The sequence below is a fragment of the Staurois parvus genome, unplaced genomic scaffold (assembly GCF_062004578.1).
Source record: "Staurois parvus isolate SC_StPar_1 unplaced genomic scaffold, SC_StPar_1.0 ptg000415l, whole genome shotgun sequence".
In the NCBI taxonomy this organism is placed as follows: domain Eukaryota; kingdom Metazoa; phylum Chordata; class Amphibia; order Anura; family Ranidae; genus Staurois; species Staurois parvus.
In genome coordinates this window covers 3,407,915-3,533,665 of record NW_028318211.1, presented here as the reverse complement: position 1 = coordinate 3,533,665, position 125,751 = coordinate 3,407,915, and the positions used below count along the sequence as shown (strand labels likewise).

At 41.6% G+C, this 125,751-nt stretch overlaps 2 protein-coding genes, 1 long non-coding RNA gene and 1 pseudogene across 3 annotated transcripts; 2 read left to right on the top strand and 2 right to left on the bottom strand.

Annotated features, from left to right (window-relative positions):
- Positions 1-25,304: 25,304 nt before the first annotated feature.
- LOC149454876 (U2 spliceosomal RNA) lies at positions 25,305-25,422 on the bottom strand (annotated as a pseudogene).
- Positions 25,423-26,273: 851 nt separating this feature from the next.
- On the top strand, positions 26,274-85,828 carry LOC149454875 (immunoglobulin superfamily member 1-like). The gene is made up of 14 exons (XM_089686995.1): positions 26,274-26,304; positions 28,019-28,057; positions 33,135-33,137; positions 34,754-35,038; positions 39,932-40,219; positions 54,336-54,617; positions 58,115-58,396; positions 61,894-62,175; positions 63,956-64,237; positions 66,916-67,197; positions 78,707-78,997; positions 80,984-81,271; positions 84,731-84,839; positions 85,795-85,828. The coding sequence occupies exons 1-14, from the start codon at positions 26,274-26,276 to the stop codon at positions 85,826-85,828; spliced, it is 2,778 nt and encodes a 925-aa protein (XP_089543121.1).
- A 54-nt stretch (positions 85,829-85,882) lies between these two features.
- LOC149454874 (uncharacterized) lies at positions 85,883-92,406 on the top strand. Its single transcript, XR_016314165.1, has 3 exons — positions 85,883-85,906; positions 88,456-88,494; positions 92,376-92,406. It is a non-coding gene; the product is annotated as an uncharacterized LOC149454874 (long non-coding RNA).
- A 10,895-nt stretch (positions 92,407-103,301) lies between these two features.
- On the bottom strand, positions 103,302-106,773 carry LOC149454873 (G protein-coupled receptor 68-like). Its single transcript, XM_089686994.1, has one exon. The coding sequence runs from the start codon at positions 106,771-106,773 to the stop codon at positions 105,844-105,846; it is 930 nt and encodes a 309-aa protein (XP_089543120.1). The 3' UTR covers positions 103,302-105,843.
- Between the last annotated feature and the right edge of the window lie 18,978 nt (positions 106,774-125,751).

Genomic DNA, 125,751 nt, shown 5'->3' with positions numbered 1-125,751 from the left:
AACAGGAAGTATAAGGCAATGCAATATTACCATATGCAAGTAGGGTCACAGTATTTGCAGAATAACTCTATAACATCTCCCTTTTTTACATTCAATTCAAACCTTATAAACAATTAAACTAAAACAGATCCTGAACAGTCTTGAACATGGCATACTGTGTTACTGGTAGATACACTACAGATTGAGTCTATCTGGTGGTCTTGAAACTCGACCACTACGCAAGACCACAGGGATTTTGCCTGGGGAAATCCGTTCAGCTCCAGAAGGTGTTGATAAGGAGCTACCCTCTTTCCTGGCTGGTGTGTTTGGCAAAGAAGAACTTGACGGGATATGTGGCTGCATTTTGTCATCCTCATTGTATCCCGATATGACAGCAGAGTTCTCTCTGCTTTGAGTATATGGTCCAGTAGGACTCGGGGCATTGAGCACCTCAGGAGGATCACGTGCAGGATGCTCATAGGCTTGTGTGGTGAATCGTTCTGCCTTTCGCAGGTCCACTCGATTGCGGCGGTAAAGACTGCCTTCTACATCCACAAGATATGATCGAGGAGCAACTCTCTGCACACAGGAACCTAGTCTCCAGCGACCGGTCCTGTCACCTGGAAGCGGCTTCATACGGATTGGCTCTCCAATGCTTAGTTCAGGTAAGTCTTTAGCAGACACATCGTATGACAGCTTGGCAATCTGTTTCCTCCGCTGCAGTTTCGCCGGGACACCTGTAACCACACAAGGATCAAGTAATATGTTTGCCACAGGCAATGAAGTCTTCAGTCTCCTAGACATCAAGCGCTGTGCAGGACTACTGTCCATGCCTTCAGATGGGGTGTTCCTCCAATGTAGAATGGCCTTCCACGGATCAGTACCATCAAACTTGGCCTTCTTACAAAGATTCTTCACTATCTTGACAGCCGATTCCGCTTTGCCATTTGCTTGCGGGTGCCTCGGGGATGAGGTAACATGCTCGAATCCCCAATCTTTAGCGAATCGTCTGAATTGCTCGCATGCAAATTGAGGTCCATTATCCGAGATTACTCTATCCGGCTGGCCATAACATGCAAACTGTGCTTTACAACGCTTGATGGTAGTATCAGCAGACAGGTCAGGAAGTAGCTCAATCTCCCAAAAGTCAGAATAGTGATCAACAATTAGTAGAAAATCCTGGCCAGCATAATTCAGCAAGTCCATGCTTACAATTTGCCAAGGCCGGGTGGGCAGCACATGCGACATCATAGGTTCTTTCTGTTGTGCCTGCACATATTCATTGCATGCCGAGCAACAGCTAACAAAGTCTCTTGTTAGGAATGGACTGGCCAGCAATGGTGGGACTCACCTGCCTTTTGATCTGCAGTACCAGGGCTGGCCAGCGGGTGTTCCCAGCAATCAGAGACTCAACTCTGCAGCCAGCTAACACCTGTAACTGATGATGCTGGGGTATTTAAGGGATGGCCAGACCCACAGACTCTGCCTTGGTGTTGTGTTTGTCCTGGGCCCTGTATCTGTCCTGCATCCTGTTTCTGTTCCTTTGCTGACTTCTCCTGCTCTGATCCTGGCTTGTGACCCTGACCATCCCTCTGTCTGACCCTCTGTACTACGCTGCTTGCTACCTGTTCTGATCCCTGGCTTGTGACCCGGACCATCCCTCTGCCTGACCCTCTGTACTATGCTGCTTGCTACCTGCTGAACCTGGACTGTGACCCCGACCATTCTCCGCTTGCTCCCCCTGTACCTACCTGCCCAATTGATATTGACCCGGCCTGCCTGACGACGCTTGCTTGTATGTACTGTTATCTGTGGGTGGTTTGGTTTGGTTTGTTTGCACTGTATTATGTTTTAGTATTGCACTGCGTTTATGTTTGTACTGTTAGTGTTAATAAATTATATTGTTTATAACATATCTGAGGTCTGCGTTTCCCTGCTTCAGTCACACACCTCTGGTCATACCTGGGAGCCCTGACATTACACCAAGGCCAATCCTGACCAGAAGTGGCTGCACAGGGAAGCCATCTTGGCTTGTTGATGGGAAGGATGGATCTTGATGAGGTTGAGTATTTATATCTGCTAGTGTTTGATGACAGGGAGTATGCTTATCAAACTCTGAAGGAGTATACCCGGGATGAATTGCTAGAATGTATACGGCTCGCTCATGTTCTAGTAGATCAGGGCACAGTGTTCTCTGAGGTGCAGCCATTGATTGAGGTTTGTGCAGAGTTGGTTTCATCTGGTTCCCCCGAATGCAGGGATGAATTTTTGCCACCATTTAGTGCAGACCAGGTAGAGTCCCTGGTGTGGTTATTAGAGGATGATGTGGGTTACTTTCTGAAGCGTTATTCCACATGTTCACCACAGACACTAAGAGATTGTATAAACGCAGTGCAGTCATTGACCAGACAGACTTTGTGTAAGCTCAGCTTTGTTCAACCCATACTGCAGACATGGACAGATTTGTTGCACCCAGCCTCAGTCAGCTTACAAAGACCCAGTCCTGCTTCTAACTCTACTCCTGTATTCCCACCAGCTCCTCCAGTTACAGCCCAGTATACTTGGCTATCTACCGCATGTCAGTACCCTGTTCCCACTCGCTGCACCTATCCTGCCTTTAACCCTGTAAAAAAGCCCTCTGTAGCAACTGCTCCCTCTCCTGTTCCATCCTCCAGTTCTTCTCTGTCTCCAGCTGCTCCATTCGTTTGCAGACCTGCGTTTACTTGCAGTGCTCCAGTAGTTAAAACCAGAAAAAAGCGAAAATTCTTTCCAACCAATACCATCCTGCCAGTATCCAAACCGGTGAACCTGCCTTCCGTGGTTCAGACTGATGCCTGTACGCAGCCTGATGCCTCTACTCGGCCTGAAGCCTCTACTCGGCCTGAAGCCTCTACGCGGCCTGAAGCCTCTACGCGGCCTGAAGCCTCTACGCGGCCTGAAGCCTGTACTCGGCCTGATGCCTGTACTCGGCCTGATGCCTGTACTCGGCCTGATGCCTGTACGCGGCCTGATGCCTCTACGCGGCCTGATGCCTGTACGCGGCCTGATGCCTGTACGCGGCCTGATGCCTGTACTCGGCCTGAAGCCTCTACTCGGCCTGAAGCCTCTACTCGGCCTGAAGCCTCTACTCGGCCTGAAGCCTCTACTCGGCCTGAAGCCTCTACTCGGCCTGATGCCTCTACTCGGCCTGATGCCTCTACTCGGCCTGATGCCTCTACTCGGCCTGAAGCCTCTACTCGGCCTAATGCCTCTACCCAGCATGATGAACTGATCCAGCCTGACGATCCTATTAGGCCAGTTGACTCGATGCCCGCTGTTGATCCAGATGATCCGGTACCTGATCCGGTGCCCGCTGTCGTGCCAATTGACTCAGAGCCCGCTGTCGTACCTGGTGACTTGGTGCCCACTGCCTTGCCAGATGACGCGGTGCCCGCTGGCAAGCCAAATGACCTGATGCCTGGTGACCTAGTGTCCGCTGTCATACCTGATGACCCGATGCCCGCTGTCGAGCCAGACAATCCGGTACCTGATGACCCGGTGCCCACTGTCGGGCCTGTTGACTCGGAGACCACTGCCTTGCCAGATGACGCGGTGCCCGCTGTCGAGCCAAATGACCTGATGCCTGGTGACCCGATGCCCGCTGTCCAGCCAGACGATTCAATGTCTGCCCCAGTGCCCGCAGTCATGCCAGTTGACTCGGAGCCCACTGCCTTGCCAGATGACGCGGTGCTCGCTGTCGAGCCAAATGACTTGATGCCTGGTGACCCGATGCCCGCTGTCCAGTCAGACGATCCAATGTCTGACCCAGTGCCCGCGGTCATACCAGTTGACTCGGAGCCCACTGCCTTGCCAGATGACGCGGTGCCCGCGGTCGAGCCAAATGACCTGATGCCTGGTGACCCGATGCCCGCTGTCCGGTCAGACGATCCAATGTCTGACCCAGTGCCCGCGGTCATACCAGTTGACTCAGAGCCCACTGCCTTGCCAGATGACGCGGTGCCCGCTGTCGAGCCAAATGACCTGATGCCTGGTGACCCGATGCCCGCTGTCCAGCCAGACCATACAATGTCTGACCCAGTGCCTGCGGTCATACCAGTTGACTCGGAGCCCACTGTCGTGCCTGGTGACTCGGTGCCCGCCGCTCCGCCTGGGGGCCCGAGACCTGTTGCTCCGCTTGGGGGTCCAGCGCCCGCCGCTCCGCCTGGGGATCCGGCGCCCGCCGCCCCGCCTGGGGCCTGAGACCTGTCGCTCCGCCTGAGGGCCCGAGACCTGTCGCTCCGCCTGGGGGTCCGGCACCTGCCACTCCGCTTGAGGGCCCGAGACCTGTCGCTCCGCCTGGGGGTCCGGCGCCTGCCACTCCGCTTGAGGGCCCGAGACCTGTCGCTCCGCCTGGGGGTCCGGCGCCCGCCGCTCTGCCTGAGGGCCCGAGACCTGTCGCTCCGCCTGGGGGTCCGGCGCCCGCCGCTCTGCCTGAGGGCCCGAGACCTGTCGCTCCGCCTGGGGGTCCGGCGCCTGCCGCTCCGCCTGAGGGCCCGAGACCTGTCGCTCCACCTGGGGGTCCGGCGCCCGCCGCTCCGCCTGAGGGCCCGAGACCTGTCGCTCCGCCTGGGGGTCCGGCGCCCGCCGCTCCGCCTGAGGGCCCGAGACCTGTCGCTCCGCCTGGGGGTCCGGCGCCCGCCGCTCCGCCTGGGGGCACGATGCCTGTCGCCCCGCCTGGGGGCACGATGCCTGTCGCCCCGCCTGGGGGCACGATGCCTGTCGCCCCTCCTGGGGGCCCGATGCCTGTCGCCCCTCCTGGGGGCCCGGTGCCTGTCGCCCCGCCCGGGGGCCCGGTGCCTGTCGCCCCGCCCGGGGGCCCGGTGCCTGTCGCCCCGCCCGGGGGCCCGGTGCCTGTCGCCCCGCCCGGGGGCCCGGTGCCTGTCGCCCCGCCCGGGGGCCCGGTGCCTGCCGCCCCGCCCGGGGGCCCGGTGCCTGCCGCTCCGCCCGGGGGCCCGGTGCCTGCCGATCCGCCCGGGGGCCCGGTGCCTGTCGCCCCGCCCGGGGGCCCGGTGCCTGTCGCCCCGCCCGGGGGCCCGGTGCCTGTCGCCCCGCCCGGGGGCCCGGTGCCTGCCGCTCCGCCCGGGGGCCCGGTGCCTGCCGCTCCGCCCGGGGGCCCGGTGCCTGTCGCCCCGCCCGGGGGCCCGGTGCCTGTCGCCCCGCCCGGGGGCCCGGTGCCTGTCGCCCCGCCCGGGGGCCCGGTGCCTGCCGATCCGCCCGGGGGCCCGGTGCCTGTCGCCCCGCCCGGGGGCCCGGTGCCTGTCGCCCCGCCCGGGGGCCCGGTGCCTGTCGCCCCGCCCGGGGGCCCGGTGCCTGCCGCTCCGCCCGGGGGCCCGGTGCCTGCCGCTCCGCCCGGGGGCCCGGTGCCTGTCGCCCCGCCCGGGGGCCCGGTGCCTGTCGCCCCGCCCGGGGGCCCGGTGCCTGTCGCCCCGCCCGGGGGCCCGGTGCCTGCCGCCCCGCCCGGGGGCCCGGTGCCTGCCGCTCCGCCCGGGGGCCCGGTGCCTGTAGCCCCGCCCGGGGGCCCGGTGCCTGCTGATCCGCCCGGGGGCCCGCTGCCTGCTGCTTCGCCTGGTAATCCGATGTGCCTCTGCCCGGAGTCCTGCCCGATGTGCCTCTGCCCGGAGTCCTGCCCGATGTGCCTCTGCCCGGAGTCCTGCCCGATGTGCCTCTGCCCGGAGTCCTGCCCGATGTGCCTCTGCCCGGTGTGCCTCTGCCCGGAGTCCTGCCCGATGTGCCTCTGCCCGGAGTCCTGCCCGATGTGCCTCTGCCCGATGTGCCTCTGCCCGGAGTCCTGCCCGATGTGCCTCTGCCCGGTGTGCCTCTGCCCGGTGTGCCTCTGCTCGATGTGCCTCTGCCCGGAGTCCAGCCCGGTGTGCCGCTGCCCGGAGTCCTGCCCGGTGTGCCAGTCTTTGATATCCCGCCAGTTGCCAGACCCGGGCGGTGGAACATTTTGCCCAGCTAGGACTGTTTGGAGCGTCCTGAGGCCGCTCCTTGAGGGGGGGGTACTGTTAGGAATGGACTGGCCAGCAATGGTGGGACTCACCTGCCTTTTGATCTGCAGTACCAGGGCTGGCCAGCGGGTGTTCCCAGCAATCAGAGACTCAACTCTGCAGCCAGCTAACACCTGTAACTGATGATGCTGGGGTATTTAAGGGATGGCCAGACCCACAGACTCTGCCTTGGTGTTGTGTTTGTCCTGGGCCCTGTATCTGTCCTGCATCCTGTTTCTGTTCCTTTGCTGACTTCTCCTGCTCTGATCCTGGCTTGTGACCCTGACCATCCCTCTGTCTGACCCTCTGTACTACGCTGCTTGCTACCTGTTCTGATCCCTGGCTTGTGACCCGGACCATCCCTCTGCCTGACCCTCTGTACTATGCTGCTTGCTACCTGCTGAACCTGGACTGTGACCCCGACCATTCTCCGCTTGCTCCCCCTGTACCTACCTGCCCAATTGATATTGACCCGGCCTGCCTGACGACGCTTGCTTGTATGTACTGTTATCTGTGGGTGGTTTGGTTTGGTTTGTTTGCACTGTATTATGTTTTAGTATTGCACTGCGTTTATGTTTGTACTGTTAGTGTTAATAAATTATATTGTTTATAACATATCTGAGGTCTGCGTTTCCCTGCTTCAGTCACACACCTCTGGTCATACCTGGGAGCCCTGACATCTCTAATCTCATTCTGCATGTTGGGCCAGTATAGGGTATCACGTGCTTGCCTATAGCATGCTTCTCCGCCAATGTGACTGGCATGAATACAAGTCAGCATCTCTGATCTTAAAGATTTAGGAATGATGACCCTTGGCCCCTTGTACAGTATACCATCCTGAATGGCGATTTCATCTCTGAAAGTCCAATATTCTCTCACAAGTAATGGCACTTCCAACTTGGAATCAGGCCAACCATTCAGAACAACATATGTAAGAGCCTGCAAACTCTCATCAATTTTAGTGTGCTGTTTTATCTGAAGCAATCGTTGGTCCGTGACGTTTAAATAGTCTGAATGATTAATCTGTGACAGGACATCCAGGTCCCGTTGAACATTGCAAACTGTGTGTTGTGCATACTCAGGTGTACCACCTGCTGCTGTAGCTCTGCTAAGAGTGTCACTAATGTACATTTCAGGACCAGGTTTATAGACAACATTTAGGCAATAGTTTTGTAATGTGAGCAACATGCTCTGTAGACGTTTGGGTGCACACAAAAGGGGTTTCTTGAAAATAGAAATCAGAGGTTTATGGTCAGTTTCTGCCGTGATCTCGTCGCGCCCATAGAGGTAGTGATGAAAGCACTGGCAGGCAAACACTATACTCAGACACTCCTTTTCTATTTGTGCGTAGTTTTGTTCCGTAAGAGTCAGTGCCCTTGAAGCAAAAGCGATAGGCTGGCCAGCTTGCAATAGGCAACACCCAAGTCCAGTTTTGCTTGCATCACTTTGAATAGTTACAGGTTTTGTAACGTCATAGTACTTCAGGACAGGTGTGTCCGTGACCAAGCGTTTGATGTCCTGCACTGCATTATCATGCTTAGGAAGCCAATGCCAAACAGCGTCCTTGTCCAGAAGCCTTCTCAATGGCTCGCAGACCTCAGAGAGGTGTGGTAGGAATTTTGCTAGGTAGGTAACAAATCCAATGAAGCGTTGCAGGGATTTCACATTTGCTGGCTGCGGCATATCCAGTATGGCTCTGATTTTTTCTGGGTCAGCCTTCAAACCCTCCCAGGTTAGAATGTGTCCATGAAAGCGGACCTCTTTGACCTTGAATTGCAGTTTTTTCATGCCAAGTCTCAATTTTACCTGCCTACAACGATTCATCAGTTCCAGCAGTTTGCCATCATGATCTTGCTCTGCTTCCTCATCTGTGTCCCCACAGCCAACCACAAGGATGTCATCAGCTATTGGTTCAATACCACTGAGTCCAGCCAATAGTTCATGTTGTTTACGTTGATACACCTCTGGTGCAACTGATACTCCAAAAGGTAGTTTGAGCCATCTTTTCCTGCCCCACGGAGCCCAGAAGGTTGTCATGTAACTACTTGCATCATCCAACTTACACTGTAAAAATGCATCCCGGGCATCAACAAGTGTGAACAGACATGCCTTTGGCAGCTTGTACAAAACATCCTCGAGAGTTGGCATGATGTAGTGAGATCGTCTCAGTGCCATATTTAAGAATTTGGGATCTATGCATATTCGTAGCTTATTTGGCTTCCTTACAATCACCATGTTACTTATCCAGTCAGTTGGGTCACTCACTGGTGCCAAGTGTCCATTGGCCTCATACTGGTCAAGCTGTGCCTTAACTGCTTGTTTTAATGCCACCGGCACATTGCGTGGTGCACATTGGACTGGAGGGACACTCACATCAAGGTCGAAATGAACTTCCCCTGGTACAGATTCCACTGGCCCAGTAAACACATCACTAAATTCCCTTAGCAACAGTTGTTTTGTCAAGGGCCCCTTGGATAGATTGTCCATCACATTAAGCTCTGCAGGGACGGAGAAACGTATCAGCCCTAGACGCTCACAGGTTGAGCCAGACAACAGTGGCTTTTGGCAGGCTTCCACAATTTCAAACTCCAGCTTGTGTGTTAGTCCACGTATGGCACATTCTGTCTTGAAGAGCCCTAGAGATTTCATAATCGCACCTGAATATAACTTTAACTTGGTGTCACTTGGCAGTAGACGTGCTTCTGGTGCTAACACCATTTTGTCTCTTAAGCACATTACATCACAAGTTGCTCCTGAATCGAGCTGGCAGGATTGGGGCTTATTATTTAAATGTAAAGTGACAAACCATTTCTTTCCTCTGGATTGCACAGTGCCGATCAATTCACTGCTGTATATAACTTCAGTGGTGTGTGTCTCTTCCTCATATGTGGATGTGTTCTCCACATTGTGTAATTTGCCTATTGATGGCCGTCGTTTACTTGACAAACAAACGTTAGCAAAATGGTTTGTTCTTCCACAAGACTTACAAGACTTCCCATAAGCTGGACACTGCTCATTAATTCTTTGATGCACAGTCCCACAGTATTTGCAAGCTGTAGGGTTGGCAGTATTAGTGCGCATCAGGCGGCGTTGCTGAAGTTTGTTTATGTTGCGATGCTGCATTGCAATGTTTATGCTGTCAGTCTGCTGTCTGTCCTGTTCCATAACTTTCAGACGTCTGTCAGTGAGCTCTGCTGTACGGCACGTCTCAATGGCTGTGTGTAGAGTTAACTCATGTTCTCTTAGGAGGCGCCTGCGTGTGCTCTCGCTAGCAATACCAAGAACAATTTTGTCCCTTAACAATTCGTCTCTGAGTGTACCATATTCACAAGTTGCTGCCTTTTCTCTCAAGCGTGTAACAAAGTTATCAAAAGATTCTCCCTCTTCTTGTTTGCAGCATCCAAACACATACCTTCCATAAATGACATTTTTAGCAGGTTTGAAATAAGCTTCCAGTGCATTTAGAATGGCTGTAACATTGTGTTGCTGATCTGTTGTGAGGGTCAGATTGTGTTTATACACATGCCTGCATTCACTGCCCATGACTCTTCTCAGAGTTGCTGCCTGCACTACTGCAGATTTCTCATTCAAGCCTGTAGCCAGAGAATAATCTTCAAACTCAGCTCTGAAACATTCCCAATTGCTGCTCCAATCCCCACTCATTGTCATCCCCTCTGGGGGAGGTATGCAATTCATAGCAGTCATATTGTCAGTAAGCCTCTGAGCTATCAAATCTCAGAAAGTCCACAGTCTCAGGCTGTAGTTCACAAACCTGTGTTTCCCAAAGCTGCTGTGCTCCAAACAAGAGGCTCAGTCCTGATTCAAGTCACTTCTGACACCATGTTTCATGTACAGGAATGCAGACAACACAAGATGCTGGTGTGAGGAATCATGTTGTACACAGAACTACATCCAGGTCAGCATAGAACAGGAAACAGGAAGTATAAGGCAATGCAATATTACCATATGCAAGTAGAGTCACAGTATTTGCATAATAACTCTATAACAGTGTACATATGCCATGGTGCAGCAAAATTTGTGTTCAGTGGGCAGTAGTGCCCCCTGAATGCAAACAATTCAACTGAATAGGGACACACCACAACTGCATGCAGTGCATTTGGTTGCTGTGTGGTGATTTAACCTCTTACGGGTAAAGAGTAGATGACATAGAGCCTCCTCACCGCTGACCAAATGCTTTCTGAAGAGTGACCCACAGCGGATCACTCTTCAGAGGGTGAATGCTAATGTTAATGAGCCCTAAAGATCATATATACATACTGACGTTTTTTAAATTGATATTTGCATTTAGTTTAGCACAGCCCTCTTTCCCTACATGACAGTGCTTGGGCCTAGTAATTAACCACTTAGCCTCCAAACATAGCCAAGGGGAAATTCCCTTCAAAAGTGAACAGACTATTTGCATTTAGTAAATCAACCCTAAGGGGTATGTGCGTTGTGCATTCTTTTTTTTTTTTAGTATAAACCCATAAAACATTTGACATGGAAATAACTCTGAGCTGAGATGGATTAATTGGGGAAGTGCTGCCCCAGACATCGACTGAGTTCCATAAGTATTTCATAAGAATCTCTCCATCTTAGCATGTCAGACTTCATATGTGGAATAGGAATTGAACTCACAGCCATGGAGGAGGGTAGTTGCTGGGTACTGGAACATGAAAATGGCAAAGATCTCCATGTAGCTTGAAGCAGGGGGGAGTCTGGGAGTTTCACGTACAGAAATGGCACATCGGAGGTTCAGACTGTAGTTGCAGTGGAGACCTCAATGTTGCAGTAGAAACCCATGTTATGGTTGCAGCAAAAACTGCAATTAAAGTGATTGTAAATCTTCACCTTGCAAAACAACCCATTCATTTAAAATAGAAATGAAAGGAAAACATTTGGGTATAGATATAAAAGATATGATAAATACTCTTTTTTCCTTTTTTATAAGTGATTACATTCTCTCTGTTCTCAGCTGTAAGGTCTCATGTACACTGCAGCTGGTAAACTCATGTTTAGGAGCTGTTCAGCGTTTTTTTCAGCAGCCCCTGAACTCTCCCTAATTTTTTCCTATGTGTTTATGTACACATCTTCGTTTACAGTCCTTTACAGGCAGTTGAGTTTACAGGGTTTTTTTTAATGCAGCTAACCACATTTATAAGCGTTTGCGTTTAGAGCCATTTACAGGCATTTGAGTTTACAGTAGTTTTTTTAACGCACCAAACTTGCGTTCAGCAGTCGGCAAATCGCGTTTACAGGCGTTTGCGTTTGACATTTTTTTTTAACTCTTTCAGTTCCCAATGCTGTCCAGAGCCTTTTTTCATCATGAAAAATGCATGCAAAGCATTTTCAAGGTGCTCAGATGGACAAAACACTGAAAACAGGATGTTCCTACCAAGCTTTCACACATTGTAATGGCCAATTCACACCTCAGACCTCTCCCACCCTTGGAAACAAAAGATATGTTAATGACCCTTCACACCTCAAATTCCTCATGAAGACCCCCTGCCAGGTGGCCTCAATGACTCCCTCCACCAGACACCTTTCCCACCATTGGAAACAAAAGAAATGTTAATGAACATTCACACCTCAAATTCCTCCTGAAGACCCCCTGCCAGGTGACCTTAATGACTCCCTCCACCAGACACCTTTCCCACCATTGGAAACAAAAGAAATGTTAATGACCATTCACACCTCAAATTCCTCATGAAGACCCCCTGCCAGGTGACCTTAATGACTCCCTCCACCAGACACCTTTCCCACCATTGGAAACAAAAGAAATGTTAATGAACATTCACACCTCAAATTCCTCCTGAAGACCCCCTGCCAGGTGACCTTAATGACTCCCTCCACCAGACACCTTTCCCACCATTGGAAACAAAAGAAATGTTAATGACCATTCACACCTCATATTCCTCATGAACACCCCCTACCAGGTGACCTTAATGACTCACTCCACCAGACACTTTTCCCACCCTTGGAAACAAAAGAAATGTTAATGAGCAACTCACGCCTATTATCTCAACACATACTGCTATCTCTGCTTCTACTCTCTGAAACAGTCTGAAATAATTATTATTATTAATATTAATAATTTACCACTTTCCAGTGCTTTCTGGGCATTTGGGAGGTTCTCCTGTGCTTATCTTTAAAAAATGTTTCTAAGCACAAACGCACATAAACGCGCATAAACGCATTATGCAAACGCGGCTATACAGACGTTTTTAAACTTACGTTTTCCAGCAGTCAGTTTCCATCATTCAGAAGTGTCCCGTGTACATGGGGCCTAAAAGAGCTTTGGGAGGAGAAATAGCTATACACCAAACTTCCCAGTGAAAGGCTGTGCAGGGAGGTGTGTCAGGACAAGTCTGATCATTGAAGAAGAGCAGGTTGAGATCCCAGCACAGCTAGAGAACTGATTATGCTGTGCTTTCCTGCTTAGTATGGTCAGTTTTTAAAAAAGCAGAAGCACTAGCAGGAACACCAGATATATCATACACAGGAAGCAATACAAAGAGAACAGGTTACTTTTTTTACATGGTACAGCAGGCACACATCAGGAATATGAAATGTTATGTTATATTCTTTAAAAGTTAAAGTGTTACTAAACCCAGGACCCTGCATTCACTATATCTGGTCTCCCACAGTACACACTACTTGGAAATGCAATTATTTTAGTAAATATAAACTGCTAAATACCTTTTCTCATCAGCAGTTAGAGTAGTCTTTTGACTTCTATCAGTGTCCAGCCGAGCACAAGTTGTAGGAGGAGATTTCATTCCGCTGTAGGAGCATGCAGGACCCTTGACCTCTGTTTGGACAGGGCTGATTGGCCCTGTGGTGATCACATGTACTCTTCCAAGAAAGAAAAACCTCTATACCAATGCACACCAAACTGAGCAAGTTGGCTTCTTCCCATGCAATAAGTGGGTGATATGCACATGCAATAGTAAGAGGAAGAGGAAGGTTGAACAGTTTACTTCCACTACCACTAATAAGACATACGACATTAATAGTTTTATATCATGCAATAGCAGATATGTCATTTATTTACTCCAATGTCCTTGTTCTAAGCAGTACGTGGGACGTACGACAAGGAGTCTGCTGGATCGTTTACGTGAACACATTTATAACATCAAACGTGGATTCAAGGACCATTCCCTTTCAAAACATTATAGCGTTTACCACAATAGGGACCCATCTTCCTTGACATTCGTGGGCATTGATACTGTACATCAACACTGGAGGGGTACAAACAAAAAGAAGGCTGTATCCCAGATGGAAACAAAGTGGATTTTCAAAATGGGATCCATGCACCCAAGAGGATTAAATGTAGATATAGACATTAATTGCTTTATTGACAATAGCTAATCCTGCCCCATTTTTATTTAGTCCTTTTTTATTACTCTTATACATTTATTAGAAGATCCTATTTATTGAGATTTTATAAATTATTACTTGAGTGCTATACCTTTGTCGTTAATTTTGATCATTTGCTTTTAACCACTTGAGCTCCTGAGGATTTACCCCCCTTAATGACCAGGCCTCTTTTTGCTACTCGACGCTGCACTAATTCAACTGATAATTGCACGATCATGCAATGCTGCACCCAAATGAAATTTACGTCCTTTTTTTCACACGAATAGAGCTTTCTTTCGGTGTAATTTGATCACCTGTGCGCTTTTTATTTTTCGAGCCATAAACAAAAAAAGGCCAAACATTTTGAAGAAAAACAATATTTTTTACTTTCAGCTATAAAAAATATATAGTAAATTCAAAGTTGGTTATAAATTTAGGCCAAAATGTATTCTGCTCCATGTTTTTGGTAAAAAAAAATCCCAATAAGTGTATATTGATTGCTTTGTGTGGAAGTTATAGCGTCTACAAACTATGGTATAGATACTGCAATTTACGCCATTTTTCTGCTATACAGCGCTGCACTAGTTTAACGGACAATTGCGTGGTCATGCAATACGGTACATAAATGAAATTTACATCCTTTTTTTCCCCACAAATTGAGCTTTCTTTCGGTGGTATTTGATCGCCTGTGCGGTTTTTATTTTTTGCGCTATAAAAAAAAGGCTGACAATTTTGAGGAAAAAAAACAATATTTTGGACTTTTTGCTATATAACATGTCCAGTAAAAAAAATGCAAAAATCTAATTTAGTCATAAATTTCTGCTAAAATGCATTCTGCAACATGTCTTTGCTAAAAAAAAAAACCAATACGTGTAAATTAATTGGTTTACGTGAAAGTTATAGAGTTTACAAAAGGCAGGAAAGATACTGGGATTTTTAATTTTTTTTATACTAATAATGGTGGCGATCAGCGACATATGGCGGCGATCAGCGACTTATGGTGGGACTGCGGGACTGCGGCGGACATTTTGACACTGGGTGGAACTGACTTGGGGTCACTGACATCCCCAGTGACACCAATACAGTGATCAGTGAAAAAAAACCCCACTGACACTGTACTAATGTCACTGGGCTGGAAGGGGTTAACATACTTAGTGTTTACTGTGTGAGGGGAGTGTTTTACTAGGGGGCAGGGGTGTGTACTGGACGGGGGGGGGGAGGGAGGGGGGAGCTGATCGAGAGAGAGAAACTCTTCTCTCCCTCTTCAGCTTGTCGGAGAACTGTCACAGAGCAGGGCTGTGTGTAAACAATGCAGCCCTGCTCTGTGTCAGCGATCACCGCTCATCAAGGGAAAACGGCCGGTAATAACTGGCCGTGACCTGGTGGCGGAGACCCGCTGCTGACACCCGCGGGACAGGCAGGGCAGGCGCGCGCCTCACGTGCGACCCCTACCTGTTTTGCAGAACCACGTTTTAAAACGTGGTTTTGCCTACGAGTGCGGCCCTGCAACCGTTTATATGCGGTGGCTGGGCGGCAAGTGGTTAACCTACTGGATTTTGGGTCATTGCAAATTAATTTTTATAAATTTTAATGTATGGTTTTAATTTTCTATTTTGATTTTAATTTTTATATTTTAGATGATAATATTGTGGTTCATTTTATTTGGATACATTATTAAAGTTATTATATGATATTTTTTATATACATTTTACAAGCACTTTATTGCAAAATATGTAATTTTTACCTTTTGTATTACCTTTTGTTGCATTGACTAAAATCTGGATAGTATGCTATTTTTTGCATGTAATGTCACGCTATAATGCTGAACTATGATTGAGTGCATATGCGCTGTGGTTGGGGCGTGATGGGTCCCTATATTAATTTTCAACATGAATAACTTTCATTAAGATATTGGTTATCATCCTCATTGCCTGTAATATATAGGTTGTGTTTTTATGGGATTTAATGAGATTAACAATCTATCTTTTCTTTCCTGGTGATCTTGTGACATAGACCAAAATTTTTAGTCCACAATATGGTGCTCGCGCATGTGCGGTCGGGTTGGACATTAACAAAATGGCGCTCGCACATGCTCAAAAATTTTGGTCTACAATATGGCGCTCGCACATGCGCTATTGCGCTGAACTTTGATAAAATGGCGCCGAATATGGAGACATATCCGGCTTACGAAATGGCGCGTAAGCTAACACGCATGTGCCAATTTTAGTATAAATAGACGCTGGTAACAGTCACACACTGAAGCACACCCCCTATGATTATGTGCAGTTAGCACGAAACACGTCAAGAAGGAGCTACAGCGTTGTGACATTACGCCACTGGCACCACGTGGGTCCCGGCGGCCATCTTGGTCATCATCACACAGTCAGTGCACATGTTTCTTTTTCCCTGTACTACTGCCTTTGAATGGAATAAAAGTGCATATGCTTAAACGGTATCACACTATTGGCCTCCTCTTTTTTTGGGCTCTTTGTGAGTCATCAACAACCCACAGAGCCATATTGGGGAGGAAGTGAGGAAATATTGCCAGCGGAGGAGAGCAGTGAGGGGGACACCTGACCAGACCAGATTTATACGGGAGCCTGGAGCATGCCTACAAAAGCATTGTCTCTACATGCGCAGATTAACTGTGCATCTGGTGAGTGCACAGCCTTATCATATATACCGGTCACCTCACCATCTGGTTTGAACGGAGCACCTATTGCTGGAGATATTCCGATCTCCCATACTCACATTTGGACTATCTATTCCATCATCGTTGTTCACCACGAGTCACTTCTACAGTGACAGAATACATGATATCACTGAAGTCACTTTATATGTTGGCACCTTGTCACAAGGCCCTTTTTTGGATTTTATATAATTCATGTTTTATTTATATCTTTGATGTATTGATTATTGCTTGAGCGCAGCACCCTATACTGTATATATTCATGTTTTGAAAGGTTGTTTGGTATCCTTTGGTGCATTGGCTGCTCAATTACAGCGCTCGCTTTTACTTTCTTTTTGATCAAACTGAGCATGTTCAGAGTGTCTCCACACGATATGTTTTATCAGGAGATAAAGAAAAAGTTAAGTACTTAAAGTGTTACTAAACCCAGGACCCTACATTCACTACATCTGGTCTTCCACAGTACACAGAACATGGAGATGCAATTATTTTAGTAAATATAAACTGCTAAATACCTTTTCTCATCAGCAGTCTTGTGACTTCTATCAGTGTCCAGCAGAGCACATGTTAAAGCTTGTGAAAGAAGTTTTAATTTTGCTCTAGGAGGATGCAGAACCCCTGACCTCTATCTGGACAGTGCTGATTGGCCCTGTGCTGATCACATGCACTCTCCCAAGAAAAATAAAAAAACCTTTCTAGCAATACACACCATACTGAGCATGTGCAGAGTGACTCCACACAATATGTCTTATCAGGAGATAAGAGGGGGACACTGGAAGAAGGGGAAGATCAGAGAAGTCAGGATTAAACAGCATTTTTACACAATACAGAGGATTAACCCCTTATGTTAAACAGTAAGTATACCAAGCATGCTTTACTGCATATACAGACTGATTTTACTGTTGTGGGTTTAGTAACACTAAAAAATAATAAATGCACATATTTTTACACGAAAAAAATGATTATCATTTATTATTTTTTCCCTAAGGAGCCTAGAAAGCATTGCACCTGTGATCAGTGAATCAGGGGTTCAATGTAGATAAGCCCTGCAGCTTTCAGCCTATACAATACTTTCACACAGGCTAACTGTTTACTAGCTGCATGGCTTGTGAATGAACTACGAGAGCACTCATCAGCAGCAATAACTGATGGCAGTTGTAGTTCTTGCATCTACAGGAATCTGTGAATGAATGACACGGCCGTGTGGGCAGAGCCCCACATGGCCATGTTATTTTTAAATTGTGGCAGTGGGTACAGGGACAAGATCCCCCACCCGCTGTCACAGGGAGGGGGGAGAGAGGAGGCTACATCTGCTGGAATACGTTACATGCTCCACCTTGAAAACGTATGGAATATGTAACATGTTCCAAAAGGTGAACTTATCCTTTAAGTCTCAGGCAGTGCAGGATTTTGAGTGCAGTGGAAATTCACACTGCAGGTGATGCTGAGGTGTAGAAGGACTGCAAGTGCAGTAGAGTCGGTGAAAGCTGCAAGGCAGCAAAGTTGCAAAGGTATTTGAAGTGTAGTTTTTTAGCTCAGGAAAAGTTCTGTGTAGCTTCAATAGCCCAGGGTAGTTTCAGCAACTTACCATAATGTTTTACTTAAGTGTAGGCATGAGCCAAACATACCTAAGTTACAAAAGGTAACGTTTGGATGACAAATATCATCTTGATATATTAATTTCCAGTTCAACTTCAACTTTCGGACAGATGTCCTCACATTCTCATCTAAAATATGACAAAAATACTATTTTTGAATCAATGGCTACAAGCTGCTCTGGCTCTGAAACAGTGAAGCTGGGAAGGCAATCCTGGAGAGGTGGATATCTACCTAAACAACATGGAATAGATCAAAGATCACCAGAGTGCACGGATGGATCGCAAGTGAGAGATCTGAACAAATGTAAACGTTCTGTAGGAGGCATTTCAAGGGTTTCCTCACAATCCCCTATGGGTAAAAAAGTGTCAAATTATGTAAAGCTCCTTATCAGGCCACCACTGGAACCCCTTAATATCCTGTCCTGGAGGAAAGAGTGGATTATTAAAAATATATGCTAAGGGGAAAAACAAGCAGAGTAGAGCCGGATTATGCCTCAGCCTATCCCACAGTGCAAAGGGATGTGAAACTGTGGGTATCAATAGGGAAGATCATTGATAGGTCTTGATTACAGAGAACTTCTCCACAGAGACAAAGTTTCATGCTGGATTACTGAATAAGAAATACACATAGCACTCCAAATTCAACATATGCCCTTTGTATTTAATTTGCTTATCCCAGAGCTCAGCTTTAATTAGGACTAAATTATTAACTGTTTCTCATACAAGGCATCTGTTCTACAGATTAATGGACCGACTCGTTTAAAAAACAGAGAGAAAAATTATTTAATCTTTCCTTGTCTCAGTACAGTCATTCAATTCTTTACTATTTATATTTCAAAGTCTATGTACAGATAAATAAGTAAAATATATTTCAGTCGTTTTAGGAATATCGTATCGATTTATAACCAGAAATCATAACAAAAATAAGCTGATTAATTTTCCCATTATATTTGGAGTTTGCCTTGGATATCCACCAAGCCTCCTAGTGTAGTAAAACTTTATCTTGACTGCAACCTCCTTCATTTAAAGGGGAAAAAGATTCCATATCTGAAAAACTGAAGGAGCAACTCCTTGGTTGGGGATTCCCCCATTCCCGCCCCTCTCCAACACCACTAAACTTAAAAAAAAGCATTATAAGTAATTGAAATATTGTGGCATCCAAATGACTAAATAACCAAACAATACGTATTGCCGCATTAAGCCCGGCAAAAAAGGTTAGCAGCTGCCCCTAAAAAGTGAAATACACTTGAACAATTGAAAACGTGAATAGGTAGGCGCTACAATCATTGTGTATCAAAAACAATTGAATAATACAGTGGACTCTCAACATCATCTAACAAATGATGTTCCTATACAAAAAACAATATATGGTGAACATTAAGGTGACAGCCCCATGAAGATGTAGACCCGTGGAGCAAAAATTTAGCTTTTTCACCACGTGCAGGCAATAAGTGAATTGCTCACTCACCAGAAGAAATTGACCTCGGTTAAGGTGGTCAAATGCTCTTTGTTATCATATTGACGACCAGCAACAGGCTCTCCTGGATCAGACCTCCCGGTCTCCTAGTAAGGGATATGGATCCAAGGAATCAAAGATAACGGCCCAAATCAGATGGTCATAAAACTCTGGATATACCAATAGTAGATGGATTCATAATCCCAGGCTCTCCTCAAAATAAAGGTGATGCTCCAAGCAGCTCAAATAAACCACATAAATTAGATATGCTCTAAGTGTAGGATTTATTGAAAAATGGCATAACAAATAAATGTGTGTCAATACACTCACATGTAGTGGTGCCCAAATGACTGGCACCAGTTAATTCAGCTTGTGTATGTGTAAATACCAATAGTATGGCCATACTATTGGTACGCTCCAAGCCTCGCTTTCAATAGGCCAGATGTGACGTCATGGGAACCCAGAAGGTTCCCAGGCAAAACGTATGTAGAAGTGTGATCCCGTCACTTGCAGGTTCCCGTGATGTCACATCCAGCCTATCGAAAGCAAGGCTTGGAGCGTACGCTAGCCATCCTATTGGTATTTACACATACACAACCTTTATTTTGATTTTATTTTGATCAACATTGTCATCCTACGGTAGGAAGTGTTTAAGGACTACAGAACAAATCTCTCACAAGATTTCTGGTAGGATCAACAGCTATGTTTTCATACTTTGCAAAGTGATATAACAAGATGCTTTATTTTGTATATTTACCCAAAAGGAACCATATACAAGAAGTTCAATTGTAGGGTTTACATACACTTTAAAATATTTTTCTTCCAATTTTGCATTTATTTTTAATATCTCAATTCATTTATTCACAATAAGAGTTCCCATTTTCGTGCACACTACACTACTACTTTCCAAACAGATATGCTTGGGTACATATGATAAGCATTTCGCAATTTTTTTATCTGGTCAGTGTCAGATAACTAAGAACAATTCCTACTGCTTCAATCTGTGCAGCATGGAGTTTTCTGAGTATAAGTTCTCATCTTAAGTCATCATTATTCTAAGAACAACCAAAGTATTTGATATAAATGATGGTCATTGGCCCCTTCCCGCCTAAGGGTAAAACAAATGTTAATACCTAAGCACAATTTTGTAACTTTGAAAAGCGTTAGTAAAACAATACATATCATAAGTGCTTTGTGCATGTTAGTAGAACCTTGCACAAAATCTAGTTTGTTTTTTTCAGGACAAATTGGACTTTCATTTGGTGGTAAATGGTAATGGATGTCTCATTCATTTGTTTTCATTATTATCAAAGAAAATCTGGCCCAAAATAGTAAAAAAATATATATATTTTTTTAAAATTTAGCTGTATATTTCTTGCTACTAACATAAAATATCATAAAACAACCCAATATAAATTGTCCTTCTCCCGGCGATTGCAGAAATACCACATATGTGTATGTTAGTTGTTGTATGTACCCGTAGTACAGCCCAGAAAACAACAGTGCGCATTTTGCTTCTTTTTTTTTATCCTACCTAAAACACACTGACACTAACTGACACTGATACTAATTTAAAAAAAGTTGTTATTTTTTAAATTCTGCCCAACATATACTAACCATGACATTTGACTCTGTCTTTGACCTTTGACGCTTACTTGACCCAAACACTAACCCTGACCTAGATCAAACCTTAAACTAGGTATTTTTTCTTTTTTTTACACACACAGTTATGTTTTCTTTTTTGCTCTCTGCAAGGAGAGAGAGAAATGCAATGGGGGAGATTTACTAAACCTGGCTCACCCAGAATCTCGTGCACCTGTGCATGGTAGCCAATCAGCTTCTAACCTCAGCTTGTTCAGTTAAGCTTTAGCAATAAAACATGGAAGCTGACTGGTGTCCATGCAGAAATGCACAAGGTTCTGAGTGAACCAGCTTTAGTAAATAAACCCCAATGTATCTCTCTCCTCCATTCAGAGAGAGAGAGAAAACACAGGGGGTGAGCTTCAAAGTGACTGATTACTGTGATAGCCAATCAGAGGTTATCACAGAGATCAGGTGACCCGGAGCCTGTAGTTTTGAGTCCCGATTAGCATAGGACACATGGCTCCCAGTGAGACCTTGGTCTCTGTGCTGGAAACACATATATATACGCATATAAGCCATTCCACAGAAAAAAGCCCAGTCCAGTGGGGCCACAAACATGCATACTGCCAGTGGCAAGGGCCAAGCTGGGCTGTGTGTGTCTATGGAACGTGCCCAAATATGTGCTTCCACAGGAAGTGGCCTGCCATGGGGGCACATGAAGAAAAGGAGGTGTCAAGAGTGCCAAACCCCAGAAACACTGAAAGCAAAGGTCCAGTCCTACACAGCCATATACACACTGTGCATAACATGCACACACACACACGTGTACTGTTGGGATCGAAGAGCTATGTCAAGGGGCCTATGTGACAGCAACAGTCTCAAATCCCACTGCTACCATCAAAATCTGACAATTACATTCTCAGAATCACGCTGTACAGAGACTTTCCAACTCCTGTGAAAACAATCTAAGTGCCAGCAGGCTGAGGGTGACATACACGCTGTAGCCGCCACCACCACATGGAAAATGCACACCAATGACAGCATTTGCTGTAACGGCTTTGGACATGTCTGTAACACCCACTGCAACACCCACACAGGAATATACAGAGTTTAAAATATGGTAGCCCTCACAACGTTTAAATAGAATTTTTTATGATTAAAAAAAAACGGCACAAGAAGATAATTATAATAAAATTGGTGAGGCACTTACTATATGCTGACTGTAAATAAATAAATTTGTGTATGCTACCTGTAAATTATTAAATTAATACATTAAAAACTTGTGTGTGTTAGGGTTCTGTTTTGTTTTTTTACCAAAAATCTATAGTGCCATGTATGCATGTACCATCTGTTCCATCATAATATACACTGTATACATATGTGAAAGCAATAAAAAAAATCTCTTATATTGAAGTCTCTGTATAAGGTGCAACTAAAGACCAATTTTCCTAAAGTGTTTAATAAAGTGACTGGTGCTCAAACTTCTCAATCTTCAGTGCATGCAAATCACTCTATGCTCCCCTCCTCATCCACTTCACTCATGAGAGTTCCATGGCCCCCTATGCAGCATAAGTGGGTCTCAAGCTCCTTAAAGATGTTTACTGTCTCCACTAATGTCCTCGCTGAATGGAAAAACTTTTTCACAGGTTCCGCTCCAATGTGCTTGCATGTGAGGGGAGAAAAGAACCAGGCAGCCTCTAGTAGTGTAACTTCGTTTTATTTAAACAATTAAAAACATTAAACTTCACTCATACTATATTAATGCTTGCACTACATACAAGCATACTGTATGTTACATCCTGTGACCACCTGCTTTGCACCTACCGGAAATACAAAAGTAGAAGTTAATGAAACAAACCCCGCCCAACATGTTTCGTCACATTGACATCATCGGCCACTCTTGATGATGTCAAAGTGATGAAACACGTTAAAACACGTTAGCACAAAGTATTGTGTATAAAAATTTGCAAAAGTAAAATAAATGGGATTAAAAGTGAAAAGTACCTCCATGTTTAATGCAAAGTAAGTCCCTTCAGAGTCACCGTCTCTCATGAATGACCATTGTGTTCAAAGTTTAGATGGAGATGACAACTGCTAGCTGCTAATTGCTGCAGCTTTCTGTTGAACCTTCAGAGGTTGCCAGTGAGTCAATCTCCACTCAATCGAAAGAGCTGAGGGTTGTGATGTAGTACTGGAGTGTTTGATTATGCCTTAGCTGGCACTACATAATGTCACTTTTTAAACTGTATCATTATTTCCTGATTATGTGGTTTTACAATGTGACAATCCAAACATTATTGAATGGAAAGAACTCGTCATCCCTTGCTGGCTGCAGCACAAATATAAGATTTTAAGTGGAACTAAAATCCCATTTTAAAAAACTGCGAGCAGCCAGACTCTTTATTTCAATGTTTTTTCTGCAAGAAAATAAACCTACCTGCCTGCTTGAGGTCTTCTTTGAAATTTACACCGAACTGCACAAGCACAACTCAGTGTACATTACAGGACAGATCCTCTGTGCCGTAATGAATGGCCTCCTGCGCCAGCCAATGAAGATGGCCATAGCCAAGGACCTGAAAGAAGCAAGGTAGAATATGCAGGCGAGGGATGTTGGACAGTTAAAGGAAAGGTAAGTATCACAGACTAGTTCCACTTTAAATCTTAATGTTTTGATGCAGAATTGCTAATTTTGAAAAAAAAAAAGGAAATGGCATGGTGTGCAACATGAGGTCCGATTTTCCCCACTCAGATTGGGGTCATCAGACCTCATTATTATCACAACCTATATTCCTAATCCAGCTTTGAAAGTATCCAACAAAACATCTCGGCCTCTGGAACCAATGGCAGTGGCTTAGACCATGACAAGGTTTGGGATACTTAATAGGTAAAAGAGATCAACACACACTGATCATTATTTTAAAAAGTCACAATTCAAGGGGTACTGAACAATTCTCAATTTTCCTTTTACATATCCAAATATTAAGGATAGAGGTGAATGAATCATTCTAAGTATTAGGTTAACTTTGGGGTTTGGACAAAGAAAGAAAGAGAATGAGGAAGACAGAGGGAAAGGGAGGGATAAAAGGAAAGAGAGAATGAGAAAAGGAAAGAGAGAGAAAGAATGAGAGAGAAAGAGAGAAGAGAGAGTTTAATGATTTCATTGGGGAGATGCAAATAACCAAAGGTTGTTATATATTCATGCAAAGGTTTTTTACATTTTACACTGGGATGCTTTGAGATTTTGCATAAAGAGTGCAATGACTGAAAGACGGTTGAAAAACACTGAGCTTTAGACCTAACTGAAACTTAACATTTAATAATAATATTTTAGACAACAAAATTAAAAATTCAAAAAACGCGCAATTGTGTGAATAAAAAGAACTAAAGCAGCAAACACAAAAATAGGATATCCTCTCTAATCAGCAAATCAATAAACACCCAGTGTTGCGTTAAATAAATTAAATACTAAACTATGTGAACCAGCATACAAAATAATTAAAGTAAGGAAACCAATATATCACTAAAAAACAAGTAATGTAAAGTGAATTACATAAAAGTGCAAAATATGTGAACCAAACACTAAATAAAGGTGCACAAATAATTTATAAAATATATAACAGTCCCCATCAAATCCTGTTCAGGTGGATGATGCAAATTCTTCATCTCAGTATTCGTGGACACCAAGGTCATTAAACATCACATGAAAACAAGATGGGTTCTTACCAAATGTGCCGACCCCTTAATTACAGGAGGTCAGCAGTTTTTTTTTTTTGTTGTTTTTTTTTTTTTTTTTAAGTCCGCAAACGTGCAACTATAACGAAAAACCCATAAGTGTTCACAAAAAAAGTGCAAGTGCAAAACACCACACGAAAAAGTGCACTTAGGGGTGTGCTTTGTCCTTCCCCCGAAGGGGATGGAACACTACCCTGATCCCCCGGGGCACGAAGCTCCTGACAGGGACAAGGTTCCCATTTGGCCCTCCTGGCCAAAAGGCCTGGTGGACCACCGTTCCTTGTGTCCAGCCGAAGCCAGACACCCAGTACTTGGTCAGGGGGCTCTCCTGAAGAGAAAACCACCTAGGGACAGGGGAGGAAGGAACCAAAAGGCCACACATCCTCACCCTAGACTTCAGGGCAGGCCCGAGGACCCACACCCTCCATCCTGTAAGAAAAACACACACATAAGTAAAGAAAAAGTGAAAAAACATTGGAGGTGTAATAAATTAAATAAATAGAAAATAAAAAAGTGGTTGTGCCAAATAGTGCACAGACCAGGCCCTGAGACCTGTAGCAAAAATTGCCCTGGTCCTAGCCAAAAGGCCTGGTCCTAAGGGCGCTGTGCAGAAAAAGTGGTAAAACAGTGACCATGTGCCATATTCACACTGTGGGGCCCCACACCCAGGTGTTACTAGTGGCACCCCTGAGGCGACTACTCAGGGGGCACTGGTTTGCGGACTTCCCGACCCCTGGCCAGACAAGGTAGATCGGTCCAAATCAGGAGGAACTGGGTCCTTCCGGTCTCCTCGGGAGAATTACTCACGGGCCCCAGCTACTTGTGGGCACCACGCTTTCTGTCCCCCCCGGTACTAGCCGTCCAGACCCCCATCATTCCAGCAGGGGTACTATACAACCAGTCATCCCCGCAAAGCTAGAATGACCGTGGAGCACCCCTACTGGACACTGATAAGAACAGATACTACACTTGATCTTAGCCAAAAGGCCGAGAAGCGAGGTCAGGAGGTCAGCAGTTGCTTTAGTGTCAAACCAAGCTCCAGACTCTTGTGCATCGATTCAGACCACACATATCTTAATCGCTCCACAGACCATCAAGATCACTTAGGGTATGTGCACATTCATGTGGAAATTAAAAAAAAGTGCCTCTCATAGTGCAAATTGTATAAAAGCAGTTTATTAAAAAGAGAAGTCGCACTTACAAACAAAGAGAAGCATCACAGCATTAGACAAATCTTCCAACCGCTAAGGATAGTAATGCTGGCTGATATTTATGTGATGAAATCACAAGGGACGGCTCCACCATGAGAGAGACAGAGGGAAAGAGAGAGATAGAAGGAAAGAGAATGAGAAAGGGAAAGAGAGAGAAAGAATGAGAGAGAAAGAGAGGAGATGAGAGAGAGTTTAGTGATTTCATTGGGGAGATGTGATTAACCAAAGGTTGTAATATATTCATGCAAAGGTTTTTTACATTTTACACTGAGATGCCTTGAGATTTTGCATAAAGAGTGCCATGACTGAAAAGAGGTTGAAAACCATTGAGCTAGAGGTTGGCACCACTGCTTTAGACCTAACCGAACCTTAACATTTAATAATAATATTTTAGAGTCATAATGAAAGAGACACTGAGTTAACAAGAGAAGGCATACATTTCCTGGAAACCTCTGGGTTTCCTGTGCTAGTCTATCACACTTTTTTTTTTACCCACATAACTACAGCTAACAATGCACAAACTTTGGTCACTGTCTACCTTTGCTTCTTCTAAATTGTTTCCCTGCTCTTTGTTTTCTCATGGTGCATTATTTTGGATTTATCATTATTTTGGATTTATCATTATCTAGGTAAAAGAGGATGATGACAGGCATAATTGTAATACAATTTGGTAAGTAAATATACTTTTCTAGTTAAGCTATTTTCTCCATTATGTTTAAAAGGGGTTTTTTTCGTGTGTTAAGAATTATTTGAAGAGTTAATTGTTAAATAGAAAGTTTGGTTTTCTGTGAATATTAGAAAGGCTAACCTCCATCAATGCCTTATTGTTTGACTCTATCAGCAAGGTCCCCTGCTCTGGCCACCCACTGCTGCCATTATGATGTTGTCTCTATACCCTGACACTTGGCAGCATCATAGACAAGGCAGGGGACAGAGGAAGGAATTCATGCAGTGAGATATCACCAAGAGCCACAAAAAGTCAGTGGGTGAGGCAACCCATTGGTGGTCACCAAACAAAATATCATTCCTGTGTGGGAATGCCTTTATGGGCTTATGCACACAAAGCTTAAAAAATGCTGCTTTTACATTTTTTTTATTTTTTTAGCCTATTAGGCCTGGTCCACACCTATGTATTATGTAGTGCTTTAACATAATAATTTAACATGGTTTCCAATGGGACATGTTCACATCTATGCGTTTTCAGCTACTGCATTTTTGGAAAGGGTTAGGGACTATATTTCCTGCAGCAGACTACAACACGCACAGGTGTGAACCAGGCCTAAAACAGCTCTATGTAAGCCTATGTGTTGATGCACACATTCTAGTACGCATTTACAGGCGTATTAGAAGAGGAGTGTTTACAGGCTGAAACAAAAAACACCAAAGGTGCATTCTTGAGAAGAGCTTAAGAGCAGAAAAAACACATAACGTGCCTAAATGTATCCATAAACACTGTGGAGTGGTCAGATTAAATTAATATTCTGGAAAATAGAATGCATTAACAATCAAAAGCTAGCCGCACCTAAATGCTTGTGCAATACACAACTTTTTGGCATGCTTTTAAAACAGCATTTTCCTGTAAGGAGTTCTGCCATTCAAATGGGCTTTTACAGATGCCCTGTGTGCATGAGGCCTATAATGGTATATCAATGTATCAAATCAGTATGTTTCATACAGGGGCTGACTGGCAAGTTTAGGCCCAAAGGGCAAGTACAACCCAGAGGTCCATGGTGCAGCGACTTGGCCCCCCTCCCATTATCCCTCTTCCCTTCCTCCTCCTGACCCTATCTCATGCTCAAGCTCCGCTCCAGGTACTCTCTACTCACTGGGTAGGTCGGGCTGCACCGACTCTGGTTTCCTAAACTGGCCAGCAAGGGCTGCCGGGGGCTGCAGGGGGGAGCTGGGTGGCTTGGTCGGGGCTGGCCAGGGGAGGATAGCCTCTGGTGGGGCACAGAGCTGACCTCGCGGCATACGGCATTAATGCTGGGGAGTGGGGGCAGCCTGCTTTCTGTCCTCATCTTCATCCTGCACTCAGCAGGACAACGGTGGGGATTTTTTACTCCTCTTCACCAGGGAGCCTTTAGGTATATCTGTGGCAGAATCAGTGCAGCCTTTTTAGGGGGCATTAGAGCAGCCCAGGGGGCAATTGCCCCCTTGCCCAGTTGGCCCCTGGTTTCATAACAGTAGATTCTTCAGGCCTTTGTTTAATTAAAGGAGCATCTGTTTATTTATTCATTTGACCTTACTCAGTAATAAAGAAACAGATAATTCTGTAGACAATAGCTTTAGGTGTATGCTTCATGTCTGTTCTATACTGATTTTAAATGTTCTCCTCCTTCAACTCTTGCTGGTTCTACTCCATAATGTGTATCTTCTTATTTCAGGGCTGTTTTTCTTCTCTGTCTCGTGCTCCTTGACAACAGGTAAATATTTTATTATGTCTAGAAAATTTTAAGTTATCTTTTCTATAAATGTAGTTATTTACGTACTATGTGTATTCTGAAAACTATAATATGTGTGTATGTGTGTGTGTATATATATATATTTTTTTTTTTAATTTAATTTTTTTTTAAAGGATTTATAAATTCTTATATTGCAAGTATGTTTAAATTGAGGGTACTTTGCTGCACTGCTTCTCTGGAATGAAGGCCTAAACAGCATAGGCTCTACTTGCAGAGGTTCAGAGGAGGAGGGGTGAGTCATTCAGCAGTAAATAGAAATCCTACTATTCAGATGTGCATTCACATCCCAACAGTAAATCAGCTACCTTAAGTCCTGGAGTACCATACTCACACCTTCTACCTGCTAAATGCAAAATGGTAAACATAAAATATTCATTTGCAATAGTTCATACAAAAAAAGAATTACAAAAATTAAAAAAATATATATTTTTTATTCTGATACACTATATTGCCAAAAGTATTGGGACGCCTGCCTTTACACGCACATGAACTTTAATGGCATCCCAGTCTTTGTCCGTAGGGTTCTATATTGAGTTGGCCCACCCTTTGCAACTATAACAGCTTCAACTCTTCTGGGAAGGCTACCCACAAGGTTTAGGAGTGTGTCTATGGGAATGTTTGACCATTCTTCCAGAAGTGCATTTGTGAGGTCAGGCACTGATGTCGGACTGGAGAGGCTTGCAATCTCCGCTCTAATTCATCCCAAAGGTGTTCTTTTGGGTTAAGGTCAGGACTCTGTGTAGGCCAGTCAAGTTGTCAAGTTTCTCCACCCCAAACTCACTCATCTATGTCTTTATGGACCTTGCTTTGTGCACTGGTGCGCAGTCATGTTGGAACAGGAAGGGTCCATCCCCAAACTGTTCCCACAAAGTTGGGAGCATGAAATTGTCCAAAATGTCTTGGTATGTTGACGTCTTAAGGGTTCCCTTCACTGAAACTAAGGGGCCAAGCCCAACCCCTGTAAAACACCCCCACACCATAAACCCCCTCCACCAAACTTAACACTTAGCACAATGCAGTTAGGCAAGTACCGTTCTCCTGGCAACCGCCAAACCCAAACACATCCATCAGATTGCCAGACAGAGAAGCGTGATTCATCACTCCAGAGAACATGTCTCCGCTGCTCTAGTGTCCAGTGGCAGTATGCTTTATGCCACTGCATCCGACACTTTGCATTGCACTTGGTGATGTAAGGCTTGGATGCAGCTGCTCGGCCATGTAAACCCATTCCATAAAGCTATGTCTATGCACTGTTGTTGGGCTAATCTGAAGGCCACATGAAGTTTGGGGGTCTTTAGCTATTGACTCTGCAGACAGTTGGTGACTTCTGTGCACTATGTGGTTCAGCATGCACTGACCCCACTCTGCCATTTTACATGGCCTACCACTTCATGGCTGAGTTGCTGTTGTTCCCAGTTGTTTCCACTTTCTTATAATACCACTAACAGTTGACAGTGGAATATTTAGCAGCAAGGAAATTTCACGGATCAACTTATTGCACAGGTGGCAACCTATCACGGTACCGCACTTGAATTCACTGAGCTCCTGAGAGCGACCCATTCTTTCACAATGTTTGTAGAAGCAGTCTGCATGCCTAGGTGCTTGATTTTATACACCTGTGGTCATGGATGTGATTGGAACACCTGAATTCAATGATTTGGGGGGGGTGCCCCAATACTTTTAGTGTATATTGTACATAAATAATCATGGGTCACAACTTACAGGCATTACCCTTATAAAATAACACTAAGTTAACTGACCGTCTTATGTATTTGTCATGCATGTCAGAGTTAAAACTTTAAAGTGACACTAAACAATATCCTTATTCTCCAAAATACAATATATACACATCCAGTGCTTAAAGCAGAACGATGCTTACCTTGAATTCAGCAATGTACCGTCCCGGATCTCTCTGCCCAGCCGCTGACATCTTTAGCTTCTGGGTTTCAATTGCTGGGCTGCTATCATTGGCCGGGTAGGGATGACATCACTCCTGCGCTTTTGCTGAAGTTCAGTCAGATTTGGCACTGCCGAATTTGTACAGCGACTTGTGCATGCACAGCTCACTGTACAAGGGAGGACAGGCAGGTAAGTAATTTTAACATTAAAGTGGAACTTGAGGTCCAAAAAAAAAAGGTGAATGTCTCTTCTGCATTAAAAATCCTGCTTGTTTGCCCTTTTTTGGACCTAAAGTTCCACTTTAATGGCCCTGTAATCTATTTTTCATTAAATCATTTTTTTCTGCCTCCTTGTAACATCCTCTGTGAGTTTTCCAACCTCACCTTTTCTTTCTCACTTCCATTTGTTTGGAACAAGCACTGCACATTAGTTGCAATTATGTGCACAAAGGAAAAACAAAATTAGTTTGGAGATTGGGAACAATAGAAGGTACCTTCTTGAGTTAAAAGTACGTACCTGAACCAAAGTTTAGTGTCTCCTTAATGTAAATATTCTTATCACTGTGAGTTAATTTTATTATTTCCTCATTATATTGGCAAGATCTTCTTCCTGAGTGTGGCTTGCTGATCTTCCTAACCAACTTTAATGCTACCAGACAGTATCTGTCTGAATAAAAACAATAGACTATCACAATTTTATGATACTAAATAGCCATAATAGCCATAAACTATGTGACATATAACCTAGGATGCCACATGCGAGAACATGGGAACCATATTTTTTGTTGCAGGCAAACAATTTTGAGCAATGAACACTATCTGAAAGTAATAAAAACACATAACATCAATCTCAGAAATCTTCCAACATTTTGCTGTTCCAACATGCAACCCATTAAAAAAAAAACATTTGTAAGGAGAGTATTTTAGACTTTTCAGCTGTTAAATGGAAGGCAGAAACTAGGCAGGTCAGAAATTGTTTGCCACAAGAGGCAGGTCATCTGCGGCCCTATGACTAGATACAGCAAACTTTCCTTAAACGCACCATGCAAAAAATGTTAAAAAATAATTATTTAAAAAATAATAAGCTTGCTATACTTACCTGCGCTGTGCAGTGGTATTGCACAGAGCAGCCCATAACCTCATCTTCTAGGGTCCCCTGCTGGTGCTCTAGGTGGCTCTTCCTCTTCTCTGTGCACCACTCCTATAGGGGTTGTACCTGTGGGCTGTATCCCGAGCTGGGCTATGTGTGTCTATAGACACACAGATCGTGACTTAGCCCCACCACTCCCTCCTCACAGGATTTGATTGACAGCAACAGCAGCCAATGGCTACCACTGCTCTCACTGAGTTTCGTGAGGAGAGGAACAGAGAGCAGTGCTACTGTTCTCAGACACAGCACTGGATTGACTGAGGAATCAGTGCAGGGAATACATTAACATTAAAATGTCCTGCCTTTAGAACCACTTTGAGAAGTTCAGGAACATGTACTCTTAAAAAAATTACAAAATCCATTATAATTTCCCATTAAAGTAACTTTGTCAGGTTTTAAAACAACGCAGAGGAAAATTTCGGGCATTAGAATTTTTATACTTACCACTCGGTAGCCCATGTCTTCTATCCTTCCTCCATTCCAGTTCTGCAGCCTTCATCAGTCTTAGGCTGTTTTAATATCTGCGCCCTCTGTCTCATACTGTGGTTCCATGTTTAAAGGCGAAGTTCACCTTCTGAACATGTTACAAGTTACACCCATATTTAGGATGTGATATGTTCAGTAACCCCCACCTCACCCCCCCTTCCCTGTGATAGCAGACAGACACTCTTCTCCCCGCAGCCACTGTCACATTTCTGCCCGACCAGAAATCTGAGAATAAGGCTCGGGTTCACACAAATGCGTTTTTTTAGGGCTTTTTGCAGAAGTACACTATAGTCCATTTAACATGCTTTCCTGTGGAACATGTTCACATCTATGCTTTTTTTGAGCTGCTGCGTTTTTGGAAAGGGTCAGGGACTTCTTTAAAAATAAAAAGCAGCGTTTTTGCTCAAATAGAGTTCAATGGAGAAGCTGCTGAAATGCATGGTAGTGCGTTGTTGCCACTTTTGCGTTTTGCATTTTGCATTTTTATTCTGACCAGCTGCAAAAAAATTTCACTTTAACAAAAAAAAAGAAAAAAAGCTGACCAAAACGCAAAATGCGGTAAAAAAGCATCAAAAACGTGTGTACAAAAATGCAAAACAAACTGCAAAGCACTGGAGAAGGCATCAAACCAAAATGCATGTATGTGAACCAAGCCTAAATAAACTACAAGCCAGGTCTGCAACCACAGCAGATGGTTTGTAGTCCTCAATGAATTACTCCTCGGTCAAACACCTGTCATTATAGCTGGGAGAGAGGACGGGAGTGAGCAGGGGCAGACTGACCATTTGGAAACTCGGGCACTGCCCGAGGGCCCAGGGTCAGTAGGGGGCCCCATGAGATGCCCCTGGTACCTTTTTCATAGGCTTTTTTGAGTTTGAGCTAGGACACAGGGGCCCCATGATCTCCTATTGCCCGGGGGCCCCATGAGTTGTCAGTCCGCCCCTGGGAGTGAGTGCACTGGAAAAGAAGACACTCCTTCCGCAGTGTAAACACGGACAAACGTATGTCCTGTCTTTGACAGATACATGAATTAGGCACAAGCACGTGGTGCTGCACCCCAACAGAATTCTAAAGGTTGTCTACAGCATCCTTTCTGAATTCCCCTGACAGTGCTTTTCTGAATTGTTTCAGTGGTTTTTGTCTGACATCTACCAAATATGTTATTAAACCATTTTACCCTTTTCAAAACAAAATGTTGAATTGTTCCAATGTTTACAAATAATGCTATAACACACATACATTGGGCATCATTTCTCTACTTCTCAATATTATAACCAATAACTCATCATCAACTTGGGTGTGCCTCTGGGTGAAAAAGAATGGATCTGGAATAAGACTGTTCACAATATGTGTATGTCCTGAAAACAAATTATACAATTTCCTTTTTATTTAGATACACATGTTGTTAAAGTGGAGGTGCACCCAAAAGGGAAAGTTCCGCTTTAAAGACTCCTGTCCTCTGCTCCCCATTAAGAATTTTCACCTTTGGTTAGTGGGGGAGGAGCAGGTACCCGATTTTGACAAGTACCCGCTCCCTCTTCTGCTCCGACTGCCTAGGCATCGGAAGCGAAAGTTCTCCTCCCCACAGTCTTCTGGGATACATGACAGGTCTCAGAAGACTGTGGGACCATTCACATTGCTCAGCACTGCTCACGCATGCGTAGTCACAGCCACATGCCCACAGTTAAGATGCCAGTGCCAGGGACAGAGGACAGTCAGTGAACCTGGCTGCGGTGAGCACACCCCTGGATCAAGGGATAGGTGAGTGGCTGTTTTTTTAAAAATTGCATTACGGGCTGAGATACATAAGGGTGCCTTTCAGAATGAATGGCAGCTCCACATGTCTCGCAAGAGCAGCGCAATTCGGCTGCAAGAGGTTGTGGGTAAGGGAACAGGTGCAACTCCTACACCCGCAACCAGGTCACAGCCTGTGGGCTAGTGTGAATCGAGGGTAAGAAAAGCCAATCGTCAGACCTACTTCTCTCTAGCAGGAACAGCTATAGATAGAAATTCATCCTGTCCCTGGTGAACCAGCCAAATTTCAATCCGTCAATGGCCATCTTAAGTTATGGGAAACAACTACTCTACAGTTAAGGACACACATATCAACAAAAAAACAAATTGACTAAAAATGTAAAAGATAAAATGCCTAAATTTAAAAAGATTTGGGAACCTTGATTCAAATACATCTTAATTTAAATGCTTGCCTTACTAAGTGGTGGTATGAATGTGGCTGATGATTTGTTGAGAACAGGAAATCCCCAGTAGTAGATATCTCCATTCTCCCCTTCCATTCATTTCCCCCTACTTTCCTCTTTATTTATGTTATCATATTTTGTGACTTTATGTCAGAAATCCACATTGAAATATTTCTTTATGATTTGTTATCTATGCTTGATTACCTCTGATGAAATGTAAGTGAATTGAACTTTATATAAAAAAAAACTTCTACATTGATTTTATTACACTATGGTTGGAAATATGTGGATCTGAGTACTTAGGTCATTTGCTGGTAAACGAGGCAAAGATTGATGAGAAAGGAAAAGTGTGCCTAGCAGCTGCATCTGAGGTCCTTGTTTCTCTGGGGAAAGCATTATAAGACCTATTGGGGGTCTAATCTGAAGGTGAGAGTCAACCTTGAGCACAAGTTTGTGTATTCACGTTAAAGGAGAGTGACTTTTGCAGCACTGGTGTTTTGGAAGAATTGATGGTAGCACCTATATGAATGGCTTTGTTTGTTTTTCTACCAAGTATCACTAAGGTATAATAAACAGACAATACTAGAGGTAGTCATATTACAATGCTATGTCTTGCTAATTGACTTTAACGTGAAGACGTTACCAGGGGCGGACTGACAACTCAGCCCCCGGGCAATAGGGGATCATGGGGCCCTTTTTTGCCCAAACTCAAAAAAGTCTATGAAAAACATAACAGGGGCATCTCATGGGGCCCTCTACTGACCCCGGACCCTAGGGCAGTGCCCAAGTTTCCAAATGGTCAGTCCGCCCCTGGACGTTACTTGTATACATTTAATACAGATATGCTGGCACTGATATCTGTACACAAACTGTGTGTTGAAAAGTAGTATTAATCTATTCCTTCATTTTTATCTTCTTAAAACAGATATTGTTCAACTGGATGTATCTCCAAACCATCCAATTTATGAGCTGGGAGAAGATGTAAGATTTATTTGTTGCAGTGCCGATTCAGTGAGCAGCAAAGTATTTGAGTTCTACAAGGAAGGATCAAAAATAGATTCTAGAGAAGAGAGTACAGCTTGCATCAATTTTGAGATTAAAATCAAGACAAAGCAAGATGCCGGCTCATTCCAGTGTCTATACCAGGAGCTTGAAAATGGAACTAATATAGAGTCTAATATGAGCAGGTCCATCACTATTCATGTAGCAGGTAACTGACCATATTAAATTATTGTATTTAAAAAAAACAAAAACAAAGACGGATAAACTATAATCGAAAAATGACTACAAGGTAAAAAGCAGGGACTTTTTGGATGGGACACAGGGATATAAATTGAAAACATAGTTTTAAAAAATATTTCTAGTTTTATTAGTCACATCATACAAAAGTTTGAAAACTTTTAACGTGATTAAATAGGGATGTTGGCAACCACACCCACAATCACAAAAACCTTTCCTTTTCAATAATACAAAATACATATGGAAATATTTTTATACCTACATATTATTTGAATTTATATCCTTGGGTGCCATCCTAAAAGTCCCTGGTTTTTACCCTGTTGTAGTAATTTTTAGGTTTGGGGCTATAGGTCTTTTGCCCAGTGTCACTCTGCCGACCTCCTCTTTCTATCTTTTGTTTAATCTACTATTATAAATCTTCTTTGATTTAGGAGTGAAACAGTATAGGAAGTAACTGGTTCTGTAAAAACAGTAGGAAGTGAGAGGATACCTTTCCAATGTTAGGGCTAACTCCTCTTAGACAGTTGTTACAGGAACAACTTTCCCCATTGGAAGATTTCCCATCTATTACTGTTTTTGTGGCAGCTCAACGTTTTAGATTTACCATCATTTCTCATTTCTGGGGACAATTAAAGAGAACGTTAATCTCCCTAAATGGGACTAATATAACGCAAAACTGACACTGGTCCTAACCCCCCCCCCCCCCCCCCATCACTCCAAAGGTAAAAATAAAGTTTTGTTTTTCTTAATATTTAGGGATGATTTAATATCCATAAGTCTCCTAATAAAATCTCTGGCCAAGTTCCATTAATTGCAGTTGTCAGACAAATAACAAACTTCTCTGATAGCTAGTGTTAGCTAGACGTGCATAAAGTGTCTCCCCATAGAGATCTAAACAGAAATGATTACATGAATTATCTGTTCATATTAGGTTTCTATGAACTGGTTTAGGTATAATTTGTTTTGTGGTTGGCTGAGAGCAGTTAGTCTGCTGCAAACCTTACAGCTCATTCACACATGTGGCTAGAGGGTTGTAAAAACAATCAGTTAAGACCATATTTTATCACCCAAAACCGCCTGCCTGAATCAGGGCATACAGCCGCTCAAGCCCTAATCAGGGCATACAACCGCTTACATGCAAGCCCTAAGTGTTTCATCTTTTGTTCCTAAGCTTTGTTCTAAGTGTTCCAAGGCTTACAGCAGTCTGTGCTTGAAGAGCTAACTTTCATTTATGAATATATTTCAGCCCAGCCAATCATGGGGGAACTTGTCCCAGTGATGTGAAGTACTGGAACAGCCCTTGCAGAGTGTTCTTAGTTCCCTGGGCTCCTGGGGATGGTTTGCTGAGTTCTGTATCCACTAAGCTTAGACCTACCAAGCTGTAAGCTGAAAGACTGTCCCCAACCGGGAGGCAACTGAAGGATGCTGGCCTAGCAAAAGAAAAGAATCACCTGTTGCTGTCAAGATAATAGAACCTTAATCCTTAAGCAGCCAAAGAGTATTTGAAGAGCAATAAGACTTACTGTTAAGTTTGGGAACTTTGGCATTTGGGTTATTCTGATTGTTCCTCACACTTTTTTCTGTTTCTGCAGTCTGCAAAATACAGCAAATTGATTATCGCAGTTTATTCTATAAAGTGAATTTTACTCATATTTTATCTGACAACTCAGAGAAAACATTAGATGGATGTTTCTAGAACATTGCAGTCATTTAAAAAATTGGAACATCCACAATGTCACCTGTTTTACTCTCTGCTGGTCAATAGTAGTAGTAGTAGTTCTCTCTGAGATCAGCAGTCATTTTCAATGTGACAAATTTAGCAGTCAGTAAATAATGTTGCAGTCTGAATTTTTTTATCTGCAATAGTTTTTTTCTTTTAATCACAAGTTTCTTTAAAGAACATCATAGAAAGAATAAAATATAATCCACAATATATCCATAAAGAAGTATTATTTATAATCTCATAAATTGTAATTAACGTCACACTGCAACACAATATTGGATACTAATTACACATTTTATATGAAATTTAACAATTGTTCTTCTATAGTTTCCACAGACAAGGTGTCATTTCCTAGGGAAAAAATATTGTCATCATTATAATGCATTTATCAGACATTAAACTCACTATGCAGTGCTAGGTGCTGGCAAGGTCTATTGGCATGTCCAAGTGCTGTTATGGGGATAGTAGACAGTCTAACCTAGAGCCAACCATGATTATACATACTAATTGTGGGAAGGCTTCCAGCAGGGGAACTTTGCAAGGAACATAAGGGACAGCGAAGGGGGTGAGCTATCCAGCAAACCTGTTATTTTAGTACAGGTTCAAATGAAAATAATCTGTGGTATGACTTTAGAAAATGAAAACTTGATACCATAGCGCTAAGAACTCCCAGAGAAGGAGAACATGGTATTTTGGTATACTGACCACTGCAAAACCGGACTGGATGATTTAAGCAATGCAACCCTCTTAAGGTCAGGGAATCTCGTAATTGTTCAAACAACAAAAAACAGAGGGTGCAATTGCCATGTGCATTGTCTACAGCACTTTATTAAAGGATAAAAATACAAGTTATACTCACAAACCCAGTGTGAATAAAAGTGTGTCACAAAAGCCACAAACCAGAAGCCAGCCCTGTGTCAAGCCCCATGGGTTCAAATGGATGATGTTACCAGTTAATGCGTTTTGGGATAAAAAGCCCCCTTCCTCAGAGCAAAACCTAGTCTGCGGTTTGAATGCAAAAACTGTCTTATACAATTACAGTATTTTCTGGCGTATAAGACTACTTTTTATACTTAAAAATCTACCCCAAAAGTTGGGGGTCGTCTTATACGCGGGGTATAAAATGTGAACCTTGAGTTTGTTTGGGTGAAGCTGGCTGGATGTGTGGTAATACTGTACATACAGTATACCGCGCTGAGCCAAGCTGGCTCAAAACAAATGTCCCTATGACAGATTAATCTGTCAACCTGCTGGATGTGCGGTATATACAGTATACTGCACTGAGCCAAGCGGTTTTCAAAAAGGTACCGGTACGTCCCTACTGTAATCAGCCCGCTGGATGCGTGTATGTATGATAGCTGTGGCTACATACAGTATACACTGGGCCAATCACAGCGAGTGATGTATTCTACTAATTAATACAAAGCCTGCTCAGATTGGCTGAGTCAGAGAGGTGGGCTGATGATGTCACAACCTCAGCCAATCTGAGCAGGCTGTGTATTCATTAGTAGAATACATTGCTCGCTGTGATTGGCCCAGCGTATACCGTATGTAACCTCAGTTACTGTACATACACACATCCAGTGGTCTGATTACTGTAGGGATATACCGGTACGTTTTGAAACAGCTTGGCTAAGTATACTGTATATACTACAGTGGTATATACTCAGTATACTGTATATACCGCACATCCAGCGGGCTGACAGATTAATCTGTCATAGGGACATTTGTTTTGAGCCAGCTTGGCTCAGCACGGTATACTGTATGTACATTACTGCACATCCAGCAGGCTGTATATATACTGTATGTAGCCGAAGCTACCGCATTACTGCACATCCAGCGGAATTTGATCCATATGATGACTGTCTTACAAATGTATCACAAGATGTCATTCATGAACTTATGATGTCAGAGGATGAACATGAGGATTTTGAAGGATTTTAAGTACCGGTAAGTCATAACCATTTCAATTAAAAATCTGATGTTTTTAAATGGTGTTGCCTCGGAAGGGGGGTAGTCTTATACGGCGAGTATAGCCCAAAACCTATGTTTTATCTGGAAAATTATGGGGTCGTCTTATACACCCAGTCACCTTATACGCCGGAAATACGGTAGTAAACTATATTACCTGCTTAAGGACTGCCCTATAGTAGATATAATGCTACAGGGCGGCACCTGTGCGCAAAATCATATATATATATATATATATATATATATATATATGTGATCTTGCATTTCCAGGTAGGGCGCGTGTGTGGTCCACACGCTCGCCCTACCCACACCGCCGATGTCAATCACCGGGTCCCGGCTGGTAATTACCTGCCAGTGCCCGGTGATTACCGACAATCACCAATGGGGAGGAAGACTGTTTTGTTTACAAACAGCCTTCCTCCTTGTCAGCTCCATTACACTGCACAGCACAGCCATCCTGATCAGTGTGCTTACAGTAAAGCACACACACCCCACCCCCTAGTAAAAACCTCTCAGCACATAGTTAACCCATTGATCGCCCCTCGCATTAACCCCTTTCTGCCCAGTGTCATTAGTACGGTGTCAGTGCTTTTTTTTAGCACTGATCACTGTATTGGTGTCACTAGGGAATGTCAGTGACACCAAGTTAGTTCCCCCCCAGTATCAGAATGTCTGCCACAGTCTCACAGTCCCCAGTCCTGCTATAAGTCACTTTCTAGTAGAAAAAAAAATCCCAGTATCTATACCGCCATTAGTAAACGATATACCTTTCACGTAAACCATTTAATTTACAAATATTGGGATTTTGTTTTAGCAAAGACATGAAGCAGAATACATTTTGCCCTAAATTTAATTTTTTTTTTTTCACTGGACATGTTTAATAGCAAAAAGTCAGAAAATTGTTGGTCTTTTTTTGCTTACAGCGCAAAAAAATAACAAATGCACAATCAAATACCACCAAAAGAAAGCTAAATTTGTGGGAAAAAAAGGACGTAAATTTCACTTGGGTTCAGCGTTGCATGACCGCGCAATTGTAACACAGGGCTGTAAATCAAAAAATGGCCTGGTCATGAAGGGGGGTAAATCCTCAGAAGGGCAAGGGGTTAATTAAATACATAAGAAATGTCCTTAAAATAAAAGTGTATTAAATCTTTACCCTTCTTCTTGCAGAGACCCCACAGGCCCCCTCTATTAGATTGACACCTTCATACACTGTGTATGCTAAAGAGGAATCTTTCACTTTGACCTGCACACCCCCATTTGGTATATCAACAAAAGGAATACAGATTTACCAGGAAAAGAAGAAAATTCATGAAGGGGAACCAGTGCACAGTAATTATACAATATCGGCATCCTTGGAGAATGCTTCTGGGAAATATGCTTGTAAATATTGGGTGGAAATGAATGGACGGAACATCAGCTCATCACTGAGTGACTATGTGATAGTCAGTGTAACAGGTGGGAAATTATTAACACAACCTGAATTAAACAAGGCTTGTTTCTACTTCATGATTTTACTGATATTCAAAGATTAAAGGAAAAGTTAACCTTCTTAACAAAAAATAATAAATGCATATTTTTTTGCAGGTACAAAAAGTGTATTTATTATTTTTTGTTTCTGGAGCATTGCAGGCCTCCTACAGACCTGTCAGTGTATCTGTGTGCCCGTACATCCCATATGGGCAAGCAAATACTTACTGGCAGGAAGACTCAATGATTTACTACGGAGCTCCACAGCGCGATGGTAATTCATTGAGAACTACAAGCCGACAGCTGCAAAGGCTGTTGGAACTTGTAGTGTCCTCATTCGCAGAATCTGTGAATGAGTGATGTGGTCGGGTGGGCAGAGCCCCGCTCGGTCGCATTTTTTAAAAATTATGACAGGTAGCAGGAGGGAGAAGATCCCCCACTAGCTGTCATAATGGGGATTGGGAGGGTGCGGGGGGGCCAGTCCATTCGTAACATGTTACATGTTACACCCTGAATATGGGTGTAACATATTACGAAAGGTGAACTTATCCCCTATAGGATCTCTATGGTCACAGCATACACTTTTTTTTATAATATCAGCATTGTAATAGCAATACAAACATTAGTAATTCTTGACAATCCAATATAATCTTTCATGTTGTGAGTTCTACCTGTCTGCTGACCATCTCTTTCCACAACTTCCTGAATTCCCTGCATGCTTTGCAGCTTCTGCTGTTTATATTCAATATCTAAGGACTACATGTCCCATGGTACCTTGTCTGCAAGCTGTGATTCCTGTAGTGTCTCTGCCTCCTGAAACTCCTCCTCTCAGCACCTCTGTAGTTTGGAAGGCAGGCTCTGTGAAATGTGTGACACAGCATTGCCTACTCACAAGGCATAGTGAATACATGTCACAGAATTCAAGGATGTGAATGTGTGGGGATTTTCACAACGTACGTTTTAAAAATTCAAGATCATTCAAATTAATAGGAGTAAGCTAGAAAATTCAGAGTGGAAATTAATATACGATGTTACATGTTGACCATAGATACACTTTAACCTGTTCTGCACCACCCTATAGCAGAAATGCTGCTACAGGCGGGCACGGGTGTGCAAAATCACGTATACATACGTGATTTTGCTGTTCCGGGTAGGGAGCGTGCACATGGCCTAGGCTGTCAATCACCAGGTCCCGGCCAGTAATTACTCGCCGGCACCCGGTGATCGCTGAGCATCTCCGACGGGGAAGAGACCTGTGTATAAACAACACATCTCTTCCCTGTCAGTTCCTACACACTGCTTTGTATGGCTTTCCATACAAAGCAATGTGCTTACAGTGAAGCACCCACACAGCCAACATAGTGAAACAACACACAGTTAACCCTTTGATTGCCCCTTATCCCCTTCCTGCCCAGTGCCATTAGTACCGTGTCAGTGCTTTTTATTAGAACTGATAACTGTATTGGTGTCACTGGGGATGTCAGTGACACCAAGTCAGTTCCCCCTCAGTGTCAGAATGCCCGCTGCAGTCCCTCAGTCCCTCTATAAGTTGCTGATCGCCGCCAATACCAGTAAAAAAAAAATTCCAGCATCTATACCGCCATTTGTAAACGCTATCACTTTCATGTAAACCAATTAATTTACACGTATTGGGATTTTTTTTTAGCAAAGACATGTCGCAGAATACATTTTGGCCTAAATTTATGACGAAATTTGATTTTTTAAATTTTTTTACTGGACATGTTTAATAGCAAAAAGTCAAAAATATTGTTTTTATCTCAAAAGTCCCAGTATTTTTTTTATAGCACAAAAAATAAAAAACGCACAGGCGATCAAATACCACCGAAAGAAATCTCTATTTGTGGGGAAAAAAAGGACATAAATTTAATTTGGGTACAGCGTTGCATGACCGCACAATTGTCAGTTAAAGTAACGCAATTGTCAGTTAAAGTAAACTAATAAAACGTTTAACTGATTTAGTGCACTGCAATAAAGTCTACATTCCATCTTAAGTTTGCACCCCTCTTCAATGTTCTGCTGTAAACTCTAACACCTCTCTATTATGTGGTCTTCTCAATTGTGCAGAACACTAACACACTGCCTGAGAACTTCCTCTATAAAGACTGCTGATCACAGTCCCTCCCCCATCCCTCACAATGACAAGTCATCTAAGTAAATGACTATTCATCATTTACAGTGCTTTGCAGTTATGAAAAATAGCACAAAAGAAATACAAAATAAAACCATACAAAGACATTATAAACAAGCTAATAAGCAACTGAGATGGCCTAGAAAAACTAGGGATCAAAAAAATTAGATATACTTGAACTGTTGCAGATGGGAGGATAATCAATTTATTTGTGGGTATGAATTCCACAGAATGCAGTGGAAAGCGGGGGATATTTAAAAAAAAATTGAAACACCAATGGAGCACAGGAGACTTTTTTTGGCACAACAATGTAACAGAGGACATTTTCATTTGAATAGTTGCAACAATATAATGAAGAGATATTTTCTGTAGAATAGCTCCAACAATGTTACAGGGGGACTTTTTTTTTTATAAAAGGTACAATAATGTTACAGAGGGACATTTTTTCCAAAAGGTACAACAATGTAGCAGAGGGACATTTTTAAAAAAAAAAAGGTACAACAGTGACGGGGGGGCACTTTTTGTAGAATAGGTACAACAATGTAACAGGGGGAACATTTTTTATACATAGAATAGGTATAAAAGTGTGATGGGAAGACATTTTCTGTAGAAATGTTACAACAATGTAACAAGGGAGACATTTTTATAAAATAGGTACAACAGTGTGACGGGGGACACTTTCTATAGAATAAGCATAACAATGTAAAGGGGGGCATTTTTTATAATAAGTACTACAATGTAACAGGGGGACCTTTTTCTTTTTATAAAAAGCACAACAGTGTAACAGGGGGGACACTTTTTGTAGAAAAGGTACAACAATGTAACACGGGGAACATTTTTTATACATAGAATAGGTACAAACGTTTGACGGGGGACATTTTCTGTAGAAAAGTTACAACAATGTAACAAGGGGGACATTTGTATAGAATAGGTACAACAATGTAACAGAGGGGCTTTTTTTTTATAAAAGGTACAATAGTGTGATGGGGGGACACTTTATGTAGAATAGGTACAACATGGTAACACAGGGAACATTTTTTATACATAGAATAGGTACTAAAGTGTGACGGGGGACATTTTCTGTAGAAATGGCACAACAATCTAACGGGGGGGGGCATTTTAATAGAATATTGTTCAACAGTGTGACAGGGGGGACACTTTATGTAGAATAGGTACAACAATGTAACAGGGGGACATTTTCTGCAGAAATGGTACAACAATGTAACAGGGGGACATTTTCTGCAGAAATGGTACAACGATGTAACAGGGGGGACATTTTCTGCAGAAATGGTACAACAATGTAACAGTGGGACATTTTCTGCAGAAATGGTTCAACAATGTAACACGGGGACATTTTCTGCAGAAATGGTACAACAATGTAACAGGGGGACATTTTCTGCAGAAATGGTACAACAATGTAACAGGGGGACATTTTCTGCAGAAATGGTACAACAATGTAACACGGGGACATTTTCTGCAGAAATGGTACAACAATGTAACACGGGGACATTTTCTGCAGAAATGGTACAACAATGTAACGGGGACATTTTCTGTAGAAATGGTACAACAATGTAACGGGGACATTTTCTGTAGAAATGGTACAACAATGTAACGGGGACATTTTTATAGAGTAGGTACAACAATGTGACAGGGGAACATTTTGTGTAGAAAAGGTACAACATTGGAAGGCAGGAGGCATTTCTATAGAATAGGTATGACAATGGAACACAGGGACATTTGTGTACACTAAGGTTAGGTTCACATTGAAGCAGTGCAAGTTTACTCAGTTTTCTAGTGCAATTTAAGGAGGTCCTTCAGTATGATTCAACTTCAGAGATTGCAAAGTGTTTTCATGTGATTAGAATACAGTGGCGATTTGGAGTTATGCCCTGGGGTCTCCCTCTCTCTACGTTTCATATGCAGTTTACATTCAACTCTATACAGCTCTAAATCAGACCACACTTCTCTAAACACGCACAGGACCCATTTCAAAAGCACACTGCGTTCGGACTGCAAACCGTGCTGTGGTTTGTGAGTGCCCTCCAAAAAAATATTTTATTTAGTATGTCATGTGATTCCATGAGTTATGGAATGCATCAAAATTGCATCAGTGTGAACCAGGGCTAAAGAGAAATCTTTCATTTTGATCTGCTCACCATCAATAAAGAGGAAATGACTGTAAACAACAGGAAAAAGATATGTACTTAAAGTGTTACTAAACCCAGGACCCTGCATTCACTATATCTGGTCTCCCACAGTACACAGAACATGGAGATGCAATTATTTTAGTAAATATAAACTGCTAAATACCTTTTCTCATCAGTACTCTTGCGACTTCTATCAGTGTCCAGCAGAGCAGATGTTAAAGCTTGTGGAAGGAGTTTTCATTTTGCTCTAGGAGCATGCAGAACCCCTAACCTCTGTCTGGACAGTGCTGATTGGCCCTGTGCTGATCACATCCACTCTCCCAAAAAAGAAAACCTTTCTAGCAATACACACCAAACTGAGCATGTGCAGAGTGACTCCACACGATATGTCTTATCAGGAGATAAGAGGGGGACACTGGAAGAACGGGAGGATCAAAGAAGTCAGGATCAAACAGCATTTTTACACAATGCAGAGGATTAACCCCTTAGGTTCCACAGTGAGTATAACAAGCATGCTTTGCTGCACATACAGACTGATTTTACTGTTGTGGGTTTAGTAACACTTTAGGCTGTATTGGCAGAGCTGGAAAAAGCAGATAGTGAAACACACTTTTTATTTCCAAAATAATGTATATTCTGATCTTTGCAAGTATTTTAAATACTTCTGCACAGTGTTATTCTTTTTTAGATAGTACAGGAACGTAATAGAACTCCTGTCCAGTTTAAATTGCTGCTGTGTGCCTGTTAGATAGATTCCTTTTCTCTACACAGTATATCCTGGAGAACATTGCCAGAAAGTGATGAAATATTACAGTTATTAAACAAACAAGTGATGCTGCGCTGCTGACACACTGTACAAAAAAGCGTAACTAAATAAAATGTCCCAAATTTAGATCATACATTGTGAGATCATACAATCTTGATAAAATAACAATTCTTCAATAAATCTTGTGGTTTCTTCTTAAATTAATGTCCCAAAGCCCATCTAGTGAGACTAAGCAAAAACCATAAACGGTGCCACCTCCGTGCTCACAGAACACCTTAGAGAACATGAAAATGTGGTTTGATAACGAATAGACAGAAAGATTTTCCACTTTTTTAATCCATCACCATGTGGTAGTAATCAGAGATCTTAAGTGTGCATTTGACTGTCAGATCAGAGCTAGGGATCGATCCTTTAAGAGCAATGGAGGTCTCATACATCCATCTTAAAATGAACAAGAAAAACTCGCATGGTGCAGTACATACTATCAGTAATATTTATTAAACAACAATGTTACACTCACATGTATTCAAAGATAAAAACGTCTTAAAGCATAAAATCACCAAATACAGGCTGTGAATCCCATCAGCTGGCTTCAGTAATCTTGTCTACTCAGAACCAAGCCCCTTACGTGTTACATCACGCTCACATGACTTCATCAGAGGGATGTAAAAAAAAATTGCATAGACATTGGGGTTGATTTACTAAAGGCAATTAGGCTGTTTATGTTGCAAGGAAAGTTGCACTGTGCCAGAGCACAGTGAATGTGGTGAAATTCCCCAAAATAATCACGTGCAACAAATAAAAAAAAACAGCATATTTGCTTGCACATGATTGGATGATAGAAGTCAGCAGAACATCACCATATTCACCAAGCAGAAACTTCCCTTGTAATGTTCTATTTCTCTTGAAAAGTGAAAAGCCTATTGTCTGTTGAATCAACACTGTTATAGCTGTTAAAAAATGTTGTGTTTATAGTGGTGAATGGTAATTTATTTACAAAACTGCAAATTCTTGTTTTTTGTTCCACGTTGGCATTTCATTACTGTTCAGATTCAAAAAGATCCTAAGGTATCAATGAGCATCTCTGTTCAGTCATATTTGGTACACATCAGGTTGATGGTTTTGGATGTAATAGGGAAGAATTTGAATACCTGTCAAGTTTTAACTCATATCCATAGTTCTGTTTGAGAGCCCTACCTTCACTTCTGGTCCTGCTGATGTTTTACCAGAACGAAGGAAGGAGAGGTCTCCAATAGCAACACAGACAGAAATAAAATGCTTTTCTTTAGTACATTACAGAATGCTAGAACCCGGTTAGAGCTCATTTACACTTGCTTTGACTTTAGCACACCATAAAGCGCTTACCACTTCAACATGCTTTTTTTATGTGTTTTTGATGCTTCAGTGATGCTTCGGTGATGTTTTGATGATGCTGCGATCAGGGGCGGACTGACAACTCATGGGGCCCCCGGGCAATAGGGGATCATGGGACCCCTGTATCCTTGCCCAAACTCAAAAAAGCCTATGAAAAAGGTACCAGGGGTATCTCATGGGGCCCCCTACTGACCCCAGGCCCTCGGGCAGTGCCTGAGTTTCCAAATGGTCAGTCCGCCCCTGGCTGCGATGATGCTTGAATGATGCTTTTTTTGAAGCTTTAGTGAAGCTTGGCAAATGTCCTGTGAATGTGTTGATTTTCTATTTGTTTTAAAGGGGCCTAGTAGAACCCCAGATCTGTAGGATTCCTACTCAGCAGTTCCCCAGGTAATTGGTACCTTTGTTCATGCAGATCCCCATCATATTAGTACCCTCATTCAGCAGATTTCCTGCTCAGTAGTATCCCCAGCTCTGCTGATGCCCCACTTAGTCGTATCCCCTGCTTTGCTGATTTCCCGCTCAGTAGTAACCCCCAGCTCTGCTGATCCCCCACATTAGTAACCCCCAATTCTGCTGATCCCCCACTCAGTAGTAACCCCCGAGCTCTGATGATCCCTCACTCCTTAGTAACCCTCAATTCTGCTGATCCCCCACTCAGTAGTAACCCCCAGCTCTGATGATCCCCCACTCATTAGCAACCCCCAATTCTGCTGATCCCCCACTCGGTAGTAACTCCCAGCTCTGATTATCCCCCACTCAATAGTAACCCCCAATTCTGCTGATCCCCCACTCGGTAGTAACTCCCAGCTCTGATTACCCCCCACTCATTAGTAACCCCCAATTCTGCTGATTCCCCACTCGGTAGTAACCCCCAGCTCTGATGATCCCCCACTCATTAGTAACCTTCAATTCTGCTGATTCCCCACTCGGTAGTAACTCCCAGCTCTGATGATCCCCCACTCATTAGTAACCCCCAATTCTGCTGATCCCCCACTCGGTAGTAACCCCCAGCTCTGATGATCCCCCACTCATTAGTAAACCCCAATTCTGCTGATCCTCCACTCGGTGGTAACCCCCAGCTCTGATAATCCCCCACTCATTAGTAACCCCCAATTCTGCTGATTCCCCACTCAGTAGTAACTCCCAGCTCTGATTATCCCCCACTCATTAGCAACTCCCAGCTCTGATGATCCCCCACTCATTAGTAACCCCCAATTCTGCTGATCCCCCACTCAGTAGTAACCCCCAGCTCCGATGATCCCCCACTCATTAGTAACCCCCAATTCTGCTGATCCCCCACTCAGTAGGAACCCCAAGCTCAGATGATCCCCCACTCATTAGTAACCCCCAATTCTGCTGATCCCCCACTCAGTAGTAACCCCCAGCTCTGATGATCCCCCACTCATTAGTAACCCCCAATTCTGCTGATCCCCCACTCAGTAGTAACCATGGGCGGACTGACAACTCATGGGGCCGAGCAATAGGGGATTATGAGGCCCCTGTGTCCTTGCCCAAACTCAAAAAAGCCTATGAAAAAGGTACCAGGGGCATCTCATGGGGCCCCCTACTGTGCACAGCGTGTGACATTACTAGTTTCTCCTGCCCCAGTCCCCCAGTTCTGCTGATCCTCTGCCACTCAGTCCTCTCTCCCCCATTCCTGATCACCTTCTGCTACACCGTTCCCGTGTAGCACACCACGTGTGCCATCTGATAGTTTCTCTGCTTCTATCCGGACCCTACTCACCTTCCTGCTGCTCCACACCAGACACTCTCATAATGCACATGAACCGGAAGTGACTGTTGATGACGTCTTTTCCAGCTCGCTTGTCGGTTTCCCAGTGCACTCTGGGATATCTCATACCTGCAATGCCTCCAAAACAAAGAAAATCTAACTCTGAATAAAAGCCTCTCAAAAGCTACAGTCGCCATTAGAAAGCATTGTCATAGACTTCTATGGAGGCCTTGGAGACTCTTTGAAGCACCAAGAAAGTGACATGAAGTATAATTTTTGAAGCAAAGCAAAGCAAATGCAATGTGTAAACAGGACTGTAAGCTTACCATTCTATTTTGTGACAGGTGCTTTGTTTGTCATTCGGAGTGCTTTAACCTCTTCCTGTTGGCTACACGCATATATGCAGCCTCTCAGTAGGTGGGCTTTACCATAGAGAGGCCACATATATGTGTCCCAAATGTAAACATTTCTGTGCTGAGAGCACACGCCCTGCACACTTCCAGCACAGAGACCAGCGGGTACCGAAAACAGCCCGATGCATACTTGCAATCAGTAGCTTTCTGATCATGTGACTGTCAATCACAGCATTCACATGACTGGAGTGCCCGCATCTGCCTCTAAGCATTTAGAACCTCTTAATAGCTTTCCCGCTGCCCTATAGCAGATATACTGCTACAGGGCGGCAGGGGTGCGCAAAATCATTTGTGGCCTCAGCTGTCAATCACCGGGTTGCAGCCAGTGCTTGCTCACTGGCGCTCGATGATTGCAGAGCCATACAAAGCAGTGTGATTAAAGTGAAACACAGACACAGCCCACTTTGTAAAACAGCACACAGTTAACCCTTTGATCACCCCATATGTTAACCTCTTCCTGCCCAGTGCCATTAGTACAATGTCAGTGTTTTTTATTAGCACTGATCACTATATTGGCGTCCCTGGGGATGTCAGTGACATCAAGTCAGTTCCCCCTGGTGTCAGAATGCCCGCCACAGTCCCGCTATAAGTTGTTGATCGCTGCCATTACTAGTACAAATGAAAAAAAAAATCCAAGCATATATACCGCCATTTGTAAACACTATAACTTTCATGTAAAACCAATTAATTTACATGTATCGGGATTTTTTTTTAGCAAAGACATGTAGCAGAATACATTTTGGCCTAATTTTATGATGAAATTTGATTTTTAAAATTTTTTTTACTGGACATGTTTACTAGCAAAAAAGTCAAAAATATAGTTTTTTCTAAAAAACCAAAATGCACAGGCGATCAAATACCACCAAAAGAAAGCTCTATTCGTGGGAAAAAAGGAGGTAAATTTAATTTGGGTGCAATGTTGCATGACCGTGCAATTGTCAGTTAAAGTAACGCAGCGCGATAACATAAAAAATGACCTGGTCAGGAAGAGGGGGTAGATCCTCTGGAGGGCAAGTGGGAGGCGGCAGCTGGAATGGGGTTAAAAAAGCATTTCCAATGCCATATTTTGAAGCCCTTAGAGTTGTATGCCTGCCTATGTCCCTGTTGCAGATTTTCTTTCACTTCCTACCCTGTCAGCAGCAGAGAAAATGAAAGTACATATTTCAGACAAAGCCTCAGATAGCAGTAATACCAGACAGGAGTTTGAATGCTTCCCAGCTAGAAAAACAAAAAAGGTTTTGGGTTGACATACATACTAATCTCTGTTATGTCTGAAAGAGTCCATATTACCCGTGTTGACATTCAGTAAATGTGTACTTTGGTGCTAGTGTTGTTGGAGGATGTAAGAACAAGCACACAGGGGTTGATTTACTAAAACCGGAGAGGGCAAAATCTGGTACAGCTGCACATGGTAGCCAATCAGCTTCTAACTTCATCTCGTTCAATTAAGCTTTGGCAATAAAACCTGGAAGCTGATTGGTTTCCATGCACACCTGCACCAGATTTTGCCCTCTCCAGTTATAGTAAATCAACCCCACAGGGTGATGTGAAATTGTAACCAATACTCTACATGTCAACATACGAGGAGGTCTGAAAAGTTCTTGGCCCAACCAAGAAGGAAATAAAATATAGCAAAAAACTTGCTTGCTATTCTACATATTTTCAGCTAAGTTCAACACACTTAGCACATTGTCTCTCCAATGTCTTTAACCCTTCCTAAAAAAACATATTTTGTCTGCTCTGTGAAAAACTGTTCTTTTGCTGCTATGACCACTGAATCTGTTGAAGATGTCTGTCCTTTCAGTGTCTTTTTAACCGCTTCCCAACCGCCCTATAGCAGAAGTACTGCTACAGGGCAACAGGACTGTGCAAAATCACATAAATATACATGATTTTGCATTCCTGGGTAGAGGGAGCGTGCGTGCGCACCGCCCTCCCCTTGCCACAATTGGCATTCCATGCCGGCACCTGGCGATCGCCGAGGAACACTGACATGGGAGAGGTCTGTATGTAAACAATATAGATCTCTTCCCTGTCAGCACCAGCATGCTACTTTGTATTGCTCTGCATAGAAGAGCAATAAAAAGCAGCATGCTTACACAGCAAAACACACACAGCACAGTTAGTAAAACAGCACACAGAACACAGTTGACGCTGTGATCGCTTTTTATTAGCACTGATCACTGTATTAGTGTCACTGGGGATGTCAGTGGCAGTTAGTCAGTTCCCCCCCAGTGTCAGAATGCCCATGCCACAGTCCCGCTATAAGCCGCTGATTGCCGTCATTATTAGTATTTATAAAAAAAATATTCCAGTACCTATACCGCCATTTATAGACACTATAACTTTCATGTAAACCAATTACTTTACACGCATTGGGATTTTTTTTATAGCAGAGACATGTAGCACAATTAATTTTGGCCTAAATTTATGACAAAATTAGATTTTTTAAATTTTTTTACTGGGTATGTTTTATAGCAAAGTCAAAAATATTGGGGTTTTTTTTCAAAATTGTCAGTCTTCTTTTGTTTATTGTGCAAAAACAAATGCAGAGGCGATCAAATACGACTGAAAGAAAGTTCTATTTGTGGGAAAAAAAGGATGTAAATTTCATTTGGGTGCAACTTTGCATGACCGTATTGCAAAAAAATGGCCTGGTCAGGAAGAGGGGTAAATCCTCTGGAGGGCAAGTGGCTAAAGTGTTACTAAACCCAGGACCCTGCATCCACTATATCTGGTCTCCCACCCCACAGTACACACAACATAACTATTTTAGTAAAAATAAACTGCTAAATACCTTTTCCCATCAGAAGTTAGAGCAGTCTTGTGGCTTCTATCAGTGTCCAGCCCAGCACTAGCTAAAACTTGTAGAAGGAGTTTTCTTTCTGCTCTAGGAGGATGCACAACCCCTTACCTCTGTCTGACCAGTGCTGATTGGCCCTGTGCTGATCACATGCACTCTCCCAAGAAAACAAAACCTCTCTAGCAATACACACCAAACTGTACATGTGCAGAATGGCTACGGTTCAGTCTGTCTTATCAGGAGATAAGAGGTGGTCACTTGAAAAAGGAGAGGAACAGAGAAGAAAGGATCAAACAGCATTTTGACACAATGCAGAGGAGTAACCCCTTAGGTTCCAGTGTGAGTCTAACAAGCATGCTTTACTGCATATACAGACTGATTTTACTGTTGTGGGTTTAGTAACACTTTAAGCTTTGACAAAAAACCAGGAAGCTGATTGGTTTCTATGCAGAACTGCACCTGTTTTTGCACTCTCCAAGTTTAGTAAATCAACCCCTTAGATTTTATTTAAATTTAACAGAAATATATTATGATCTCCTTCAGAAAATACTAGTTGTGTGGCTGTCTGTGACTTTAATACTTTCTGAGACACTAAATACCTTTATAAATGTCAAATATTGAATGAAAATAGTATAAAAAAATCACATACATATATAAATACCCTTCTTCCACAATAAAAAATACAATGTTGTCTTTTGTATTGGTGAAAGAAGGGTATTTACAGTATATATGTGTGTGATGTTTGATACTATTTTCATTCAATATTTGACATTTAGAAAGATATTTTGTATTTATGTAAAGTATGTAAAGTATACCTAACTTATTTTTTTTTAGTTTTGGATAACGTGGAGAGGTATTAGAATACCTATTAGGTTTTTGCTGCTGTCTGTGTCCTCATTAGGGATATACACCATATCTATTTGTCCTGTTTATCATTATCGTTAAGTGAGATGAAAAGAAAATCCCACATTTTGAGTTGTCCCCGGAAAAGGGACAATCTTTCAATGGGGACACAGATGGCAAAAAAAAAACTGACAGGGGTTATAACCCTCCATTAATCTATCCAAAATGAAAAATAAAGTTTTACCTTTAGTTACACTTTTAAGCAGCCTTTCTCAATCTTTTCAACACAGAGGAGCCCTTGAAATAACTTTCCAAGTTCAGGACCCCCCTGCTAAAAATAACTATATCTACAACTCATGATATATTAGTGTGATGGTCAGTGGGAAGAATGTTCCTTACATCTGTGGTTATTGGGAAGAATTACCACCTTACAGATAGCTAAAAAGATCAATGGTGTCAGTGGGAAGATATCTCTAAAAATAATTGTGAAACAGTAAAGTATCCCCACTACATATATGTTTTAACAAGGGATTAGACCATTGTGATATGCATGTGGATTGCATTATGTTTGGAGTGATTAGGAGGTTATTTTTGCAGCAAATTATGTTTATGCTTGTATATTCACATACAAATTCTCTAAAAAATATGGAGAAATGACAGAAGAAAATTAGTAGATTTTACAACATGTAATGGGGGTGATTTACTAAAGTGCACATAGGCTGAGCGCTTTGCAAGTGAAGTTGTTCCAGAGCTCAGTAAATGAGGGGGGTGCTGACTTCCATCATCCAATAATTTGCAAGCATAAATGCTGTTTTTTTTCCTTGCATGTGACTGGGTATTCCTTGTAAAGCGGTATTCTTTGTAAAACAAAGCTTTACCTTATGTAAGCTCTGGAGCAACTTGCAATAGTCTATATGCCTTAAAGTAGAACTATAGGCAAAACTTTTTTTTTTTATTTTGGGTAGTGAAAGGGAGGGTTATAAACCCTGTCAGTTTTGTTTTTAAATGTTTTGCCTTCTGTGTCCCCATTGGAAGATGTCCCCTCTATTACTCTTCTGGGGAAAACACAAAATTTGTAATTATCTCTTATGCAGGCCATAGACGGGCCATTTATCGGCTGAATTGTCGGACAATAAACGAAAAATCGGTCGGTGCTGTTGCCGATGCTGCCACCAATGTCCACGAAAAACGGCTGTTTTTTGTGGATTTTCAAGCATGACCAATAAAAATAAATGAGCAGATCCGCAAAAAGCGGCAAATGGGCTGGCCCCACTAACGGCGTGAATATTGGACGATTTTTCTTGCGGTTGAAAATTCGGCTGATAAACGACCTGTCTATGGCCTGTATTACTTTCACTTTCAATAATGATGGTAAACAGGACAAATAGAGAGGGTGGATCTAATTGGGGCACAAACAACAATAAAAGCCTGACAGGTGTTCTAATCCATTTCCTCTCTGTTCAAAACTAAAATAAAGTTTTCCTTTAGTAAATCAACCCCAATGATTTCCATATTTAGATTTCTATGCATTACTGTTGAGAAAACTGATCCAAAAAGGCAGAAACTTCTAAAAATTGCCAATTATATTTTTACATTTCTAAAATACTGCATGTCTGGACCATTACTTAATTACCACATGTATTTAATTATTTCTTTCTTTCTGTGAATTGACTTTAATGCCTTTGTATGCAGTATTTACTGAGAGTTTTGAGCATTTTGTGGTAAATACTGCAAAAAGATATAGTAAAGTGACAGTTTCAGGAATGATTGCAATATTTAGGGAAAATGTTTCCAGACACCTATATACTGCATACGAGTTCCTTTTGTGAATGGAGCCCAGTATGTTTTAAACTTGATCTCCTTTTTTTCTGTTACAGATAGACCATTGGCTCCTTCACTTTCTTTAATTCCCAAACATCCAGTTTACACCAGAGAAGAATCTATCAAACTCACTTGCTCTACACCCCTTGGCTCCACAGCTAATGGTATTGACTTTTACAAAGATAAGCAAAAAATTGCATCGCAGCAACACGGCACAATGAATATATCTACAGCTGACATTACTGATTCTGCTGCATACTCATGTCAGTACACTGAAAACAATCTTGGAAGAAATATTCTTTCCATTCCTAGTGATGAAGTCCCAATCAAAACAGTAGGTAAGAAACCCTATGTAATAGCGTATTAAAGAAATATAACTTAGGGCTTAGTGCTAAGGTTCAGTTTATGGAGAAAGTATAAAAGTTTTTAAATGAATCCTACACAACCCTCCCTCCAGCCATCTGTAACTCATTGCCAGCATTAAGAAATAATAAAATACTTCAAGGCTTATGTTACTCACATAACTCCATGTTCACGTGACTTTCTGGTCATAAGTCTTCTCATATCTTCTATGTACAGGAGACAGGGTCCATCTGGTGTCCATGCCACTGACTGTGTGCCATGGACACCTGCTTTTGACTGTTCAGTGGCAGGATAGTCTCAGGATCCTGAAGCGCAATCTCAGGGGTGATGTGAGCAACAAGAGACTATTGAGGAACGGTCAGTGTGGACTACATTGCTGGATTACCGGTTCCCACATTCAGAAATAGCACTGCCAAGGGACTGAGAGGGCTGATATAGATGAGTAAAATGTTGCCTTACAAGGTTGATAAACAGAAAAAAAAATAAATAGGTGAGAGGAAGGGTGGAAGAGGGGTTTAACTTTTGCCTGGAGATTGGATTAAATTGTTGCCTCTCTGCAATAAAGTTAAATGAAAAAAAGTGTTTAAAAAGATTAAACTGTAATAAAATTATTTAAAATTTCTTGAAAAATTGTAAAATCACCCGTGAATGCAAAGGACCACGTATGGTGCTCATGTGTATGTATAGTAAGGTAATTTTGCCATATACAGGTGAAACTCGAAAAATTAGAATATCGTGCAAAAGTTCATTTATTTCAGTAATGTAACTTAAAAGGTGAAACTAATATATGAGATAGATTCATTACATTCAAAGCAAGATAGTTCAAGCCGTGATTTGTCATAATTGTGATGATTATGGCTTACAGCTCATGAAAACCCCAAATCCACAATCTCAGAAAATTAGAATATTACATGCAATCAATAAAACAAGGATTGTACATAGAACAATATCAGACCTCTGAAAAGTATAAGCATGCATATGTAATCAGTACTTGGTTTGGGCCCCTTTTGCAGCAATTACTGCCTCAATGCGGCGTGGCATGGAAGCTATCAGCCTGTGGCACTGCTGAGGTGTTATGGAAGACCAGGATGCTTCAATAGCAGCCTTCAGCTCTTCTGCATTGTTCGGTCTCATGTCTCTCAGCTTTCTCTTGGCAATGACCCATAGATTCTCTATGGGGTTCAGGTCAGGCGAGTTTTCTGGCCAATCAAGCACAGTAATCCCACGGTCATTGAACCAGGTTTTGGTGCTTTTGGCAGTGTGGGCAGTTGCCAAGTCCTGCTGGAAAATGAAGTTAGTATCCCCATAAAGCTGATCTACGGAAGGAAGCATGATGTGCTCCAAAATCTCCTGGTAGACGGCTCCGTTGACCCTGGACTTAATGAAGCACAGTAGACCGACACCAGCAGATGACATGGTTCCCCAAATCAACACAGACTGTGGAAACTTCACGCTGGACTTCAAGCATCTTGCAGTGTGTGCCTCTCCATTCTTCCTCTATACTCTGGGTCCTTGGTTTCCAAATGTGATGCAAAAGTTGTTCTCATCAGAAAATAGGACTTTGGACCACTGAGCAATAGACCAGGTCTGTTTTTCTTTAGCCCAGGTAAGACGCTTCTGACGTTGTTTATTGTTCAGGAGCGGCTTGACAAGAGGAATACGACATTTGAAGCCCATGTCCAGGATCCGTCTGTGTGTGGTGGCTCTTGATGCACTGACTCCAGCCTCAGTTCACTCCTTGTGAAAGTCCCCAACCAGGGGCGGACTGACCATTTGGAAACTTGGGCATTGCCCGAGGGCCCGGGGTCAGTAGGGGGCCCCATAAGATGCGCCTGCTACCTTTTTCATAAGCTTTTTTTAGTTTGGACAAGGACACAGGGGCCCCATGTTCCCCTATTGCCCGGGGGCCCCATGAGTTGTCAGTCCGCCCCTGTCCCCAACACTTTTGAATGGCCTTTTCCTGACAATCCTCTCCAGGCTGCGGTCTTCCCTGCTGCTTGTGCACCTTTTTCTTCCACACTTTTCTCTTCCACATAACTTCTATTAATGTGCTTTGATACAGCACTTTGGGAACATCCAACTTCTTTTGCAATTACCTTTTTGAGGCTTTCCCTCCTTATGGAGGGTGTCAATGATGGTTTTCTGCACAACTGTCAGGTCAGCAGTCTTTCCCATGATTGTGATTCCTACTGAACCAGACTGAGAGACCATTTAAAGGCTCAGGAACCTTTTGCAGGTGTTATGGCATGATTAGCTGATTAGAGTGGGACACTTTGAGCCTAGAATATTGCACCTTTTCATAATATTCTAATTTTCTGAGATTGTGCATTTGGGTTTTCATGAGCTGTAAGCCATAATCATCACAATTATGACAAATCACGGCTTGAACTATCTTGCTTTGCATGTAATGAGTCTATCTCATATATTAGTTTCACCTTTTAAGTTGCATTACTGAAATAAATTAACTTTTGCACGATATTCAAATTTTTCTAGTTTCACCTGTATATGAGGTATTGCTGCGAGTCCAAGTGAAAGCAACAAACCTAGGGCCATAATTCAAGGTGAACTAAACAAGAAAAGACTGAGTTCTATGCTTAACAAAACATACCAAATCTTCACAGCTGCACTCAGAAGCACAAAAACATAACTGCACAATATATGAATCCCAGTACAGTTGCGCTGTGTAACAGAATAAAATGAAGGGATTCAAGTGAGTTAAATAATGTTCATAGATATTCACAATAAATAATGTCCATCACAAGTGCACAGTCTATATGCCTTAAAGTAGTACTATAGGCATTTTTTTTTTCATTTTGGATAGAGAAAGGGAGGTTTATAACCCCTGTCAGTTTTATTTGTAGATTTTTTTGCCTTCCATGTCCCCACTGGAAGATGTCCCCTCAAATACTTTTCTGGGGACAACACAAAATTTGGAAAGTTCATTTAGTTTCACTTTCAATAATAATGGTAAATAGGACACATAGAGAGGGTGGATCTAACTGGGGCACAGACAACAACAAAAGCCTGACAGATGTTCTAATCCATTTCCTCTCTATCCAAAACTAAAAAAAGTTTTCATTTAGTAAATCAACCGCAATGATTTCCATATTTAGGTTTCTATGCATAACTGTTGAGAGAACTGATCCAAAAAAGCAGAAACTTCTCAAAATTGCCAATTATATTTTTACATTTCTAAAATACTGCATGTCTGGACCATTACTTAATTACCACATGTATTTAATTATTTCTATCTTTCTGTGAATTGACTTTAGCGCCTTTGTATGCAGTATTTACTGAGAGTTTTGAGTGTTTTGTGGTAAATACTGCAAAACGATATAGTGAATTGACAGTTTAAGGATCGCATGCGATATTTAGGGAAAATGTTTCCGGACACCTATATACTGCATACGAGTTCTTTTTGTGAATGGAGCCCAGTATGTTTTAAACTTGATCTCCTTTTTTTCTGCTACAGATAGACCATTGGCTCCTTCCCTTTCTTTAATTCCCAAACATCCAGTTTACACCAGAGAAGAATCTATCAAACTCACTTGCTCTACACCCCTTGGCTCCACAGCTAATGGTATTGACTTTTACAAAGATAAGCAAAAAATTGCATCGCAGCAACACGGCACAATGAATATATCTACAGCTGACATTACTGATTCTGCTGCATACTCATGTCAGTACACTGAAAACAATCTTGGAAGAAATATTCTTTCCATTCCTAGTGATGAAGTCCCAATCAAAACAGTAGGTAAGAAACCCTATGTAATAGCGTATTAAAGAACTATAACTTAGGGCTTAGTGCTAAGGTTCAGTTTATGGAGAAAGTATAAAAGTTTTTAAATGAATCCTACACAACCCTCCCTCCAGCCATCTGTAACTCATTGCCAGCATTAAGAAATAATAAAATACTTCAAGGCTTATGTTACTCACATAACTCCATGTTCACGTGACTTTCTGGTCATAAGTCTTCTCATATCTTCTATGTACAGGAGACAGGGTCCATCGGGTGTCCATGTCACTGACTGTGTGCCATGGACACCTGCTTTTGACTGTTCAGTGGCAGGATAGTCTCAGGATCCTGAAGAGCAATCTCAGGGGTGATGTGAGCAACAAGAGACTATTGAGGAACGGTCAGTGTGGACTACATTGCTGGATTACCGGTTCCCACATTCAGAAATAGCACTGCCAAGGGACTGAGAGGGCTGATATAGATGAGTAAAATGTTGCCTTACAAGGTTGATAAACAGAAAAAAAAATAAATAGGTGAGAGGAAGGGTGGAAGAGGGGTTTAACTTTTGCCTGGAGATTGGATTAAATTGTTGCCTCTCTGCAATAAAGTTAAATGAAAAAAAGTGTTTAAAAAGATTAAACTGTAATAAAATTATTTAAAATTTCTTGAAAAATTGTAAAATCACCCGTGAATGCAAAGGACCACGTATGGTGCTCATGTGTATGTATAGTAAGGTAATTTTGCCATATACAGGTGAAACTCGAAATATTAGAATATCGTGCAAAAGTTCATTTATTTCAGTAATGCAACTTAAAAGGTGAAACTAATATATGAGATAGACTCATTACATTCAAAGCAAGATAGTTCAAGCCGTGATTTGTCATAATTGTGATGATTATGGCTTACAGCTCATGAAAACCCCAAATCCACAATCTCAGAAAATTAGAATATTACATGCAATCAATAAAACAAGGATTGTACATAGAACAATATCAGACCTCTGAAAAGTATAAGCATGCATATGTAATCAGTACTTGGTTTGGGCCCCTTTTGCAGCAATTACTGCCTCAATGCGGCGTGGCATGGAAGCTATCAGCCTGTGGCACTGCTGAGGTGTTATGGAAGACCAGGATGCTTCAATAGCAGCCTTCAGCTCTTCTGCATTGTTCGGTCTCATGTCTCTCAGCTTTCTCTTGGCAATGACCCATAGATTCTCTATGGGGTTCAGGTCAGGCGAGTTTTCTGGCCAATCAAGCACAGTAATCCCACGGTCATTGAACCAGGTTTTGGTGCTTTTGGCAGTGTGGGCAGTTGCCAAGTCCTGCTGGAAAATGAAGTTAGTATCCCCATAAAGCTGATCTGCGGAAGGAAGCATGATGTGCTCCAAAATCTCCTGGTAGACGGCTGCGTTGACCCTGGACTTAATGAAGCACAGTAGACCGACACCAGCAGATGACATGGTTCCCCAAATCAACACAGACTGTGGAAACTTCACGCTGGACTTCAAGCATCTTGCAGTGTGTGCCTCTCCATTCTTCCTCTATACTCTGGGTCCTTGGTTTCCAAATGTGATGCAAAAGTTGTTCTCATCAGAAAATAGGACTTTGGACCACTGAGCAATAGACCAGGTCTGTTTTTCTTTAGCCCAGGTAAGACGCTTCTGACGTTGTTTATTGTTCAGGAGCGGCTTGACAAGAGGAATACGACATTTGAAGCCCATGTCCAGGATCCGTCTGTGTGTGGTGGCTCTTGATGCACTGACTCCAGCCTCAGTTCACTCCTTGTGAAAGTCCCCAACCAGGGGCGGACTGACCATTTGGAAACTTGGGCATTGCCCGAGGGCCCGGGGTCAGTAGGGGGCCCCATAAGATGCGCCTGCTACCTTTTTCATAAGCTTTTTTTAGTTTGGACAAGGACACAGGGGCCCCATGTTCCCCTATTGCCCGGGGGCCCCATGAGTTGTCAGTCCGCCCCTGTCCCCAACACTTTTGAATGGCCTTTTCCTGACAATCCTCTCCAGGCTGCGGTCTTCCCTGCTGCTTGTGCACCTTTTTCTTCCACACTTTTCTCTTCCACATAACTTCTATTAATGTGCTTTGATACAGCACTTTGGGAACATCCAACTTCTTTTGCAATTACCTTTTTGAGGCTTTCCCTCCTTATGGAGGGTGTCAATGATGGTTTTCTGCACAACTGTCAGGTCAGCAGTCTTTCCCATGATTGTGATTCCTACTGAACCAGACTGAGAGACCATTTAAAGGCTCAGGGACCTTTTGCAGGTGTTATGGCATGATTAGCTGATTAGAGTGGGACACTTTGAGCCTAGAATATTGCACCTTTTCATAATATTCTAATTTTCTGAGATTGTGCATTTGGGTTTTCATGAGCTGTAAGCCATAATCATCACAATTATGACTAATCACGGCTTGAACTATCTTGCTTTGCATGTAATGAGTCTATCTCATATATTAGTTTCACCTTTTAAGTTGCATTACTGAAATAAATTAACTTTTGCACGATATTCAAATTTTTCTAGTTTCACCTGTATATGAGGTATTGCTGCGAGTCCAAGTGAAAGCAACAAACCTAGGGCCATAATTCAAGGTGAACTAAACAAGAAAAGACTGAGTTCTATGCTTAACAAAACATACCAAATCTTCACAGCTGCACTCAGAAGCACAAAAACATAACTGCACAATATATGAATCCCAGTACAGTTGCGCTGTGTAACAGAATAAAATGAAGGGATTCAAGTGAGTTAAATAATGTTCATAGATATTCACAATAAATAATGTCCATCACAAGTGCACAGTCTATATGCCTTAAAGTAGTACTATAGGCATTTTTTTTTTCATTTTGGATAGAGAAAGGGAGGTTTATAACCCCTGTCAGTTTTATTTGTAGATTTTTTTGCCTTCCATGTCCCCACTGGAAGATGTCCCCTCAAATACTTTTCTGGGGACAACACAAAATTTGGAAAGTTCATTTAGTTTCACTTTCAATAATAATGGTAAATAGGACACATAGAGAGGGTGGATCTAACTGGGGCACAGACAACAACAAAAGCCTGACAGATGTTCTAATCCATTTCCTCTCTATCCAAAACTAAAAAAAGTTTTCCTTTAGTAAATCAACCGCAATGATTTCCATATTTAGGTTTCTATGCATAACTGTTGAGAGAACTGATCCAAAAAAGCAGAAACTTCTCAAAATTGCCAATTATATTTTTACATTTCTAAAATACTGCATGTCTGGACCATTACTTAATTACCACATGTATTTAATTATTTCTATCTTTCTGTGAATTGACTTTAGCGCCTTTGTATGCAGTATTTACTGAGAGTTTTGAGTGTTTTGTGGTAAATACTGCAAAACGATATAGTGAATTGACAGTTTAAGGATCGCATGCGATATTTAGGGAAAATGTTTCCGGACACCTATATACTGCATACGAGTTCTTTTTGTGAATGGAGCCCAGTATGTTTTAAACTTGATCTCCTTTTTTTCTGTTACAGATAGACCATTGGCTCCTTCCCTTTCTTTAATTCCCAAACATCCAGTTTACACCAGAGAAGAATCTATCAAACTCACTTGCTCTACACCCCTTGGCTCCACAGCTAATGGTATTGACTTTTACAAAGATAAGCAAAAAATTGCATCGCAGCAACACGGCACAATGAATATATCTACAGCTGACATTACTGATTCTGCTGCATACTCATGTCAGTACACTGAAAACAATCTTGGAAGAAATATTCTTTCCATTCCTAGTGATGAAGTCCCAATCAAAACAGTAGGTAAGAAACCCTATGTAATAGCGTATTAAAGAACTATAACTTAGGGCTTAGTGCTAAGGTTCAGTTTATGGAGAAAGTATAAAAGTTTTTAAATGAATCCTACACAACCCTCCCTCCAGCCATCTGTAACTCATTGCCAGCATTAAGAAATAATAAAATACTTCAAGGCTTATGTTACTCACATAACTCCATGTTCACGTGACTTTCTGGTCATGAGTCTTCTGTCATCTTCTATGTACAGGAGACAGGGTCCATCTGGTGTCCATGTCACTGACTGTGTGCCATGGACACCTGCTTTTGACTGTTCAGTGGCAGGATAGTCTCAGGATCCTGAAGAGCAATCTCAGGGGTGATGTGAGCAACAAGGTACTATTGAGGAACGGTCAGTGTGGACTACATTGCTGGATTACCGGTTCCCACATTCAGAAATAGCACTGCCAAGGGACTGAGAGGGCTTATTTAGGTGAGTAAAATGTTGCCCTACAAGGTAGATAAACAGAAAAAAACATAAATAAGTGAGAGGAAGGGTGGAAGAGGGGTTTAATTTTTGCCTGAAGATTGGATTAAATTGTTAGCGTCTCTGCAATAAAGTTAAATGAAAAAAAGTGTTTAAAAAGATTAAACTAATAAAATTATTTAAAATTACTTGAATAATTGTAAAATCACCCGTGAATGCAAAGGACCACGTATGGTGCTCATGTGTATTGTATAGTAAGGTCATTTTGCCATATATATGAGGTATTGCTGCGAGTCCAAGTGAGAGCAATAAACCTAGGGCCATAATTCAAGGTTAAAGTGTTACTAAACCCAGGACCCTGCATTCACTATATCTGGTCTCCCACAGTACACACAACATGGAAATGAAATTATTTTAGTAAATATAAACTGCTAAATACCTTTTCTCATCAGCAGTTAGAGCAGTCTTGTGACTTCAGCAGAGCACTGGTTAAAGCTTGTAAGAGGAGTTTTCTTTCTGCTCTAGGAGGATGTGAAACCCCTGACCCTCTGTCTGGACAGGGCTGATTGGCCCTGTGCTGATCGCACGCACCCTCCCAAGAAACAAAAAAACCTCTCTAGCAATACACACCAAACTAAGCATGTGCATATGACCACGGGATCAGTCTGTATCAGGTGGTCATTTCAACAAGAAGAGTAGCAGAGAAGTCAGGATCAAACAGCCTTTTTACACAATGCAGAAGATTAACCCCTTAGGTTCAACAGTGAGTATAACAAGCATGCTTTACTGCATATACAGACTGATTTTACTGTTGTGGATTTAGTAACACTTTAACTAAACAAGAAAAGACTGCGTTCAGTGCTTAACAAAAAATACCAAATCTTCACAGCTGCACTCAGAAACACAAAAACATAACTGCACAATATATGAATCCCAATACAGTTGCACTGTGTAACAGAATTCAGTGAGTTAAGTAATGTCCATAGATATTCACAATAAATAATGTCCATCACAAGTGTACAGTCTATATGCCTTTTTCATTTTGGATAGAGAAAGGGAGGTTTATAACCCCTGACAGTTTATTTGTAGATTTTTTTGCCTTCTGTGTCCCCATTGGAAGATGTCCCCTTAAATACTTTTCTGGGGACAATACAAAATTTGTAATTGTCTTTTAGTTTCACTTTCAATAATAATTGTAAACGGGACAAATAGAGAGGGTGGATCTAATTGGGGCAGAGACAACAATAAAAGCCTGATAGTTTCCTCTCTTGTGAATGGAGCCCAGTATGTTTTAAACTTGATCTCCTTTTTTTTCTGTTACAGATAGACTATTGGCTCCTTCCCTTTCTTTAAATCCCAGACATCCAGTTTACACCAGAGAAGAATCTATCAAACTCACTTGCTCTACATCCGTTGGCTCCACAGCTAATGGTATTGACTTTTACAAAAATAAGCAAAAAATTGCATCGCAGCAACGTGGCACAATGAAGATATCTACAGCTGACATTACTGATTCTGCTGCATACTCATGTCAGTACACTGAAAACATTCTTGGAAGAAATATTCTTTCCATTCCTAGTGATGAAGTCCCAATCAAAACAGTAGGTAAGAAACCCTATGTAATAGCGTATTAAAGAAATATAACTTAGGGCTTAGTGCTAAGGTTCAGTTTATAGGGAAAGTATAAAAGTTTTTAAATGAATCCTACACAACCCTCCCTCCAGCCATCTGTAACTCATTGCCAGCATTAAGAAATAATAAAATACTTCAAGGCTTATGTTACTCACATAACTCCATGTTCACGTGACTTTCTGGTCATGAGTCTTCTCATATCTTCTATGTACAGGAGACAGGGTCCATCTGGTGTCCATGTCACTGACTGTGTGCCATGGACACCTGCTATTGACTGTTCAGTGGCAGGATAGTCTCAGGATCCTGAAGAGCAATCTCAGGGGTGATGTGAGCAACAAGAGACTATTGAGGAACGGCCAGTGTGGACTACATTGCTGGATTACTGGTTCCCACATCCAGAAATAGTACTGCTGAGTGGCTGAGAGGGCTGATTTAGGTGAGCAATGTGTTTAAAAAGATTAAACTGTAATAAAATTATTTAAAATGACTTGGAAAATTGTAATAGCACCCGTGAATGAAAAGGACCACGTATGGTGCTCATGTATATGTACAGTGGATTTAAAAAATCTACACACCCCTGTTAAAGTGTCAGGTGTGATTTAAAAAAATGAGACAAAGATAAATAATTTCAGAACTTTTTCTACCTTTCATGTGGCCTATAAACTGTACAAGTTGAACACCACATTGAAATCTTTTAGATAGGAAAATTGGATGGGAGCTGGAGAGACATTTAATCTCACCTGTTCCATTTATCTAGTGTTTCCATGTTGTGCATTTCTATACTTTCATATGGTATGGTGCCTTGAAAAGCCCCATTAGTTTTTCCACTGTTAGGGTCTTTGGTTTTTTTTTTTAAATCTTTTAGGTGCAGGGAAGTAAAAATAAAAAGCTAAAATAATATGATTGCATAAGTGTGCACACTCTTAAACTAATACTTTGTTGAAGCACCTTTTGATTTTATTCCAGCACTCAGTCTTTTTGGATATGAGTCTATCACCATGGCACATCTTGACTTGGCAATATTTGCCCACTCTTCCTTGCAAAAACACTCCAAATCTGTCAGATTGCGAGGACATCTCTTGTGCACAGCCCTCTTCAGATCACCCCACAGATTTTCAATTGGATTCAAGTCTGGGCTCTGCCTGGGCTATTCCAAAAGTTTAATCTTCTTCTAGTGAAACCATTCCTTTGTTGATTTGAATATATGTTTTGGGTCGTTGTCATGCTGAAAGATGAAGTTCCTCTTCATGTTCAGCTTTCTAGCAGAAGCTGGAAGGTTTTGTGCCAATATTGGCTGGTATTTAGAACTGTTCATAACTCCCTCTACCTTGACTAGGGCTCCAGTTCCAGCTGAAGAAAAACAGCCCCAAAGCATGATGCTGCCACCACCATGCTTCACTGTGGGTATGGTGTTCTTTTGGTGATATGCAGTGTTGTTTTGCACCAAACATATCTTTTGAAATTATGGCCAAAAAGTTCAACCTTGGTTTCATCAAACCAGAACACATTTTCCCACATGCTTTTGGGAGACTTCAGGTGTGTTTTTGCAAAATTTAGCTGGGCTTGGGTGTTTTTCTTTGTAAGAAAAGGCTTCCGTCTTGCCACTCTACCCCATAGCCCAGAGATATGAAGAATACAGGAGATTGTTGTCACATGTATCACACAGCCAGTACTTGCCAGATATTCCTACAGCTCCTTTAATGTTGCTGTAGGCCTCTTGGCAGCCTCCCAGACCAGTTTTCCTCTCGTCTTTTCATCAATTTTGGAGGGACGTCCAGTTCTTGGTAATGTCACTGTTGCGCCATATTTTCTCCACTTGATGATGACTGTCTTCACTATGTTCCATGGTATATTTAATGCCTTGTAAATTCTTTGGTACCCTTCTCCTGAATGATACCTTTTAACAATGAGATGCCTCTGATGCTTTGGTAGCTCTCTGTGGACCATGGCTTTTGCTGTAGGGTGTGACTAAGAAAATGTCAGGAAAGACAGGAACTAGTAAGAGAGATTGGTCATGGTGAGCCAGCACAGCCAGCTATTCCGATCACCCTGTTCAAAAAATCGTTGTTTAGTTTAATACTTTTTCAGCCTAGCGATCTCGGTAAGATGGAGATGTAGTTCCCTTTGCGAGTGTAAAAACAAGTCAAAATTACTACTAGTTGGACAAATATTGAGGGGGGATCTAACTGGGGCACAAACAACAATAAAAGCCTGCAAGGAAGGTGTTCTAATCCATTTCCTCCAAAGCTATAAAAATGTTTTCCTTAAGTAAATCAACCCCAGTGATTTCCATATTTAGGTTTCTATGCATTACTGTTGGGAGAACTGATCCAAAAAGGCAGAAACTTCTTAAACTTGCAAATTATATTTTTACATTTCTAAAATAGCGCATGCCTGGACCATTACTTAATTACCACATGTATTTAATTATTTCTTTCCTTCCGTTAATAGACTTTAACGCCTTTGCATGCAGTATTGTGAGCGTTTTTTGGTAAATACTGCAAAACGATATAGTGAAGTAATTGACAGTTTCAGGAATGCATGCAATATTTAGGGAAAATGTTTCTGGACACCTAAATGCCGCATACGAGTTCCTTTTGTGAATGGAGCCCAGTATGTTTTAAACTTGATCTCCTTTTTTTCTGTTACAGATAGACCATTGGCTCCTTCACTTTCTTTAATTCCTAGACATCCAGTTTACACCAGAGAAGAATCTATCAAACTCACTTGCTCTACACCCGTTGGCTCCACAGCTAATGGTATTGACTTTTACAAAAATAAGCAAAAAATTGCATCGCAGCAACGTGGCACAATGAATATATCTACAGCTGACATTACTGATTCTGCTGCATACTCATGTCAGTACACTAAAAACATTCTTGAAAGAAATATCCATTCCATTCTTAGTGATGAAGTCACAATCAATACAGTAGGTAAGAAAACCTATTTAATAGCATATAACTTAGGGCTTAGTGCTAAGGTTCAGTTTATGGGGAAAATATAAAAGTTTTTAAATGAATCCTACACAACCCTCCCTCCAGCCATCTGTAACTCATTGCCAGCATTAAGAAATAATAAAATATTTAACTGCTCATTTTACTCACATAACTCCATGTTCACGCAACTTTATGGCCACGAGTCTTCTCTCATCTTCTATGTACAGGAGACAGGGTCCATCTGGTGTCCATGTCACTGACTGTGTGCCATGGACACCTGCTATTGACTGTTTAGTGACAGGATAGTCTCAGGATCCTGAAGAGCAATCTCAGGGGTGATGCGAGCAACAAGGGACTACTGAGGAATGGCCAATGTGGACTACATTGCTGAATTACTGGTTCCCACATCCAGAAATAGTACTGCTGAGGGACTTAGAGGGCTGATTTAGGTGAGCAAAGTGTTTAAAAAGATTAAACTGTAATAACATTATTTAAAATGACTTGGAAAATTGTAATAGCACCCGTGAATGCAAAGGACCATGTATGGTGCTCATGTGTATGTATACTAAGGTCATTTTGTTATATATATATGAGGTATCGCCGCAAGTCCAAGTGAGAGCAATAAACCTAGGACCATAATTCAAGGTTAACTAAAAAAGAAAAGACTGTGTTTGGCGCTTAACAAAAAATACCAAATCTTCACAGCTGCACTCAGAAGCACAAAAATACAAATGTACAATATATGAATCCCAGTACAGTTTGCGCTGTGTAAAAGAATAAAATGAAGTGATTCAAGTGAGACCCAGCAATGTGTACCAGTGAACTCACCACTTCAAACACACACAGCCTCTTACCAAATTGTCAAACCTCAAATTATAGGAGGTCTAACTTAGTGTGAAGCTGCATGAGTCTTGCACCATGGCTAACCCAGGAACACAAGCAGCACTTATGATAGAAACTTCACTGGGATCTCCCTCTCCTGCTGTACGGTTAAGCTTGGCAAGAAAAGATAAGCCTCCAATGGTGTAGTACTATCAAATATTTATTAAATATTGGCCAGAAAAACTATTTACAAGCATCTTCAAACAAATGCATGAAACAATACCCTGATACCCTTGACAATGTCTGTTTGGAGGAAACGTATGTCAGGGTGGGGCGAAGCTTGTGCTGATGTCACCTATGCTTGGCTGGAGCTAGCACCAACGGCATTTGTATTGTTTCATGCATTTATTTAAAATATTTATTCACTTTGACACTTGATGTAAACTTTTTTTACATAGCACTCGTGATGGACATTATTTTATTGTGACATTACTATGGACATTACTTAACTCATTTGGATCACTTCATTTAATTCTTTTACACAGTGCAACTGCTTTGGGATTCATAATTCAATGTTAATTCAAAGCTGATAACTAGAGATGAGCGAATCGAACTAGGCGAACCGGAATTCGAGTCGAATTTCAGGAAATATTCGATTCGTGTCGAAACCGAAATTTTGCCTACTTCGGGTGCGCGAATCGAACATTTCCCGATCAGCCGGCAAAAGTGTCCCTGCAGTGAGCTCCGCTATTTCTGACAGTTCTCTGACAGAAGGAACACATGTTTAGCGGTTGAAACATTGTATCTATTAGTTTACATTTAGGATACAGATGTTTCAACCACTGTACATGTGAAGAAGTTGTGAGAGAACTGTCAGAAATAGAGGAACTCTGCACATACACTTTTTGCCGGCTTGGAATTATTCTTCTTTTCATCCTACTTCTTCTTCTTCTTCATCCTCAGAAGAAGAGGATGAGGATGAGGATGAAGAAGAAGAAGAAGAAGAAGAAGAAGAAGAAGTAGGATGAAAAGAAGAATAATTCCAAGCCGGCAAAAAGTGTATGTGCAGAGTTCCTCTATTTCTGACAGTTCTCTCACAGCTTCTTCACATGTACAGCGGTTGAAACATCTGTATCCTAAATGGAAACTAATAGATACAATTTGTATCTATTAGTTTCCATTTAGGATACAGATATTTCAACCGCTGTACATGTGAAGAAGCTGTGAGAGAACTGTCAGAAATAGAGGAACTCTGCACATACACTTTTTGCCGGCTTGGAATTATTCTTCTTTTCATTCTTCTTCTTCTTCCTCATCCTCATCCTCATCCTCATCCTCTTCTTCTGAGGATGAGGATGAAGAAGAAGAAGAAGAAGAAGTAGGATGAAAAGAAGAATAATTCCAAGCCGGCAAAAAGTGTATGTGCAGAGTTCCTCTATTCTGCAGATACACTTAGAGGAGCTCTGCAGATACACTTAGAGGAGCTCTGCACATACACTTTTTGCCGGCTTGGAATTAATCTTATTTTCATCCTACTTCTTCTTCTTCTTCTTCTTCTTCTTCATCCTCATCCTCAGAAGAAGAAGAGGATGAGGATGAGGATGAAGAAGAAGAAGAAGAAGTAGGATGAAAATAAGAATAATTCCAAACCGGAAAAAAGTGTATGTGCAGAGCTCCTCTAAGTGTATCTGCAGAGCTCCTCTAAGTGTATCTGCAGAATAGAGGAACTCTGCACATACACTTTTTGCCGGAAACCGCTGTATGGAGTGAATGTCCCAGAACTGTCAGAAATAGACTATTTATGACAGTTCTGGGACATTCACTGCATACAGCTGTTTTAACCGCTGTATGGAGGGAATGTCATGGAACTGTCAGAAATAGACTATTAATGACAGTTCTGGGACTGTCCTTCAATGCAGCGGTTGAAACATTGTATGTATTTGTTTCCATAAATGGATCCATTTATGGAAACAAATACATACAATGTTTCAACCGCTGTATGGAAGGACAGTCCCACAACTGTCATTAATAGTCTATTTCTGACAGTTCCATGACATTCCCTCCATACAGCGGTTAAAACAGCTGTATGGAGTGAATGTCCCAGATCTATCAGAAATAGACTATTTATGACAGTTCTGGGACATTCACTGCATACAGCTGTTTTAACCGCTGTATGGAGGGAATGTCATGGAACTGTCAGAAATAGACTATTAATGACAGTTCTGGGACTGTCCTTCCATGCAGCGGTTGAAACATTGTATGTATTTGTTTCCATAAATGGATCCATTTATGGAAACAAATACATACAATGTTTCAACCGCTGTATGGAAGGACAGTCCCACAACTGTCATTAATAGTCTATTTCTGACAGTTCCATGACATTCCCTCCATACAGCGGTTAAAACAGCTGTATGGAGTGAATGTCCCAGATCTATCAGAAATAGACTATTTATGACAGTTCTGGGACATTCACTGCATACAGCTGTTTTAACCGCTGTATGGAGGGAATGTCATGGAACTGTCAGAAATAGACTATTAATGACAGTTCTGGGACTGTCCTTCAATGCAGCGGTTGAAACATTGTATGTATTTGTTTCCATAAATGGATCCATTTATGGAAACAAATACATACAATGTTTCAACCGCTGCATGGAAGGACAGTCCCAGAACTGTCATTAATAGTCTATTTCTGACAGTTCCATGACATTCCCTCCATACAGCGGTTAAAACAGCTGTATGGAGTGAATGTCCCAGATCTATCAGAAATAGACTATTTATGACAGTTCTGGGACATTCACTGCATACAGCTGTTTTAACCGCTGTATGGAGGGAATGTCATGGAACTGTCAGAAATAGACTATTAATGACAGTTCTGGGACTGTCCTTCCATGCAGCGGTTGAAACATTGTATGTATTTGTTTCCATAAATGGATCCATTTATGGAAACAAATACATACAATGTTTCAACCGCTGTATGGAAGGACAGTCCCACAACTGTCATTAATAGTCTATTTCTGACAGTTCCATGACATTCCCTCCATACAGCGGTTAAAACAGCTGTATGGAGTGAATGTCCCAGATCTATCAGAAATAGACTATTTATGACAGTTCTGGGACATTCACTGCATACAGCTGTTTTAACCGCTGTATGGAGGGAATGTCATGGAACTGTCAGAAATAGACTATTAATGACAGTTCTGGGACTGTCCTTCCATGCAGCGGTTGAAACATTGTATGTATTTGTTTCCATAAATGGATCCATTTATGGAAACAAATACATACAATGTTTCAACCGCTGCATGGAAGGACAGTCCCAGAACTGTCATTAATAGTCTATTTCTGACAGTTCTATGACATTCCCTCCATACAGCGGTTGAAACCGCTGTATGGAGTGAATGTCCCAGAACTGTCAGAAATAGACAGAAACTGTCACAGAACTGTCCTTCTTCTCATCCTTCTCCTTCTTCTCATCCTTCTTCTCATCCTTCTTCTCATCCTTCTCCTTCTTCTCATCCTTCTCCTTCTTCTCATCCTTCTCCTTCTGCTCATCCTTCTTCTCATCCTTCTCCTTCTTCTCATCCTTCTCCTTCTCCTTCTTCTCATCCTTCTCCTTCTCCTTCTTCTCATCCTTCTCCTTCTCATCCTTCTCCTTCTCCTTCTCATCCTTCTCCTTCTTCTCATCCTTCTCCTTCTTCTCATCCTTCTCCTTCTCCTTCTTCTCATCCTTCTCCTTCTCCTTCTCATCCTTCTCCTTCTTCTCATCCTTCTCCTTCTCCTCATCCTTTTTCTTCTCATCCTTCTCCTTCTCCTTCTTCTCATCCTTCTCCTTCTTCTCATCCTTCTCCTTCTTCTCATCCTTCTCCTTCTTCTCATCCTTCTCCTTCTTCTCCTTCTTCTCATCATTCTCCTTCTTCTCATCCTTCTCCTTCTTCTCATCCTTCTCATCCTTCTTCTCATCCTTCTTCTTCTCATCCTTCTCCTTCTTCTCATCCTTCTCCTTCTCCTTCTTCTCATCCTTCTCCTTCTTCTCATCCTTCTCCTTCTTCTCATCCTTCTCCTTCTCATCCTTCTCCTTCTCCTTCTTCTCTTCCTTCTCCTTCTTCTCATCCTTCTCCTTCTTCTCATCCTTCTTCTTCTCATCCTTCTCCTCCTTCTTCTCATCCTTCTTCTCATCCTTCTTCTTCTCATCCTTCTCCTTCTTCTCATCCTTCTCCTTCTCCTTCTTCTCATCCTTCTCCTTCTTCTCATCCTTCTCCTTCTTCTCATCCTTCTCCTTCTTCTCATCCTTCTCCTTCTTCTCATCCTTCTCCTTCTCCTTCTTCTCTTCCTTCTCCTTCTTATCATCCTTCTCCTTCTTCTCATCATTCTCCTTCTTCTCATCCTTCTCCTTCTTCTCATCCTTCTTCTTCTCATCCTTTTCCTTCTTCTCATCCTTCTTCTTCTCATCCTTCTTCTTCTCATCCTTCTCCTTCTCATCCTTCTCTTTCTTCTCATCCTTCTCCTTCTCCTTCTTCTCATCCTTCTCCTTCTTCTCATCCTTCTCCTTCTCCTTCTTCTCATCCTTCTCCTTATTCTCAGCCTTCTTCTTCTCATCCTTCTCCTTCTCATCCTTCTCCTTCTCATCCTTCTCCTTCTTCTCATCCTTCTCCTTCTTCTCATCCTTCTCCTTCTCCTTCTTCTCATCCTTCTCCTTCTTCTCATCCTTCTCCTTCTTCTCATCCTTCTCCTTCTTCTCATCCTTCTCCTTCTCCTTCTTCTCATCCTTCTCCTTCTCCTTCTTCTCATCCTTCTCCTTCTCCTTCTCCTTCCTCATCTCCAAGGGCATTTAAATTAAAGGTACAGTGTTCTGCACTAATTTAAAGGCTCTCTGAAGCCTAGAAACCCTTTAAATAAGTCATCTTCGTAGCGGAGAAATTCGCATCGAATCGAATTTCACACTGGAATTCGCCGAATCAGCCGAATCGAATTTTTCATTTCTTCGCTCATCTCTACTGATAACATGTAAAGGGTTTTAATCTATTGCCTATGGACAATTGTGGGTACCATAGCTCCATATCTTTGGCATGCACAATATTAAGGATTTACATATATTAAGGCTTGACATGTATGGTATCTATTATGCAACACCATATTTTTCATTTTACAAAAAAATGTGTCTTATATTGTGTTTGCTTGTACCAAAATTTATTTTAGTGAGGGGGGGGGGGGTTCCTAAAAAAACTGCATTTGATAAACAGTTATGCATATATATGGGGCATAAAAAATTGCAAATGCTACCATTTTAATCTACAAGGCCTCTGTTTTAATTTCATAATTGATTGAGGATTTAAATTTATTTTATAGAAAAAATATACCCTACCGAGTACCCCTATACAGTCTAAAAGCTAATAACTTGACTCCCAACCTAACAGAGGCCATGGGGGTGTGATAGAGTATCTTCAACCATTCAATAAAGAACAGGGGAAGCCCCATTCTATGAAGTATTTTCCTCGAGAAGGGCCATTCAACAGTGTTGAAAACCTTTTCAATATCAAGTGAGCTTTTGAGCCAACATTTAGGACAAGTTAATTTGTTAAAAATGAAAGTGATCCCTAAATTTCTGTACTTATTTAGATACAACCCACAATGGATACCCAAGTCCTTTTTTGTGAAACTCAACCAGCTTATTTCCTCCTTCCTTTGGGGCCCTTAAAATCCTAGGTATTAATTGTCTACGTTGATGAGACCTGTCACTTGGAGGGGGCTCGCCCTCCCTGACTGCCATAAATACTTTCTAACTTCCCCATGGTGACAGCAGCTTGGTGGTTGAACCCAGACACCTCCAACTCTTCCATGCGCCTAGAGGCGGCTGTAGTCCACTCTCTGGAAACTCTTAAATTTATTCTATTTAGAGGTCCTCAGGCACCATATCCCCTTATTCCCTCTATGCTTACTACCTTTCGAGCCTGAAGAGTGGGCTTGGCCTGTGAGAACTACCCAAAATGTATGGACCAAGTCAGGGGTGGACTGACCATTTGGAAACTCGGGCACTGACCGAGGGCCCGGGGTCAGTAGGGGGCCCCATGAGATGCCCCTGGTACCTTTTTCATTGGCTTTTTTGAGTTTGGGTAAGGACACAGGGGCCCCATGATCCCCTATTGCCCGGGGCCCCATGAGTTGTCAGTCCACCCCTGGACCAAGTACAACATCAAGATTATTTCTCAGATTGCCCCTCAACAGATATTAATCCCTTTGTCTCAGTTGTCCTCTACTTATGATGTCCCAGCTAGTTATATCTTCTGTTATATGCTGCTCTCCCATGCCTTTAGCTCTCAGTTTCCTCAATCCTCATCTGTAGCTGTGCAGTCTGATTTAGAAAGTTTACTCTGTATGGAGTGTGAGCAGAAATCCACCTCTCAATTGAATTCTCATCTCATCTTGATCTCCTTACCTCCTCTGGAGGGCCTTAGGGCACTTTGACTGAGAGAATTACCGGACCTGGACAATGATGACTGGGAAGACATCTGGGATTTCCCTTTCGGAACCTTGATCTCATTACCAGATCGGCTCATACAATTTAAAGTGGTACACAGAGATTACTTTACACCTTCTAGACTTCATAAAATGAATCCCATCTGTTCTCTGGAGTGCTGGAGATGTGGTTCTTCTCCAGGAGATTTCTCTCATATATTTTGGACCTGTCCTGTGATAGCGGGGTTTTTGGAGGAGGTGCTTACCCTGATTAATCAAGTTACATCTGTTCCATTGCAACCCTCCATCCGTGTTTGCCTGTTGGGGTTAGTAGAAAATTTACTTCCAATGGTTGCAGAATGCATCCTAGTTTGTCTACTCCTTTTTTATGCCAGGAAGGCCATAGCACTAAATTGGAAAAAAAACACCCCCCCCCCCTCTCCTACTGGACATGCCTGGTAAATACTAACCTACCCCTATATAAAAATACCTACATAAATATAGGCTGCCCTAAGAATATGATAGGGTTTGGAGTAAATGGCTTGCGGAGCCTTCTACCGGCTCTGCAATGTCACCAACTGGCTCTGGTTGAACTCTTAGCAGATCTATGGGACCTCCTAACCTATGGCAGCATTCTGTAATTGTTTGTAAATCTTGTTTACATGACTGTTTATACATTCTATGCCGTACCTTTCTGTTTTCTGGTGTTTCCCTCGCTACTCCTTCATATTGTGTTTTTTTATGCACAGTTACCCCTGCGAGAGTCATTGCCTTACACTTTTCTACACTCTATCTTTTTTGTTGTATGTGACAAATTTAATAAATAGATTTCTAAAAAAAAAAAAAAAGAAAAAAAAAATACCAGGAGTGCATTACATACAGAGTGAAGAGTTCAGAAGGGTTACACACAGAGTGCAGAGTTCAGGGGTGCACTGCATACAGGGTGCAGAGTTCAGGGGTACTCTACACACAGAGTGCACAGTTCAGGAGTGTGCCACACACAGAGTGCAGAGTTCAGGAGTGCGTTACACACAGAGTGCAGAGTTCAGAAGTGTGCTACACACAGAGTGCAGAGTTCAGGGGTGCGTTACACACAGAGTGCAGAGTTCAGGAGTGTGCTACACACAGAGTGCAGAGTTCAGGGGTGCATTAAACATAGATTGCAGAGTTCAGGAGTGCACTGCATACTGAGTGTAGGGGTGCGCTACACACAGAGTGTAGAGTTCAGAGGTGCACTACATACAAAGTGCAGAGTTCAGTGGTGCGCTACACAGAGTGCAGAGTTCAGGGGTGCACTACACACAGAGTGCAGAGTTCAGGGGTGCAGTACAAAATGAGCAAACAGTGCGGCCATGCAGTGGGAAAGTGAATAGAATACTAGGATAAATTACTAGAGGGGTCACCAGTAGGAGGCAGAAGGTTTTGATTCCCTTATATAGATCTTTAGTAAGACCTTTCTTATAATGCTGTGTCCAGTTCTGGAGATCTCACTTACAGAAATATATTGATAAGATAAAATTGATAAGAACGAGTCCAGAGACAGGTAACAAAAATGGTGAAAGGTCTGAGGGATAAACATATCAGGAGAGACTACATGAATGTAATATGTATTGGCTGGAACTGGCAGGAACTTAAAGTGTTACTAAACCCACAACAGTAAAATCAGTCTGTATATGCAGTAGATCATTCTTGTTATACTCACTGTGGAACCTAATCCTCTGCATTGTGTAAAAAGGCTGTTTGATACTGTGTTCTCTGATCCTCCCCATCTTCCTCAGTCCCCAATCAATCTGCTGACAGTACACAGCCCTAGGAGGCACTCTTCACATGTTCTGTTTGGTGTGTATTGCTAGAGAGGTTTTTTTTTTCTCTTTTTGGTGGGTGCATATGATCAGCACAGGGCAAATCAGCGTCGTCCATTAAGAGGGTCATGGGTCATGCAGCCTCATAAGACAGTCAGAGGAGAATGAAAACTTAGATCAGTGTTCAGCTAGATACTGATAGCAGTCACAAGACTACTATATACTGCTGATGGTAAAATGTATTTGGCAGTTTATATTTACTAAAATGATTTCATTTCCATGTTGTGTGTACTGTGGGAGACCAGATATAGTGAATGCAGGGTCCTGGGTTTAGTAACACTTTAACTGAAAATGGCTCAAAGGGAACAACTGCCAGAAGTTGCATAAATGCTTTCTTTATTTCCCTTTGTTTACAAATATTCCTCCACTGGTATTGTGCAGTTTTCAGTGCAATGAAGATTTCCAAGGAAGCTCTTGTGTGTTCACATAGGCACAATTTTTCAATTTTAAAACAGTGTTTTATAGCCTAAGTGCAGCCGCAATATATTAAAAAAAACCTCAGAAAAATCAGAAATAGATACATAGCTTACATTTGTCTCTTGTGCTGAGATTCTCATCTGTTAATTTAAATCCTTCTCTGTCCATGCCTGCAAACCCCCCTACCCCCCTCCATCATAATCTGCCAGTGTGACGGGGGTTAAAGTATGTGTAAACCATCACCTTGTAAAACAACCCATTCCGTTTAAAATACAAATGCAATGCAAAACATTTGTGTATACATACAGTATATAAAACATTATAAATACTTACAAGCATAGTAAGTGATCACATAAACCCGGTTCTCAGTTACATAAGAGGCTTGGAGGCTTGGGGTGGAAATTGCGGGGGTTTGGGCGTGTCAGGAAGAGGCAGAGAAATAGCAATACACTGATCTTTCCAGTGAAAAGCTGTACTGGGGGGGGGGGGGGCATGGCAGCAGAATTCTGACCACTGAAGGATAGGCATGCTAAGCATCCAGTGCAGCTAGAAAACTGACCACACTGTGAAGGATGTGTTTCCGTGCTTACTTGCTTAGTGTGGTCAGTTTGAAATAGGTAAGCAGGAGGAATTACATGAATACTGGGGATTTCACACAAAGGAAGGAATACAAAGAGAACAGGATACATTTTAACACAAGTATATGGTACAACATACACATATCAGAAATATGAAATGTTTAGATAAACATTTTAATAGAATTAACAGGCTGTCATAGGTTTTCATCAAACCAGCCTGACCATGCCATAATTAGATGAAAATAGAAGACAGAAGAAATCTAATGCAGCCACCATATTTAAGAATTGGTAAGCTGCAATATAATAAATGTTTGCTTTTGGTTTTATTTTTAAATCTTTAAAAAAAATTTTGTATACCAGATCTACAGTTTAGATACATTTGCAGTGCCACTTGCTGGATAAATTGGCATTGCAGCATTATCTAGGAACTCGACTGTATTGCCTTGATTTGACCTAAATTATATCTAACGCCAAAACTTTCTTTTTTTTAGGAATATAGCAGAAAATGGGTAGAATCTATGTCAGTTTATTATTATTATTTTTTATTTCTTTTTTGCCTTCTCTACCCTTTTCAACAGATTACTCTTCACTTCCTGTCTTGTAGATACAAAAGTGAGCTGAGAACTAATCTCTCCAATAGCAGGTAAACCTCCTTTTAGACAGTTGTCACTGGAACTGATATGAACAGTCCCCAGTGGAAGCTTTCCCTGCTATTTCTGATCTGGAGGCAAGTCAAAACTTTACAATTTACCTTTCCTTTAGTCCTGGTAACATTGGAAAAAAAGAGTGAATCTCCATATCAAGGACACAGACAGCGAAAAAAAAAAAATGGGGGGGGGGAGGTGTTCTTCTAACCCTTCCACATTCTATTAAAATAAAAAAATTGCCTTTAGTTATACTTTATAGTATAGGCATAACTAAACTATCTTTATATGCAGCATTACCCAAAAATAAATATATGAAGAATAAATAATTCACATCATAACAAATGATCTATACAAATGAAAAAAGAGCATTAAATCAATATATCAAAGCATTAATAAATATATAAAAATGTAAATACTTAATGGCAAAAATTGCTGTGTAAATTAGTAAAGGTGCATCAAACTAATAACTAAACTATCATCAATAAATTAATATACTGTATCTATGTTGTCGAAGAAACTATTTAAATAAAAAAATATATCTTTTTGAAGTTTGTTTAAAGCTGAAGCTAAAGTTTGTTTAATTTTTTGCAGTGTAGGACATATTCTGCCAAATAATTCACAGCTACTGTTTTTTTTTTAATAATAACACATTGTTGAATTAACTTTACTGTTCAAAGGGCTCTAGAATATTTATTGTCTTGACTAATGCTTTGTAATATTGTTCTTTCAGATGTACCTGTTGCTCCAGTTCTGACACTGGTACCAAATTACCAGTTGCATGTAACAGGCGAGACCCTTCGAATGTTGTGCGTGGCGGGTTCTGGTGCTGATTGCAATATTAGTATACATAAGAATGGTCAACTCCTTATAAAGTCTACTGTCACTCAGAATATATACCATTATTCAATACCAAGCCTAAGCCATGGTGACAATGGAAACTACACTTGTAGGTACCATAGAAAGATACAGGGCCGAATGTTAGAGTCATTCACAAGCCAGCCTCTTAATGTATATGTGATTGGTAAGTCTCTGCGCTTCATTTTTATGTTAAAGTTCTGGTTTTAGTTAAAATGTATTGCTTTATGCAAAAGCAAGATGCCTATGCACTTCAAATGCAACAGCTTACACTACAGATACATGCAGAATATGTCCGTAATAGAAAGTATAGGCTGCTCATAACTGAATATCAAAGTCACTGAATAATTTTTCTGATCTCTGACAGTGCTATTAGGCCAGGTTCACACCTATGCAGTTTGTGTTTGATCCGTTTCTGCATTGTGTTGCACTTTGCGTTTTTGCACTGGCGTTTGTACTGCGTTTTTTATGCATTTTACTTTTTGGGGTTTTTTTTATTTTTCTTGTTGCTAGGCAAATTTAAAACGCATCAAAAATGCAGCAAAAACACACTACATGCTTTTCTGCAGTGTTTCCCTTGAAGTCTATAGAACCAAAAACACAACTTTTGCATTCAAAAAAGTCCCTGACCCTTTCCAAAAAACACACCAGGTGAAAGCACTGAGATGTGAACATGTCCCATAGGAAATCATGTTAAAAGGACTGTAGTGCGTTTCTGCAAAATGCAAAATGCTGTGGAAAATGCTTAGGTGTGAACCTAGGGTTAATCGTATGGAATTTTAATACATAGGTAGCAATAAAAAAAAATTTCAGTTAGTGTCATTCTACCAACACTGATATTTGGTGACAACGGTGCATCATGCCTGGTGCGTAATGTGTGTTGAAACTGGCACTTTTAAGCTGGCCATACATGTATCAAAATTTGGCTGGTTCAGTTCTGTGCAACCAGCCTGTCAGATACAGTAATTGCTGCTCAATCAGTGCTGCCGGCTTTAGCTATCTATAGCCAGCAGTGGTGATCATCCTATAATGAAGGCAAAGAACTCTTCCAGTTGTAAGTATACAATAGCTCAGCGGGAGTGATTCTTGCTCACTGGTTGAACAAAAACAAATGACCCATCTATGGCCATCTTAAGTCTCCATCAGAAGCCAGTGTGACAGGGTGACAATGCTGGAACTTAATTGGCAAAGCAATGTCACACTGTAACATTAAAATGCCTAAGCAAGGGCTTTTGTAGCAGTTTAGCCATTTATTATGTTAAAGTGATCCTCAAGGCTTTTTTTTAAAGAAAATATAACAAACGTGTATACTTACCTGCTGTGTGCAGTGGTTTTTCACACAGCAGCCTGGATCCTCCTCTTTTTGGGTCCCCCACCTGCGCTCCTGGCCCTTCCCTCCTGTCAGGTGCCCCCACAGCTTGCTATCGGGGAACCTGATGTTCCGTGTGTCCATTCACACACTGAGCCACGGATCGGCTCTGCCCCTCTTTCTTCTCATGGCTCCTGCTTCTGTCTCAGTCAATGAGAAGAGGGAGTCCCGGGATAGCCGGGACTCCAGTGCACATTGCTGGATTGAGAGGGGCTTAGGTGAGTATTCGGGGAGGCTGGGGAGGGATGCTGCACAAATAAGGTTTTTTACCTTCATGCATTGAATGCATGAAAATAAAAAACCTTGAGCCTTTAGAACCACTTTAATGAAAGCAACAGATTTTAAAATATTTAAAATTACTTTTGGAATTACATTAACATGGTAATACATACTGTATATGAAATTTTTGTGACTGGGTTTACATATGCTATCATTTATTTTAAATTGCTGGGAATGTAACAGAAGGAGCAAATTTAGAAAGAGACAAGAGCCAAGAGCTATCATTGGAAGGTCTCACCACTGATTATCCCAAGAAATATAAGAAGCTAAATGGCGATTCAACCTATACATTTCTGTCTATAGGGAAATATCACTTTTGGGAGAACTATTATTTTAGAAATAGACTACTGAATTACTACTGAGAAGGAGATATCAGTGTTGAAGATCTCTGTTTCTAGATTTCAAGAACAGGTTATGTATGTGGCTTGGGGTACTCACTGCTCAGTTTCATGCTCTACTGCATAATGATCCTCACTTGTTTCTCATTTTTTTTTGTCTTTTTAGACCCACTGCCAGCTCCAAACCTCACTCTGGGGTACTTAGAGAAAGTCAATGATGGTTTCCAGGTGACACTCAACTGTTCAGCACCAGACTTTGACCTAATGAGGACTTTCTATTTTACTATGACATCTGATATACACTCTGTGAAAAATGTGACCGATTATTCAGCCTCTCTAAAGTGGGAACTGGGGTACATCAGCCATGTTACCTTCTACTGTGAATATGAGGAGGAGGTCCAAAACAGAAAGATTAGGTCTACAAGAAGTCAGACTCTTACTATACCCCTTGCAGGTAACTGTCAAATCCATGTCTGCATTACAGAAACGGTTCTCCTTTTCTAGTCTCCCCATTTATTATGGCAAATGAGTAAAAAAGCCAATTATGATTAGGTCCCCTGATCTCATGGACACAAGAGCAGCTAGCTGCCACTCGAAAGTGATAATTACAAACCCTCACTCTGTGGTGATAGTTACTGGGGCAGGTCAACTGGGTGCTTTATGAAGACACACAATAGTCTCCACAAAGTGTTTTAATGGATACATGCATCATTCAAGGGACAGACTGCTGACCAAAGGAAATCTGGAAAGCATCAATGTGGCCTTTGCCAACATTTATTTGTAATAAACTTGCTAGTTATTTTTGAAGCTTTGCTCTCACCAAGAGAGTTTTGCTCAGGACACCTTGGGAGTATTCCCATGCAATAGCCCATAAAAAGCAAATATCCCCATTTTGGGGGTCATTGCTTCAACACACGTTTAAGTGCCCCACCACCAGCCTACTTGTTTATTATTCCATCGACCAGTGGCTAGGAAGGGTCTCTGCAATATAGTTTAGACTGCATTATTATGTGTACTATCTTGTGTTAGAAAGGTATTTACCTGGTGTTATTGTCTTGTAAGTGTTGTTACCTTTTCCCTGGGGTTGAACAGCATTTACCTTGCGCTTATAATGTGTTCAGTAACCCTGTCATTGTCAAAACTGCAAAATGAGTGCTTCCCTTAGAGCTTATTCCTGCTTAACCACTTCAACCCCCCACTTTTACCCCCTTCCTGGCCAGGCCAAGTTTCAGCTTTCAGTGTTGTTGCACTTTGAATGACAATTCCACGGTCATGCAACACTGTACCCATAAAAAAATGTATTGTTTTTTTCACACAAATAGAGTTTTCTTTTGGTGGTATTTAATCACCACTGAGTTTTTGATGTTTTGCTAAATAAACAACAAAAAACTGAAACTTTTTTAAAAAACGCACTTTCTTCTTTTTTGTTATAAAATTTTGCAAATGAATAAAATTTCTTCATAAATGTAGGTCAACATGTATTCTGCTACATTTCTTTGGTGAAAATACCCCAAATTAATGTATATTATTTAGTCTGTAGGAAAATTATAGAGTCCACAAACCATGCTATATATATCTGACAATCGATCAATGTACTGACAGCCAATCTCATTTCTTGAGGTCCTAAAACGCCAGCATAGTAAAAAAAAAAAACAAATTACCCATTTTTGGAAAATAGACAGTCCAATGTATTTAATAAGAGGCATGATGAGTTTTTTGGAGGTTGCAATTCTTTGTTACAATTTTTTGGAAAATGTAGAAATTTAAAAAAAAAAAATCACATTTTATTTTTACATATTGTCACCAGTCCAGTACAGTGTGATTATATAACTGGTGTGGCGGTGATCAGGGACACTGACTGGTGACAGTATGTAAAAAATAAAAAAAAAATAATAATTTAATTTTTATTTTTTTCAAATGTTTCTATTATTTTTTATTACATTATTTTTTCTTTTTTACTATTTTTTTTTCAACACACTGTGACCAAAGAAATACAATGTTACCATAGTAACATCGAACCAATCTGGGCAAGTGTTCGTGATTTTTTTTTTTTGTTTACATATTATGATTGCTAATACCAATGTATTTAATTGATATTTGCAATCATTGTTACTGAATGAAACTGATTAATTCAGTCTTTTGTTGTAATTAGCTGTGATTGGGCAAAGCTCATCACGTGATACAGATGGGCTGTGATTGGCCCTGTCTGTACCATGTGACTGCTTTGATCAATCACAGCTAACAACACAATTGTATACAATGAATGGCATGACAGGAAGCCATCCATTGTATACAATCAACATGTGGTCTGCTATGATTGGTCACAGTGGTCACATGACACTGGCAACGGGCCGGTGTAGTGATATGTCATCAGCTGTGTCCCATGGACATAGCCAGTGACAGATCACACCACTGCGCGGCCCCCCGCCGTGTGAACGGCTGCTTTTGATAGGACGTCATATGACGCCCAGTCACAACGGCAAGTGTCCCGCCTGGCCGTCAATCTGCTATAGACCAAGCAGGAAGGTGTTAAATAAAGCCCAATTTATCACTATTGGTATGAGTTGTTGGGACCATTTAAAGTGGAAGCTCAGTCAAACACTATCTATACTTAAATCTACTCCTACCCTTATTCTAAGCCTATTCGATCTACCCTGTAAAAGGAAAGATGTGTATAGTAATAAAAGTGAGCGCTCTAAGATATGCAGCTGAACACTCAAGGAAACCAAATAAAACCTCGTCATAAACATGTAATAAAAAAGTGGAGTTTTGCATGAATTGGGCATAAAATGTGCTCTGAACGTCATCTAAGTCACAACAATAGAAGAACACAGTCTGCTGAACATAATACTAAATAGTAAATAGCACATAATAGTAAATTTAATTTGGGTGCAGCGTTGCATGACTACGCAATTGTCAGTTAAAGTATCGCAGCGCCATAACACAAAAAATGGCCTGGTCAGGGAGGGGGGTAAATCCTCTGGAGGGCAAGTGCGATCAAATACTACTGAAAGATAGCTCAATTCGTGGGAAAAAAAGGACGTAAATTTAATTTGGGTGCAGCGTTGCATGACTACGCAAATGTCAGTTAAAGTATCGCAGTGCCGTAACACAAAAAATGGCCTGGTCAGGGAGGGGGGGGGGGGGTAAATCCTCTGGAGGGCAAGTGGTTAAGGGCAGGTCACCACTGGGAAGGACAGAAGAATCTAACAATCCAGCAGCTCCTTGGGGAGTCAGTGCTACATTATTTTAATGGTAGGTCTGTGATGTATCCTAGAATTTTTGTCTTTATTCGCCTACTGGCTACAAATGGCCATCTACACTGGGAGCCACATTCTTTATAGTGAGTGGCTTTTGTGACCATACTATCTAGTCAATAAATATGCACTTTGAACACCACTTGGTAGAATGCCAGGAGGCCAAGCTATTTTGGTCATAAATCTTATCCATAACCAGCTGATTATTGGCAACCTATTGCCTCTGAGGAGGTTGACACTGGCCCACAAAACACAACAGAATTCACAGCTTGGGGTGGTCACCAAGTCCAGGTTACTTCATGTTATGAAAAAGATATGGTTCCAGCATGTGCATTCATTGATACTAATATAAGTATATGCACCGGAGCATTCCTTAGAGGTTTATATAACACTTTTGCGACTATTGGAAGAACTATGTGCAGCATTATTACGTTGGAGTTCTAGCCATTCAACAAACTCTGTAAATATTCAAAATTGTACATATCCTGTGAGAATGAAATAGCTATTACCTTCAAGTCATATAAAGACTGTACTGAATACAACTGTAAACAACTGGGTGGTTTATTAATGTATAAAAAACCTCTACACATTGCTTTGAAGAAACTGCACAGGTCTGAGAGTAGATTGAAGCTGTAACTCTGTATTCTGTTTTTCAGGGCCCTCTCTGTTGTCACCTCCAGCAGTAGCAGGGATAATTGGAGTTGTATCACTTCTTCTCTGCTTAGCTTTGATACTCCTATTCTATATGAAGTATAAGAGAAGTAAGTATGTTATCCAATTCAAATATATTTGTCTCTGTTGTATGAAGCTATGCACATTTTACAACAATACATACAATGGGTTTGGGTATGTACAAATTATGATAAAAGCAATGCAAATATTAACCAGGTGCAGGGGCGGACTGACCATTCGTGCACTTGGGCACTGCCCGAGGGCCTGGGGTCAGTAGGGGGCCCCATGAAATGCCCCTGGTACCTTTTTTATAGGCTTTTTTGAGTGTGGGCAAGGACATAGGGGCCCCATGATCCCCTACTGCCTGGGGGCCCCATGAGTTGTCAGTCCGCCCCTGACCAGGTGATTGTATTTTTAAACATGTGCTTCAGTAAACATGTTTTAAATAAAGGGAAAGATTCAAAATGCTTCACAGACATGGGGGTACTAAGGGTCTTCTTAGTATCATGGAATATCAGAAGTTCTAGTAGGTTTAAAGTGTTACTAAACCCCGGACCCTGCATTCACTATATCTGGTCTCCCACAGTACACAGAACATGGAAATTCAATTGTTTTAGTAAATATAAACTGCTAAATACCTTTTCTCATCAGCAGTTAGAGCAGTCTTATGACTTCTATCTTTATCCAGCAGAGCACTGGTTAAAGCTTGTAGGAGGAGTTTTCATTTTCCCCTGATTGTCCTATGAGGCTGCAGGACCCTTTGTCTGGACAACCTATAGCGCTGATTGACCCTGTGCTGATCACATGCACTCTCCCAAGAAGAAAAAAAATATCTAGCAATACACACCAAACTGAGCATGAGCAGCTTCCCCAAAGGCTCTGTTCTATCAGGAGATGTATTGGGGACAGTAGAAGAAGGGGAGGATCAGGGAAGACAGGATCAAACAGCCTTTTTACACAAAGTGGATGATTAAGCCCTTAGGTTCCACAGTGAGTATAACAAGCATGCTTTACTGCATATAGGCTGATTTTACTGTTGTGTATTTAGTAACACTTTAATAGCCATGTCCAAATCAAGATAGTCATGTTTCCACTTTAAATCACAGCAATCATCTTATGTTTTTCATTGTAGAATACAAGGAGAAAAGACTTCGCTTTAGGTAGGTGAGATGGTGTTAAAATAAGTAACAGAATCTGTCTATCTTGAAGAATCTCTGCTGTATAACATACTGTATATGGCACGCTGGAGAGAGTCAAAGAAGACTACAGCTATAAAATTGAATGCTAACATGCTAAAACTAATTTACGCTGTGTAATATGATTTTCTTCTTTGCTTTGGGCTACAATATTGCTTGTGTTCAGGGGTTGCACATTGATTCTTAGAAAATGTGCAGATTTCCAGTTAATGTAGTGCTGCAGGGCCACTCCTGGTGCATAGAGTACGTTGGATACTTTTTGTCCACCATTCAGTAGGATGCTACTAAAAAAGACCATGTATCCTGTTACAAAAGGTGCTGGCAATTAGCTCTTTGGTGTCCGTTTATGAACCAGCGGTAATAGATCGCTGCTCAGTTCTCCGGCATTCTCGGAGAACACAGTTCTCCTGTGAATACCTTTTATGAAGCAGTTCTCCGAACGAAGGGAGAACGGTCTCCAAACGCTGTAGAACGGTCTCCAAATGCTGGAAAATGGCTCATTTTACTATAATCTCGTGAGATTACAGTAAAAGATCAGTTTACTAAGCGGAGGTAAATTATCTCTGCTTAGTTTGCGGTCCCTCCGATTCTCCAGCTCTGGGCTGGAGAATCTGGAGGGAGAACACAGATCTCTAGTGAAGAGCTGAACATGTTCTCCGCTGATCTCCTGAGTGTCATAAACTGTGAATGACCAGAGAATAGCTGCGATCCCCTGAATTGCAGCTATTCTCTGTGTCATAAACGGACACCTTTGTTTTTTAATATTCCTTACTAAATGCTCTATTTTTCTAAAGTTCAGTGAGCATGTAATACAGGCTATTTGAGCAAGCCACTGAAATGCTGGTCCATGGATGGCATGTCAGGGATCAAAATGTCCCCCATAGGACAACTGTAAGTAGTAAAGATAAATATCAGAGAAGTCAAGCTGCAATGTTCTTGTTTATTGTCCTGCAAACAGACCGATTTAATGTCACTGCTGTCATACAATGAAAGCTGTCATTGTGAGCAGACTGTTTGTTATGCTACTACTGGTGACACTGTCCTGCCATTCTTGCTATATTCTTTATTATTCAAATAGTCTGTGAAGAATCCACCATGCCACATTGTACACGGTTGCTGGGCAGTCATGGCACAGCCCTATTCAGTTGAATAGGTTGATATTGGCAGTGGTATGGACTGCCGGCCATGACAGGAGGGAACATTTCACCGCAATTGTGAAGCAAAGCATTGTGGCCACAGATTGCAAACAGCCCCATCCTGTGCCTTTGCAGGTTAAGGAAAGGTAGGTGTTGGACTTAACCATGTGTTTTTGCCACCCCCCCATCCCCATAACTGCAAGTGTAAATGAGCCCTTATTTAGCCAGTTCCGCGCCATCCTATAGCAGAAATACTTCTACAGGGCAGTACGGGTGCGCAAAATCATGTATATATACATGATTTCTCAGTTCCGGGTAGTGGAGCACATGTGGCACCACCATTCACGTCCTCAGTTGTCAATCATCGGGTCCCAGATGGTGATTATCCGCTGGCAACCGGTGATTGCCGACTATCTCCAATGGGGGAGAGACCTGTATATAAACAATACAGATCTCTCCCCTGTCAGCTCCTGCACACTGCTTTGTATGGTTCTGCATGGCAGAGCCATACAAAGCAGTGTGCTTAAAGTGAAACAGACACCCAGCCCTAATAGTTAAAGAGCACACAGCACACAATTAACCCTTTGATTGCCCCCAGATTTTAACCCCTTCATGGCCAGTGCCATTAGTACAGTATCAGTGCTGTTTATTAGCGCTAATCACTGTATTGGTGTCACTGGGGATGTCAGTGACACCAAGTCCGTTCCCCCAGTGTCAGAATACCTGCCGCAATTCCACAGCCCCACTATAAGTCGCTGATCACCACCATTACTAGTAAAAAAACAAATTCCAGTATCTATACCACCATTTGTAAACGCTATAACTTTCACGTAACCAATTAATTTACACGTATTTGGATTTTTTTTAGCAAAGACATGTCGCAGAATACATTTTGGCCTAAATTTATGACGAAATTTGATTTTAATTTTTTCTGCTGGACATAATAGCAAAAAGTCAAAAACATTGTTTATTTTCTCAAAATTGTCTGTCTTTTTTTATTTATTTTCAAAAAAATAAAAACTGCACAGGCAGTCAAATACCACTGAAGAAAGCACTATTTGTGGGGAAAAAAAGGATGTAAATTTCATTTTGGAACAGCGTTGCATGACCGTGCAATTGTCAGGTAAAGTAACGCAGCGCCGTATTGCAAAAAATGGCCTTGTCAGGAAAGGGGGGTAAATCCTCTGGAGGGTTAAGTGGTTAGGGAATAGTAAAATGTCAGCATAACTAATCTTCATATTTTATGCACAGACTTTGTTGGTTTGAAATTTTAATACTGCTGCTCTTTTGTAGGAATGTGTTTTTGAATTATTTTAGACCTGTCTCTATTGTTCTTCTTGTAGCATGCTTAACTCATATACTTTCCTTGTTGTGCAGTTTGTACTGGAAGGCGCCAAAGAAGGCTTCCGAACAACAGTAAGAAATGCTGAACACAGTTGTTTAAGCCATTGTTAAAAGTATTGCCTGACCACTAACTTGTATATTAAAAATAATGATGACATTAATTTTATATATATATATATATATATATATATATATATATATATATATATATATATATAATTCCTTGTTAGCAATTGCCTATTCCATGCTGTGCATGGTATGTGGTGCATCTAACGAACGTAGGTACCAGATACACGACATGGGGAATGTCGAATCCTTATTCCCTTAGTAGTACCGTATATTATGTGGACAACATGGAGGGCAGCAGATGTCAGTAGGTACTGGATATGAAACTGTGGGAAATACTTATTCTTGGTCCCTATAGAAGTATATACTGTATTATGTGTAGGATTTGGGGATTGTATATTATGTGCGCAGCATGTGGGATGGCTAATAAAAGTAGGCACTGGATTCTAAGATTTAGGTGTTCCAGTTCAAATGTGGCTTTATACATTGACAGACCTTTTTAGACCCAGGTTGTCCATATATTATTGGTCACCTGCTGACTTGGCACCATCCACAGGCAGTTAAATACTTCAACAAGACACAGAGCATGAATCCAACACAATTTTATTTCAGTCGTGCAATACCAAGCATGTTTTTCCAATCTTTTAAAGTGTGAGAAGACAATGACTCTTCTCAACCATTCTCTGTGAACAGCTAGCACTGACTAAGGAAACATGGAAGAAATAGGAAGGGTCTACCTAGGGATGAACTAACTAGCACTAAAAAGAAGGCAGGGAGATACCATATCACATTAGTAAACAAGTTGTAGTGGTCCTAAATCATCACTAGATGACAACATACAGCAGAACAATAGCAACCTTAGAGAGTTCAATAAAACAACAGAAAAAAATACATATAGGTAGGACAGAAAACTCTTCACCTGAAATTTTTAGATTTTGGATAACCCAATATAAGCCAATAATGAATGGCCTTGGACCTAAAACAATAGAGAGAGAACATGCGAAACACATATACACAAGTTCAAAAAAACATTAAAAAACACATATGTCTGGGGCAGAACAATAAGGACTGTTGATTCCTAGTCCTTGTAAGAAGTACTGTATAATATGTATGCTGTCTTACTAATGGGTAGCTGACAGCCAGCTAACAAAACTGACAGAAGCAGCATTGTGTTTTATTCCAAACTGAATTTACTGAATAGTTCTGTAAAACTGCAATACAATCACATAAACTGAAATTACAATATGCTTGTATACATGTCTTTCACAAATGCATACAATGAACACATTTCTTGCAAAGAGTTACCTACAAATCACATTGAATACATTGAAATATGATCTACAGTAGCTATGCATGTGACTTTAAAGGATACGTTCACCTTTGGAACATGTTAAATGTTCCACCCGTTTTTAGGGTGAAACCTGTGACATGTTCCCATAGCTGCAGAAGTCTCCCATACTATCTGTCAGATTGGAAAACAGCAGAATGAGAATGAGTGCCTTTTTGGCTGTCAGCTTGTAGTTTTTAATGAACTACTACAGCACTGTGCAGCACTGTGGTAGTTCATTGAAGCTTACTGTCAGAATATCTGCTTTCTCATACATTCCATATGCCAAGCATATATTCTACAGGTCTGCAGGAGATCTGCATGGCATCAGCGATCTACTTATTGCTGGTGCAATGCCTTACAGGCTCCTTTGGACAAAAATAATAAATGCTAATTTTTTTATTTGCAAAAAAATGTGCATTTATTATTTTTGTCCAAAAGGTGAATTTATCCTTTATGAAACACAATGAAAGAACTTACAGGCATATGTGTATCAACAGGAGAATGGAGGAGACCTTCACTGGTGTTCTTCTAGAAGCTGAATGGCTGCAGTGGTTTATGGGAAATCATTATTCTTAACAAATATGAAACACTTCCTGCTCTTTTTTAATAAGGATCCAAAAATAACAGGTGCAGTTTCAGTGAATGTTCAATAGATGGTGAGCCAGTGAGCCATTAACAAGAGACTGGGTAATTCTATGCCAGACAGTATACAGAACACCTCCAGAAGGTACAAAGAGGCAACAATTCCTTGTCAGCTTTAGAGAATCAAAGCTGGCAATAGACTGAAATGGAATGGTAAGTTTTAATTAAATTAGCTGACATGGAAGGAGCACCAAAAAAAACAGCCAATGCGTTTTGGGCGTCAAAGGTATTTTCCCTTCATTGGGGCTTCCGGTAAGAATGAGAACTATGAATTGACTCAAAGTTAAGCTTTCCTGTGTGAACCTGCTGACCAGTAATTCTTCTGATCCAGCAATCAGCTCCCCTGCACAGATTCACACAGGAAAGCTTTACTTTGAGGCCATCCAAGGTTCTCATTCCTACCTGAAGCCCTGATGAAGGGGAAGTTCCCTTGACCCCCGAAACGTGTTTACTGTTCTTTAGCACAATACCAGTAAATTAATTTGGACTGTTTTATCTTTTGATCTTACACTGCTTCCATGTATACATGTTCTTTCCTGGTAACCTGCTGTCTGCTGTGAGCAGCCTAACCTGAGCCAGTGGGCTCTTCAAATGTTTTTTTCCTCTCACTACTTTGTATAAACTTACATCAAAGTGCCAGCTTGGAAGTTTTTTTTCATTGGGCTTGCATAGCAATGATAGATGTTATACAGCAGGGGTCTCCAAACTGCAGCCCGAGGGCCAAATGTGGCCCTTTGCTTGCCTTTATCTGGCCCTTGGGACACTATTCCTCCTGCTGACACCAACAATTCCTCCCACTGACACCAAAGACAGGGAATTAATTCTCCAGCTGACACCAATGATGGGGCACTATTTCTCCCACTGACACTAACAATAGAGTACTAATCCTCCCACTGACACCAAAGACAAGAAACTAATTTTCCCGCTGACACCACAGGCAAGGAATTAATTCACACGCTGTCACCTGTGATGGGGCACTATTCCTCCCGCTGACACTAACAATGGAGTACTATTCCTCCCACTGACACCAAAGACAAGAAACTAATTCTCCCGCTGACACCAATGATGGTGCACTATTCCTCCTGTTGACACTAACAAAGGAGTACTATTCCTCCCACTGACACCAAAGACAAGAAACAAATTCTCCCGCTGATATCAATGATGGGGCTCTATTCCTCCCGCTGACACCAACAATGGGGCTCTATTCCTCCTGCTAACACCAGAGACAGGGAATTCATTCTCCCGCTGACACCAATGATGGGGCACTATTCCTACCGCTGACACTAACAATGGAGTACTATTCCTCCCGCTGACACCAAAGACAAGGAATTAATTCTCCCGCTGACATCAATGATGGTGCACTATTCCTCCTGTTGACACTAACAATGGAGTACTATTCCTCCCACTGACACCAAAGACAAGGAACTAATTCTCCCGCTGACACCAATGAAGGGCACTATTCCTCCCACTGACACCAGAGACAGGAAATCAATTCTCCCGCTGACATCAATGATGGGGCTCTATTCCTCCCGCTGACACTAACGATTGGGCTCTATTCCTCCTGCTAACACCAGAGACAGGGAATTAATTCTCCAGCTGACACCAAATATGGGGCACTATTCTTCCTGCTAACACTAATGATAAAATGGTTTTACTCTCACAGACCACCCAGCCTATAGCATTGTTTACTCTCACCATTGCCAGGGCATTTTCTACTCCCACTGGCCCCACTCCAGCCCACCCTAAAGTTTGAACGGCAGTAAAATGGCCCTTTGTTGGAAAAGTTTGGTGACCCCTGTTATACAGTATACTGTAAACATTTGGCAAAAGCATTTCAAGGCACTTCCTAAGTCCGACATTTGTCTCTCCCAAGATGTTTTACTTAGCAGACTAATTTCTGTTTTTGCCTTTTTAGCATTCAAAATCATGCAAAAAGCAAGGAAGAGGTCAACCAAGATCAGGAAAATTTAAGAAAAGGTGATTATAAGATATAACTGTGACAACTACACACTCAAAGTGAACCCTATGCAGAGATTTTCCAGTAGGGGAACAATAATCAAAGCACTAGTAAATTTAAAGTGATCATTACTTGGGCAAGTTAACCCATTACTTGCACACACGGTAGCCTCCACCACTTGTGTTAATGGAAGTATGCACCGCTCATAGCATCTGCTATTGAAATTCTGACCTTTTAAAAGAATTACTGTACTACCATGTGCAAACAGTAATGTAACTGAGTTTACAATAGCTTTCTTAAAAGGGGTAAAAAGGTGATTTATGTCTGATAAGAGCATTCAGATATCCAGTATTAAATATAGTTTTAATGAAAGAAAAGAAAAATGGTACAATAATTACAGAAAAATATTACAAAACAGTAAAATGAACAGAATTAAAAGTGTAAAATGCTTAGCAAATTTCCCCACCTCTCCTGTGTTGTACTACTACACAAATTGGTATATATATAGGAATTAGCATGTCTTTAATCCCAAAGGGACTTTATTAATAACTGGAATCACCATAATGAATATTAAACCTTGTAGAGGCTGGCAAGCAGGGATAATGGATGGCCACACTATATGAGCACTCTCATTTTTAAGGATTGTGTGTAGGTCATTTAATGTAACTCTTTTAATGACTATCATTTTTTACGGTGTAGTAATACATTTCTCAATTTTATTTAAGTATGTGTTATTTATTTGACACGTTAAAAAGTTCCATGGGCTATGCCAAAAGGGAAATGTGCTCCTTGAAATTATAAGGTATATGGTGCCCATGATTATCCCTCAATCTACCTCACCTTATATGTTGTGTTGACTTGTACAGTATACCAAACTTACAAGCAATTAAAGCCAAAGTCTGCAAACAAAAATATTCTTTTGTTTTTGGTACAGCAAAAACTGTACTGGAGACACGCTGGGCACCATGGTATGACAGGACAGCAGTGACAGGAAATAAAGGGAAACCCTAATCTTGAATGAATCTAAAACAAAAAGGATTTCCACTGAAGTAGAACATTAACCTCCCTAGCGGTCTGATTATGTTCATATTTTTGTGCTCAAAGTGGTAAATTGTTTTGCATGGAAATATGTATTTTTTTATTGTAGGCCTGTAATTTTTAGGAATAACTCACTGAAACCTGTCCGAACAAGAGTCTAGTAAACATCCCGGGTATGTTAAAATTTGAAACATGAAATCATAAATTATAATTTAATAAATAATCATAAAAATAATAATATAATAATAATACATTTAATTCAATAATATAATCAAACCAAAAACACTGAAATTTGAAATATAGCGCCAAGTTTGCACATCACTGATCTTATTTGCAAAATCGTTTTCAGTGTCTGATGACGAATTTCCCCACGAATCATTATCACTCAATTCTGCAAGTGGTTACTAATTTACTATCACTGTTCTCTAGCCGGTCTAAAACCGATTTTGACCTAAAGGGACGCTTTTTGGATGCCATGGACGTTTCTCAGTTTCCAGGCAATAAGAACAGTAAAAATGCAGGCAGGACACAGGACAAAGCACTAGGGACAAAATGTATGTGAGATGGTTTGATACAGGAACATTATACTATGTGATTTTAGTGAATTTAGTGAATGTCACTTTTTGTCATTTTCAAATTTCCCACCGTTCCGTCCCCGTACGTCCCACGCTCGCAGGGGACGGAACCCAGAAGACAGATGCAGGCATCGACCGGAGGAGATAGCCGGGGACATTGCAGGAGGGACATCGCGGGAGCGCAGGACAAGGTAAGTGCAGAAGGGATCCCGGAGCAGCGCGGTAAGTCCGTGTGTAGCTCGGGGTTACCGTTTGTGGTACTGAAACTTTACCCCGAGCTACACTCAGGAATACCGCCATGGAGGCTACAGATAGCCATACATTATACAATTTTTTTTATTCAATTTCCTTTAGATTCCCATTCAACTATGAAGTGCAAGGACTTGTCTGATTGCATGCAAACTGAAAGTGTTTAGGTTTGACTTCATATTATATGGTTTTGGAACATTGTATAATGTATGGCCTGCCTAAGCTTCTGGGGATGCTAGGAATAATATAAGCATTAGGGTCACCAATGGGCTACAGTATAGGCCTGGTAAAGATTTTGACCTCTGCATTGAAGTATTGCATTGGGCATAACTGGGTACAGCTTGTTCTTAATAAAAAATGGTTTCTTATTGAAAGCTGTTATAAGATGAATACAGTAGGATATATTGGTAACATTTGAAAGGTGTACAGTAAGCCTTTAGTGCAACCTTCATTAATAAAACTGGAAATTAAAGAAGTTTTTCTTTTATTTGACAGCTGTATGCCATGGACTGGATGGGTTTTTATAACTGTATTTTTATTCAGATACAATTTTTTAGTATGGTAATGTTTGGAAAAATGTTAGTAAAGAATGTTTGTTACATTCTATACTCACATGATATTCTATGTAGAAATAATATTTTACTTTTATTCTACCTGCAGTGTTTAGAAAATCAAAGCATCTGTCAATTGCTACAGCAGAGGTAAATTGTTTTGGTCACTAACAGGCTCCTTTCTTATTTTATGATAATGCAGTTTTAGGAATTGTACAAACTATGTGCCCCTCAGGTCTGATAAGACCATAAAAGAGCAAACAGGCTGGACATGCATCAACAGACCTCAGGAGATAGCTACAATGATTGTTATACATTCTGGGACTAATACATCTATATAATATAATTTTTACCATTTTGAATTTTTACCATTTCGTAGGAAAGGCACAAATCTGCTTTTGAACATCTTTCCTGTGTCTTTCAAGCAAATATCTGAATTTGAAGTTAATACAATGAGATTTCTTCAAATTCAGATGGTTGCTTGTATTCTGCAGTAGAAAATGTAACCATCGCTCAAGGAAGCATGACCCTTGCTTCACATGGTGATGCTCTGATGCAGGAAACAACTTTTGGAGCTGGATCTGTCCATATTTTATACTGTGGTTCCGTCCACATCTATTGTTATTCCTACTGCCTTTCATAATACTTTCACACTAGCATTGCAATCTTGCTTACAGGAGGTGACAGCAGAGTGATGACTTTGTACATGTTCTGCTGCTCTTTTATTGTCTAATTATCAGGCTAGGGGCTGGTCAGTTACCAAGCTGTATTGCTTAAACCAGTGTTTCTCAACCTTTTTTTCAGTCAAGGCACCCTTTAAAATTCCACACAATCTCAAGGCACCCCATTCTAAAATGTTTTAAAGCTAAACTAATAGTTTTCCATAATGCAGCAACATAATGCACTAGGCTGGTGTGCCTTCTTGCTTTTGTTACCAAAAATGTTAAATTGCAGCCTACCAATTCTTAGATGTGGTGGCTGCATTGGTTTTCTTTTTTTAGGTTTTTTTCCTTTATTTTCATCTGGGGATCAGGTCAGTAAGTCTTTTATTTTTCAACCAACTTTAACAGACCAAGCTGTCTAGACAAAGTAGCAGTTAGGGGAGTAAGGCAAACCATTTATCAATGGCAAACCATTTACCCATGACAGGGGTGCTTACAATGATCAGCTTTTATTTATTTATGTAAAACCTTTATCCCAAAAAGAAATAAATTATTGGTTATAAAATACTGTAGCACTACACTTACAGAAGCCACTTGATAATGCTTGTCCCCATTGGTTGCCTGACTTTGCAAGCCTCCTGACACCTCTGACTCTCTGGGTTCAGACATATTTCAACAGTATAGAATAATAATGCAGCAGACCCAATTTTTAGTAACATCTCAATATTAGTCTTGTTCAAAAGAGAAGACAAAGTAAAAGAATAATGGGTTTAGAATATTCAGCCTTAGTTTAACAAATAGAAATAGAACACTGGTAAATAGGAATAATCAATTTGCAATGTTTATAAAATTATACAGTCATGAACAGTAAGCTTCAACTTCAACTGAAACACCAGCAGTAAGAGGGGAAAGAAAAGGCTTGTTGACTTATCAGCTCCCTCTAGGCCACCAGTGCAGCAATGGTGGATGCAGAGAATTAAGTAAAAGTATACTCCGACCTAAACAGATATATGTATCCTATTTTGCATAACAATGGCCTTAGAAGAGAGGGAGTCCCTTTAACTAGAGATTGCAACTTGAGTCCTTTGATGTTTAAAGTCCCTGATATAGTGGTGTCTGTTGTCTTCTGCTAGCAATGGTGAGGCCCATAAACATTAGTGAATAATGGCAATTCAATGAAGTTAAACAGATAGGCTGTGATACTGCTCAAAACAAAGATCTCCTGATACTGAGGTGTAAAGGTGTCTGCATGCAGTGTCTCTAGAGCAATGACAGAAAGAGGTTGGGCATGTGTACACTCACTAATCCCATGGATAGCACAGTCTCCTAGGAACAAGTGTTCTTGCACAGGCTCTTGACTGTTTGTGGGGATGTGCAGAGTTGCCGTCTGATGGCCTGTCAGCACAGCGAGCAGAGATGTCTGTGTGAAGTCTACATAGTGACAGTCCTAATGCAGAGAAGCTGATGTGGTCCCGGTGTGGCGATCAGCATCACCGCTGTGCTGAACTGATGTGCAGAGCTTGCAGCAGTAGGCAAACAGTCTGTCTCTGGAGGAAAACAGCAGTCCCCCTACTTTCAGCTCTGAATCCCACACCAATAGAGCGAGCCAATCCCTTGCTGTAGGACATATCTGCTCTCCCAGCATCCTTCTGGTTCACCAGCTTTCTGGTAGTTGTAGTTCAATTAGTACTCAGAAATACAGTATATATTGGCTATAGGACTACAGGTCCCAGGATCCCCTGCTGTCAGAAGAACTGGATCCACTCTGCAAACAGTGAGTGTTGCTTGGCACTTGGGGGAAAAAGACTAATCATAGTGTCATCTGTAAATGTCCCTGAAAGGAATAAGGATTTAGCCAGCACGTGGCTACAGTATTATCTGCAGTTAAGTTTTACCTTGTTCATCAGGTCCATCTAAATCTGCTAGTCTAAAGCTGGGTATACGCACTAAGATTTTTTTCAACCACAAAAATTTCACAGATCCCCGCATCAACACAATCAATGTTGATGCAGGGATCTCTCCTGCTGTTGTTAGACCCAGGGACGGACTGACAACTCATGGGGCCCCCGGGCAATAGGGGATCATGGGGCCCCTGTGTCCTTGCCCAAACTCAAAAAAGCCTATGAAAAAGGTACCAGGGGCATCTCATGGGGCCCCCTACTGACCCCGGGCCCTCGGGCAGTGCCCGAGTTTCCAAATGGTCAGTCCGCCCCTGGTTAGACCAACAGTTGTTGGCTACAGAGCTGATAAATGTACTCTAACAGCATAGAAATCCCCACTGTCAGAATACATTAATGCAGCTGGGAGGATTCCCCCATGCACCTCGGATGTGTGGATGGAGGAATCCATTCAGTTTATTTTCATCAACCTGCACTTATGAACTTTATTGAATAATCCCTGCGCAGTAATCTGCCACCAATGCTTGTTCTTTTCCCATTACAGGAGGACAGTTCAGATGACATTGCTATGAACTTCTGTACATTTCAGATTCAGCCTGGACAGAGTAAAAATCTGCCTACTGCTGACCTCTCCACATTTCAGAGTCAGCCGGAACAGAATGAAGACCTGCCCACCTCTGCCCTTGCTACATTTCACTGTCAACCGGGACCTAATGAAGATCTACCAACCGCCAACTGTGTCTGGAATTACTCTTACTTGTAGGAAAGGCTCATTGACCCAGGCTGATGTGTTTAGAATACAGAAAATAGGTATCTCTCTTCCAGAACCACACACACAGGGCTTAGCACAATGTTATTACACAGGGCTGGTGAGCTGTGTTCTTTGCACAGCCTGGGGACCCATTATCACAACTCACATTCACTTTTTTTTCTTGCTATTCCCTTACATTGATATCTGTTTGAACACAGTTTTGCTATTGTAGCACAAAAGAAAGTATAGTTTTATCCTGTTATGTATTCATGACCAGGGGCAGACTGACCATTTGGAAACTCGGGGTCCGGGGTCAGTAGGGGGCCCCATGAGATGCCCCTAGTACCTTTTTCATAGGCTTTTTTGAGTTTGGGCAAGGACACAGGGGCCCCATGATCCCCTATTGCCCGGGGGCCCCATGAGTTGTCAGTCCGCCCCTGTTCATGACTGTAGGAAATGAGACCACAAGACGCACAGTACGGTCAGTACTGCACTATCCTCACATTCAAATGCACATCAACTCCTATATTGGAGGAAATCATGAAATATACATGTAAGATCACTGGTAAATCAGCTGATGCACATTTAGTTGAAATGTTAGATTCACTCTCATTGGCATGCATTAGGCATATTTTACACGTTCGGTTGCATGCAGTCACCAGATTCCAGAGGCAAGTATTAGCAGATTCTTACAGCTGGAACGAAGGGGGCATGCGAATAGAAGCCACTCGGCCTATTTAAACTAATGATAGGCTGACAGAGGCCACTGCTGTTAACATAAAGCTGCGTGCAGAGCGGTTAGTTGCAGTTATGGATTGATGTCCAAGCCCGGACGCAGTCAGCTGCATTCAGGCTCAGACATCTTTCCCTAATCACAGGTAGTCTTTTCACTGTTTTTTAGAAAATCATGTTAAAGACATCAGTTTGTTTTATAAATAATCATATTAATATGTGTTAATGTTTTAACAAACTGTTTCAATGTACAGATCGTAGATATGTACAGTGCAGCACCCATATAGGATCATTACCTACTTGGGCTCTTTTCCCTGCTGTACAGTTCTGCACAATGCTTGTGCTTTAGGCCTAGTTCACACTGGCATTGAAAGTAGGTGCTTGAGGGGCGTTTTTAACACTCCTCAAAAGCCTATGCACATTATCAAAAGATGAAGCGTTAGTGTAGTGTCGCTTCAAAATTGAAGCCTCATATCGAGTCTATGTCTATGGTGATGCTCCTCAAATGCACTGTCAGGCGCTTGCAGGGCATTTATGGTGCGGTTGTGGCGCGTCAATAACATTACAGTTTATTTAGTTTGTGGTGTGATTTAATGCTAGTCAAACGCTTATAAAATGCTTCAAAAGTGAACACAGGGCATTTGGGGAGCAGTTTTAATGCTTGTAAAAAGCCAGTCTAACACCCATACTGAAGCTCATTAATGCCTGTCTAACGCCCATACTGAAGCTCATTAATGCCTGTCTAACGCCCATACTGAAGCTCATTAATGCCTGTCTAACGCCCATACTGAAGCTCATTAATGCCTGTCTAACGCCCATACTGAAGCTCATAAATGCCTGTCTAACGCCCATACTGAAGCTCATAAATGCCTGTCTAACGCCCATACTGAAGCTCATTAATGCCTGTCTAACGCCCATACTGAAGCTCATAAATGCCTGTCTAACGCCCATACTGAAGCTCATTACTGCCTGTCTAACGCCCATACTGAAGCTCATTAACGCCTGTCTAACGCCCATACTGAAGCTCATTAACGCCTGTCTAACGCCCATACTGAAGCTCATTAACGCCTGTCTAACGCCCATACTGAAGCTCATTAACGCCTGTCTAACGCCCATACTGAAGCTCATTAAGGCCTGTCTAACGCCCATACTGAAGCTCATTAACGCCTGTCTAACGCCCATACTGAAGCTCATTAAGGCCTGTCTAACGCCCATACTGAAGCTCATTAACGCCTGTCTAACGCCCATACTGAAGCTCAATAATGCCTGTCTAACGCCCATACTGAAGCTCATTAACGCCTGTCTAACGCCCCTACTAAAGCTCATTGACGCCTGTCTAATGCCTGTACTAAAGCTATAGGAGCGTTTGGTAAGAGTTAGAAATTTAGTGTGAATAAACCCTTACTGCTCTGTCTCATGGGTTAAGTCTATGAGTCAACTGATTCTTTGTGGGATTGTTCACACTAGATGCAGCCAGATGGGTTTTTAAGCAGAACTTCACTCTCTCAATCAACATTGACTATTTTTAATCCTTATGCTGCCAGCATTAGTAAACAGATAGGAAAGTATATTATATTTTAAACCTTTTTTTACATTTCTTCAGTTACTTACTGGTTTCTGGGTCCAGGCAAATGATGTCATACATCCCAAGAGTCTTCAAAGGGGAGAAGGGGTTTTCTCAGCTAAGCACAGCCTCCTGTCTGCATTCCTGAGCTCAGGGCAGATGAATTCCAGGATGAATCATCTGCCTTTATTCAAGATGGCCACTACCAGAAATGCTAGGGGGTATTTTTTCAAAGTGATTTTCCAGCACAAAAAAGCATGGAGACATTTTATAGATGGGTGAATATGAATATTGAAAATAAATTAAATAGCATTTTTGGATTGTGGTGCTTAGATGCAGTGTAGTTCCGCTATAAATGGATCCTGAATGCATAGCAAAATCAATGTTCTACAATCATCCTAGTTTGCACCATTGTGTTCAGTTCCGGTGCTTTAAAAAAAGCAGCATGCCATTTTTTGCACCAGAACACACATGTAAATGCATGTCTATGCGAATAAATGCACTGAAATGCACATAAACATATTTTTCAAGTGCAAAAAAAGAAAAAAAAATGCACTGGAATGTATTATAAACACACTATAAATGCATTAAACCATGTTAAAAATAGGTGTAAACGAGCATGTGGAAACGCACACTGAATGAAGGTATTGTTGTATGAACTAGCTCTAATAACAATCTGCTTTCTGTCTGACTGAGATGTCAAAAATACCTGAAGCACAATTGCAAGGTTTTAATCGCAGGTTTTATCACTCTTTGTCTAAAAAAAAAGCAAACGAGAAATCTGATTGGTTGCTGTGGGCAGTGGCCCCACTTTTTTCCCATAATTGTGAACCCCAAAACCAATCCTGAAACATAGTTTTAACCACACCCATATGCACATGTTTAAGCACTTCAAGTCCAGACACTTTTACCCCCTTCTGGTCCAGGCTAATTTTCAGCGCTATCACACTTTGAATGACAATTTTTTAGCATTTTTTTGAGACAGATAAAACTTTACTTTGGTGGTATTTATTCACCACTGGGATTTTTATTTTTTTGCTATATAAAAAGTCCAAACATTTTGAAAAAAATTGTTTACATTTTTATTTTATTTTTTTATATTATTTGTTTTGGGTTTTTTTACATACTGTCACCCTAGCAGGACAGTGCCACCATAGTGACACTGTACTACTTCTGAGGGGTGATGAAATTTATTTATTTTATTTTTTTTACACTGATTGCTTTTACACCCATAAAGGCTGTAAAAGCAATCATGTCTCCTTCTCTCTGGCTGCATTCTTGTGTGAGCTGTGATTGGTCACAGCTTGTCACATGGTACAAGGCTGTTGTGAATAGCTTTGTACCATGTGACCTCTGTGATCATTCACAGATTTCACAAGTAGTAAGCAATGATGTCAGAAAGTGACATCTTGTTTACTACTATTCATGTGATCACTGATTGGCCAATCAGTGATCACATGATCGGGACCTCACACAGAGGTCCCGTACAGCGATCGGTGTTCAGGATCGCGGTGCCATGCACTCCCAGGGAGCGAGCACAGGCCGTGAATGCGGAGGCCGTTTATAAACGGCCACCCACTTTGGCACTGCTCCCATCTGGACGTTTATGTACATGGGCCGGACGGGAAGTGGTTAAACGAAAAAATTCCTAGGACTGAGCTAATGATGTAAAAGACTCACTGAAGAATACATTGGGTGGGGCCTACATAGTATCTTTGGTTCAATGTAATTACCATATACCTTGGGTCCATATGATATTAAAAGGAGAGGAAGAATGGATTTGAGTCCATGCATTATTTGTTTAATATGATAAATCAACTGGATCTTGTTAAGGAAAGACTCTGGCACGTGACATTACAATATAGATATGGCCAAATAATTTTTCTTTGAATTAGTCACATTTTGACATTTTTCCTACCAAATACAGCCACCCATGGATCAGGGAGAATAATGGAATTTAGCAAAAAGCTAAAATGAATGAAAAGCATAGTCCCAAACAAATATCTAGTTATTCTCAAACTGTTAGATAATGGTTCTGTTGCACAAACAATGAAGGATACTGTCAGCTGATTGGCACTACCCATGAAAATATAGTTCATCAACTGAATACCTTAAGGCGGCCATAGATGGTTCTCTGATGAACTGGCTGAGATTCGATCCATATATGGGCAAGCTGATTGTACCCAAGTCGATCCATATCGATTGACTTGGGCACAACCAGCATGTCAGATTCTTTGGATGCGATTATTGCCAGGGACTATAGCTAGCAATAATCATTGTGTTCTCTCAGCAGGGATGGCTTCCCACCTCCCCCCTTCCTCACCAGGAGAACACAATAGCTCCACGGGAGGGATTCCCCCATCAACATAGATAGGGTAATCAAGCAATTTCCTTTCCTGCCTTAGGCTGGCCATACACTATGCAATTTTCTGCCAAATTTCCTTTAGATTTACCTTCAACTATGTAGTGCAAGGGCTTGCATAATTGAATACAATTGAAAATGGTGTTTAGGTTTGACCTCATATTATATGGTTTTTGGTCAATCTAAAGCACAATTCTCAAAACAATTGTATAGCGTATGGCCAGCCTTAGTATTGGAGCAGGCACCAAGAATAAAAACATATCAGTGTTTTGTTTGAGAGTCACATTGAGGATTATCTGATAAGTGACATATAAATGTAATGTGCCATATCAGAAAATGAATGGATGTACTGAAGGACTACTCAAAACCAACAGGCAATAATCTGGGATAATCTGACTGTCATTTTACATATACTGTATATACTATTTTGTCTCATCAACTCCATTTACAGTATATATTATCAGTTTTGTATATTTTTAAATAATATATATAATTGCATATATGTTTTTGCCTGAGCTGTTGGTCAGGCCATTGTTTATTTTGTAGACTAATTACATAAATCCTTTAAAAATCTAGCTTTAGCTTCACATGCTGTATATTTCAAACTGTCAGTGTCTTTATTTTAATCTTTGTACTTTGACATAAACTATAAAGATATAAAAAAAATTAACTTCTATGCAGCTAAGTGCATCTTTTTTTACATACTCATTGGGGTTGATGTACGAAAGGTAAATAGACTGTGCACTTTGCAGATGCAGTTGCATTCATTTTCCCCAGAGCTTATTGAATGTGGTGAAGCTCTGCTGATTTCTAGTCATGTGCAAGCAAAAATTCTATTTGTTATTTTCCTTGTATCTGATTCTTTACAAAGTGAAGCTTCACAGCATTCACTAAGCTCTGGAGAAAATGAGTGCAACTGCACTAGCAAAGTGCTCAATCTATTTACCTTTAGTAAATCAATCCCATTACATTCTAAAATATGAAAAGTATTTCTGTACAATTATGGATATATAATCAGTCTTTACAGTGTTTAATATTAAAACATTTTCCCCCCTTTACTTATACCCCTTTACCATAGTTATGTGCTCAGGGAGTGACCCAGTTCAGTTTATTCTTCAGACACTAATAGTAAAGTCATCTACTTGTAAGCCTGCAGATTGAGGTTTTTTTCATTATTACCTGTGAAGACTTGGCAATACATGCACAGTACTGGATCGCCTCTCAATTCATAAGAGGTTCAGAGCGCTGCCTGGCATGAAAATGTGTTTAAAGACACAAAATCCATTAAAAATGCTGGCACCTCTGGGCGTGTTTTGATGCCTCTGTTTATACTGTTTATAATTAAAATTAATAAAAACCATTGAAATATAAAAATGCTGGCACCTCCAAGCCCTGTAGTACAGTATTGTGCTTTTACTGAACAAGAATGATGCATAAACACGCTACTTACAGGTATAGGAAAGCAATGCAGGACATAAGAGATTGCCACTAACATGAATACAGACACACACGCTAACCAGCCTTTCCTGGCAAATTGCTAATAATTTATATGAAGTAAGGCATATTGAGCAGGACTTCAGGTATTAATCGTTCAAAGGAAAGCTGTATCTTGATCTGGTTCTCATGTATTGTAAATTTAGTGTCATCCTATCTTGCAGTTCCCCAACCAGTTTGTGCTGCTGAATCTTTATTCCCATTCCCACATGGGGTAACCCTTTCTACTTCCATCTTCTTATATCAGTTTCTTTGAGAGAAACATTTCCTAACTGCAAACACATGATGGCACTATAGTATAATAAATGCCATGGGTCAAATATGTCAAAAGAATAAAGTGTTACTAAACCCAGGACCCTGCATTCACTATATCTGGTCTCCCACAGTACAAAAAACATGTTAATGCAATTATTTTAGTAAATATAAACTGCTTAGTACCTTTCATCAGCAGTTAGATCACTCTTGTGACTTCTATGAGTGTCCAGCTGAAGACTGATTAAAGCTTGTAGGAGGAGTTTTCATTTACCTCTCACTGCCCTATGAGATTGCATAACCCCTGACCCTCTGTCTGGACAGTGCTGATTGGCCCTGTGCTGATCACATGCACCCTTCCAAGAAAAAGAAAAAACTCTCTAACAGTATATACCAAACTGAGCATGTGCAGAGTGTCCCCGAGGCTGTGTTCTATCAGGAGATGAAATGGGGAACATGGAAGAAGGGGAGGATCAGGGAAGTCAGGAACAAACATCTTTTTAATACAATGCAGAGGATTAACCCCTTAAGTTCCACAGTGAGTATAACATGCATGCTTTACTGCATATACAGACTGATTTTACTGTTGTGGGTTTAGTAACACTTTAAGCTATAGTTTGTCCTTATTGACATAGCTTGGTTCCAGTGTTTAACAAACGCTCCTCTAAAACAATGGCAATAGTTAAAACTGTATACACTGCCTAACCAATAATTTGCATTGCCCAGTATGCCACAACAATATCCATTTCCCTATTGTGTTAGAAGACAGTAAAACTAAGCATGTCCAAACATTGTTCCAGTTGCATTTGGACAGCTATGTCATTCATTCACAAAAATCTGTGAATTATGAAATTGCAAGTCCCCTCTGCCACCACAGCAAATGGCTTGTAGTTCTCAATGGGCTATAAGGGCGCTAATGAGCATCCTCCTAGTCCAATGACACTTCCTCCAGCTTTCTAACAGAAAAGCCTATACAGGGGTATGGGCAAGAAAGCTGTAGAACATGTCTGTAGGAGCTTGACATTGCACCTGTGGAGATATGCTGTCACACACTGTACAGCATAGAACAGGTAGCTAAGTGTAATCTGAGACTAGAGTGGAGGGAATGTACTCACTCCCCGCTACACAGACTCATAGGGAAACATGCACAGCTAAGGCTGTCAATCACATGCTGTGTGCTGGAGGCGGGGGATGTGTTCTTGGGTTCAGTGATGTTGAATTGATCATATCTCACACTTTCCAAGAATTGGTAAACTTGTGCTAGTTATTGAGATCTTTGTCTGCATTCACCTTTTTTGTCAGTTTTTGATAAGTCCCCTAAGTTTCTTATTTACTGTACTAGAGGTGAAGGCATAAAAAAGAGGGGCTATTACTACACCATAGGTATTAAGAGCAAACGTAAACTGATAAGGGAGAAACACTTTTAGAGTGACCTCACATATGGAATGGCCAAAAAGTAAAAGAGAACTCTGATACATCATAACTATATGCATAGGACAAAAGATAACCCCAAACCCAAATGCAACTATAATAAGACTCTTTCTGATCCTTTCTCGCTGCTCTTTGGGAACCGAGATGGCGTTCTTCAAGGCACAGTAGATGAGGTGGCCAAGGAGGCAAAGCAAGCTCAATGGTAAAAAGTTAAATATAAATGAGAGCATTAAGTCAAGCACGGCCCATTCTGCTGCTACTCTGAAATCCGGAAAGCATTTCCTTGTTTTGTCATCAATCAGTATCTGTTCAGTAACTGAAATGGCTGTCACAATGGACCATAGGGTAAAGCTGACTGATCCACATACCCAAATGGAGGAAAGTGTTTTATATTTCAGAGGTTGCTTCACGGCCATATACCGTACAAGAAACATCCAAACAAGAAATACTGCAGCAGTTCTTTGTACAATCTTGGGGATAAGACCAAGAACATGGCAGACCAATGAACCAGCTGTAAAGATGTTCAAAAGATAACTGACTCCAAATGGTAAAACCAGACATTCTAATATTGCAGCAATCAGAAGATTGACTGCATAGAAAGGCAGACCCAGTAAACTTATGACTTCTGGCCATATTGCCCACAGAACCAAAATGCTGAGTGTTAGTCCCAACAAAGCATTCCCAATGTAGATACAGGAGAGAAGAATTGAATATTCTGTAGACGTAGTGCTGCATGAAGATATATTTCCATAAAAAGTGTCTTGTATGGAGATATTGGGGTTATAAGTGACATTCATTTTCCTCTTAAATAAAAGCCCCTGCAAAAAAAAAGATAACATCAAATTAAAGTCTGCAGTAGATTAGGCTATAACCTGCTGACAGCTGCAGCTTGGTACATATGATTTCATGCATTTAAAGTACAACTGAAGGCAAAATGCTTGTTTCACTTTGGATAGAGTAAAGGAGGGTTATAACCAATGTCAGTGTTTGTGACCATCTGTGTCCTATTGGGGAAATTTCCCTTCATTTCCTCTCTCATAACGAAAGCAGGAATTAGGATGATCCATGATTGTCACTGGGGTCACCAGAACTAGTGTCTCCATTGGAAGATTTCCCATGTGTTACTTTTCTGAGGACAACCCAAAATGTGAGATTTTTCACTTTCACTCTCAGTGATAATGGTAAACAGCTAGAGAGGGGGAATCTCTCTAATGGGGGCACAGACAGCAATAAAAACTAAAAGAAAAAAAGTTTTGCCTTTAGTTATGTATACTTTAAAGAAATCCTGTACTTAGAAAAATGAATACAATTACAGAGGTTGTGATTGTTTATGTCCTTCTAAAAATGTCAATTGTGTGGCTTCAATTGCAAGTCAGTGGCTGAGCAAGTATGCCACAAGCAGAGCTGTAGATGTCAGAGCTTCTGATCTGTATGCTTGTGTTGGGTTAGTGATTCAGAAAGAATTGAAGATGAAGGATAAGAATATCAGGCAATTAGCATTTTTAGAAGGAGAGCTCAGTAATAGCAGCCTATATATTTCTATCGGTATAGGTTTCCTTTCAGTGTGGTATTACTGTACGGATAAGCACACGGCAGTATTTTCTACGCCAACAATAGTTCAGCTGTTATATGTATAAATGAATAGTGAGTACCTTCTCCTGGGCCATGTGTTGACTGTACATTTAATGCACTTGAGAAAACGAGGTATGAAATTGGTGCATTGGATAGAAATGTACTAATATGCCTGTACTTTGGGAAATATATAGAATTTTCTAAACATCATTTTTACTACCGTAATCTTTTTAGAAGAGAACATCTTTGAAAGCAGAAATGTCCATAAAAAAATATGCAGTGCTTCTGCTTTCACTGTTGTGGATACAAACCAGTCATTGAAATTGGTGCATTGGATAGAAATGTACTAATATACCTGTACTTTGGGAAATATATAGAATTTTCTAAACATCATTTTTACTACCGTAATATTTTTAGAAGAGAACATCTTTGAAATCAGAAATGTCCATAAAAAAAATATGCACTGCTTCTGCTTTCACTGTTGTGGATACAAACCAGCCATTGCACACAATCTTGCAGAAACGCACCCTTTACACATCTTCGCAATGCTTTGACTTAAAATTCAGACACAGCCACGGGTAAGTGAATGCAAATATCCAGTGCTGGTTGTGATGGTAATTCTTTAGAAAAAGGGGTAGACATTAACATGGAACTATGAACACAAATTAAAACTGACATACATGATGCAGTCAGTCGTTTTTTTTGTTCTCGCCCCCTTTAAGTTTTATTACCTGTCAATCCTGCCATGAAATCTGTTGGTTTTTCACTCCCTGTAACAGGACAGGTTGTCCATTAACAGTGGATGTTTCAGGTTTGGGAAAATCCATTTAACAATGGTGGAGGAGCTATAAATGCTCAGATTTTGTGTAAAAGGCCTATAACTTTTTGTCAAAAGAAGGCTATAACTGATTAAAACATGTTTCCAGAGTTAGGCTGTAATTTTGTCACTTACTTAAAATCCATCCTATTTACCCTGTACCATAGGTGACAATACTGTTGTGCGATTTCAATGCAGAACAAAACAGTGTTGTCACACTATTAAAGGAAGTGAAAAACGAAATGGTCTACTGGCAGAATCAACAAGTAATAAAACAATGTTACAAAGGGGGACTCAATGGAACAAAAACTGCTCTGTTAATGCCTTAGGCCCTTTTCACATGGGGCAGACTCCGTTTAGATTAGCAGGGGATCTCTCCACTGATCCCCTAATGATCAGAGCAGAGCGGACATTGACAGAACCCACTCTACTCTATGGGCAGTCGGGTGTACACAGACCGGCTGTACGCTGACACCGATTGCCCTGCAATCCAATCTGCCTAGATGGAGGGGGCGGATTTTCTTTCATTTTTTTAGTGGACCGGATCAGATTGGAGGTAACTGGTCCATAGAGGTGAATGTATGGTCTGATCAGGTCTGTCTGAAAAAATGACAGGCTGACCTGATCAGACCCTTCGTGTGAGAGGGGCCTAATGCATTAAACTCACTGGATGTTGATTTGCACTGCCGGACCTGTGATCTTTACAGACTGCTAAAATCTGAAAAGTGAAGCTGTCTAAAGTCCTAGAGGGAATATCTTAATATGAAACACATACTGCTTCTGAATAGTGTGGTCTAATAAGCAGTGCTCACTACTATTTATGTCTTGAAGGTATGTAAAACTTTAGGTTGCCTAAATGTACTGTATGTGCTCTGTGTTGTTTTTTAGAATAGATAGGTATTTATATATATTTGCAAAACAAAATCTGTATGTTATATGCCAAGGGTCTCCAAACTGCAGCCCGAGGGCCAGATGTGGCCCTTTGCTAACCTTTATCTGGCCCTTGGAGCACTGACACTAACAACAGGGCACTATGTGTTCCACTGATAACACTTATGGGGTACTATTCCTCCCATTAATACCAATGATGGAGCACTGCTCTTCCTCCTACTGACCACAGTCCCTGAGGCCATGTTTATTCTCACTGATGCTGGGCCTGAAACAATTTCTACCCCCACACTCCGGCCCTCTTAAAGTCTGAAGGACTATAAACTGGCCGTTTGTTTGAAAAGTTTGGAGACCCCTGTTATATGCTATTAAATCTCATATAAATTTCAAAGTCATTTTTAATATATTTTAATCCGCAGCTTACATTAAAATAATATCTGGTAATCCTGCCATGAAGGTCCTTGTGCAGTCACTTCTTGTTATAGGGTGACAATGCTCCGTCCCTGTCTCCCATTTGTTCTCTAAGTTGTCACAATGTCACACAGTCTTCCAATAGAAACTACAAGAAATCATGTTAACTTTGCATACATGGCCTATTGTAACCATCAGGAAACCAGCCATGTGCGTCATTATGCAAACATCACTGTAGTACATGTAGACAGGAAGTGCCTGCAAAGAGAATGGCAATTACTCATGATACATAGTGTTTAAACAAACTGTCATTGGGGTTTACATGTTCTTTAATGCTAACTATAATCCTTAAATTTGACTTAACCCTTTAACCTGGTCCTTACTCCACTCTTTGCATACACACTTTGATTTTTTTGTTCGATCAATGTGCAATTCAATCAATTGAATCAGCAAACATTTGAATAGGCATAACTTCACTTCTGAACTGATTCAGCCAGGGCAGAAAATCATTGATTGTGTTATATTGATCAACAGCACTAAAATTATTTGGTCATGAATTCAATTTTATTTCAATAAAATTATGAGAGATTGCACATTACAGATTGATTATTTCTATCAGGAGATCGATTAGAAAAGAAGTTGAATTAATTTATCAAAGCGTGTATGGCTACCATATAGGTCTCCATACACATTACACTCTGACCATACAATCTTTGTAAAATCAACCTTAGATTTAACAAAACTAAGTAATATGAGGACCTACCCAAACTAACCAAACAATCTTTATCTAATCAGGCAGGCCCTTGCACTACATAGTTGTTGGTAGATTTACTTGGACATGCAGTGATTTACTAATTAGACAAATTATTCTGATTTTGCTGAGCCTGTCTGTGTCCAGATTAATACAACAATGTAACAAATTCATCCTGTCATTATACACTCACCAGCCACTTTATTAGGTACACCTTGCTAGTGCCAAGAAAATATCCCCAACACCATTACACCACCACCAGCAGCCTGAAGCGTTGATACAGGATGGATCCATGCTTTCATGTTGTTTATGCCAAATTCTGACCCCACCATCTGAATGTCGGAGCAACCAGTTTGCCCATTCTCTTCTGACCTCTGACATCAACAAGGCATTTTCATCCACTCAACTGGCGTTCACTGGATATTTTCTCTTTTTCAGACCATAGAGATCGTTGTGTGTAAAACTCACAGTAGATTAGCAGTTTTTGAAATACTCAGACCAGCCCATCTGGCACTAACAACTATGCCACGTTCAAAGTCCCTTTAATCATCGTACTTCTCCATTATGATGATCGGTTTTGCTGATTAGCAATTTGTGTTACCAAGCAATTGAACAGGTGTACCTAATAAAGTGTATGATGGAAGATTCTCTGGAGTCTGAAATGCTGGCAAATTTTTTTTTCCAGCATGGATTAATCAGCAATATCAGCATAGAAAAAATAAGATAAAATGGTATGCGTTATCCTTGTCTGCTCTACAAAACTGTGATCTAGCCATAAAAATGACAAATTCCCCTTCTGATAAAATTAGCCTCAGAGTATGATATTCGCTGTTCCTGCTGTTCTCCCTCTCCTTCCTCTATTGGAAGGCACATTACCTGAATACGCAGACCATGTAGTTTCATGAATACGTGGAAATGTGTAGCCTCTGCTCAGTCTGGTTTCAGTATGAAACCTTTCTGTCTGCAGTCTCATATTTGTTTGGTTTTGTTTGACATCGCCACTTCCTTGAATGAAAAGTTATTGTCACACAATCTTAACAAAGACCATTCTCCTTTATATAAAAAAATGACAGTAATATGTAAAAAGGTGTACCTAAACAAATACACTACGCACTTCTTTTTTGCATTTTCAACCATTTTCAGGCTGCCTCTGTGCTGCCTGTTGCCCAACTTCCACTCCTCTATTTTGAGAAATAACATCTTGCTTCTGCACATAATACTCTCATACTGAAACTGCACATGTGGCACCCTCCAGAACCTGGTAGGCATGGGAGGGACCCCCAGAGATAGGATGGACTGACATTTATCCCATGGGAGAGCACATGGCAAAAAAAATGGAGGATTGAGAAACATTGGCCTCCAGTTGGTGGTTGGTGTCAGCAGATGGCAGAGAAGCAGCAGCAAACTGATATTCCTAGTGAAGATCTGGGCAGGGGGCATGTAAGCAGGAGGTAAGGAATCAGCAATACATTGATTTTTCCCAGTGTAGTGTAGGGGAGGGACAGCAGCAGGCAGCGAAACAGCAGTACACTGATCTTCCTAGTAAATAACTAGGCAGGCTGGCATGTCAGTAGGAGGCAATGAAACAGCAGTACGTTGACCTCTCTAATGAAGAGCTGGGCAGGAGGACTTGTCATCAGACGGCAGAGAGGCAGCAGTGCACTAATCTTCTTAGTGAAGAGCTGGGCTGGGGGGGGGGGTGTCAGCAGTAGGAAAAGAAACAGCAATATACTGATCTTCCCAGTTAAAAGCTGGAGAGGGGAGCATGTTAGCAGGTGGCAGACAAAGGGCAGCGCACTGATCTTCCTAGTGAAGAGCTGGATGGAGTGCGTTTCAGCAGGAGACAGAGAAACAGCAGTGCCCTGGAGAGCTGTGCAGGAGTATCAGCAAAAAGCAGAATAACAGCAGTACAGTGATTTTCCCAGTGATCTGTGCAGGGGAGTTGTTAGCACAAGTCTGACCACTGAAGAACGGGCAGACTGTGTTCTCGAATATTATGCAAATAAGCAAACTGACCACACTGAGTTGGATGTGCTTCCATGTACAGTAGAGATGAGCGAATTATTCAAAAATTCGGTTCGGCTGATTCGCCGAATTCGCCGAATAAATTCGTTTCGAGCCGAATATATTCGCTGCGAATTTAACTTATAAAAAGGGTGTTTCTAGGCTTCAGAGAGCCTTTATATTAGTGCAGAACACTGTACCTTTAATTTAAATGCCCTTGGAGTCTGCTGGGGAAGAGAAATAATACTGTCAGTCAGTATGACATGCAGATGAGTGCCGTCGATCTTAGAATCACCGCACACTTCACTCATTTGGGCAGTCACGGGGCCAAAACCAGAGTGTGGAGTCACAGTGTGGCGGTGGAGGCAGCAGCAATGGGAGGCCATACAGCACCCTATGACAAAATGGAACCCACCAGCAGTGTGAGGAGACCTGAAAGTGGCACATGGCAGAGTGTGGCGATGGAGACAGCAGCAATGGGAGGCCGTACAGGGACCCATGACACACTCTGGACCTGGCAGCAGCATGAGGAGGCGGTACAGGGGCCCATGACAGATTACGGGCCTGGCAGCAGCATGAGGAGTCGGTACGGGGGCCCATGGCAGATTACGGGCCTGGCAGCAGCATGAGGAGGCGGTACAGGGGCCCATGGCAGAGTGGCGGAGCGTAAGCAGCTAAAATTGAAGGCCATACAGAGGCCTATGTTAAAAAGTCCCCCCAGCAGCAGCGTGGGGAGACGACTATCAAGAGTCCAATGGCAGAGTGGCGGAGCAGAAGCAGCTTCAATTGAAGGCCATACACAGGCCTAGGTTTAAAAGTCCCTCACAGTTAATTCCAATAACGAACTCTACTCCTCCGTGCAATCTACTTACGAGACCCTGGGCAGGTCTGGGTCCAATTTGTGGTAGAGACTGGTTTTGTTCAGCCATGCTTGAGCGAGTAATAACAGGTCTGTGCTGCCCTTTGGTGTCTGGCTTAATGCGCACAACACTGAACGTCCCAACGTTTGTCAACGATTTGCCGTTAAGTGATGCAAACCCGCTGAACCACGTTCATGAGGAGCCGGTACAGGGGGCCATGAATCAGTATGGACCTGGCAGCAGTGTAAGGAGACCTGAAAGTGGCACATGGCGCAGGGTGGCGGTGGAGGCAGCAGTATTCGGAAGACATACACAGGACTAGTTTAAAAAGCGGAAGCCGTCAGCAGCGTGAGCAGACGACAGAGACACATGGCGCAGGGTGGCGGTGGAGGCAGCAGTATTCGGAAGCCATACACAGGCCTAGGTTTAAAACTGGAACCCAGCAGCGTGAGCAGACGACAAAGATGCACATGGCAGAGGATGGATCTGGCAGCAGTATGAGAAGGCGGTACAGGGGCCCGTGGCACAGTGTGGTGATGGGGGCTACAGCAACTGGATGCAGAAAGTGGCCGATAGGGCTATATACTGCATGGAATTATAAAGTTGTAAAGACAGCGGCCTATAAGGCTATACACACTATAACAATCATGACTTGATTGACCATTGGCCTATAAGGCTATACACAGCATGAATATCATGACTTATTCTGAGAGTGGTTTGGAAGGCTATATACAAAAAGTAATTTATGAGCTGTCCGGACAGCGGACAATAAGTACATATATACAAATCAATTCATCAGCTGTCCAGCCAGCGGCCTCAAAGGCGACACATATAGAAAGCAATTCATGAGCTGTTCAGACAGCGGCCTCTAAGGCGACAGATGTCGCCGCCATTTTTGGGAAAATTCGATTCGTGCATCCAAAGTTTGCTAATCTTCGGATTCGTCGCGAATAGAATTTTTCCAAATCTTCAGAACGAATTCCACTTCGTCATGTTCGATTCGCTCATCTCTAATGTACAGCATGGTCAGTTTGAAAAAGGAAAGCAGGGGTACTGACAGGATTACCAGGTATTTCACACAAGGAAGCAATGCAAGGAAAAGAAACCAGGATCATTTATTAACATTATAACACACATAGATATCAGAAATAAGAAATTAGAGTAACATACACTTTAAATGAGTTGCAAACCATGGGCATCTTCAAAAATGTAAGTCTCTCAGCCCGTTCTATGTGGTTGCGGATTCTCAATTGAACAGTTGCAAACAGTGAACTAACTGTAAAACCAGAACTTCTTCCAGTATGCTCCAGTCTCTCACCAACGTGTAGGATCACGGAGGACAACAGACTTGCCTTTATTATTTGCAGAAGTGGCCCTGTAAGCAATGTCCTTTTTCCAAGGTTGCAGACCACCTAGATATGAAGGCCATACTGTAGTTCCAAGTCAGAAGGCAATCATTGTACCTGCTGTTATTAGCCTTATTAGTAACTATTATGTCATTAATTTTAATAACATTATGTCATTAATATTATGCCATTAGCTAATATTGTAGATTTCATGTTGAAAGGTTTTTATTAGTGTTTTTCAGGAAGGAACAAAGTCATATCTAATGCAACGCCCACACAGGGGCTTCAAAAAATAAAATGCTGGACAAAGGCTGCAAGTATTGTATGATGTCAGTGACTTATGAGCGACATAGTTCAAGATGGTGGAAGGGCATAATAGTAGGGGAGGAGAAGGGAAAGATTGGGGCCCAGGTGGGGGAAAAAGGAAGGAAAGGAAAAGGGGGGGGTGGAATAGAGGAGGGAGGGAAGGGTGTGGGGGGGAGACTACCACAAGTTCGGGTTCAAGCTGGGTATATAGTTAAAGGAATGTTAGGCTTACTGAGTCTAGGGAAGGTAGGGTGTTTTTGAGCCAGGGTTCTCAAGTTTTAAAGGATTTGAGCTGAGAGTCATTAAGGATGCTGGTCATCTTTTCATGAATCAACATTAGGCTCATTCCATCTTTGACTTTGTGTATGAAGGCTGTGGGCTTCTTCCAGGCCTTGGCTGTTGTTTATTTGGTGGCCAGGAAAATGAATGTGGCCAGTCATGGAGGAGCCCAAAGACTCTGCACCAGAAAGAAAGTGGTTTTAGGCAGGACTGCCATGTGTGTTGTGCGTCACCTCATTGGCCGCAACCCTGAAAAACATCTGCCGGAATAGTTGGGATTCTCAAGGATTATCCGGGTCAGTTCCCAATACCACCTAAGGAGAACCTTATTGACTGATTCTAATATGTTCATATTTTTGGAGCTTTTGGCAACCCTGGACCAGGCTTTGTGCCAATCCACTAGATCAATGGGGTCTGCCAGATCACGCATCCAACTCGTTACATACAAAAGGAACTCTAGGGAGCCTCGGTTGTTGAGCATGGTGTACAGGATGGAGATTGACTTGGGTGCACCCAGGGTGTGTAAACAAAATAGTCGAACACTGATGTGGTATATGAGAATGTGGATAGGTGGCGCAAGGGTAGGATCCCATGGAAAAGCTGTAAAAATCTGTAATGTTCATCTGCAGGGGCCTTATGGTGTTCCCACAGGGCAGACCAGGCAGGAAAAAGTGCAAGGTCAAAAAATGAATAGTGGAAGGTAGAGGGGCATTAATTTTTTGGAATAGTGCAGTGAGTCCCAGATTTTAAGGGTATATTACATCAAGGAACTTAGAGAAGTTGGGTGAACTTTTGGAATAACTGAAATCGGATCAATGCTTGAGATCCCCAGGAGTACCCAAAGGGGGATGTTAGAGGTGGCATGTAAAAGAAATTAGGCCTCATTCCCAGTGGCAATGATATACATGTGTTTATATGACTTTACAGGACATTTCTAAAGGCATATACTGTAAATGCATGTACTGATTTTAAATGATATAATTGTGTGTTTACCTGTGTTTAGGTATGTTCAGTTTAGCTGCATTTAAACAGAATTCTGTGCATCTGGGGCAGATTAGATACTTTAAATGTGTCTGTATGTAAACGGACATACATATAAATGCAAGAACTTTACTGTTCAGCATAACTAAAAAAAAATGATTTTAAACAACATTTAGTCCATATTAACCATTAGTGAACTCTAATAAATGTATATTACCTAGCTTTTTTCTTCTGCTTTTTTAAATTTTTAAATTATTAGTCTTTTTTTTGTTGCAAATTTGTAATTTGCATTTGTGTTTCTAATTTCACATTTTAACATAATGTTTTGTACCACTAGTATATTTTAATGCCTTTATAAAAAGGAGAACATGTAGAATAAACAGTATCCCCAATTCGTTTTTTTACCTTAAAATGTGTAGTTAAATTTTAAGTTAACCCTCTCTTCCCTTAGCTTTTTAGAGCCATTTTAAATTTGTATTACTTTAGTGACACCAAGTTAAAGAGGTTGGGGAGGGGGGGTGTCACACTTTGGCATCCCTGTCTTGGGTGACCTTGGGATACCTTTTCCTGGCTTTGAGACCCAGGCTCTCTGCTAGATCTGCTAGATTGATTCTTTCAGTCTCTGAGGTAGACTAGTCTATACAACCACAAACGTATGCTGGCCATACTTGTTTAGATTTTTTTTTCGCTCACAGTGGTTCCAAAGGCAAAAAGTTTTTTTTTTAACTTAAAGTGGAACTTCACTCTCTCAATCAACATTGATTATTTTTAATCCTTATGCTGTTAGCACTAGCAAATAGAAAGGAAAGTATTTTGTATTTACTTGGTTTAAACTTTTTTTTTCACATGTCTTATATTGCAGGAGTGTTTGGGAGGGGGGAGGGGATTTCTCAGCTAAGCACACCCTCCTGCCTGCATGCCTGAACTGAGGACAGATGGATTCCCTGTAAATGCCGCATGAATCATCTGCCCTTACTAAAGATGGCCAGAAATGGTAGGGCGTGTTATTCAAAGTAATTTTTCAGCAAAATAAAGCATGGAGACATGGATGGTTGAGGGAGTTGGCTTTGAATATTAAAAATAATTAAATCGTGTTTTCATTTTCTGGTTTAGATGCAGTGTAGTTCTACTTTAATGCATTCTCTGCATTAACCATTTGCCGTCCGGCCGCTGTATATAAACAGCCGGACGGTGGCAGTCCAGGGGCGGGTTGCCGTTCATAAACGGCACCCGCCATTATGGACTGTGCGCGCTCCCTGGGAGCACGCAGCACCTCGATCCGGTGCCCGCTGTGTCCTCCGGACACAATGGAACACCGATCGTTGGACGGGATCCCGATCATATGATCACTGATTAGCCAATCAGTGATCACATCCAGAGTAGTAAGCCAGATGTCACTTCTGACATCATTGCTTACTACATGTGAAATCTGTGAATGATCACAGATGTCACATGGTACAAGGCTATTCACAACAGCCTTGTACCATGTGATAAGCTGTGACCAATCACAGCTCACACTGTAGTTCTCATTGGTTGCAACAATGCAGCCAGGGAGAAGGAGAAATGATTGCTTTTACAGTCTTTATGGATGTAAAAGCAATCAGTGTAAAAAAAATAAATAAATAAAATCTTCATCACCCCCCACAAGTAGTACAGTGTCACCATGGTGACACTGTACTGCTAGGGTGACAGTATGTAGAAAAAAACATTATAATTTTTGGTTATAAACTAATTTGGGTTATTTGTTGTTTTTACTAAAAGGATAACTGAATATATTTTGGCCAAAATTTATGATGAAATATTATGTATTTGCAAACTTTTATAAGAAAAACACTTTTTTCCAAATTTTTTGACATTTTCATTTATATAGCAAAAAAAAAAAAAATCCCAGTGGTGAATAAATACCACCAAAATAAAGCTTTATCTATCTCAAAAGAATGCTAAAAAATTCATGTGGGTACAGTGTTGCATGACCGCACAATTGTCATTCAAAGTGTGATAGAGCTAAAAGCTGAAAATTGGCCTGGACAGGAAGGGGGTAAAAGTGTCCGGACTGGAAGTGGTTAAGGTAAAAACCTTCCAAAACACGTTCCCCTCACCCCCTCCCTAAACACTTACCTGGATCTCCTCTTAATCCAGCACACTCCCATCTGCAGCAACACTGCTCACTTTTCCTGGTCTCACAGGAGACTCTGACAGTAATGGGAGCCATTGGCTCCCACTGCTGTCAGTCAAATCCTGTGAAGAGGCCAAGCCTCTCTATGTGTGTCCATGGATGCACACAGCCCAGCTTCGGAGCAAGCCCATGTGAGTTCCCTATCAGCACACAGCTTGCTATCGGAGCACTTGCAGAAGAGGAGGAGCAGACAGAGCCGAAGGGGGACCACCATAGAAGATGTAAGGAACTGTTCTGTACAATATCATTTTGCAGAGAGCAGGTAAGTATAACATATAAAACAAGAAGAGCAGCGCTAAAACCAAGTGACAAACTGGGTAAAACAAATATTAAGTGGATAATGCAATGTATATAAAATGGATATAATATGAATATAATATGAAGTTCCTGTCACTAATCGTGACTAGCTGAATAGATAATAGTCCCAAAATATCAAAAGCCCACGTGAGGGTCAAATGTGATCATATAAATGCGTGGGGGACTTGATCCATAGTGGCAGAAACAGGTAGAGTGAATGAATGAATTGCGCACTCACCAGAAGTGCATAAGTATTACGCCTTTGAGATATGCCTGTCTCACCAGGTATGCACAGGTATGCACAGGGGCATCAGGGTCAGGATCCTATACGCCTTCTGGTCACGTCTCAGGAATGGCACTCAGATGCGTAACACGTTGGAAGGTCCCTTTAGGATGCAGGTTCTTCAAGCCCTGCACCCTATGATGATGAGCTTCGCTCGAAACGCGTCGGAGGGGCTACAGCTGGATGTTTAACCACCGCAGGTGGCCATCCTGAATTGAATTTTATATGGTCAGTGTCTTTTACCTTACGCTGTTGCAACACATTTAACCGATCTGTATGCACTTATTTGTGAGTAAAATATCCCTACGGTATCATGCTATGGGGTGTCCCTTACTTAGTTCTCTTTATTGAAAGCCTTCACCCGCAGAACCTGCATCCTAAAGGGACCTTCCAACGTGTTACGCATCTGAGTGCCATTCCTGAGACGTGACCAGAAGGCGTATAGGATCCTGACCTTGCTGACCCTGTGCATACCTGGTGAGACATGCATATCTCAAAGGTGTAATACTTCTGCACTTCTGGTGAGTGCGCAATTCATTCATTCACTCTACCTCTTTCTACCACTACGGATCAAGTCCCCCACGCATTTATACGATCACATTTGACCCTCACGTGGGCTTTTGATATTTTGGGACTATTATCTATTCAGCTAGTCACTAATAGTGACAGGAACTTCATATTTTATTCATATTATATCCATTTTATATACATTGCATTATCCATTTAATATTTGTTTTACCCAGTTTGTCACTTGGTTTTAGCGCTGCACTTCTTGTTTTATATGTTATACTGAAGGTGTCGTTTGGTTGCCTTTTGTGTCCTAGCCTCTACATTCACGTTTAATTTCTGATAGCGCTCATATTTCCACTTTTTGCTAGGTAAGTATAACATGTTTATTATTTTAATTAACCGCTTTCCCGACGCCCTGTAGCAGAAAAACTGCTACAGGGCGGCATATATGCATAGGGTATATATATGTGATTTTGCATTTCCAGGTAGGCCATTGGCAGCCTCAGCTGTCAATCACCGGGTCCCGACCAGTTATTCCCCATTGGCACCCGGCGATCACAGTGTATCACGGACAGGGGAGAGCCCTTTATGTAAACAATACAGATTTCTCCCCTGTCAGCTACTGCACACTGCTTTGTATGGCTCTGCACAGTGCAAAGCACATACACAGCACATAGTGAAACAACACACAGTTAACCCTTTGATCACCCCAGATGTTAACCCCTTCCTGCCTAGTGTCATTAGTACAGTGTCAGTGCTTTTTATTAGCACTGATCACTGTATTGGTGCCAGTGACAGCTAGTCAGTTACACCCCCGGTGTCAGAATGCCCGCCGCGGTCCCGCAGTCCTGCTATTAGTTGCAGATCACCGCCATTACTAGTATGACATTTTTTTTTTAAAATTCCAGCATATGTACCGCCATTTGTAGACGCTATAACTTTCACATAAACCAATTAATTTACACGTATTGGGATTTTTTTTAGCAAAGACATGTAGCAGAATACATTTTGGCCTAAATTTATTATGAAATTTTTTTACTGGACATATTTAATAGCACAAAGTCAAAAATATTGTTTTTTTTTTCTCAAAATTGGCGGTCTTTTTTTTTTTCTTTATAGTGCAAAAAATAAGAAATGCAGGGGTGCTCAAATTCCACCACAAGAAAGCTCTAATTGTGGGGAAAAAAGGACATAAACTTCATTTGGGTGCAGCGTTGCATGACCGAGCAATTGTCAGTTAAAGTAATGCAGCACCATAACGCAAAAAATGACCTGGTCAGGAAGGGGTAAATCCTCTGGAGGGCACGTGATTAAACCAAAAGGCTTACAAACACTTTCATTCCCCCATCCATGCTAAAAAGCGAGAATGGATGAATCTGCAGTGCCATCTATTGTGTTCTGCCAGCCGACACCTACAGCTGTGAGAATACCTGAACAGCGCCACCGTCTGATTGGATGCACTGATTGCAGGTATTACGCCTTGTAAACCCCTGTAAAAAAATAATAAATGTGCTTTTGCTTTCCTACAAAACGGGCATTTTTTTAGAAAGGTAAACTTAGCCTTTAACTCTCATTCAGTCTGTTCACACACACAGTTACCTCTGTCTTTTGAGACACGTTTACTCACACCAGCCTCACACACTCCCCCAGTGAAGACTACAAGTTGCCTGTGCTGACGTACATTCCACAGACATGTTCCATGGTGGTGACCATTAGGAAACCCACCCTGAGAAATGATACTTTGTTTACCTAATAATTGAATTTCGGTTCAATGTCTTTCGGAAAACAACTGTGCAAACTTTGACCTACACACCACACAAAACAAGAAGTCTTGGGTTAAAAGTACGCCATCTGTTTTATGATTGAAGATTCAAATGTCTTTTTTAAACCACATGAAACCTGAAGCAAGACTGCTTGAGAAACAATATGCAGCTTCTGAAGCAATGCTTGTGGTCTTCCTCTTCTGCTGTTGTCACTTACTAGCCTTATTCTAGTTCAAAGGAATTTGGATCATGACAACAATCAGCACTGAATCCACAGTAACTGCCCCATAGGAACATTGTATTGATTTTTTTTTGTAAAGTAAGTTTAAAGTGTAGTTCCACTTTTACGGCAAAATTGGGATAACGCCTCCTTTATATGTGTTACATATCCCCTTTCACAAAGCATGACTTGAAAAAAAAAAATTTCAGATTACCTTTTTTAGATGCTCTAGTCTGGACCCTCCAGCAAGGAAAAATCCTAGGTAGTTCTCTTTGTTTATGAGGGGGCTGGGCAGCTGTGTTTGCCTTAGTATACTATATACTCAGGGGCATATTTACCACAAGGCAAACAAGGCATTTGCCTAGGGCGACATTTTTTAGAGGGGCAGCATCTGGAAGAAGGGATATATGCAGCACGGGGACCAGGTGGGATCTGAGAGAGGCTGTGGGCTGCTTGTTGGTGTATGCAGAGCCCAACAGTCAATGGGGGGATGGCCAGAGCTAAGAAGGTGAGTGTCTTTGTCTCTGTCGCTTGGGGGGGGAGTGTTCGTGGAAAGCTCTCTCTGGTGGGGGGGATGGGGCAATGGTGTTGTTGGTAACTGTCAGGCTCTCTCCGGGGGGAAGGGGGGGTCTGGCGTTGGTCACAGTGGTGTATTTACAGTGGTGTAAATACACCACTGTATATACTTCAATACTGTGCAGGCAGATCTTCATTATCTATTGTAATTACTGTAGATTTGTACACTATTGGGGGAATTTATTAAGACTATTGCACATAGAATCTGGTGTGCTTGTGCATAGTAACTAATCAGCATCTAGGTTTTATTATCAAATCTTAACTGCTTCCCGACCGTCCTATAGCAGAAATACTACTACAGGGTGGCACAGGTGCACAAAATCACGTATATATATATGTGATTTTGCATTTCCAGGTAGGGGGCATGTGCAAGGTGAGCACGCGTCCTACCCGCGCCACCATTCGTGGCTGCGGCTGTCAATCACTGGGTCCCGGTTGGTGATTACTCGCAGGTGCCCGGTGATTGCCAAGCATCTCCGATAGGAGGGATAACTGTTTGTAAACAAAACAGTTCTCCTCCCTGTCAGCTCGTGCAGTTCTCCTCCCTGAAGCACAAAGACACAGCACACAGTAAAAAAGCACACAGCACACAGTTAACCCTTAGATCGTCCCTCATGTTAACCCATTCTTGCCCAGTACCATTAGTATAGTGTCAGTGCTTTTTTTATTTTAGCACTGATCACTGTATTGGTGTCACTGGGGATATCAGTGACACCAAGTCAGTTCCCCAGAGTGTCAGACTGCCCACTGCAGTCCCGCTATAAGTCGCTGATCACCGCCATTACTAGTAAAAAAACATTTAAAAAATTTCAGTATCTATACCGCCATTTGTAAATGCTATAACGTTCCCATAAACCAATTAATTTACACGTATTGGAATAAGAACAGCAGTGTCTTTTTATATCCACTGGTCCATAGAGCAGATCGGGTTCTGTCTGTGTCCGCTGTACTGAGCAGACACGGACTTGTCATCCACCCACTCTGCTCGGATCAGCAGACGAATCCCCTGCTGATCTAATAAGAGTTTGCCCGATGTGAAAGGGGCCTAAGGACCCATACACAGTGAGAGTTTGGCCCAAGTGATAAGGTGTAGCCAAAAGTGACAAGTGCAGCACCCAGTCCATGCAGGCAGCATGTTAACCACTTGTCAACCGCGCTATATCCGAATGACGGCTACAGTGCAGTTTTCCAGTCCTGGGATGGCGTCATATGACGTCCTCCCAGAACGTACCCTCCCGCGCGCCTTCAGGGGCACTCACCCGGCAATCTCTGTGATCACTGTGTCCTATGGACACAGTTAATCACGTGATGTGGTAAAAGGCCAATCACAGCGGCCTATTACCACGTGATCTGTCATGTCCAATGACACAGCAGATCACCGGTAAATGCAGTTGCTGGTTACCGGCTGCACTTTCCTCATGCTGTCACTGCGTGAGGAAAGTGCTGCCGATAACCGGTAATTGTCAGAGGACGGATCAGCACTGATCATCAGGGCACTGATGATCAGTGCCCGGCAGTGCCACCCACCAGTGCCACCCACTTGTGCCCATCAGTGCCCAAAATTGCCACCCACCTGTGCCCAGCAGTGCTACCCACCAGTGCCCAGCAGTGCCCCCCATCAGTGCTGCCCTGCAGTACCACCAGACAGTCCCCAGCAGTGCTGCCTATCAGTGCCCATCAGTGCTGCCTATCAGTGTCCATCATTGTTGCATATCAGTGCAGCAGCATCAGTGCCGCCTCATCAGTGCCAGCTCATTAGTGCCGCCTATCAGTGCTGCCTATCAGTGCCCATCAGTGCTGCCAATCCGTGCCACCTCATCAGTGCCGCCTATCAGTACTAATCAGTGCTGCTTATCAGTGCAACCTCATCAATGCACATCAGTGAAGGAGAAAAATTACCTCTTTGCAAAATTTTATAATAGAAACAAAGAAAAACTTTTTTTTCACATTTTTTGCTCTTTTTTTGTTTATAGCGCAAAAAATAAAACACCCAGCGATGATTAAATACCACAAAAACAAAGCTCTATTTGTGTGAAAAAAAATGATAAAAATGTCATATGGGTACAATGTTGCATGACCACGCAATTGTCATTCAAAGTGTGACAGCGCTGAAAGCTGAAAATTGGCCTGGTAAGGAAGGGGGTGTAAGTGCTGGTAGGCAAGGGGTTAAACTCTATGAGAGGCTGAAGGTTGCTGCAGCCAGGCAGGGCAGGATGGTGCACCAAGTACTACTAAAGTATTGGACAGTATGAATGAATACCTACAATTCAAAATGAATGTGTTCTGGATATTCGTCCTGGGTGTGTAATGCCTTGAATGTTAGTACCACCCAGTGCATGGTTCAGTCTTCTGATGCCACAGCAGCTTTCAGCTTTCCTAGAGTTTAACAGACTGCTGACAGCGGGGCTGGCCAGTCCATCTGTACCTTTCTGCCCTCACCTAATCGCCAGATCCTCATGCATCAAGGCCAAATGCCCAGTGTCCATTCCTAAATTAATAAAGTAACGTTTCAGTACTCTAAGGGCTCATGTACACTGCAGCTGGTAAACTCACGATTAGGAGCTGTTCAGCATTTTTTTCAGCAGCCCCTGAACTCTCCCCAATGTTTTCCTATGTGTCCATGTACACATTTTCATTTACAGTCGTTTACAGGCAGCTGAGTTTACAGTCGTTTTTTGAACACAGAAAACTTGCATTCAACAGTAGATTTTATCAGCGCTTCAAACGCAAAACGCTTGTAAATGCGGCTAAATGCAGCTTGCGTTTATAAGCATTTGAAATTTTTTTTCAACTCTTACAGTTCCCGATGCTGTCCAGAACCTTTTTTCATCATGAAAAATGCATGCAAAGCATTTTCAAGGTACTCTGATGGACAAAACACTGAACACAGGATGTTTCTACCAATATACTATATAAATTATTCAAACCAAAAACAACATCAATATACAATATCCAATTGCTCAATTGACCAATGCAAAAAAAGTCCAAAATGCAAAAACACAGTCCACAATCCCCTATGCAGATACTATATTTAGGAGGTGCTCTCCACGTGGACCTTTCACCTTCTCTCCTGTGTGTACTCTCCCTTTAAATATCTGACCCTCATCAAAAAAGGTCAGATAACATGTGACTTTAAAATATGAACAGGTTCTCAGCCTCCACACCAAACAACTGCAGCAGGGATGGATTCCTCTCCACAATGAACTCCCAGCTTGTAGTAACATTAGTAGAGAGGAAAGTCACGCCCAGTCATTCACACAAGTCAGACTCAAGGAAAAAAAATAGAGGATATAGTGCTGACTGCTGTATTTATTAGGGGTCCAGACCCCTGATGATGTCATTTGTAATGAAATCCATAGACATACATTTCAGATACGATTTTAGTTCCAGCATAAGTTCCAGCATGCATTTCTCATTCATTTTGATTATGTTATCCAGGTTAGAATAACAGTCCTAAATTTTCTACTAAATATATGCTTGTAAGGTTGTCAAATTAAAGTAATTTGTATTTCAAAACACCAAAAAAAAAAAAAAAAAAAAAGGATGTTCCTACCAAGCTTGTCACACATTGTAATGACCAATTCACACCTCAGACCTCTCCCATCCTTGAAAACAAAAGATATGTTAATGACCATTCACACCTCAAATTCCTCATGAAGACCCCCTGCCAGGTGCCCTTAATGACTCAAACATGCATAAAAGTGGCCACCCGCCCCAGTCTATAACTGGCTTATG

Excerpts from the sequence above, each read along its gene's own strand:
- LOC149454875 (XM_089686995.1), top strand. The coding sequence starts at position 26,274 with ATGATGACAGGCATAATTGTAATACAATTTG. Across the intron at positions 26,305-28,018 it reads CATAATTGTAATACAATTTG|GGCTGTTTTTCTTCTCTGTC; the intron begins GTAAGTAAATAT and ends TTCTTATTTCAG. Across the intron at positions 40,220-54,335 it reads TGTGATAGTCAGTGTAACAG|ATAGACCATTGGCTCCTTCA; the intron begins GTGGGAAATTAT and ends TTTCTGTTACAG.
- LOC149454873 (XM_089686994.1), bottom strand. The coding sequence starts at position 106,773 with ATGAATGTCACTTATAACCCCAATATCTCCATACAAGACACTTTTTAT.